At 42.5% G+C, this 144,179-nt stretch overlaps 1 protein-coding gene across 1 annotated transcript; it reads left to right on the top strand.

Moving 5' to 3' along the window:
• The first annotated feature begins 64,843 nt into the window (after positions 1 to 64,843).
• LOC138794200 (adhesion G protein-coupled receptor B2-like) lies at positions 64,844 to 112,202 on the top strand. The gene is made up of 4 exons (XM_069972978.1): positions 64,844 to 64,911; positions 106,170 to 106,908; positions 108,734 to 108,749; positions 112,100 to 112,202. Exons 2-4 carry the CDS (start codon positions 106,185 to 106,187, stop codon positions 112,200 to 112,202), a joined length of 843 nt encoding a protein of 280 aa, XP_069829079.1. The 5' UTR covers positions 64,844 to 64,911; positions 106,170 to 106,184.
• The last annotated feature ends 31,977 nt before the right edge of the window (positions 112,203 to 144,179 follow it).

Raw genomic sequence — 144,179 nt, 5'->3', positions numbered from 1 at the left:
TGGACCGGCTGTTTCGTGACCCGGCAGTACCGGCCGGATGATCTTGCAGGCCGCAGCCGCTCGCTTCATTGTGTGAACTGACGGGTCTTTCTGCGGCCAAAATTCACTGAATTGTCAGTTATCAGTTCTTTGCAGCGCCGCATGAGATCCCGACCGGAGCGTGTACTATGTGTATACGCTCTGGCCAGGATCCCATAGCAGATAAGGCAGTGTTCACACCGTACAAAGTACGACCGTGGCCGTACTTTTATGTAGTGTGAACATAGCCTTATAATGTAAGAAGATAAAACCTGTCCTAAGCCCATGGTCTGTGTACAGTCTAATGAAAGTACAAGCCTCCGCATCATGGCTACAATGTAATGCTCCACAGACACAGAATCAGCTGCAGGACCCATCTGCGACTATCAGCTCAGTGTCTGGGAGGTGGGTACAGTCTATCCCGAGAATTATGTGACAGCTTTGAACTTCCTTCAGTGTCAGAAGGAAAAAATGAGGAGGGGGGGGGGGGGGAAGATGCTGTATTAATTTATTAGATCTCTCACGGGAAATGCGCAACAGTGGAGGAGAAACCCCGGCACCCTATAAATATTTATAATGCACATGAAAATTTTAAAGCACTGCAGTAATAATCTTGTATGGGGCTATTTGGAACAACGTACCGTGTGCCTTTTTGGTCTGGATACAGTATATACATGGAGGCGGCGGCTGTTTCTGACATGTTAAGAGCAATGGCGGATCTAAAGAGTTTTTTGCTTATTTGTCTTTATCATGCGAGGCTGCAGAAATGCTAAGACCTCGCTGTTTTCTTACAGCTTGTTAATGGCACAAAGCATTACTGCAGAGACGCTCAGTAGTCGATTCACATACAGTTCTTCCTCTCCAGTGTTCCCTGTTGTAAACTGAACATTTTCCCACAATGACGGGAACATCTTTATACCACACGCCGCCTTATGTTTCATAGAGTAGCAAAACTCCACGATATTTACATAAATAGTAATAAATAAAAGAATTATAATAATGAAGAACAAAGAACAGGGGAAGGTGTTACTCCTACTCACAGGGAACTGTCTATGTTAGCACTGGAAAATGACAGCTGGAGTCTCATCTATTCTCATGGAAAGCTTAAAGACCTATTTCACTTTTTTTCAATATTAAAGGGGTTGTTTAGTGTGCAGTATTACTAAGTGTATTCACAGTACTTACTGACAGCAGCTCCCTGTGTACCTCATAGAGTGAAAAATCCCCTCCTTCAGGCTGTGCTGCCCTGCCCTGTGGTGAGTCTGTCCATAAGATGGCCGACATGAAGGAGCATGTGACCATGCCCCGCCCCTTAGAGTCCTTCATAGGCATATACAGACTCAACGGTGGACACGGGGGACGGGGCATGGTCACATGCCCCTCCATGTCGGCCATTTTATGGACAGACTCATCATAGAGCAGGACAGCACAGCTTGCAGGAGGAAAGTCTAACCATAGCTCTATGAGGTACACAGGGAGCTGCTGTCAGTATATACAGTGAGTACACTTACTAACACTGTACACTGAACTATTTTACTATAAAGCGGCCAACCCCTTTGTATTGCAAAAGGATAGAGAAGAAGCAAAGCAAAGGCTTCAAGGTTACCTTAAAAAAATGTTAAGATGCTTAAGAAACACAAACCAGGACAGGATTAGATCCCTGGGAACTCCAGTGAAAAAAAAAATGTTTCTTTCAAATGAACTAAAGTCAGTTAGTTATTTAGATTTTTTATTTACTTCTATTTAAAAATCTCCAGTCTTCCTGTACTTATCAGTTGCTGTATGTCCTGCAGGAAGTGGTGTATTCTTTCCAGTCTGACAGTGCTCTCTGCTGCCACCTCTGTCCATGACTGGAACTGTCCAGAACAGGAGAGACTTTCTATAGATAGAGGTGACAGCAGAGAGCACTGTGTCAGACTGAAAAGAATACTCCACTTCCTGCAGAGTATGCATCAGCTGATAAGTACTGGGAATTTTAAATTGATTACAAATCTATGTAAAAATAAAGCAATCAATCACTGCAGTACCCCTTTAATGTAGGACACTTATGTAGTGGAGGTAGCTAAGGCTTTTTGTACAAGGTAAAGCCATTTGCTGTAATGTTGGGGTGGATGGTGGTTTATGGGCAGCCTGAGTATTTCGAATTTTACAGCGCACAATGCATTGGTAGGTTTTTGTTGTGGAAAGTGCTTCATTATCTAGTGGAGGTCATGTATAAAATAGGAGCAGATAAGAATAATGGCGTCGCTCATGCCAACCTGTCAGATCTCATTTGCTTAATGTACAAGTGTAGGGAAAACGAACAGAAGCATCTGGTCAGCTGCCACGGGCAGAACTGCATTTTGTCCGCACTCGTTTCGATACATGGCCCCCAAAAATGTTTCTTTGGACAGTCTTCCCAGAAAATAGTGTTGGGTCTGCAAGTGAAGATGTGATAATAACCTAGAGCTCATCTATTTCCATCCTCCGTACAGACAGCAGCAGATCTGCTCCTTGTACTTATGAGCCGCTTATTGCTGCTGGCCAAAATGATGTTACTGGCATCTTTACAAGCATGAGGAGGTGGAAAGAAGAAGCAGATGGGACCTGAATACAGAGTACTGTACGTTTCTCTGAAACTGAAGGTGGAGATGGCAGCATTTATATTGGATCTGTACACGAAAGAAAAAAAAATAACACGTCTGTTCAAATGACCTTGTTGATGCGTCTTTAGTGCTGTTCATATTAGCAGGCTTGTTGCAAATTTATATATATGATGCCGATGCTCATTTCTATGGTAAATGACTGTGAAAGCTAGATAGTGATACATGGGCCATCAATGACATTACAGGGCATGGGCAGTCTCAGTTGTTTAAGGCTGGGTTCACACTATGTTTTTGCAATCCGTTTTCCAAAAACGGATAAAAAAACGGATGCATTTGATCCGTTTTTCCATTGACTTCCGTTATAAAAAAAAAAAAAAAAAACACAGATCAAAACACATTAGTTTAAAAAAAAAAAACAATCAAAACGGATGCATATAAATGCATCCGTTTTTGCAAACAAAACGGGCTTGGAAAAAAGTTGTGTGAACCCAGCCTTACATGAAACTCTAGAGACAGCTGCTGTCTTGGATACAGCATCTGCCCTATATACAGAAAAGCAAGAAAATGCTATTTCATCTAACTTTGCCGTGACACGTTCTGATTATTTCCACCACAACAATATAAAAAATTAATCTTCAGCATTGTCTTGACTTGTTTGTCCACTGAATGTTTATTTACTAGAGATGAGCAAGCACACATTATCAGCTAATCAGCGGCTGCAGCCATGCCCCGCCTCAGCCGCTGATTGGCTGAGCCGCGTTAGTGAAGATAGATAGAGTAGAACTGTAGGTATACTTTTCCTGATCCCCCCCCTCCCCCCCAACCTCCACTAACAGAGCACTGGCTTAACTTAACCCTCTAGGGGCAAGACTGTCACTTTTAGAATAATAAGATACCCTCTGCTCTACCGAGTAACAAACACTCTAGCACTAAAAAATACTCCACTTTAGTATTTTGGCATTTGCTCATCCCTACTATTCATTTATTATTCCCTTTCCACATCCTCACATACATGTACAAAACAAAAGAATCCTCTTCCCTCGCACTTACGTGCAGATACCGTATATGAAGATATCTGCACAGAAGATGACCTGCTGAAGGACAACTGTTATTGACAGTTGCTTGTAGGTGCTGTTTAACCTTTTAAAGGGGTTATCTGAGCAGGGCAAATTTCTTATTTATATGTCAGCGGAGGGGATCAATAATAAAAAAAGAAAAAGTTAAACTTACCTTCCTGGCTTCTGCGCCACCAAAGTCCCTGCTGCTGATTCCAGGTTGTTATTTCAAAGGTCCACCCAATCAATCGGCGTCTGCAGAGGAGACTGTAAGGGTCCTATTACACGGCCAAATCATAAACTGTAAACGAGCGGTGATCTGCTATATTAGTGCCACTAGACACCAGGGAGACGCTGGATCCGGTAATCGGATGCAGCTGGTGGGTGTTTTATTTAGAGTAGACAGGATGTATTTTGTCACTATCTCCAGATATCAACCTGATGGTTTCTTGTCATCAACTCTAGGATCAGTTGGTTGTCGATATTACCATATGACCCCCTTTTTCTGCCTAAACTCTTGGAAAGCCACTTAGGATCCCCAGATTGACCTTGGACACGTCCACACAGAACCACATCTTCCGCAGCAGCAAACAGCAGCAGCAACTTTTTAGAGTTCACAAAAGTCTGTCTTGGACCAAGCACAGTTTTCTGTTCTTCCATGATCTCTATATACAAATGAATTGATCTTGGACTGTCTTACACCTAACCTTACCCTGTGGTTAGGGTTCTGAACGTTTGCCTATATGGCCCATAACAATACCGATTTGATTAATGGTTTTCCCACGCCGGTGTGGACCCATGTTTAGTGTCACCATTACGCTTTGAATTTTTGTATATCATTACTTTCTACTTTTTTATTTTTATTTTTATTTATCCATTTTTTTATAAATTTTTCTATCTTTTATTTTGTCCTTTATTATTTATTATTTATCACTCAACATTTTTTATTTTTTATTTTTTATTTTTATATTATTATATTATTTTTATATATATATATATTTTTTTTTTATTTATTTATTTATTTATTTATTTTTTTATTCTTTATTTTTTATCATTTTTTCTAGCTTTTGGGTATTCAATATCATGTTGCCAGACATGCATGCATGGTAATCTTCCATACATGCAATTGTTCTATGGTTATTTACCTTTGCATTAACGTTTGTTCACCTTTAAAGACGCAGGTGTGATTTGGCCCATATTTATGTTTTATTTCTGAGTATGCATCACTTTCGTATGGAGCCAGTGTGGTCATATTATTTTTCAATGACCTCTGGTAAAGTCAGGGGCTTAAGTATTCCCTACATATTATTTTGCTTTATCCATCTTTGGCACTGTACGTTATATGTTACGCTATGTATCTTTATGCTCTATTTATGTTTGGTACTGTATGCTACATTATCACTGTGATCTATATTTTCTGATATTTTGGACTATATCTTGAAACCATCCATTCCACTAATACTTTTATTAACTTGCATCCTTTACCTAATATCTATATACCATATCACCTGCGCTGACAAATCTAATCCTATTTCTTCATATAGTGGCCACTATTGACACAGCGATGCCTTCGGCATCGCGAGTGTTAACCTCTGGCGCATGCGCATAGGATTACAATCTACGTCACTATCATGTGACTTTGCAGCGCTCACATGATCAGACATGTGATCAGATAGTAATGGCGACGGAGCCACGCCGGCATGGGTTACGCGTCCTGGGATCCTCCTCTCATGTGTGAGTAGTCGATTCAAACGCCACACACTTGTTCTTTATTATTAATTATCCTTTGATATAAATATGTGCAAAGAGGGACTAGAGCTTCACCCTTGAGAAAGTCCTGGTGACGGAACGCGTGGTTAGGTCAGTTTTCGCCGTGTTGGTTTGGAACCGGTGAATTGGTATGTGTATATTTTTAAATGATTTTAAATGTTTGTCCCTTTGCATTGATGTATTAATAAAGATTTCATAGATATATTTTCTTACTATCAGGAGGTGCAGTTTACTTTTTTCAGCCATTTTTGTTGTTGTTTGTATACATTGTTTAGGTTGGGATAACTAGCACTCCTTGTCGTTATTGTTTGTGGTGCCAGCCCAGCTCTTTATATATAGTGGAGAGTAGGTTGCAGCAGGGAGAGAAATACAGAGAGATAGGGACAGAGAGGAGAGGAGAGTGGATTGTGGGTGGTTTTCTGTGGGAGCACTGAAGCCATTGTCCAGTATACGAAATCACTGGGTGCTGGGTGTGCATTATAGGAAGTCACTGGGTGCTGGGTGTGCATTATAGGAAGTCACTGGGTGCTGGGTGTGCAATATACTAAGTCACTGGGTGCTGGGTGTGCATTATAGGAAGTCACTGGGTGCTGGGTGTCCAGTATACGAAATCACTGGGTGCTGGGTGTGCATTATAGGAAGTCACTGGGTGCTGGGTGTGCATTATAGGAAGTCACTGGGTGCTGGGTGTGCAATATACTAAGTCACTGGGTGCTGGGTGTGCATTATAGGAAGTCACTGGGTGCTGGGTGTACATTATACCAAGTCACTGGGTGCTGGGTGTACATTATACCAAGTCACTGAGTGCTGGGTGTGCATTATAGGAAGTCACTGGGTGCTGGGTGTACATTATAGGAAGTCACTGGGTGCTGGGTGTGCATTGTAGGAAGTCACTGGGTGCTGGGTGTACATTATAGGAAGTCACTGGGTTCTGGGTGTACATTATAGGAAGTCACTGGGTGCTGGGTGTGCATTGTAGAAAGTCACTGGGTGCTGGGTGTGCATTATAGGAAGTCACTGGGTTCTGGGTGTGCATTATAGGAAGTCACTGGGTGCTGGGTGTGCATTGTAGGAAGTCACTGGGTGCTGGGTGTGCAATATACCAAGTCACTGGGTGCTGGGTGTACATTATACCAAGTCACTGAGTGATGGGTGTGCATTATAGGAAGTCACTGGGTGCTGGGTGTACATTATAGGAAGTCACTGGGTGCTGGGTGTGCATTGTAGGACGTCACTGGGTGCTGGGTGTACATTATAGGAAGTCACTGGGTTCTGGGTGTACATTATAGGAAGTCACTGGGTGCTGGGTGTGCATTGTAGAAAGTCACTGGGTGCTGGGTGTACATTATAGGAAGTCACTGGGTTCTGGGTGTGCATTATAGGAAGTCACTGGGTGCTGGGTGTGCATTGTAGGAAGTCACTGGGTGCTGGGTGTACATTACAGGAAGTCACTGGGTGCTGGGTGTGCATTATAGGAAGTCACTGGGTGCTGGGTGTACATTATAGGAAGTCACTGGGTGCTGGGTGTGCATTATAGGAAGTCACTGGGTGCTGGGTGTGCAATATACCAAGTCACTGGGTGCTGGGTGTACATTATAGGAAGTCACTGGGTGCTGGGTGTGCATTGTAGAAAGTCACTGGGTGCTGGGTGTACATTATAGGAAGTCACTGGGTGCTGGGTGCACATTATAGGAAGTCACTGGGTTCTGGGTGTGCATTATAGGAAGTCACTGGGTGCTGGGTGTGCATTGTAGGAAGTCACTGGGTGCTGGGTGTACATTATAGGAAGTCACTGGGTGCTGGGTGTGCATTATAGGAAGTCACTGGGTGCTGGGTGTACATTATAGGAAGTCACTGGGTGCTGGGTGTGCATTATAGGAAGTCACTGGGTGCTGGGTGTGCAATATACCAAGTCACTGGGTGCTGGGTGTACATTATAGGAAGTCACTGGGTGCTGGGTGTGCAATATACCAAGTCACTGGGTGCTGGGTGTACATTATAGGAAGTCACTGGGTGCTGGGTGTACATTATAGGAAGTCACTGGGTGCTGGGTGTGCATTATAGGGAGTCACTGGGTGCTGGGTGTACATTATAGGAAGTCACTGGGTGCTGGGTGTACATTATAGGAAGTCACTGGGTGCTGGGTGTACATTATAGGAAGTCACTGGGTGCTGGGTGTACATTATAGGAAGTCACTGAGTGCTGGGTGTGCATTATAGGAAGTCACTGGGTGCTGGGTGTGCATTATAGGAAGTCACTGGGTGCTGGGTGTACATTATAGGAAGTCACTGGGTGCTGGGTGTGCATTATAGGGAGTCACTGGGTGCTGGGTGTACATTATTGGAAGTCACTGGGTGCTGGGTGTACATTATAGGGAGTCACTGGGTGCTGGGTGTACATTATAGGGAGTCACAGTGAACACAATGTCCATCTTAATACCTCACTGGGTGCTCATTTACCAATGTACACTGCTGTCCTGGGAGAACATTGATGTTACGCCACTGATCCACCAACATCCACTACCGTCCGTGGCGGAAATTGAAATGGAATAGAATTGATTGACAGTTTAAAAAAAAAAATTGGCCTTTTTCCAATTCTGACAACAGCTGTTGAAAAATGTGCTACTCTGTAATAGCCCCACTATTATAGCTACTATAGTTTGCCTGTTTTAATAAAAATTAGTTTGTATGCAATTCGCAAATATTCGCGAACTTTGCGAAAAGAATTTCCGAGTGATTCGCTCATCTCTACCGATATTAGAGTTTACTGTTAAGTAGCTTTTACATAAAATATCATCTTCTTATTCTGCAGAATTTATAGCGTGCCTGGAATTGTCACTTTCACGTCCAAATCCTATAATGGCTACGTCCCACCTTCCCACTTATAATATCGTATCTCTTCTTAGAGTATGTCTAACACGTAAAAATGTCAGGAGCATTCACAGTCTCCCATGCAATTACAACTATACTCTTCATCTCCTTTCTAGACGCGGGTCGCTTATAGCCCGGCTTTAGCTCCACAGCTTCCGGCGTATATAGCTTTAAATAACAATGGGCTTACACATTCAGCCATATATTTCCATTACCTTATGGTAAAATCCCAATGTTTATTCGGAATGGCCTGCGCATTACAATATCAATTGTACAATGTTTCTTTAGAAAAACCTGAAGATTTAATGTAACAGAATAAACAGCAAGATAAATACCGTCGCTATAATAAAACAAGATGGTTGTAGTGAATGAATAGCTTTAAAAATAGAGTTGGAGGGAAATCTCCTGCGGTTGTAAGTTGCCGGTGATAGGATCGCTAGGAAATTGTCTAGTTCTTTTCTGTTCGCAGAGCACACACAGAGACCTGCTACATTAGTATGCAAACATTTGCTGAGCACAGGAGGAACCCGAGAGTCAGAAGGACAGGGAGCCGACACACAATCTCTACCTATTTCTCCAGTGACTACAAAGTACCTGTCACAGCGGCTGTCTGGCCGTGCATTTTACTCTATTGATTCTGCGTGACCCTGGCCGTGGCCCACCAATTGCTCTTTACTTCCTTTTCATATATATCCCCATATCTCCTGGTACTGATGTATATGGCTTCCATGCTCCTTGCTCTCCACATTAATTATAGTAATGTGCTCCTTTGTTTGTGTCAATGATTTTTTTTTTTACCAGTACATATGGGTACACGTTATTATCTCCATGTAATTTACATAGCAAGGAAGTGCCGTTCTTTTTTTTTACCCATACTGTGCTATATTGTAACCTTTAGAATTCGGTCAGCTGGGCGGGAAAACAACTTTATTAAAACGTGTGTATAAATAAATAAAATCCCAATAGCGTCAATAGAAGAAGAGGCTCCGGCATCAATCCATAGGAAGATGGGGAGAGAGATTTATCAAGCTGTCGTACAGTTGGAATGTTTCCCTAGCAACCAATTACAGCTCAGCATTCAAATATGTATGCTTACTTGATGGGCGGGGAGAGGGTGTGGCAAGACATGGGGGTGTGGCCTCCTCATGTGCCTGATTTAGGGTCTATTCACACATCAATATATTTTTCACTCTGCAAATTTGAGCTTGCTATTTTTCATTAGCAATCCGCAAATTTCTGTCTGTATTGCATCCATGTTTTTCTGCTGATCTGCAAAAATGAAAAAGTGTGTTTAATAATAGTCTAGTCACTATATGCGGATTGCGTATCCACACAAAAATACTGACCCCCATAGGGTCCGCACTAGGGCCTGTCCTTTTTTTTTTTATTCTTTAAGAACCGATCACGATTACGGATGTGTGACTGGGGCTACTGAAATACTTTGACGTGTGAATAGGGCCTTACTCCTGCAAGCAGATATACTGTATATCATGGTAAAAATCCACAACAGAGCTAGAGTAGATTTCTGAGACTGACGCATGACAGCCTCAGATTCTCCGGATTTACTGAGAGGCGTGGGGCATGGGGGCAGGGATTTGTATAAGATCGGTGTACGGCTACGCCAATCTTCATAAATTCCCCTTAAAGTTCCCTTGTGTGCACATGATAATGAAAAAAAATCCCAATTATAAAATTCATGGAACCAGTAGGAAAAAGCAGATGACTATCATAGGCTATGTTCACATAAAGTTCTTTTCTGTCGCCCCTAAGCCCCTATCCGTCATTTTGGGTTTGGGTGACACCTGTTGATCTATTATTCTAGTTCAGGCCCTTTTGGGTGTTGTTCTTTTTTGAAGGTCCATTGAATTTAAAAAATAAAAATGGTGAAAGAATGGTGAAAAAAACTAAACAAAAAGCTGTGTGTTAACAACTAAAAAAAGGTCTGTTGCTTGAAAAATAACGTCCGTGAATAATTGTCATGAACATTAATTTGACGTAAGTAATTTCAACACTAATGGACGTTATTTTCACAATGACAGTCGTTGTTATGAAAGATGGGCGTCATTTTAACAGTGTGAATCTAGCCATGGGCCTCTATCAGCTGGTTTGACACATGATGATTTTCATGTCAAAAAGAGAATGCCAAGGCACAACATGGGTGAGGTTTATGCCACTGAGCACATACTGTACCCTAAGGCAAATGCTTTTTACAAATTGAAGAATGCAGAAAACCTGATTAAGACTATTGTGGAAGTAGGTTTCCTGGCCATGCTCCATGTTGGCATGTGGCCGCATGTTGCCCCGTCACCACCACCACCTAGCCTTATACCTCTTCATTTGAAGCTATAGACATAAAATCTGCATTGGCGCATCTATGCGATTGCTTTGCTCAATAATGAACACTAGGAAGACTTTATTCTGCCTCTCAGTTCCTACCATACTAAATGAGATTGACATTGGATGTTGAAGCAGCATATTTATGGTCCATCTGTGCAAACGCTTTGCATGATCATTGCAGATTTCTCCTTGTAATATAAATTGGCTTGCCAGGAAATTGTGATCTCAGTTTGACATTTTTTACTTTTAAAGTAAAAATTGGGGAGAAGTACAACTAATTCTCATATTTTTTCCGTTCTACATTTTGATTTGGCAAAATGCAACTAAATATCCACCAAAGAGTAGAGACATTTTGTAGAGACAATAGAGCGGACGTCTCCAACTTACTCTATAGAGTAGGGGTACGGAACCTTGGCTCTCCAGCTGTTGCAAAGCTACAACTCCCATCATGCCTGGACAGCCAAAGCTTTAGCTATAGAGTGTATTCATAGGGCTATGTTTACACTACGTATGAGACCGGCCGTTCCGTGACCCGTGGCACTTAAGTACCAGCCAGATGATCTTTCTGGCCGCAGGGTTCTGATGCGGGAGCATCAGCGCGCGCCCGCATCGGAACCTCCCACAGCACACAATGAAGCCAGTGGCCGGAGCCGCTTGCTTTATTGTGTGAACTGACAAAGTTTCCAACGGCCGCAATTCATTGAATTGCAGCCGCAGAAAACTGACATGTCAGTTATTTGCGGGTCCACATGGGATGCCGGCCGGAGCGTATTCGATGTGTATACACTCCGGCCGGGATACCATAGAAATGTAGGCAATGTTCCACACTGCATAAAGTACGGCCGTTGTTGCTGAATGCCCCTTTTAATAGCCGACAGGTGGTAATCTATGATAAGTAATGTGATATGATCACATGGTTCACAGGAATTCATCGGCACAGGACAGACCACTTCCTGTTACACATGAAAGCATGTCCTTTACCAGTGGTCTAAATGGTAATCACATAAACCAGTTGCAATAATGAAATGTGTGGATTTTGCTTAGCTGTCTCCCTAATCCCATCTGCAGCTCGGGACCTATTGAAGACCTCCAGATTGGGATGGGTAGCTGCCTTCTCATACATTCTTCAGCCACAGGTAATCACATGCTGCATGCTAGGGTTGGGACAGACCTGACTGTACTCAAGATTTGCTCATCTTTAGTTTTTTTTATTTTACAATACACAGATATACTATTATGTTGAAGCCACTTGCCAGATATCTGCAGGCTCCCCTTGTGCTGTCAAACAGCACCTCAAAAAAATGAATAAACAAAACCCTTAAAGGTGTCTTGTGATATCGGAGAACAAGATTAGCAGGATCAGCACCTGTTAGGTGTAAGGTTGGGCCTACATGAGTAATGCTGGGTTTACACAGAACGATTATCGTGAGAATTTGCACGATAACGATCGAATTCGAACGATAATCGTACGTGTAAACGCAGCGAACGATCGCACGACGAGCGAAAAATCGTTCATTTTGATCTTTTAACATGTTCATAAATCGTTGTTCGTAGTTCTCAAAAAATTCGCCGATCGTTCCGTGTAAACAGTCGTCGCGCGATAGTCCGGCCGCCCGCCGCCCGGCCCCCCGCTCGCAGCCCGGCCCCCCGCTCGCAGCCCGGCCCGCCGCTCATCCGCAGCCCCCTGCGCCGGCTCGATTGCCAACCCTGCTGCCGCCGCTGCTCTGATCGCCGCCCCTGCCACCTCTCCGATCGCCACCCTCGCCGCTGCTCCGATCGCCACCCCCGCCGCCGCTCCGATCGCCACCCCTGCCGCCGCTCCGATCGCCCCCGCCGCGACCATACTTTACCTGCTCCGCGTAGCAGGTATTCCACATCCCCGACTCCCCTCTTCAGTGCACTGATTGGCTGAAGAGGGGAGCCGGGAATTTCAAACGGCCCCTCTTCAGCCAATCAGCGCTCCTCTTCAGCACTGATTGGCTGAAGAGGAGCCGTTTGAAATTCCTGGCTCATCTCTTCAGCCAATCAATGCGCTGAAGAGGGGAGACGGGGATTTGAAGACCTGCTACGCGGAGCAGGTAACGTATGCTTGTGGCTGGGGCGTCGGGGGCGATCGGAGCGGCGGCGATCGGAGCGGGGGGGGGCGTTCGGAGCGGCAGTGGGAGGCAATTTGTGCGGCGGCGGGGGTGGCGATCGGAGCAGAGGGGGTGGTGATCGGAGCTGCAGTGGCGTGGGTGGCGATCGGAGTGGCGCCGACGGGGGTGGCGAGCGGAGCGGCGGGGGTGGTGAACGGAGCAGCGGGGGTGGCCTTAATCGTGCGATCGAGCCAATAATTGCCTTGTGTAAACTTAGCATAAGGGTCCATTTACACAGAAAGATTATCTGACAGATTATCTGCCAAAGATTTAAAGCCAAAGCCAGGAACAGATTTGGAAAGAGGAAAAATCTCAGGATTTCCTTTGTGACCTGATCTCTGTTTATAGTCTGTTTCTGGCTTTGGCTTCAAATCTTTGGCAGATAATCTTTCTGTGTGAATGGACCCTTAGTCTTGTTTTTCCTGTGCATCCTTTAGGTCCTCGTCCAGATTCTTTTTGTTGGGCTTTGTGCAAAATCCAAAGGACATGTACTCACCAGTACAGTGTCTCTTTTTCAATAGAAATATGTGTATATATATATATATATATATATATATATATATATATATATATACTGTATAGAGAGAGAGAGAGAGAGAGAGAGAGTTAATATTATTATCAACCATTTCACGACCTGGAGTCATTGATGCCTCAATGCCCAGGTCGTTTTTGGACATCAGCTTATGGGATCATAATGATCCCATAAGCTGATGTCCCTATGTCTGTCCCCTCTCCTCTGTCCCCTGCAGCTGTTACAATCTTGCGACAGCGGCAGGGGAGACAGAGGAGGGGGCAGAACCCACGAGCTAACAGTCGTGCGTCCTGACTCCCCCCCCCCTGAGGCTTGCGGTTTCCATGGCTACCATCAGGGCTTTGGGATCACTTCGCAGAGCCACGACGGACACCGGACAGAGAATTCTCCCTCTCTAGAAGGAGAATTCTCTGTTAGGAGCCCTATAGATGTTGTGGTCGTCCTGACTGCAGCATCTATAAGGTTAACTCATAGCACCGGAGTGCAGCTCCGGTGCTGAGAGTTGTGGTGGGTCCCCAGCTATCACTGATACCCGGAACCCACTGCGGATGACACAGGCGCAGCTTCTGTGCCTGTGTTATCCTTGATCGTGAATTAACGTAGTGATGATAATATTTACATAGTGATGATAATAACCTCCCGCCGCTGCAATGTAAAATGCCTATGCCTGATGCTGCAGCGACGTTAATTTACATTGCAGCGACTGGAGTAGGTTATTATCATCACTATGTTAATAGAATATCTTAAACATGATGTATATCAGAAGAAGAATGAGTAGAGGCACTCACCATCTAGTGTGGTTTTATTTGTCCTCAGCATATAAGAAAAAGTCCATGCTAGCAGACCACAAGGACACCAAACACCTCACCTACAGTAGTTGGCATCCTCATGGTCTGCTAGCATAGACTTTTTCTTATATGCTGAAGACAAATAAAATGACACTAGATGGTGAGTGCCTCTAGTCATTCTTCTTCTGATATTGTGTATAGACTGTATTTTTTTTTTTTTAGAGTAGCACTCAAATGTGTCTTTTAAAGATATTACTTCTCCTAATGTGAACACAGCACATGACGCTAAGTGGGTAGTGCCTGTTCTGTTTCTCACCTACATTAATTTGTAAACGTACTGTAAATGACGCAAATCTGATGTCACAGTTGGAGTAAGGTGACCTAGTTCCGCAATGGACGTTTCTCACATAAAAGTGCTCCTTTGCCGGTCTGACCTGTCCCGTTAAATCTCTTGGTTACACAGTGATAAATGTTAAGGCTGATAAGACATAAATAAGGATTGTGTCGGCAGTATTTTTAGAGAAACCAAAGGTCAAATTCATTACGGGCGGTTCTATTAGACAATTGTCAGCGTGCAACTCTTTAGTTTAACAGATATTGGAATTGTAATCATCAGAATGTGAAAGCGCCAGAAAATGAGACAGATTTCTCAAACGCGGAGTTCACATTCTGATTCTCAAACACACACAGTCTGGCAGGAATCTAATAGGAAGCCGGTTATACTGTGTGCATGTTTGCACGCCTACATGTGCAAAGGGAAGCAGACGCTTGGAAGAAACCCATGCAAGCAGATTAATACCCAATATCCTAGCGCGGTACTTTGCCACCTTAACGCTTCTGTTTGCCCAATGGCATAATAGTACATCAAAAACCGAAATAAAAAGCTGCGCTCTATACATGACATTAGATCTTTTCTTGTAAATAAGAGAAGAAAGTCATTTCGGTTATGTGGCTGAGAAATAAAGAACAGCAAACGACTCTTCAGACTGACTTGAAATTACTCAGATTGAAAGAAATTGTTAAATCCTTGCTGTTTTAGTGAATTAAATTTCTGCCAGAATTCAGGTGCTCTGTGCAAGTATCTAGACATAAAATACTAAATGTGCTTTCACATCTATACATTGGATATGCTTCTTCCAGAACTCATGACTAGGTGTATAATAAGGCTGGCGTGGCAAATAGTGATGAACGAACATGTTTGTAAATGTTCATATGTTAATACGAACATGACGCTAATCGTTCGTGTGGCGATCACAAACAATTTGATGATTGGAATGATTATAATGATCACGTTCAAACATGTGAACGTTTATCTTACGATATACACAACCACGTGAGTTTCCTCCCACCAATTTGAAAGAGCCAATGAAAGTGTAGGGAAGGATAATGTAGTAGCCATGTTCACTCCTGGCATTACTGTGATTGGCTGTATGATTAATGTCGTTACGTACATGTTATAACGCTGATGCAAATTTTCTTACAGTCTTTCCTGATTCTTGTGCCGTTCGGTAGGGAGAGTGACACGAGCAGGGACAGCATCCGAATTTAGTTAGGCAGCAATATTTACAGTGAATGTTAGTGTAGGGAGGGAGAGCTGACCGAGTAGGGCTTAGAACGTTGTGAAATTGTCAGTGTAGGGAGGGAGAGCTGACCGAGTAGGGCTTTGATCGTTGTGAAATTGTCAGTGTAGGGAGGGTGACAGAATCCAGCGTTTTAGCACTATAAGGATTCATTTCTTAACCCTGTATGGACCAGGCATCCTCTGTGTATAAAACTTAAGAACCCAACAGTCATTTTTAGGGCTAATTTAGGGCTACGCACCTCGTAATTGCTCCGTTTTTACATATTTAACGCTTTGCACCTGACAATCTGTATGCATGTGCATAACTATAGAGTGAAACGTTCGCTTCTACTGTACATTCATTATTTGTTTGTGAATATTCGGCAAACACGAACCAATCATGATCTTTTATGTTGCATTCGGGATCCGAACATTGGGATGTTTGCTCCTTACTAGTGGCAATTCCTGGTTGTGTAACAAGGAATCCCTGGGTGGCGCGATCCCTGCACTTATACAAGTTCCTGGTCATACAGATGGTGCATGAAGCTGCACTGTGCGTGAACAAAGCCTCGAGCTGGTTTTACATGAACAGACTTAGACTGAAAACAGGCTGACCACGATTATTCATGGCAATCTACACTGGCCCATAACTCCCAGGATTGTTTTGGAAGGATTAGAGCAGGAATAAAATAAATCCTTGCTATTCGGTACAAAATTCTATATACATTCACCAATGGGAATCTAACATGAATACTAACACACATAGAGACAAAAAAGAATCCAAGGCACTGGGGTTCTGCTAAAATTACTTACTTTATTTGAAAATTTAAAAGAGCAGGTCTTGGGGATAGCAGGTCTTTAATAATCCAAAAATGGAAACAAAGGTCAGCTAGAGATGAACATTGCTGTTTTTAATGTGTTATAAATAATCTGAAAAAAAAATTCTATTTGACTTGTTGGTATTGTGGGATGTGCCTCCAACTAAGTTCAGAAACCTATAGTAAATGTGGTGCGTGTGGAAAAACATAAAAAATATACAGTTTGACTACTATCAGGTACATCACGTTAAGATTTTTACATCAATAGACTGGTGGCCCTGTTCCCGAACATGGTACTAGTCTATTCCCGGGCACCGACCAAGCCTGAAGCACTGGAGACAGGCCCGCCCATCCGCCCCCAGTGTGATGAAGGCCCCTCCCCTGCAGTGCTTCAGGCCGGTGCCACAGTTCAAAAGCGACCCGCGCAGGTGCCAGTCTATTGATGTAAAAATCTGATGGTACATTCGCTTTAAGCAGTTGTACAAAGTGTGTGAATGGATTTAAAAAAAAACAAAAAACTTTAAGCCACAAAATCCCCCCTAGACTGGTATATTGCTTCAAAGGAACTACTCCTAAACATATAAAAAAACATCCTGACTTTACCACTCTTGAACTCTTTGGCACAATTTACAATGAAACACCTGGGCAGTACTCCTGGGGCAGTACTGTTACCTTCGTGAACAAGCTTCCAGGAGAGTAGCTAGGATTCATGGGGCCCCATAGCAAAAAACAGTACAGGGCTCCCCCTCCCCTATACACAACACAAAACACTGCATATCGGTGATGTGGCCCAAAAAAAAAAATCTTGTGGCCAGAGGCAGAATCCTGGCCTGCTCTGTCAGTCCACTGTATTTACCTATAAGGGCCCATTAGGAGCTTTATGGTTAAATACATAGGTACAAGAGTGGACTACCTTCTGTTTAACCCCTTATGTACTGCAGTGTGCAAGTGACTCAATGTTCTCTTACATGCTGCAACACTAAAAAGAGTTTAAAAGGAAGACAATGAGCTCTCTGCTTCACTGCTGGTGCACTGATAACACCTGACCTCTGGATTGCAGCAGCTGGAGAACAGAGGTCAGGGGTTATCAGTGCAGTGAAGCAGAGATCTTTGTTTTGTGCTTGTTAACCCTTTTTCATGTTGCAGCATGCAAGTGAACACTGAGTCACTTACACACTGCAGTACAGAAGTGGTTAAGCAGAAGGACACAGGACGGCTCTTATCTTTCCTGTGCATCCCTGGGCCCCCCTTCCCCATGGGCCCCATAACAGCTACCTACTCTACCTCTTTGGTAGCTATACCACTGCAACCTTCTTATATACTGGACATTCTGTAGTATTCTAAAGCACTCAATATTTGCTTAGGGTGCTACCGGCACTGGAAACATTCACATATTCCCTACCTAACTTTGCCTCGTGATATATTCTCCTATTCTCTCACAGCCCATACATGAAACCTCCACTCTTTCTTTATTCTCTTTTTTACCTCCTTCTCATTTTTCTCTAAGGTTGTTTATTCCTTTATATGTCTATCTGTGTAGGAAGTTACACTTATACAGTGAATAATGACTGTATCATGGTGGAAAACATTCTCCTTTATTTTCCTCTTTTATAATTCTAGGTAAGCAGACATTCTATTTTGTACTGTATTAGCTATGTCTTTTACACATTGGGAGGGCGGGGGGGGGGGGGGGATTTATACAGTAGTTCCTTCGCCTGATGTACATTGGCAATAAGTACCATCTAGATGTGTGACTTTTGGCTGATGTATGCCCTGTTTACCTGGGGTGTGGCAAGTCATGGAGAAGGTGTGTAAATAAGTGAAAATCTGTGCCAGCTAAGAGATGGCACAGTATTCAAAATGGTGCACTCCTTTAGTGTGGTTCAAGTTGAAAACCATAGTCTATAGAGAAAATATCATAGACTATTTGATCATATTTTCAAATACTCAAATATTTCATGTAACTATCATCATCCGGTTTATCAAGATAGTATATTGATAAACCGGATGATGATACTTGCGGTAAATATTCATGAGTTGCTGATTCTTGATGCTATGGAATTGTTAATACTTACCTAAAAAAAAATCTACTGACCTAAGACCATTTGAAAATAGGAGTGCAGTTGATACCTTCTCCATAGGATATAGTAAAGATCGGCATACAGAGACTTGGTTTTCCGTTCTTTCCAGTATCGTTTTGTCTCGTCACTGTTACTGGGACTGTTTTTCCACTATTGTTTTTAAAGCCCAGTAGCATTTACTTTGTATAGTAGCAGGTAGGACCTTTTCCTGCTTTGTCATATATTGTGGCACGTAGTATATGAAGAGGACGCACAGCGCTGTCAGTGTACGGATGCAAATCTCACGCTCCACTGTCAGCCATGCTATTGAAACATATTATAGCTAGACAGCTGCACCACACAGTCAGATATTAGATTTCATTCCTTTCCCAGATTCATAACTCTTCTAAACACTTTATATCATCCACAAACCTACATATCAAAGTGACAGTATATCTATACAATCTTCGGCATGACACAACACCCCTTCACTAGTCAAAGGAACCCATTAAACTGTCATACTTTGTTGATGTTCGTACTCTAATGCGCCATGCATCGTTCACAGAACTTCAGCTATGCAGCTTTATTCTCGCTGCATCTAAATCTGCTCTCCACACCATTGTCAATGGGCAGGTCACTGTTTATCTTCTTGCGCTACATTGTTATCGGCCGCTGGGTTCCTCAAATCTTTAATGACCTGACGCTGTTCTCTACTTGTTCTGCCAGTCTATTTGAAGGAGGCGACTCTCTAAGTTACACGGTTCATGCGGATAAGTTCAACACAGGGGATGGAAATCCGTAACAGAGATGCCTATTTGAAACAGTAGCTTTATGTATGACATTGCAATAGAACTCTAGAAGAGCTTCTTTAGGGATAGGGATATGAGAGATATACTGTACATATACCAAAAACCTACAGGGGGCAACAAGTTTGCTCTGCTTATGTACTGTGTGTGAACATGTAGGTGAGTTTGTATCTGTTATGCAAGAAGGCATTCCCATATTGCCAGGATCGATTGGGTTTTTTGTTGTTTTTGTTGTAAATTTTCACTTTTTTTAGTCAAATACTATTAGAGAAGAGTTCCGGACAATTCTAAAATCTGGCAGCCTGCAGGGGCAGGGGGTAATTTGATTAGGAGAAGGAACTTACCTCTCCCCTTGTCCGCAGTCATTGGGGGTCCCATGGCCCCACTGGGCTCCCGGATCACCAGCGCTGTGTGTTACAACCCGGCTGATAAATTGGCCGATCAACCAGTCAGTGACTGGGGTGGGATGCGGAATTCACTTTCCATCAGCCATTACAGGCAATTTCCCCAGGCAGAGCGGCCCCAAGGCCAGTCCCACCTTACACTGCGGTTATGGGGAGAGGTACAGTAAGTTCCTACTCAAAGTCCCCCCTGCCCCTACCAGCTTGGCCGGACTTCTCCTTTACGCCTGTTTTCCTGAAACAGAAGAGCTCTTTCACGGCTATGGAGATTCTTGAATGCATTTTTTTATTCTTACTTTGGTACAAAAACATTTTCTTCATTGCTTTTTATTAAAAATGCTATTTAAAGTAGATTGTTTTTTCATGTCTAGTGCTGACTGCAGTAAGTCCATCAGCTTCTGGGAGGGTTAAAGAATAACTTTGCCAGTTATTCGCCAGAATAATTCACCAGTGATTATTGTTTTTCCACGTTGCGGCATCATTGTGATGGCCCAACACCTTTCAAATCCTGCTGGGACCCATGGGACCTCTTCTTCAGCTGGCCTGCAGCCAAGGAGGCCGGAAGGCAGAGTCTTCAATGCATCTCTATGAGAGAAATCTCTATGAGAAGCCCCAACTTATGGTCTTAAAAAGAAAGAAGAGAGGTCAGATGAAATGTGACATCAGCACCAGTGGGACTCACATGGTATCAGAGCACCGGAATGATGTAGTGCAGCGGGAAAGCAGTGATCGATGGTAAGTATACATGCCAGAGAAAAAAAAAAGACTGGTACTGGTAAATCAGGCAGGTATCGTCCTATGTAATAGAGCCAGCAATCAGGTGACAAATGAGAAAATGATGGTTCAGGCCATGCAATATGGCATTTGGATTCCGGTCTCTTATCTTTCCTCTTCTGAATGGTCTTCTAACCTGAGTCATGATCAGATCAGATGTCAACTTTGATCTGGTCATAAATCAGCTTTAAGACCATTGAGGAAAAGACCGATAAAGAGACTGAGCCTATGAAAAGCAACCTGATGGATTTCCCTTGTACAGCACACTCCAGCCAGCACTCTATATGAAACAAAAGTAACATATATTTTTGAGAATAAGATTTTTTTAAATAAGAATTAAAAATTGCATTTAAATAAGTCCTGATTCTTTAAACTTTGCAATGGGTGAAGTTGAACAGTATTTTTGCCAGTCCTTCTAACTCAGTGTTAGCCTCCTCTTATATTTGCATCCAACTACAGATTTACATTTAAATAGGTTTCCTGAAAACCCCATAAAGCTGTCCTCCAGTGAAATATACCTATCTTTCTCCCTGGTTCATGTACTTCCTCACTGCTTTGACATTATGACTTCAATGCAATACCGTGATGCCCAGTCACATGACCATAGATGCCAGTTGCTGCCAACCATTATAATGTTTTGTCCATGGTAAAGTCACTGAAAACCCTGCAATCTCTTTGTTACTCTCAGTACACATAACCACTTTGAGGCTGTTTTCACACGTCAAAATGATAGCCGTTTTTACTGGATGACCGTTTTTATTTTTAACGCTGTGATTTATCGGCAAATAATGGGCATTATTTTATAACAACAGCTGTTATTCATATGATGAAGACAATTGTTTTAAAATAATGGTCGTTATTTGCTGTTAAATGAAGGGGTCTAATAAAAACGGTTGAGGGGAGTTAAGCATGTGCCGATACTTACATTTCTTTAAACAATCTATAAAGTAAATAAAATAACATTAAATGAACAGTAACAATAAGTAACAAGAGCGAGTTCCCCATCTTATATTATATGTTAAAATAACATTGTTAGGATATATCATATTCCAAAAAATAATCACTAGGATGGAATAATTGCATTATCGCTTTCACCTTGCAACCGAATATCCAATTTTAATTTAGATTTTGAAGGAATTAGTGTTCATTGCAATTTTATATTCATACCAATAATTAAAATTGGGAAAGCTAATAATTTCCTTAAGAGGTGATACACCATCTTTGTTCCAGTAATAAGCTCTTCGTGTTCTGGTTAGAGGAAACATTTGTAAAACCGGAGCTAGAGATAGTTAAAAACATTTCCATCAGTTGTGACTACTTTTTTTTTTTTTTTTTTTTTTTTTTACGTGTAGCTGTATGAGACCTTACCATAGCACTGTTTATTTTTATTTATTTTTATTTTTTTTGCCATTTTATATCCACAGGTTTTACCATGCAGTAGATAAAAAACCAAACAAAAAAAAACAAACAAAAAAACATTGAGTCAGTATAAGCACAGTGACAGAAAATGTGTGTTTACAGTGTCACCTAGGCAGGACTTCTTCACGGCAGTTAAGCCCCCTCTTCCAACTGTTGTAAAGCCCCGCCTAGATGACACTTTCTATCAATAAAATTAAAGAGACTGTCAGTAGGTTTAGGCTGTCCTATCTCAGGGTAGCATAAACTAGTGACAGAGAAGCTGAACAGAATAATGTATCACTTACATTTTTCTGTGCAGCTGATCCAGAGATATCCTCCTGAATAACATGGACAATAACTAGTCCTCTCTATTATGTGCATGAGCACAGTAGTCCTGAGTATTCATGAGAAGCAGAAAACTCCACCCACCAGCTGCTGATTGGAAGTTATCTATCCATGCTGTGTATAGGCCGTCAACTGTCAATCCTACTCTCTTACATATTAGGAGAACGGATGAAAAGAATTATGTAAGTAATACGCCGATCTGTTCAGCATTCATTTCTTTCACTAGTTCATGCTGCCCTTATTTAAGGTGGCATCACCTAAGTGACATATTCCCTTTAATTGCTTTTAGACAGGAAAAAAAAACATGGGCAAGTTTTATACAGGTATATATCGAATGTGCAGCATGTAAGCTTGTGGATGGTGCTGAGAGGGGGGGGGGGAACTTTCTTGTCCTTAGTGTTTAGGTGTTATTGCAACTTACTTCCATTGAAGTGAATAGAGCTGAGTTGTAACGCCGCATACACAATCTGAGGTGGGGGATGATGCTGTTTTTAAAAGAAATTAACTAGGATTTTCTTGATAATCCCTTGAATGACAGTAAAGCTTTAAGCACCCATATCATAAAGCAGAGAAAATCAAAGTCGAAATCAATTTCCTATTAAAATTCATATGTTCCAAAAATAAATGTAATACATGTTAGTTCACATACATATGTTCTTTGGGCGTGAGTGGCACAGGGTTTGCGAAGCGATTCCAGATGATTCCTTAGAGATCCTCACTTGTTGACAGATTGCTCCTCAACTAATACATGATGAATCAATTAAGAGTAACAGTTTTTTACAGCAATGAAAGGTGATGGACAGCATGAAAACAAGAATGGTAATGTTTCTCAGGAAATCTTGTTACAAGAATCAGGTTTAAATACTTAGCATTTTTACATAGCCATGTGAATAAAACTGCCCCAAATAATCATACAACCAATACGTGAGAACATTAGGTACCTGGACTTTCAACTAGTGATGAGAGAACCTCAAGCATGCTCAAGTCCATCTGAACCCGAACGTCCGGCATTTGATTAGCGGGGGCTGCTGAACTTGGATAAAGCTCTAAGGTTGTCTGGAAAACATGGATACAGCCAATGACTATATCCATGATTTCCACATAGCCTTAGGGCTTTATCCAACGTCAGCAGCCACCGCTAATCAAATGGCGAACGATCGGGTTCAGATGGACTCAAGCATGCTCGAGGTTCGCTCATCTCTACTTTCAATCAATTCAACACAGTTCTGATAGTTTTGCACTTAAAGTGACACTGTCACCCCCAATAATCATTTTTCAATCTTTACAGGTGTGTGTAACCCGCCTATATCTCTCTGCATACCTGTAACTATTTTTCAGTTTCATGAGGTGGCTTTCCCTGAAAGCGTAATTTGGCCGGGTATCTTCTAGCGCCACTGGGCGGGGCTTGGTCCCTGAAGCGCCACATAGCCCCGCCCATTACAGCGCCGTTGACCCCGCCCCCTTGGGCTCTGTGTTTGAGGCCTCCCTGACGTGCGCGTCCACATCTCCCGCCGTCTTCCGCGTGCGGGATTGTCATGTGGCGCGCAGGCGCAGAAGGTGACCGCCGGGTCACCCACAGCCGGGCTGTGCGTGCGATCGCACAGCACGCCGATTACACCGGCCGCACCGTCCCTTGTTGCGTGGGACTCTCCGGATGCCTCGCTGCGGCTGTGAAACCCTCCTCACAGCCAGCAGCGAGGCGCAGACATAGTGCGCAGGCGCACTGCGGCGTCCGCCGCGCACTGCGCATGCGCCGAAAAGGACCACCGCAGTGCGCCTGCGCTCTATGTCTGCGCCTCGCTGCTGGCTGTGAGGAGGGTTTCACAGCCGCAGCGAGGCATCCGGAGAGTCCCACGCAACAAGGGACGGTGCGGCCGGTGTAATCGGCGGGCTGTGCGATCGCACGCACAGCCCGGCTGTGGGTGACCCGGCGGTCACCTTCTGCGCCTGCGCGCCACATGACAATCCCGCACGCGGAAGACGGCGGGAGATGTGGACGCGCACGTCAGTGAGGCCTCAAACACAGAGCCCAAGGGGGCGGGGTCAACGGCGCTGTAATGGGCGGGGCTATGTGGCGCTTCAGGGACCAAGCCCCGCCCAGTGGCGCTAGAAGATACCCGGCCAAATTACGCTTTCAGGGAAAGCCACCTCATGAAACTGAAAAATAGTTACAGGTATGCAGAGAGATATAGGCGGGTTACACACACCTGTAAAGATTGAAAAATGATTATTGGGGGTGACAGTGTCACTTTAAGTAATGTAACTGCTTCCTGGTTTACCAGTATTAGTCAATCTGCATCATCATCTTCTGTTATATCCATTTATCCAACAATCAAAAACAACACCTTCCATATTCTGATGTTCTCATTTATTAGACGGCGCGATCGCTATCATTTGCAAAAAAAAAAAAAAAAAAGGCAGCTGCACATGCTTTCTAGAGCATCACTGGGCAGAAGAAAGGGATTAACCATAATCCCTAGCACATGTCCAATCAGCTGCAGGCTCTTCTGTGATGTCAGCACCTTCCCTTATATAAGGCGGTTAGGTAACGGAGGTGGCCAGTCGGCTTTGTGTGGAGGAGAGAGCAGGATGGCAGCAGGCAGCTACAGCAGAGCAGGGAGAGACTAACAGAGTGATATAGGGACAGAGAGTAGAGAACAGGATAGGATACCATAGCATAGGATAGGAGGGCTGATTGTGGGTGATGTCAGAACCTCCTCCTCTATATAAGGAGGTTTGTTAAGGAGGTGGCCAGTCGAGAGAGCAGGATGGCAGCAGGCAGTTACAGTAGGGAGAGACTAACAAAGCAGAGAAGAGAGGAATCAGTAGCAGTTTGTAACAGGTCCACTTCATGCAGCAGCCCAGGGCCCTAAGCTCCTGGGGGGCCCCATGTCCACCCAAAAAGACTTAGTGGTGTATTGTTTTGTGACTACAGTTTCGCCATGATTTGCAAAAAAACACTGCTTTTTTACTGTAATTTTGCACAAATATGGGCATCCTGACATTATCTATCCTGTACTATGAACACCATGCTAGTGCTGCCATAGTTACAGTGGGGTGGGGGGCCCAGGCTTGGTGAACAGCCTATGGTAAAATCAAGCCGCCCCTGAGAGGAATGAGGAATGGTGGAAATTGGATGAGTGATTGGCTGTTAGATATTTTTATTAAACTGTGATTTTCCGATTTTTTTACATTTTTACAAAAACATACCTTAACAAATTCTCCCTTCTGTAATAGTCCCAGTACTGTAGCTACTATAGTTCCAGCTGTTTTAATGACATTTGTTAAGATTCGATTTGCGAATTGTAACGAGTTTGATAGAAAATTAGCGAAGCTCGCGAAATTCTGGCTCCTTCACTTGTCTTAAGTTCTGATGAATTGGGTTTATTAGTCAAATATGCCATTATCTGCATTCAAAAAGACTTTTCCCAGGTCCCTCCTGCCTCCCTCCTCTCTCTTATTCACTGCTCATTATCAGGAAATCTTGACTCTTTTACATTATTCGGGTGCTGTCTGTTCTATGGAGGGGGGAGGAGGGAGATTATTCGCCAGCAGAGAGCAGAGAACAAAGGATTACATAGTGGGAGGTGTATGAAAGCCGGTATTCAGAGATCAGAAAGGTCATTGCTGACCTCAGAGGAGATAGCCTGGTTGTGTAGCTGTAAATTAACTCTTTGTTGTCCTGTTTTGGTGCCTCATCTCCCTACACCCCTCCCTTCTCTATAGACAACCATAAAGAGAGGGAGGAGAGCATCAAATTGCTTTTTTAATTTAAAGAAAATGCATTTTTCGGCTAATAAACCCAATAACTAAGTTTCTTAAAATCCCCTGTACTATTTGAAAAAAAAAAATAATAATTAAAAGACACTTTAAATCAAGCAAACGCGCACTGAAGTCAATACTTTTAGTAATAACACTGTATTAGTCAGTTATACTGTATATCTTGAGTTGATAGGTTTATTGGTAAAAAATAAATTTTTTATAATACGGTGCGTTTAGGAGAACAACTGCAGTTGTCAAGAGTTAGATATGATGTGTGCTGCATATGTAACAGTTTACAGCTTAACATTATCATCCTCCCACTCCTATAGAAAAGAACGTAAGCAAGTAAGTAAGCAGATGCCGCGGTATACGTAACTGCTGCCCTATCTGGTGGCGTAATGTGTGCATGAATGTTAGACACATTGCTTTTCATTTAGCATCACACAGCAATGGTTTTACATTAATGCATCACAGGGCGATGATAATTAGATGTTGGCAGAAATCAGCCGAGGAACTGGCACCTGCTAGCATCGAATATGTCATTAGGAATAGCACGGACCCAGGACTGCACAGGCTGCCGCTATAGGAGTCAAGTCCAAGAATTAATGGGAGACTCTCACTTTACATATCGAGCTACTGAAGGTCACCCTAGGACCAGTTCAAAGGATGAACGGGCACTAACATGTGTTTGTTCCCTATTATTATTATTATTATTATTATTATTATTATTATTATTATTATTATCATCATCACATATAAGGGCCGGATGATAGAATACACTTTGTAATGTCTAGTCACTTGAAAACATTTACACCAATGGGATTAAATGCACGTTGCAGAGATTATGAAACAATGTAACACTTTGTACTAGAGGATATATATCTGCCCCATTAAATAACTATTAGATTACAAGTTTGGGGGCATTGTTGTATTAAAGGGGTACTCTGGCAAAAATATTTTTCTTTCAGATCAACTGGTTTCAGAAAGTTATACAGATTTGTAATTTAGTTCTATTTAAAAATCTGAAGTCTTCTCATACTTATCAGCTGCTGTATGTCCTGCAGGAAGTGGTGTATTCTTTTAAGTCTGACACAGTGCTCTCTGCTGACACCTGTCTGAGACAGGAACTGTCTCCCATTGGAAAACCTCTCCTGCTCTGGACAGTTCCTGTCTCAGACAGAGGTGGCAGCAGAGAGCACTCAGACTGAAAAGCACCACTTCCTGCAGAACATACAGCAGCTGATAAGTATGGGAAGACTTCAGATTTTTAAATAGAAGTAAATTACAAATCTATAGAACTTTCTTAAACCAATTGATTTGATAGAGAAAAATATTTTCACCTTATTTATTAGGGCATCTCAGTGTTAGTGAACAATGTTGGGTACAACATGGTCATGTTCCTCGTATACTCTCAGAACTACAGATGTAGCTGAGTTAATAGTCACAGTTTCTATGTTATGTAGCTTTTTTCTTATAGGTAAAAGATGAGGCACTATGGAAAAATGGGCATTTTTAGGCTATGCTCCTACAGTGTCTTTTTAGATAAAAAAAAAAAAACTGCTGTTTTTCAATTAATTCATGATCGTGAATATTTTTAAGGGCCAATATTATATTAAAAAAAACAGCTTTTTTTTAAACTTAAAATATGTTATGGGAACATAGCCTTATAGTTGTTATGCTATGTTCACACTACCTAAAAGTTCTACTTTATGTAGTGTGGAACATTGCCTCTAGTTCTATGGGATCCCAGCCGGAGCGTATACACATCGTATACGCTCCGTCCGGGATTCCATGCGGACCCGCAAATAACTGACATGTCAGTTTTCTGCGGCCGCAATTCAATGAATTGCGGCCATAGGAAACCCTGTCAGTTCACACAATGAAGCGAGCGGCTCATTGTTTGCTGTAGGAGGTTCTGATGCGGGCGCGTGCTGATGCGGAAAGTGCCGGAAACGGAACGGCTGGTCTCATACGTTGTGTGAACATAGCCTTAGGATGGACAACATATATAATTTGTATTAAGCGCTCAGAGACTTTTATTTGTCATCCACTGGTTTTTCAGTCTCCCGTACATAACATCTTATTTACGGGTCCAGTTTAGCTAACGTTTTAGTAATTTAAGCGACACTCTACACCTTGGAGATTTTTTAAAAGTATATTCACTCTTGTAGTCATGTACATGTTTAACATATGTCCTTCAATGTCATTCAAGTATAACCCAAATCTGGTTCCTGTTTTTTTATGTGCTTATGCAGATGGCAGATTCCCTGCACTGTGCTAAATGACATGACACCTATGCAAGAGCCTGGCAATATTCCCATCCTGTCAATGAGCAAGCTTGTTATATGACAGCTCATATTCCACAAGGAGGAATTTGCTCAATGCCCTGCAAGTTCTTAAGAGGCCGTTTATCCTAAACCGTTCTTAGCGATGTCGTATCCCTCCAGTGAGCAGGCGTGCTGCATCCTGGCATATGCAGGCAGCCTACGCTGAAAAGGGTTGTGGCAGCAGCCCATGTCAAAGACTTGGACTGTACTGTAATCTGGTACTCGGAGGATTTCTACTTCGATTACCATATGGAAACCCCTTCTAATTCCAGGAACTAACGGGAAAAGTGCAAGAACAGCAAACAGTTTATTGATTTATTGCACAATGAAATACACTTGGAAAAAAAAGAAACATAGAAAAGTCCCAAAAGCTGACGCCAAGAATATTGGATTTGCTAAGTGGAAAACTCAAATTTGACTAAATAATGCCAGCTTGAATGCCACATTCACTTAGCTCTTCACCACTATCTTTGCACTTGTACAACCGGGCATAGCTGAATAGCTGTCTCTTATCCCTCAGACCATGTGCACCAAGGTAATGAGAACATACTGGAATACACTATATAAAAATAAGCCCTACCTCGAAAATAAATTCTCACTTGATTTTGCTAGGTTTTTGGCATAGGCTTAAAGTTTATCTGTTGTTATAAAAAAAATTTTTACATGTCATAGAGACATGTCAAAAGTTTTGATCGGTCCACGTCTGAGTGCTCAAACCCGGGGGAAGACCACACTGCAACATATCTCCTCTCCGCTCTGAATAAAAAAAAAAAGTTTGACATATAATCCCCTATGGAGCCTGGCTCTTTATTTTACCGCAGAGCGGGGAGAGGACACACTTCAGCACAGTCTTCTACCCACTCGATCTCTTGATCGGTACGAGCCTGAGCACTCAGACCCGGACCGATCAAAACTTTTGTGACATGTCAAAAGTTTTTTTAATACGACATATACACTTTGAAAAATAAGCCTGACTACAAAAATAAGCCCTAGTTACAGTAAGCGCTTCCAACACTAGGTTATGTCATGTGATGTCATGAAGATGGAGAATAGGCATAGCGTAGCTCTCAACCGTCCCAATATAAAGTATTTTCCTCTGTATTATTCCACTTTTCAACCCAGTAAAATCTTCGAAAAAATGTCAGGTGCCATCTTATACGCCGGGTGTCATGTTATAGGGCAGGTGCTCGAAAACATCGAAACCGGCCTGGAATCTGCGGTTGCCGCTGTGGTGGGGGAGCTAAAAAACAGCCACATCCCCTCTGTATGCGGAGACCATATGAAGGGCAGAGCAAGCTGTAGACGTCCGGGGTATGGAAAAAAGAAAGGTGGTAAAATGGCGCTGTGCCCAGAAAAATTACACCTCTTTCACCCGTCTGGCCCGCTCTTGTATCCTACCGGTATTACGGTACCTCCTTCTCTGCCTCTCAGATCTCGCGGCTGTCTGTTTTTATAAATTTTAATTTGGTGTCTGTTGGAAGAAGGGTAGTCTTATACGGCGAGTATATCCCAAACTCTATTTTTTAACTGGAAAATTTGGGAGTCTTCTTTTACGCCAAAAAATACGGTATATTGTCATGTGTTGGCATATTAAAGCATGGTGTTCTTATACTTTCCAAATTCTTCAACTTTTCTTGCATCTCTGTCAGTTTTCTTACAGTGTTCCATTACTTTGCACTTTGTTACTGGGATTGCAGAGTAAGCTTCAGGCTGGTTTATGTGGCTATGAAGAGGTTAAAAGGACAACATCGAACAATTGACTAGCAAAGACCTTTCTATTGATTGTGAACTCCTCTTTATTTTCAGCAGTGCCAATTTTGCAGTTTTAGTGCAATCGAGATGTGACAATCCAATGAATCTCCCGCTGGGTTGCGTTGGAGGCCCACTTTTTCCATTTATTGCAAGTTTATGCGGAAGACTATCGATCCCAAGAATAGGCTTATAGATGAGAATGAGAGAATCCTGTCTTGCCGACCTTAACAATCTTTTATGCTCCCTTCTTGTTCACATTTCCACATTCATCCCCAAGTCACATCCCTGATGAAATAGTGAATTACTTGGCATTTTAAAATTGTATTGAATTGTAGAATTGAGGGCATCAATAGCCAAGGAAAGAAGGCAACCCTGCCTCTATATATGATCTGTTTAACTCATTGTACAGAGTTGTCCTAAATCCTCTGCTGATTTTCCATTTGCTGTAATGAACTATATTAATAATTCATTTTGACATATAACGCATTATAATGATTCGGGGGTAGCTTGTGGAAAAACTGTGAAATAGGTTCTAAGTACGGACATAGAAGATCATTAAACGGCCCAAATAATGTTTTTAAAAGTCTCTTCTTTCCAACGATTTATTTTTTCACTCTAATTGTTAGGCGCATCCAGACCAGATATGTATTTATCATTCGGAAATATTTTGGGATATTCAATCACGGTGACTTGCGTTAGAAAACTTTGTATTCTTCCCATCAAAGTGACAGACCCCAAATCAGAATCGGATGGATCCCATTATAAGCTGATGGATTCTATCAAGGGCTAGTGGTATTCATCTAATAAATGATCCAGTAAAAGCATGGTGGCTTCCATTATGTGCAAGTGGGCACATAGCCTTAGTTTACTGTTAGGGCCCATTCACACTACAGAATCGGCATTGAAATTACATACATAACCCCCATGCGTGGATTCGGCGCCAAATCCTGACTGCTATCTGTTTGAATGGGAGGGCTCGCGTGCCTTTGCTCATGTCAATTCTTTGTGCAGAGAAGGACGGAGAGCGGAGGCGTGCAAGCCCTTTCATTCAAACAGATAGCAGGCAGGATTTAGTGCTGAGTTCTTGCACGCAGGTTTCGCACAGAATTACAGCGCAGATTCTGTACTGTGAACGGGCCCTAAATGAGAACACTTTTGATCCTACTTTACCTCCCATAAAGGTGTTATCCCTTAGATTAAATACATGTTGAATCACCCCCCCCCCCTTCTGGAAACTAACAATTTCCTCCATACTTGTTATTATCTTTTCAATCTCTTTTCCCCAGTTCTGAGCCTGCTGCTTTGTGCTGAAGACACAGATAACTGTGGGTGAGCTGCTCACTCCATCTCCCCTCCTCCCCCTTCCTCCCCACTTGCTCCTGAGATGGCTAATGTAAGCAGTGTCCCTGCACTCTGTAATGCCAGAAGGGTAAATCACCAGCAACTTAACCTCAGATTGTCCCTTCTGGCATTACAGAGTGCAGACACAGCCGGCCAGGGACAATGTTTACATAGGCCATCTTGGATGGGAGAGGGGAGGAGGGGGAGACAGAGAGTACAGCTCACACAGAGTTTTCTTTGTCTTCAGTAGAAAGCAGCAGGCTCAGAACTGGGGAAAAGAGACTAAAAAATATTAACAAGTCTGGAACAAATTGTTAGTCTCCAGGAGGGGGGTGATTCAATATGTATTTTACCAAACCAGATAACCCCTTTAAGAACCCCTCTGTAATGCTAGTTCTTTTACACCATGTGTTCACACAGTATCCAAAAAAGAAAGATCTGTGTGGCTTCCTAAAAAAAACAGTGTTAATCCATACAATTCTTTTTATACCATCTATTTATACAAAATGACTGATTCCTCACCATATAACTATAATTTGGTTATGTGTAAGGACTATATATTTCTCCAGTTTCTCCTTACTGTTCTGGTTGTACAATAAACTGCATTGTGCAAACCTAGTCTAGGAACTAGCATTGTAAAGTCCTTGGCTTATTTTTCCATTTATTTCAATGGAGGTCACAGCCTGAAATAAACAGCTTTAAAATAAACTTATGTAAATATATTGTGATTTAAAGAGTCATCTGAGCCACAACTGTACAGTGAATGTGGGGGAGGACGGACTACTGGAAATGTACTTTAATGAATGACTTTGAAGGACAAGAGCACTTTGAGTGTTTCATAAGGTTAGACAATACACTTGTTGAATCTGGATTACTGCATTGTTTTTTAATTAATTTTTTATGTGTACTCGAACTGCCTTTTGTTGTTGTACTGTGTTGCTAAGCAACTGGCTGTCGAGTGAAATTTCTCTGAAATTCTTAAGTACACAGAGTGTTATGGGGACTGCACTTTCAACCTACTCTTTGGTTATTTCTGAACAACTGAGGCAACAGTCACGAATGACCCTTCATAGTCATCACAATAGTTAGGTTTGTACACTCTTGGCATTCTCTCAATAAGATTCATGAAGTAGTCACCTGGAATGGTTTTCCAAATTCTTGAAGGAGTTCCCAGGGGCTAGGTAAAGGCTGAGACAATGTCATCTAAAGCCTCATTCACACGATCCGTGCCGCGATCTGCGCCGCGATGACCGGAGAAGGATCATGGCATGGATCCCCCAAAGTGCAACCCCCCGCCGCCAGGCAGCAGAAATGACAGTAGCGCAGAAGACACCTACTCGCCTACTTCCCCGGTGCCGGCTGGCTCACATGTTCACCAGCACAGGGGGAGTAGGCGAGTAGTTTTCTTCTGTGCTCCTGTCATCTCTGCTGCCGGGCGGCAGGGGGGGGGGGTGATCTGTGCCGTGAGCTGAACTAGGACATGTCCTCTTTTTTAGCGGTGGGGGTCGCGGCACGGATCGTGTAAATGACTTCATTCAGTTTGATGACTCCTAAAACTGTCCATGGTTGCTGATCCGCGACTGTGGGCAATTGGAACCAAAAATCTAAAAATTTTAATAATCAGAGCAAAGAACATATTTCTGCTGGTTACGCTTTCTAATGGTCACGCCTTGTGTTTCTTGCCCAGAGCAATTCTGGTATTATTGTTGTTAGTCCTCAGTAGTTACTTTGCAGCATTAGGCCGGGTTCACACTACGTAAAAAACACGGTCTTATTTTTGTAAATAACGTCCGTTGTTTGCGCAAATGTGGCCATGTTTTTTCTGTAGTGTGAACATAGTGTTAGGACCATAAAGGCCCGATTCTTGCCGGCTGGTATCCCTAAAGAACATATCCTCTGTAGAAGTGGTAGGACTCGGTCTTCCTTTCCTAAAGGTGTTCTGAAGAGAGCTAGTTTCATTACAGAGTTTCATCGTTTTTTGATACTTAAAGGATTAATGGATTAATGGATCGTCGTTTCAGTGTTTACTTCATTCAGTGGTTCTTGCCATAATATGGATTAGAGCATTACCACTATTACCTCCCCACATTACAACATTACAACCTATGGTTTCAAACACATGGGTCCAAATTTAGTAACTGAGATGCGCCTTTTTTTTAAGCGACTCTGTACCCGCAATCTACACCCATTCCCACAAATTCGCTTGTACTGATAGCTGTTTTTAATCCAAGCTCTGTCCTGGGGTCCATTCGGCAGGTGATGCAGTTATTGTCCGAAAAAAAAATGACTTTTAAACTTTCAGCCATGTGTCAAATTGGCGTGGCCTAGAGTGTCTGTGCCCTAGGATTGTGACACCTCTCTGTCCCTCCTCCCTGCTCTCTTCACCATTAGGAATGCCCCTAGAACAATTTCTCCTATTCATCACCAGTCTGAACACTGAACATGTGCTGGGTGATTAATGCACCTGTGCAGTGTTCAGACAAGCGATGAATAGGAAGAATCCTGCCTGGGGTATTCCTAATGGTGAAGAGGGCAGTGGGGAGGGACGGAGAGGTGTCACAGGCCTAGGGCATAGACACTCTAGGCCACGCCAATTTGACACAGGGCTGCAGGTTTAAAAGTTGTTTTTTAGGACAATAACTGCATCATCTGCCAAACGGACCCCAGGACCCCTTGGACTAAAAGTAGCTATCCCACGGTACAAGCGGTTTGGGGGAATCAGATTGTGGGCTTTAAGCCACAATTTCTGGTGTCCGTTTTGGGTAGTTGGGTTTTTTTTTCCCAAAAAGGGGCACACAGTTATGTACAATTCTAATTATGTACTGAGTTTAGGGGAAAACAAGCTTGCCACAAGCTGAAATGTGTAATTCTTGACAAAATATGGAAAAAAAAAGTAATAAAAAAAACCATGGAATAAATAGCTTTTTTAACTTCCGTTCTTTAGAACAAGTGTTATAATAATGAACATGCCTTTGATTTCCAGACGCTGTCCACAAACAGCGTCCGGAAACAATAGTTGTTCACACGGCGGCCGTACTTTACATTGCAGTAAAAGGTTAATTGATTTACGGGGACACCCGACAGTGCCCGAAATTTAATTGTAAAAAAAAATAATAATTCCTGCAGCCAATACTGAAGTATCATAACATAATCCACAAAGATTTTAGATGTCAAAAAATTCAAATGTAACCGTTTGTTTTACAATGATAAAATGTGCACTTTTTATTTTTATTTTACTGCACTACGTTTTTTTTTTTTTTTTTTTTACAAAAAACGGATGGAAAAATGATTTGTTTTTCCATTGACTTCCATTATAAAAAAAAGGGATCAAAACACATCTATTTTTTTTTTTTACTTACACAAAAACGTAGATGCGTTTTGATCTTTTTTTTTTTTCTATAATGGAAGAACGGATCAAATCGGATGCACACAAACATATCCATTTTTCCATCCGTTTTTTCATCCATTTTTTTTGTAAAAATGCATAAAAGAAAAAAAAGATTGCAAAAACATATTGTGAACCCAGACTAAAACACACACACACACACACACACACACACACACACACACACACACACACACACACACACACACACCCACACACACAAAATCCCTTTTATCAACAGAAAAGCTTTACAGGAACCTGCCTTGCAATACTGGAAAAACTAACTGGATCCTCTGCATAAATAATAATTAAAATGGCAGTGCAATTTCTCTGGATATTTAGCTGTAATTAGATTAATTGATATAGCAGCACTTCACAGTCATGCCAAATAAAAATATAGAATCAATAAGTAGTAATAAAACAGAGTCATTAATTTGCCTAATTATTTCTACTAGATATTCTTCCCATACCAAGACCTTGAGAACATGATGATGCTTCAGGCCAAAGCTAAGTAAAAATCATAACAAATGGCAATAGCCTGACACTCACAATAGCTGTGTTCTATCTAAGATCACAGTTCACTATGCTGGCCGGAAAATATTCTTTTTAAACTAAAATTGATACGAATGGATTTTGTGCATATTTGTTTTGATTATATAAGATAACATAACTACTACCAATACTATAAAAGCTACAGGTCCTTAACCCCTTCATGACCAAAGGTGACTGATGCATGGATGTCCAGGTCAAATTGAAACAATGGTTCTCCTTGTCTTCTAAGAGCCATAGCGCTTTTATTTTTCCACCTACAGGGCTGGTTGGGGCGTCATTTTTTGCCAGGATCTCTAGTTTTTATTGGTACCATATTGGTGTAAAAGAAAAATTTTGATTGGTTTTTATAGAAAAAAATTCTAATATCTAATTTTGAAAAATCAGCACTCCTGGTGTTATTTATTTTGTTTTTTTTTCCGCTTTTCATTTCCGCCGTTCATTGTGCGGGAACAATATTGTTATATTTTAATAGATTAGACAATTCCGCATGCTACGATATGTAATATGTTTATTTTTTAAATATTTTTTAATATTTATATTTATATAATGGGAATGGGGGTGATTTTTTATTGCATATATAAGTCCCTTAGGGGACTTATATATGCAATGCTCTGATTGCATATACTGATTAATGCTATGCCATAGCATAGCATTCATCAGTTTTATCAGCGATCTGTAAATAGAGTCTGTCTGATAGCAGACTCTATGCAAAGATTGAAGATTTAACAGGGCGGAGGTTAGTGGCTTACCCCCCTGTCGGTACAATTGATCCCCGGGTGTCCCGATCAGTCAGTTACAGGTGCTTGATGCAATCAGTGACAGGTGCTTGATGCACAGCAATCGTGGCATCTAAATGGGTCAATGACAGGTAGCTGCGTGACTGTGACTGCCTGTCATTAGCTCAGTTGCCGGCCACGCTGATGTGTGCGGTATCACTCACATTGGAGCGGTCCCGCACACATTTAAAGCCCCTTCAGTCCAGGAACGTATATATACATTCCAACTGCACGGGACATGTGCAGTAGGAACGTATATATACAGATTGTGGACGTGAAGAGGTTGAAAACTCTTTAGTATGTAAAATCAGACAACAAACACCTGAACTGCAGGATCCCTTCCACCTAAATTCATCTGTGCCCATACCCTTTAGATTAAAGTTGATGAAAGTGAAAGATTTCAACCAAAACGACCGGCCCTCGGCTGAAATTCATCAACATACCATTGTTCTAACTAACTGATGACAGAGTGTTATCTCTCGAAAAGAAGTTGACTGTGTTGGTACAGTAATTTGTCAGACGACAGTCGAATCAGGCTCTTTTGTTTCTGAAAGAGCTTTCGTTCACGGTCTTCCAGGAAAGAGTATTCTAAGAACATTCCGAGAATATTCCCCTGATGATTGTTCACCCTTTGCCCAATGTCATTGACCAAGCATGACCAGTTTGTCTAATAAGGACTAATATGTGAATGACTGTGTCTATGAAAAGATTGTTAATGAGAGAATTGTTTCTTCGACCATCAACCCAATTATCTAATGCGTATGTTCCCCTTTACACTATAGTTTTTTTTTTATATTATTATTATGGAATTTATTATCCTATGTGCTGACTTCCTGCGGAACTTTGAAGAAGCATATCAGCAATGTAAAGCATAGGGGAGGGACAGAGAAGAAGCCTGACTCTACTTAGGACTCCCTTATGGAAATCTGGATTTAAAGGGATTATGCAGCGTTAGAAAAACATGGCCAATTTCTTCCAGAGACAACACAACCCTTGTCTTGTGCAGTTAAGCTCTATTCACTTTAGTGGAACTGAGTTGCGAAACCAACTGGAAACAAGAGCAGTGCTGTCTCTGGAAGAAAGTGGCCATGTTTTTCTAATGCTGGATAACCCCTTTAAACTGACTTCACTGATCCTATTTCCGCCATAATGCAGCAGAGGTAATCTTATAGTAAATCTCTCAGCCGATCTGCATGCTATCAGATGCAGATGTGGGCTTACAGTTAATGGGGCAATAAACAAATGGTACCTTTTATAATGTAGTTGGCCTACTGGCTTCACTCCTCTCTCTGTTCTACCATGATTCACTTAAAGGGTTTGGCTTACAGCCCTGAGCCCTGATCACATGTCTGCACCATGCATACTAATAAGGCATATGCATAATGTTGTGCTGAAGGACCTGTCACCTTGCATGTGCTTCATTACTATGTATGATCCGAGGGAATGTAGTTCATAATATATGCTGCATGCTTAGGAGCTGAATTATATAATGCATGCCTAATAGTCATAATATAATAGTAGATAAAAATACAGAAAACCTTTAACCTTTATTGTAGTAACAGTTGATCGACAGGACCTGAATCAATTATTTCTGATTGTTTAATTTTGTCTATTTATTGCACATGATTATGGGAGCTCCAAAGCTGATGGTAAAGGTATAGGAGAGTGTTGTGGGAATGCTCTACGACCTGTGCAGATGTCACAGTCTAGTAAGAGGTTCTTGGTGAGCTATTGTTTGTGGTGTGATTTTGTGTTATCTGCATATCACTTGTAATAAGTGATGAGTGAAGCAGCAAAATATGCTGAAAATCTCTGTTTGGCTGAGTGGGCTGTCACTCTCATCTCTGGAGTGACAGCCTGCCCAGCCAATCAGTTACTGACTGAAACAGGACAGGGCTGTGGTAAGTGATTGGCTGAACATGCTGACAGGCTTGCCTAGAGAGTGACAACCAATCACTGGCAGCTGCTGTCCCATCTCAGTCAGTCATTGGCTGAGCAGGCTGGAGACGACTCAGAATAGAACCCTGGAGATGCGAGAGACACAGAAGAGGACACCAGGGGAATGCGGACAGGTAAGTATTCCACCAAAACTGCACCAAAACAGCTGATCGACTTTTTAGCTGTTTTAGTGTGGTATGTTAAGTTTCAGTTCAAAAATTTTAGGCCAAACATTTCTGAGCCTGGTAAATTGAATTTGTTGGAAAATTGTCTCATCTCTACTTGGGAGGATAATAAAATGTTATAAGTAGAGATGAGCGAACCGGGTTGTCTGGAGAACATGGATACAGCCAATGACTATATCCATGATTTCCACATAGCCTTAGGGCTTTATCCAACTTCAGCAGCCCCCGCTAATCAAATGCCGAAAGTTCGGGTTCGGATCGACTCGAGCATGCTCCAGGTTCGCTCATCTCTAGTTATAAGTGTCTGTTGACCATGTACATCATGTGCATTCACAGCAAGGGAGAGGGGTCTGCACATTGGGTTTGACTGTGCATAGAGGGGTTGGCCTCCGATCGCACCATTTTTATCACTATTTACACCTGCACTAAGGCATAAATTGTTGCTGAAATCTATAAGCTCTGAGCTGCTGTAAATTTTAGTGAGAGCACACAGGCAGCTCCGATACAGTGAGATTTATGTAAAGGCGTACGTCTCTACATAAATATAGCTTTCCCGCGCACTGGTGGGGGATCACTTGACAACGGCATCTCAGATGCCTATTTTGATCAATTTCCCCAACATGTTTTTGAGGTGTCTTATGGCCATATTAGTAATTAGATGGTAATTTCCGGTCTGGATGTATCCAAATAAGTTGAATAGGTACGTACATTTTATAGTGCAACACACAACAGTAGAACTATGACCTCAGATGAGATTTTTTAGAGAAGTTTTTGCCTGTATTTGCGATGACTCCTGTTCTCCTGCAGGTGCTGCTCTCCATTTACGATGACTCTATGTAGAGGAGATTCATTACGGAACACGTAATTAAAATGATGCACGTTCCTCCAAAGATCAATTATATTTAGCTTTACATAAAACATTAAAAGATTGATGATAGTTATCCTTTAATAGGTGAACTTTTACTAGGGCACTGGGAGTTTGATGTCCCATAACCATCATCATGACATTCCTCCGGTCAAAAGATGATTTCACAGAAGAGAGATGTAATCTTGTGAAATCCTTACATCTTGAAATCTTCAAACACTTGAGGGACTCATCTGAAAGTGGTAGAAGACGACCATTTTCTTTCAAAGGTGTAGAATTATGTCAACTGAGTATAAGTGGGGAAGAAGTCATATTTATATGTGAGTCTGTTGGTACTTGTAGATTTGAAGTGAATGAATGTTACATAAAGAATAGTTTCCATCCATCTACTTTTTTCTTATATATATATATATATATATATATATATATATATATATATATATATATTCTTGTAATAGGTTTTTAGCCATTACATCTTTATGTTTTATTGACCTGTTAGGGTCCTTTTTCGCAGACCAATAGGGAGCTGTGCAAAGGGCAGTGCCTTTACACAGTAAAAAAAATCAAGCGACTGGGCTGCAAGAACAATCTTTGTATTGTTTGAGCAGCCATGAAAACTTACAGCACAGATAATCCTTACCGCAAGCAGTACATACTTACCTTTTGTGCTACTTGTGACCCGGCATCCCGTTCTCCGGCTCTCCATTACTGCTTTCAGAAGACATAGCAGCAGTCAGAGCATGATGCAAGAGCCAAAGAATGGGATGGCGGATCACAAGCAGCGAAGAAGGTAAGTATGTGCTGCTTGTGATCTGGAATGTCTGTGCTGTGCAGCCAGATCTAGAAACTGACAGTATGGGTATATGCATGTTTCTCTTTGCTATCGGCCACATATCTCTTGTTTACACAGAAAGATGTGTGGCCGATAACAATAAATTTTGAAGCCTCCCCAAAACATGTGATTAGCCGAGGATCGGCCTTTTCACGGCTCCATAGCTGAATGCTGTCACTTTTACATGGACCGATTATCAGCCAAAGGAACGTCTCTAGCAATACTCCTGGTTGATAAGGGGCCCGTGTAAAAGGCCCTTTAGAGTGGCTCCCATTTGGTAGTTGCCCACTTATTTGAATGTAGAGATGAGCAATTTAATTTGCCTTAAATCTGATTCACTCCAAATTTCAGGAAAATTTTGATTTGTTACTATCCAATTTTTTATGTGTTTCTTTTATGATTTGTTTCACCACTAATCCTGTAGATTAAGTAGTCTGGAGGTAAGTGGGGATGCTGTATGCACTATAGTATCTAACTAATACATTTGCTGGTTAAAGGCCCTTTTAAACAGCCCTCTTTTTAACAAACGCTCCTAGGAACGCTCATTTAGCCGATAAATGGCCGTGTAAAAGTGCCCCAGACTTGATATTTTGTGTGGTGGTAAAATGTATTTTTTGAGAAACTCTGTCTGACAGAAATATGTAAATTGGTGCACTATCTGTCTGCGTAGTGATGTCTGAAAGAGGAGGTAGGCAGCAACAGGCAGGGAAGGAAATGGAGTGCTGAGCGGCACGGGAGGGAGACGGAGGGCTGAGGATCACGGGAGGGAGACGGAGGGTTGAGTGACAAAGGAGGGAGACGGAGGGCTGAGGGGAGACTGGTGAGCGGCATGGGAGAGGAGACTGGTGAGCGGCACGGGACAGTGATGGGGAGGGAGGTGGTGAGCGGCGGTGGGTATTGGTGGACAGCCTTACTTTCTTGGGTTGCCTTACTTTAGGGGGGTGACTTATTTTCGAGGGAAGCCTTACTTTGGGCTACTTGGTAGATTAGTTGGGGTGTCTTATTAAAGGAGGATGCCTTATTTTCGGGAAAACACAGTATTACCTTTAAATTTCCTAAAGGCTAATTGATAATCTATGCTATAAAACCCAGATCACCATATGCAATGACTATTAGATTAAGTATATCTCAAATGTGCCAGAAGACCCCAAACAAAGGCTCAGATGGACCTCTAAATAATCCTGATTATAATCCTTATTTATAATGCAATCACACGTAATCAAACTGGCTCCATATTGAAATTTAATTTTGTTCTGTACAATGCAGATTTTTCTGTGCTTTCTTATTATAATCTTATTACTCTTTTTTTGTACATTTGAAAAGCCTCTAAATAACACGTTAAATATGTTCTATGTAAAATGTTAATAAAACCAAACGTGACAGGTATTCTTTAGGGCTTTCTTTCAATTGCCTCATAATATACAAGTGAAGGTATTGAGAACTTTGAATAGCTTTAGGGATAATGAAAATAATAGTATTTAAAATGATCTCAGGTATTCAGCATATTCTGTTCCATAAAACAAACCAAGTCCTGCATTAACAAAAAGAAAAATATATACGCATGGCTTACATTTTTTTATTGTGTTTGTAAAGCTGCCAGGACGTTAATAAATTGCTTACTAAGATATAAGGTACATATGCACATTTTATTTGTCTTTAAGGATTATGTGTCTAGAAGGTCATTGTGACCCAAATATGACAGTCACTTTAATTTGGTCCCAGCTCTAAAGTGGTTGCACAGCTGTTGTGAGAATGGCTCACCTTTAATGAGATTGTGGAGGGAATTGGAGGATGGGCCATTATTGGTATGCATTCACGCCATACCTTATCCAAAGTATACCGACATATTCTAATTATATTGGTTCTATTATGATTTCAAAGCCAGTTGGGTCATGTATACTTTGTGATTGTCTTGACACAAGTTGTAGAATCCTCATAGGTTTAAGAATCAATTACCGATCCCTGCCCATCGTCATAACTCAACCTCTTTTTCATAATAACACATTTAGCACTGCAAGGCTTTAGCCGTGTTCTTGACAGTGGATACATACTGGCTAGGCATTATGGGAATTGTGTAATTATTATTTCCAAAATGTCATTCACGTCATTCCAGGTTGTCATTGTTATGTACATAGGTAGCTTTATAACCAATTAGTTACTTCTTTTATTGCACGTTTCCCTAGTGGTTCAGACTATGTTCATTGAATTAAAATTGACAAGTGTTTTTGATAAAATGTTAAAGGCAGTGAGATCCACATGGGCTGAGGCTGAGCAAACGTTATGTGTGTTAGATACTTACACATCGGGGACGCACAGTGCTCTGTTCTGCGCTCTGGTACTGAACATCGGTCTCATGCCATTGCCATGGCCCCCAGCCATTCAGTGCCTAGGACTGGTTAGCCAATAAGAGAATCTGAACGCCAAGCAAATCACGGCCCTGATTGGGCATCTAATCCTGGTACATTTTTATGCTACGTTTACACGAGGCGATTATTGGCCCGATCGTACGATTAACAATTTCGAAGTAACAATTTTTTTTATAATGATCAGCGTTTAGATGGAACGATATATTGTACAGAAAATTCGTTTTGCGATCGTTTTGCGATCGCTTAAGCCTATCTCACACATAGGTAAAATCAGTGAACAACTGTTTACACGAAACAATCGGCGAATTTTTTGCGAACGACGATTTAAGAACATGTTAAAAGATCAAAATGAACGATTTATCAATCGTTAGCCGCATTTACACGTACGATTATCGTTCGAATTTGATCGTTATTGCGAAAATGTTCTCGATAATCGTTCCGTGTAAAAGTAGCATTAGAACAGGCACTAACAGGAGTAAGTGTCTGCTATTATAGTCATCTTCCGACTTCCTAAACCACTATCCGCAGATTATATTGATCTACCGGCTTCTTAGCAACCACATTTGCCTGCTGATTTTGTCCATACATGGTACCCAGGGTTTGATTATTGAAATGTTTTAACCTCTGTCTACTGATTCTATATTTATGTGCTTTCCACTTATTTTATTCTGATGTGCTGTACTAAATAACTACTAACTACTCAATAACCATTCTGTACTTTCTCTGGATTCCAGGGTTAGTTTATATCCTTGATCTGAACCTTTATTCCATATTCACGCTCTGTAGACAAAACTTGATTTCCTTGCTGGAAGTCTTTCCAACCTTGTGAAAGGCTGTAGTAAATAATTTAGGATAGCTTTAAAGGGGTACTCCGGGCTGGGGGGTATTTTTGAGGATCGCCTGGGAGGGGGTGAAAATTGAAGCCGGAGGTCACTTACCTCCCCTTTTCCAGTGCCGGTGCCTTGATCGCGCCTCCCAGTACTCCCATCCCGCTGCCGCTTCCTGGTCAGAGCCGCCGCATGAGACGTGACTTCTCAAGGCAGCTCTGACAATTAGCGGTTGTAGCAGGGTCCCGCTTCGGCCGATGAATGGCAGAGCTGCCTTGAGACGTCACGACCAGGAAGCGGCAGCGGGACAACAGTACTGGGCGGCGCGATCAAGGCACCGGCACTGGAACAGGGGAGGTAAATGACCTCCGGCTTTAATTTCCACCCCCTCCCCGGGGTTCCTCGAAAATACCCCCTGGCCCGGAGTACCCCATTAAGGCTCTTTTACAAAAAACGATTATCAGCCTTACTTGGCTGATTATTGGCCATTCAGGACGATAATCATTTTGTTTAACAGGACATGTTAAAAGGCGACCATCAGCTGACAAGCACGATGTTGGCTGATTATAGTCTTTCAACATGTTATAACAGCAACGGTCTGCTGCACGTCACTCCGTGTAATAGATCTATGGATCGCTCCCACTGCTCCCTACTCATTTTCTGTGCAACAAGGGGGAAGCCAGCCCTAAGCTGACAAGTCAGCGTTTGCTTCCCTTCTTATTATCATGCCGTGTAATGCGGTTTTTAAACTCTCCCAACCAAAGTGGAATGGAATATTAATAAGTCATTTAGGTAAATTGGTTGAATTTTGATCAGACCCCTTGTGTGATCATTTTTGCCTAGAAAAAGGTGATCCTAGAAATTAGTCGATAAAAAAATTACTTTTATATGTGTTTATATGATTTGCAGTAGAAAAACCGACCGACTATGGAGGGTATAGCTACAAAACATGAGCAGCCAGGTGGAGTGGATATGATTACTACATTATAGTGTGTGAAGTACAATTGAATGTGATTGGGAGTTGCAGACCTACTCCTGCACCACATCAGGTGGTCTAGTTCGAGAATTACTGTTGCCACATTGCTGTATCATAGATTGGTCTGAAGTGCTAATTTAGACTCTCTCTCAAGGAAGCCATGATGCTGTGCAAGATTTGTAGTACAAAGGATCCAAGCAGCACCCAACAGACTCCAGTGACTCATAATTAGGTCCGTCAGGGTTAAATCAAGGTTTTGATGACAAGAATAATGCTGCATGCTGCACTATTCTCGCCTTCAAAAGTGATAAATCCCCCAATGGAAAGCTCCAACGCAGATGTGAGCATGCATTATTGATGAAAATTGGAGGAGTTTGTAGAAGTGCCAAAAGTAAAGCTGGTTTAAAATATTCTCCCTTAAAAGGAGAAAAAAAAGGAAAATATCCTTGATTTGGTCTTTTCTTTCAGGTTGTTAAAAAGTATTTGTAGCTATTACTTAGTTATACATTAGCTGGTATTGGAAAACGCAGTGACCAACAATGTATCCAGTATCCAGTCCAATCAATAATATAGGTCTCTTTACCGAAACACTTGAAACCCTCCTTCAGACGTTAATCGGTCCGTGTAAATGGGAAACCAATCCTCAGTTGGGGCTTAAAAATGTAGCTTTATCTGCAACATATCTCGCTGTGTAAACAGGGGATGTGTGGCCAATACCAATATATTTAAATAGTCCACAAATTATGCACTCCGTAGATCCACTATTCTATTTGCCTCCATGCTTCACAGTCCAAGAAGTATTTCTAGCACACTAATGGCTTTACTTTGACTTGGGTCTGCTGCTTACACCACACACACACACACACACACACGGTTGTTGCTAGTTTGAACACCCCTTGCAAAAACCTGTAACTTAAAAGCAAAGTGGTAATGACGTCATGTATAAGTTTTGCCACTAGATGTCAGTAGTGTGTGTATTTCTATATGTATGTTGCACAGCTGTAGTGAACTAAGGGTTATTGTTTGTTTGTGATCTGCACACCAATGAGAGCTGATCTTCTCTTCCACCTATCTATCTTTCTTTCTACTTGCACTTTCTTCACCACTCACAGGAGCTGTTACACACCCTGTAGAAAGTTGTCACATAAGGAGAGGAAGTGTAGACCCTCAGTTAGCCAGGAACCTGGCTCTGCCAGGTTCCCCGTCCGGGACAATCCAGCTGTAGTGTACAGATGCACATGGAAAACACAGACTTACTTCTTCAAATTAAGATGCAGTGCTAAACACTAAAGAGAGGACAAGTAAGATATCACCCCAACCCACGCCGTGAACATCTCTACAAGTGCACAACAATATCCTAAAACAGAACAACTGATTCGGATAGAGCAAAGCAGCTAGGAGCATACATACTGTATCTCGCAGCGCAGGTGAAACCAGATAACCAGATAACTTTGGACACCTTGCTCAACTCAGGTAACAAGGTCTAGCACTTGTGTCACCCTGATAGGACGGGTAACTCAACACTTCAGGGCAAAAGGTGGTATAACGACAAAGGTCGAAACACGGGCACAAGTATTCTTCTTCTTTCAAGTATTCTCAAGTAATCTACTTATTTTCCAGCAGAGTACATTATTAAATTGGGTTGTGATTTTTACGACCTACTCCTCTCCACTCCTTTGAACTCTCTCTACTATTCTCAGCACGCAACCAAGTCAGCACTGCAGTTCCACTTCTACCTCAACAGTTCTTGGTTCAGATCTAGTCAAGTCCAGATTGTATTATACTGCTCACTTGTATCACAGAAGATTCTTAAGTAAAAAAGAAGTTTATTTATTCTTATTATACCAGCACCTACACACAAGCTACACTGTCCTTGGGTTATCTCCCCTTTCTGTGGGTGGCAGTACCGATAGTCCGGGTGAGTCATAACTCCACTCCCGACCACCCAAGGGACCCATCAAACCCGGCAGGTCACCAATCATTGGGGAAAAGTAAAGCCAGCCACAAAAAACTAAAAGCAGGTGTGCCATCATACCTGGGTGCTAAGTTAGCACTGGCATCACGACAACCTACCACCTGGCTGAGCTATACTCCAGCAACCAACCACCACAGTAGTGGAGTCACATAGTACCATCTAGCAAGTGACCGCTCGCAGCTGCAACACCACACGCGGCCCACCACACACACACACACGTGCTCATGCACCACACACACCCACACAGTCACCACTACATCCTTTCCCAGATTATTATTTGCACCTCCCATGCGGCTCTTACACACATTGGGGGAATGAAAAAAGATTTCTGTTGAGAAATTAAGGCTATGTCCCTACATAACGATTATTATTAATGGCCATCTATAGTACAACATGGCCGCCTTCTCCTGCTATGTTCACAAAGTGGAAACATAGCCTGAAGCTATGTTTACATTGCGTATGATTCCGGCCGTAGTGCGAACCGCGAATATACGCACGTAGTTTTGAGGTTGATGCATTCGCTTGAAAGTATATGATATACGCCCGCACAGTGCACACTACGTATGAGCTTACGGCCGGATCGTATGCGGCGCCGTGAAAAATGAACACGACCATTGTTTGAGGACGGAAATGTTCCAACTCACGGCCGTGGAGTTCCATGTGGTCCCGTACGGAGTACTTATTTCAGCCAAATTGAACTTGATTTTTCGATCCAAAAGGTTCTGTGAGATTTATTGGGCTGGGCGAAGATTTCCAAGTAAATGACCTGTTTCAGATCGCTTTGAAACAAGCTAGGGAAGCATAACTGTACTACGGGCGTATGTTCGCGGTTCGTACGCATCTGGACCCATGTCTATTTTTCCCACGCCCGTAGTTTTAGCCGCACATTTACGGCGGCGTACGAAATGCGGCCGGACTCGTACGCAGTGTGATTTTCCGTAAATGTGATTTTCCATTCTGATTAATAAATAAAAAGTTTCCACCAGAATAATAGAAAATGTCTGATGAACCAAACTGTTAAACCAAAGGGGGCTTGTCCTTGGGCATGAAGAAATTATACGAGGCAAAAACAAATAAAATTTTGGCACATAATAGACCTTAAATGAAATTGTATAATCGTGAGTTATTGCAGATACAGGTGCCACTACATCAAGTGCATAAAAAATATATGTGCCTTGTGCCAATATTTATGTGCTGTACGCCACTTTTTATTTCCAGTTGCTCGGTTTCCATGACGACGCAATTGTGCGTGCATGAGATTAAAATGAAACCAAACATAATTTTGCATTATGTGTAACCAACTTTTATGCAGGAGTGATTTGCAATGAGGTGAAACTATTTACTTCACATACTAATAGGTTCATAAGGGGCCGATGGTCTCTATCCACTACCCAACACCAAAATGGTACAAGCCAAACTGGGGGAAATACATATAATAGAGGGAGACATACCTTGGGGGCACTTACATAGAAATTGCTTCCTGTTCTTTAATATAAGCCTAAGCTTGCATACATATCATGGCTCTGAATGCGAATTCAGACAACAACTATTGCCACCGGTGTCCCCAAAAATGCACTTGGTGATGCATATACAATATGTCCAGTATGGGCAAGGGCGACAAGCCACTGTCATGACTAGGACTGGGGCATTGGGGGAATTTATTAAACGCGGCTGATTTTCTCCCAACATACAGTACATCCTGCTTGCCTAAGCAGGCAGGGTAAGGGAGCGGCAAGTATGTATGTGTGTGTGTTTGTGTGTGTAGGAAGGGGGGGGGGGGGCTAGCATGATTTTCTCCTTGATTACATTTAAAAAAATTTGTAATCCACAATTTTTCTTGACCAGTTATTATAATGTAAAGGCTTTTACCTTTGGATAACCCCTTTCAACAATGAGCTGACTTTGGGGAATTCCCATGATGCCATCACCCACAATCAGCTACTGAGAATAGCTGAGTTTAGTGAGAATGACCAATTAATTAAAGGGGTAGTCCAGCCATGATCCTTTTTTTCAGAATGCCCAGGAAAGGAGTGGGTGAAAAAAATATACTTACCTTCCTGGCTCCTGTGCCACCACCTGCATTCTTCTGCCATGTGTGCGGCTGCTTCCTGGTACTGAGGTGCGACTTAAGACCTGGCCTGCTGCTGTAGCTAAATGACTGAGCAGGCCTGTCATGTCATGCCTCAACTCTTATCCCAATACCAGCAAGCGGCTGCACACTGAGGACCAGATCGGTGGCAGTGCCGGACCTAGGTAGGTAAGTGTTTTTTTCTTTCACCCTCCCCAGGCATTCTAAAAAAAAAGAGTCCCGGCTGGACTACCCCTTTAACACTACCTCTAACTTGCGAAGTAAGCAATATACCTTGTAAAATTAATAGGCTTTCCATATAAATCCCAGTTTAATCAGTTCCCAAGACAGAAAATTGCCCTTTGTAGCTATAAATGTGGTAACATACAGAACAAATACTGAATAACATATCGGAGCTCAAGCATAGTAAAATATAATAAAAGCCATAGTAATCTTGGGGAAAAAAAAAGAAGAAGGACAAAGTTAAAACATCGAGAGGGCAATGGAGACATGAATATAAAATTAGGCAACATAAAGGTTTCAGAGAAGGATTAGATAGGGAATTCTAGCTGAAAGAATGGATAATTAAACATTTACAATTGAGAAAAAGGTCACGTGAAAGTGTTTGCTAGAAGAATGCTTTGAGTAGCGGCATTCTTAGGAAGGTCAGCATGGGCCTCTCCGCACACAGAAAAGCCTTGTGTTATCACATTAAACAGCTCGAAAAAACATTGCATTTGCTTTCCTCTCTGTTCTTCCTGGTGCAGTCTGGGATTTCTTGCTCAACTAAGCTGGGTTAAAAGAGGCCTAAAAATCGAATGAAACCTCCCTTTTGTTATTTCTATCATTATATATCAGTGTGGGAGACCAAAGACTTGATAATCACTGCTCACTCTGTGAAAAAATTCAATCAATACTGTAATAGTATAAATTCATTGGGGGAACAAAATGTGAGCACTTTCCTGTCTGATGTTGTGTGATGATTTTCAGTTTGTAACCGTGACTTAATAGCATTACATTATCGATTACATTCTTCACATCTTCACAGTCCCTAGGTTTTTTTTCTTTCTTTTTCTTTTTTTTAATTTTTCCCTCAGCGTTTTTCTGTTCTGGGAATTACCTGTTCTCGTGAATTTTGTTTTTTTACTCAGAATTATCAGTTCATTAGTTATCAGCAGAGTCTTGATGCACTTCACAGATTTCTTAGGAGTCCTAGACTTGAGTTTTTTCCTGGCAGATTTTTACCATGTTAGCCAGCAATCTGATGTCTCTGGGGTTGGATTCTTTGCCGAGAGCTTCCATCATGTTATTCCTGTCAGATCATCCCTTTCTTGCAGAGATAAGCAACTTCAAAGGTGTTTGTTGGCATCTTACCTAAGCCCTCCCTATGGTGTATTAAATTAAAATGCATGTTCAGCCCTAGCAAACGTTTTTTTTTTTTTTTTTGGGGTGGGGGTGGGGGTAATCGGGAGTAATACACTTGAACACTCTTTTGACCTATAGATATGTATATGAAATTATATGTATGATGAAATATGTCACCTTAAAGGGGTTGTCCAGGCAGGGGAGTTTTTAGTTATGTGCCTGGGGGTGGGGGTGTTTAATCGGGAATAATACACTCTTTTAATCAATGAATATGTATATCCACTAACCATTTATGTTTGTATGTTGAAACAATATTTCACCTTAAAGCGGTTGTCCAGTTTTATAACTGGGGAGGGGTTTGATTAAAAACAGTAATCTAAACACATCTTCCTGGCTCCTGCGTTCCCACTGGTATTGTACCACCCTGTCCCCACTGTGCGGTTTCCAGGAGTTACAACATTGCTGACCTTCTGAGCCAGTCAGCGGCTGCAGTAGTGCCCCACCTCTACTGTTGATTGACTGAGGGGGCTACAATGTCACAACCCCAAAATTAAGACAGAACACTAGGATACGAGTGTATATGGATTATTGCATCTTTTGTGGGATTTGATGGGACCAAAAAAAAAAATAATAATTTCTGGCTTTTTCCATTTTTTTTTAAGTGTATGTCATTCACCGAATGGTTTTGATCACATTCTCTTTTAGGGTAGTATTACACGGGCCAACCAGGGCCCAATAATAACTGTAAACGAACACCAATCTGCTAAAACGGCGCTTGTTTACTGGGCCTATTACACGGCCCAATAATCGTTTAACAAGGGCTGCAAGGACATTGTTACCGATGTCCTTGCAGCCCTTGCTTAAACTGTATACAATACTTCAGAGCGGCCTGTCTCAGCTGACAGGCCGCTCAGCCAATCACTGGACGCGGCAGTCCCAGCCTGTGATTGGCTCAGTGGCCTGTCAGCTCAGACAGGCCGCTCTGAATCTGGAGAAGCAGAGTGCAAGAGGAGCCCTGCAGCATGGATAGGTAATGTATTCTGTTTGCATATAGTCAGCCGCCGACCGCGCAGCGATATTACACGTAGTGATGCGCGGTCGGCGCCCCAAAATTATAGCTCCAAACCTATATCAATGATCAGCCAATGATCAGTGTCATCGGCTGATCGTTGTGTTTATTACACGGAACGATAATCGGATGGATAGAGCCGATTCGGCAGATTATCGTTCCGTGTAATAGTACCCTTAATAGTTTGGTCATTTCTGCATATGATGACATCAAACATGCTGTCTTGCTTTTTACCCTTTTTATTTGAAAAGTGGGAAAAGGGGGGTAATTTGATGTTTTGATTTATTAATACTTTTTTAAAACTTTTTTTCTTCCTGGCGGACTTGTATCAGCAATTACTTGATTACTTATACATATCAGTGCTGTACATATGCATGTATCAATAGATAAATCAAGCAACCACGGGAAGCCTAGCAAAAGCCTTGGGTTGCCCTGACAATGGATTGTCAATTACTGACCCAGTGACTTTGTTTAATGCTCATGGGGCTCAAGTCTCGAGTTCTCTCCTTACCACCTTAATGGCCCCATGTCAAAAATAAACATCACAAGTCATTAAGGGGTTAATACCTTAGAGAAGAGAACTGTATGTGTTTTTCCAGTATCTTGCAAATGTCAGCTTGGTGACAAATGCTATAGTTGTCCTGAACGGCAAGAGAAATATGTCAGAGTCCACTAGCATATAACCAGTTGGGGACCGATAGCATTATGCCAAGTATAGTGGGAAAAGCTAAACAAACTAAGCACCAGAGCTGCTGTAAAAATTCCGCCACACACTACAGGAAGTGTAAATATGTAAATAATCTTTAAAATTTAGGAATTTGTAAAATTCCTTATCGGACAGGCCATATTTACATCTCAGCTGATCTAAATGGACCATTTAATAATTGTCTTATTGTAATTGTCATATAGGTCTTTTAAAAAGTGGACTCTTATATGTTTCTATAGTGAGAGAATTAAATCAGTTCTCCGTATTTCAAGCAGGATTAGGTTGAGTGGGCACAGAACCATATAGTGTCAGCTAATGGTGCCATGCCCAATCTGACATTTGAACAACCAATAAATCGGAGACAAAAGTTACTGTCTGGGTACCACATTAATGAATCCATTAAAAAACTTCAGAAAACTTATTACGGCTCCACTGATGAAATGTGCAAGCTTCTTAGTACTGTAATACCGTGGATACTAGAGCCAGTTTTAATGGGAACCCGATAGCACATTCTTTTTTTTTTTGGTATTGAAGAAAACCAGATAAAAACCTATGATAAAGTCTATGGGGACATTTATAAAGACTGGCTTACTCGTATGCCAGTCCTAAATAAAGCCCCACCCCTTTCTCTCTGCCCTTATTTATGAAAAAGGTGTGCGGGCAATACCCGGCACAGGCATTGTGCTAAAGTCTACACCTACTTAGAGCAGGTGTAGATTTTGGTCTGGTTTATACCTTTTTCCAGATGTAAACCTTAATAAATTAGGTGTGGGAGGAGGCTACACCTCCTTCCTGCGTTCTCGTGCTCCTCCCTGCCCACCCACCAGGCGAGCAGAGGATTTGGTTGGTGTACTGTTGGTGCATTGTTCATAAATCTCCCTCTATGTCCTTATTTATCTTCACCTCAAGCATTGAAAAGCAACAGAACTATCCACTGAACCCCCTTACCGTTGAGTAGAGATAAGTGAACTTCGAGCACATTCATATTAGTCAGAACCCGAACTCTCTGCATTTTATTCCCAGTGGCTGAAGTAGTTGGATGAAATCCTAGTCCTGAAAAAGATGGGTACAGCCAGGCAGACTTAGGGATGTACACAACTTCTTCAATCACCGGCAATCAAATACAAAGAGTTTGGGTATGTTTAGTTGCAAATTTAAATAAGAGTCCATAAAAAAAAAAAAAAAAACTATTCTAATTTCATCGTTAGAGATGTGCGCCCAGTGGCACATAATAACACTGTCATTGTATCTGGCTAGTCCTTCTTCAAACTTCATACTTTGCCAAACTTCAGGGGGTACTTTTAAGAAACCGATGGCCAGGGCGTATGCCAGGAAGAAGGCGCAGATTTCCCCCTTCTCCTGGCCTACACCTGCCGCACCCCCCACTCGCCCATTGGGTGGGCAGGGGGTGTCAGGGGATGTGGCATTTATCATGATTTACGCAATCATTATCCAAATCTACAACTGCTGAAAGTAGGTGTGGATTTTGTCCACTGGGCACAGGTTTGGGCACACGACTGGCCGGATTTGTTAAGAGGCATGTGTCTCTTAGTGAATTTGGCCGGGGAAAAGGGCACGGGGCCTAATTTAAGACCACTTTACGAGTACACCATTCTTGATAAATCCCCCCCCCCCCCCCCCCCCAAGTTCTTTTACATTGTGCTTACAACTGCGGCATTTCCGTCATATTGGCCAGTGCGCTGGGATCTGGACACCAGACGATCCATTCGTTCCTCTCCCTGTCTATCGCTAACTTTCCTATTCCAATTAAAGAAACTTTCCCAGCATTTACTGCAATTGAGTTAAAAATTTTCGGACTGAATCGGAGGGGAACGCACATAAAACGACATGTTGGGAATATGTTCTTGCAGCAGCAATACTAGAGGAGGAATTCTTCTCTAGAGTAATGTAACAATACAATGGTGCAAAATGTATCAGCATTCAACCTGACAGAGTCCACAAAGTGTTGCTATGGCAACTACCTATAATGCATTCAAGCAAGCACTCATAGGGACGTGGGTTAAGCACGGGCTGAAGCGAGATGGGGCTGAATACATAACATGCACATATATATATATATATATTCACTTGTACCCTAGGCATATGCAGGATTTTCCCCAGGTTTACTTTACAAATAGCATGCTGTTTTTTTTTCCTGATACGGCTGGATAAACAATCTCTAGGTTTCAGCATTTTGTTTTGTCAGAGATGGATGAAAGACAGTATGCTACACTGGCTGAGGAATGGGTGACAGGTCAGGGGAGGGGGAGGAGTGAATTTGGGTACAATTAGCATAGAGATGAAACAGGTTGGCAGTTGTTGTGGAGCTGGTCATATCTTTGCTGACAAGGACAAACAGATGGGGAAGATTTGCTGCGCTGTGCATTTCCACTCTAGTATAAATCTACAAATTATTTGCCGTCATATTCTGTAAAAAGACCTAAACGTTGGCCAAGCTAATGTGTAAATAAGAATGTCACCTAAAAGACCCCCTCGCAGACCTTGTAGCTGCTGCACAGAATGAAGTGTAATTTCCAATCTCGGGATATGTAATTTAGAAGTGTTAGGTCAAGAGTGGGAAAAATTAATGAAAAATGAAATTGGAGGAAGCTGTGGGCTGACCCTAGAGACGATGGCTCTCTATATTTTTGGCCTTTTGTGGTGTCACTTCTGAAAGTAATATGGTGACATATTAGTACAGCGTACATCAGGTCACAGACACAAAGTTTAATCGCACAAAGTTTAATCTCTCCGACACGGAGATTTCTTATAAGTCTATTGTGCTTATTCACCCATTCTCTGTACTTCAGGAGTCATATAAACACTTAATCAACAAACAATAGCTAAACTATTTTTTAAAATGTCCTTAAAGGGGTATTCCACTCAAAAATAGCCCATGGTCAGACTAACAATTCCTTCCATATGGAAGTAATTTTTGGTCTTACCATGAGCAGCAACACCAAAGACATCGAAGGTTATGCTTGAGTGAAATACCTCTTTAAATGGACAGTAACCTAAAATTAAGGTTCACTAGCTGAATAAATCCAGTTTAGCTCCTACCTACCTAAAGATAGCTTTCATTTAAAGTCAATGTTTTGCTCCAATAAAGAGTCTTAAAATATGACTGGGAATGTATGCGAAGCCAGAAATATCTCCAGAAGGACAAAAATACCCATCTGCAAACAGCTGTTTAAGGGTTATTGCCCCTCTTCATTACAGAGCAAGGGTGGTGGTGTAAGAGAACTTGTTTGTATATCCTTTCTTCCCACAGTTTTCAATGGAGAATAAATAACCTGTGAGTTTCCATATGTCTTTTTGATGCTCTCCTTAAAGGAGAAGTCCGGAGAAAATTGTTATTAAAGTATTGTATTGCCCCCCAAAAGTTATACAAATCACCAATATACACTTATTACTGGAAATGCGTATAAAGTGCTTTTTCCCTGCACTTACTACTGCATGAAGGCTTCACTTCCTGGATAACATGGTGATGCCACAACCCAACTCCCAGAGCTGTGGGGGCTGTGGCTGCTGGAAAGGATGATGGCAGGGGGACACTGAGGGACACAGGGCACTGGAGGGACACTGAGCATCCCTCTGCCATCATCCTCTCCAGCAGCCACAGTCCGCTATCTCTGGGAGTCAGGAAGTGACATCACCATGTTATCCAGGAAGTGAAGCTTTGATGCAGTAGTAAGTGATGGGAGAAAAGCACTTTATAAGCACTTCTCCTTTAACCCCTTCCTTCTGTGGCCTCTTTTAGCAGACTCTGTTAGAAGATTGCCAAGCTGACTGTACAGAGATAAGTATTAGACCTCCAGCAGACTTTAAGGGACCCGACTGGACAGTTACTGGCAGGCGGTAACAAGACCGTTGCTGCCCATCATTGACTATGCGGAACACATTCCAGCTTTCTGCTATTTAGGAGCTTGTAAAAGCCTCCTTGAGTCTTTGTACCAGAGAATTTGTATCTGTATGTTATTACAATATGGCACTGACCTTCTAATCACATAGTGATATTTACAATCCTTAAAGCTCATGCAAGTAAGCACTAGTGCTATACAAGTAACTCTTTCTGTATGTCAGCTAATGAAATAATAACACAAGCCCTAGTGGAAAAATGCCCACCCTAAGGAGATAGATAGATAGAAATAGAGAGAGAGAGAGAGAGAGACTGCCATGTTGGAATAAATTAGATCTACTTTGACCATAAAATGTGTCAGTAAATACTTTTAACTTGTAATTTGGGGCAGACAGTCAATATGACAGCACACTAAAAGTGCTATCTAAATAATCATGGCAGACACAGAGACCTACAGAGGATAACCAGCTGCCGTGACAACTAATCAGGTCACTGTTATTGCACTGTGGGGGCTTCTGTCCATCTACATGCTGTTCTACAAAACTACAATTCCCATCATGCCTAGACAGCCAAAGATTTGCTTTGGCTGTCCAGTAATGGTGGGCATTGTAGTTTTGCAATAGCTAGAAGGCCGAAGGTTCCCCATCCCTACTCTCTATGTACCGGGGATGTCGCCAAGACATAGATACACTTGTACACACATTTACATACACTACCAAACACAGAACCATATGCTAACCTGTATTATGTCTCTTAGATCTATTATACTAGTCCCAGGAGGTTGAGGAGGGTCAGGATCTTAGAAAGCAGAGCGGATAATGATGCAGAGGACAGGAGCATGGCAAACACAGTTCTGCACAAGCAGCCTCCTGGTCCTGAAGTGTCGTCTAGCCTCCGCAGGCTGCCATGCTTCTCGTCGTCTCTGATGTGACGCTCTGGCTGCAGTCAGTGGAGGACTCATGGCACACAGTGTAAGTGATGCTGTGAGTCCACCAGTGTTTCCTTGAATACATTTATCGGATCAAGTGAAGATTATGTCTGCCTAGGACATCAATATCACTTGACAGAAACTGGAAACTTCTCTGCAATATGTAGAAGCAGAGTGTCAAGTATGTCTTTGCCGAAGTGATCTCTCCACATGAGTTTTGCAAGGGATGTAGGAAGCATATACTGTACAAGTCATCCATTTATTCCAATAAGACTCTACATGTTATGTGTGGGCAACAGTTAGCGAAACAAATTGAAAATCTGGATCACTGTAATTGACACGTTCATGACTCATGACATATTCAGAGCCAGTTGAATAACGTTGTAGGCAGCGCAGGAATCATTGTTCACTGTTGAACCTGGGTGCACCACATATAAAATAATAGGGAGGAGGGTTTAAGCACTTGTATCAGGAACAACTTCCATAAAAGCTAACATTGATGTGTCAACAATGCCAAAGACTTAATGCAATGCCTTAATGCCTTAACTTAAAGGAAAATTCTGGCAGATTATAAAAGCCTCAGGGGCAGGGGGGAAATTCATTACAAGTACTAACTTACCTCTGCCCGTGACTGCTGTGATTGGTGGGCCCAGCCGCAGAACCCCCGCCATAAGGCATTTCCCCCGAGTTGTGAAGACGTCAGGACTAGGGGAAAAAGGCCTCTCCCGGCTGATGGACTGGCCGCTCAGCCAATCAGTAACTGGAGTGGCGTCCCTCCCCAGCCACTGACTGGCTGAGTGGCCACTCTATAAGGAATTCAGGAATACCTGCGATATTTTATTTTATGACTAAAACAAGACTCGTCAACTTGAACATAATGACTGGCCCCACCAAGTGATCCAATGCAGAGGTTATGGCCCTTTTTGCTGTTCAGATTGTTAATTAAACAGCACTGTTTCATAAATGACATTGACGTTGTTCGTACCAGCTATAATAGCCAATTCACACTCCTCCGTGAATGAGCTGTTTCAGGTGACACTAGAATTCTGTGAAACATCTGTAACTTTACTGAACTTGTGCAAAAATCCAGCAGACATGCAGTCTTGTATAGCACAAGGTAGATACAACTTTTACACTTGAATGTATGAGTAGTTTGTCAATGTCCCTTTTAGGTTACAGGAGGTAACTGGAGAATTGAGCTCTAGGGCACTTTGACGGTAATATAGCCTGATTGATATTGGTTTTGGATCCACTTAAAGGGATTTTAGTCCAACTAGACTAGACTGTGCTTACGGGGGATCTTCACAGCTTGGCTGACTTTGGTTACGAGGGAATATTCATTCTGTCACATGGTATCCAGAGGGTCTTATGCAGGACCAAGATCACAGACGTGAAAGCTGATCAGCTAACAACAGTGGATGCCAGGAGGGGCGCTTGAACCAAATTATTCAACCCTACAGAAAAAGAAGTCCTAGTCATGGGACCAAAGCATCTTACTATCATACATGTGACCCCCGGAGACCCTGCAGTATTATTTACCGTTGCACTAATAATATACTGTACGTGTATGCTATTAAAGCGAATGTACCATCAGGTCGGGAACCAGGCGATGGTACAAAGAAAGGACCACGGAACCAGCTTCTGGTGTTCTATTCATGTGTAACACTTAAAGTGAATGTAGAAAAATTTGCTTTAAGCAGTATGTAACAATGTGACAAGTAGAGTGACAGCGCATACAAAAAACTTACTATACCCAAGCACAATTTAGAGTACTAAGCAATTTATTTCTCAGCCGCATGACAATCTTCTACATAATGTAGCTGGGATATGGGTACCAGGACACTGCACACCTGTCCAGCTGACTATGTGTGATATTGCAATCTGTCCCCAGTCACATGCATGGGACTTAATTGCAATACATGACACCAACTATCGGCAAGTTTAGAGCTAATACCGGGCACAAACTACAGGCAATTGTGGAGAAATCTTTCATATATTTCTAATTCTAAACAACCACTTTAAGGAGTCCTGAATAGACAGCATTATTTCTCAGAGAATGGGTGCATGCATCTTGATCAGGATTCTATTTCTGAGAAGAGATGGTGTCTCCCAGGAGGCTCACACACATGCTACCGTCCCATTAAATGATTTACACGTGGGCCAGTAATCTCCATACGGTGCAATAAATCTCATTAAAAAGTAATATAACTGCAACGCATAATTGGTTCCAAATGAGCAAGTGCATCGAGCTGACGGCTTTCTCCTTAGGATGTTCACAAGCACCTGCATCTCTTCAGCTCAGAGATTTGGCTCCTCGTGACGAGAGGCAGATGGTATCATTGCACAGACTCTCGCTTTGTGTGTGCGTCGCCTAAGTGTCATTCAATTCATAGAGGCAATCGCAGCTCAAAATATTTCCTGCTACTGGTCAAGGATACATTACTTTCTATGTTTAGGTTTTTTATTATCTACTAATCGCCAAAAAGCAAACTTGTATTATTTAAAAGGGATTTTTGGAGGAAATTAATAGATGATGAGATGGATCTAAAATAATAGCTGGGATCAATTTAAGCTTAAAGTAAAATGTTTATATGACTCAAGACAAATTCACGGGGGAAATTAACACACAATATCAGTAGGTGTCCATCTCATCTAGTGGAAACTGTATGGACCAATTATTTTTTTAATTATTTTTTTTTTCTTTTTAAAAGTTTAGAATTTTTTAGATGGGACATTTTTATGTTTTGTGTTTTTTTAAACTTATTTTTACTCTTCTATGACTTTTTTTGGTCCCCCATGGCACATACACATTCAATCTAATGTAAAGTACACTGTATAGGAAGCTTGAAATAGTATGACAATCATGGCAGCCACAGTGACCTTTAGAAAGCCCTCAGCTGCCCTTACAACTGATCAGCATCCTGTCATTACATTGAGGGGAGACTGGAAGGGACCAGTTTCCCATAGATGAGCTAGCTCTGACGCCAGTTACCGGCATGGAGTGTCCTCTGCTGATAGCAGGAGGCACTAACTGTGTTTGATGGAGTAGGCCCTATATTTCCTAAGCTCCAAAGGGTTAAATACAGCATAACGAAACCAAGATCAAACAACAAAAATAATTCAGACCCCTAAATATATATATACTAGACCCCCAAATTACATCAGATCCCAGGTAAGACCAAAAAAAGCTCTTTTACCTTTCACAAACTGCTTCAATGACCCCTATCTTTCTTGTTACCCACTTCCTTTCTCAGAGAGATCCCAGCACGGAACCCTTCCTCCATCGTAGACAACCCGCTTGGTGCCCCTCTTCCCCCACAGACTTACTTCCCTGACCAATTACCCCCCTCCTCGATCCTTTTTTACATATCTCAGCTCCCCCTCTTCTCATCCATGATGCAGTACAGGACCTTTGAAATGTGACTATAATGTTTAATCTGGTTTTGCATCAATTTCATCATAACCGCAAGAGTCTGGCTTTGCAGGACAGAAAGCTTTATTCCCATTTTGGAGACTATGGAAGCTACACGAGCCAAGGACCCCAAAACAGATGTATTATAATCTGATTATGTTACTCTGATCACATTGTAAACTGACCAAGTGGACAAGGTGGCAACATTTTACCGAACAGCTATAAGACTACATAAAATACTTAAAGCCAATGAACATCAATTTTTTTTTTACATGAGTAGACCGGCGCCGGTGTAGGGTTTCTGCTGAGCCAGTCCTATTTTTGAACCGCTGCCCAGTTCCCATGCACGCGCCGGTCTATTACCGATCACTGGCCGGGCATGAAGCACTGGAGGCTGGCCTACCGGCCCCCAGTGTCACGATCTGCCCTCCACTTTGTGAATGATTCTAATGGAGGGGGTTTCATCACAATGGGGGCCAATTGGCCCTTCGCCAGTGCTTTATACCTGGCCGGTGCTTGGTAGTAGACCGGCACCGGGCTCGGTAATTGGGTGCCATTTCAAAAAAAGGACCGCAGCACCGGCATCCCCATTCCGGCGCAGGTCTAGTCATGTAAAAAACAAAAAAGCAATGTACGGATGGTACAGAGAAAACTGAAACATTAGTTGTTATCTAATTCTGTTTATGTGTATTGGGAAATCAGTTATCCTTTTAATTTTCCACTTCCAGAAGGAAACATTTAACTGGCAGGCTTTCATAGCTATGAAGTCTCATAAGGAAACATTCTAACCCAAAAGTTCACAGTTTCATCTTTGAAGACCACTGACTGTTCAGAATTACAGGATTAATTTAATTAGGAGGCAATTAACCATTAATTAACTGAGTTACTCACACGTTAGACCCGGAAAGTCTCCTGTCAGCATCATTCATGGGCAGATATACTGCGTACCCACTATAATAGAGTCATCTGGGACCAGGATGAGATGAAAATGCCTCATACCGAACGGTGTCTGTATGTTTGTTTTTTTTTTACCATTCTTCTAATAGAATAGAAAGCAATAATTTTGCATTCATTTAATATTTATTGTTTACTTATATTATTTACTTCCACCGTATACAATCTGTCCTGGTCATGTGTAGGAAACATTAGTAAAGCACTGATATATATTTAATACTGTAATGCACCATGCCCCTGTATATCTCTCACATGGCCAGGACAGATTGTATACATTGGAAGTCACCAATAAATGTTCCAATTGAATGGCTGTAAGCAGAGATATAAAGAAAAACCTTTATTCACCATAACTATACTATTTCTTTGACATAGAACGATCAAAACATGTCCATGGTATAGTCAGTATGTTTCTTATGTACTAAATAGTGTTGACCGAGCACTAAAATGCGCGAATGCTCATAACTCCAGTTGAGAAATTTTCAATGCTCAAGTGTTCAGCTTCGAGTAATGAGCCCTATTGAAATCAATGGCAGACTAGAGCACTTGATAACTTTTTTTTTTTTTTTTTTTTAATTTTTGTATATTTAGAATACATTAAAATTTCGATTGACGACATACCAACAACTTCTAATGTGTCTTGCAGAAACCAGTTGCTTGTTTTTGATGCTAAAATTTTTATGTATTTCATCCCTTTCCCGATGGCTCCTCATGAAAAGCAGTTAGTTTGCGCATCATGACTAGCTGGCATGTCATAATGTGCAGGAGATCTATGAAGGGAGTTCGGGAGCTGGGAACACTTTATAGAGTGTGAAGACCAGCCGATTTCAGCAGCCGGATGTTCACTTTTAATGACAGGCCGCCGCGATCGCTAAGCCACCTGCCATTAACCCCTTAAATGCAATTGCAGTGTTTAAGTGTTAGTTACATGAGCTGCACTCCTCTCCCAGTCCAATCTGAACCCCCACAGTGTGACTCTGAGGTCTCAGTTGTTTTTCCTGACTTCATGAGGAGTTATACTTACCTTTGTGGGGTATGACCGGTGATCTTCTGTATGGGAAGATTGCCGGTACTGTAATACTGATCAATGCTATGGAATGGTATAGCATTGAGCAGAATATGCGATCTAATAACTGTATGTTTAAGTTAAAAGTTGTAAAGAAAAATAAATAAAAGGTTTTTAAAATATGAGAGAGCCCCGCCCCCAATTAAAGTTTAAATCACCCCCATTCCCATTTAAAAATAAAACATAAAAAATAAATAAAGCAGCATGTAACAATGTGTAATTGTCCAAACTAGTAAAATATAACAATTTTGTTCCCACACAGTAAACAGGGTAAACGAAAAGAGGAAAAAAATGCAAGGATTGCTGATCTTTTTTCTAATTATCTATCAGGAGAAAAATGTAAAAAAATAATTAGAAATTTCCATCTACATCATGGCACAAAAAATGACGTCCCCCACCAGCCCTGTAAGTGGAAAATAGAAGTGCTATGGCTCTTAGAAGGCAAGGAGGAAAAACTTAAATTTCAAAGATTAAAAATGGCTAGATACTAGAGATGAGCGAACCTCGAGCATGCTCGAGTCCATCCAAACCCGAGCATTCGGCATAGCGGGGGCTGCTGAAGTTGGATAAAGCTCTAAGGTTGTCTGGAAAACATTAATACATGGATATGTTTTCCACATAGCCCTAGGGCTTTATCGAAGTTCAACAGCCCCCGCTATGCCGAATGCTCGGGTTCGGATGGACTCGAGCATGCTCGAGGTTCGCTCATCTCTACTAGATACTTAAGGTCAAAATAGGTGGCAGAGCCAAGGGTTAATGATCCCTTCAAGGGATGAAATATACAAAAATTAGAAAGACAGAAAATGAAGTTACTGCGACGGGAGATAAAACTGACAGCTGAATGATCGTTTAGCCATAAGTTATTAAAAGTGCTTGCATAATACTGGAACTAAACTGTAAATGTTCAAAAAGTGGAAGAGACAGAGTTCAAACATTAGTGATAGGAAAGTATTGTGATTTTAATTGAAACAAGTTTTCTTCAAGTAAGATTTGTTTCAGTTTAGTCTGATACTCTTTCAGTGATGGTGTCTGAGCTTTCGTCTTACATTGGCTTTCTCTCTTTTTCATATTTTGGATAGATTAAAGTTGAAAGATCTGGATTTTTTTTTTTTTTTTAACTTCTGTATGTAGAATGTGCTGAGGAAGGGAATGACTTGTTAATACTCATCTTTCCAGGAGTTTTGTTATGCATGGCTTCTTTGAAAAGAACATGAATAGAAGATAGTTTGAAATGTGAGAACAGTATGGTGAATATCATTGATCTATCTATAGGGGGAGCCATTACTGCAACCCCATCGGCATGCAGAATAACCAGGGACCCGGCTACAATTCCGATACCCTTTGATTCAATATTTCATTAATTTTCTGCCATTAAAAACACTTTTTTGTCCAAAAATGATGGGGAAAGAGCTAAAATAGTGCACCAAAAGACCAGAGAATTGTGCAGGGACCAGACCACAGGAACCATACTGTCGAAAGCCCACAACTAAAGTTGAAAGTAGAACTTATAATTTACTGTATAGAGGGTTCAGGTAGCATATTTAATATTATGTGTTTGTTCAGGGATCCAGGTTAATGTGGATCCCCAAGCCATTTCAAGTAATGTAATCAGCACACAACTTGAAAGTAACTTTTTATTATCAGTGTCAACATGGCTGTGTTAGTAAAGTTTGTTATAATTTGTACAACATTTTATTCCCCTGACATAGAAACGTCCATTATCCTATTCAAAATCCATTAAGGTTTGACATCTTTTTTTCATGTGGAAAATGCAGGACACTTAGACTCCGTTCACACTGAGTAAAAGTGGGGGAATTCTCCGCCTCGAAATCCCGCCAACCTCCATGTCATAATGACAGTCTATGGGAGATCCGTGCGCCTCCTCTCTCCCTGTCTCTGCATGCTGAAGAATGGACATGTTCATTATTCAGCGCGAAGAGAGCCTCCCATATGTCACTATGACAGGGAGGCTGGCGGGATTCTGCAGCAGAATTCCGCCAGTTTTACTCTATGTGAATGGAGCCTTACTGTAAGTCTGACACTGAATACTTTCTTTCTAGACTCGGGGCTCAGCAGACATGTGCCCAAGTCTACGAAAAAAAGGACAAGCTGAAAAAAAAAAAAGTTATAGGAATTTTCAGGGAAAAATGGACTGGTCCATGGGTTGCCGACTCCTAACACCCACGTAGATCAGCTGTACGGCCACCACGCTGCACTATAAATGGATTTTGTGTACACTCATCGTGTAGCGGTGGTTATGTGTAACTGCAGCTTAGATCCTGTTCACTTGAATGGGAACTGAGCTGCATGTGTACATGGCCAACGCTGTACAGTGAACAGAGACTTAAAAGGGTTACCGGTTGGGTAAAATATGTGTTGAATCAACCCCCCCCCTCCCCACTCCAGGAGACTAACAATTCATTCCATAAATGTGTTTAACTTTTCTGTGTTCTTTTCCCAGTTTTGAGCATGTTGTTTTCTGCTAAATACATAGAAAACTGTATATGAGCTGTTAAGTCCTTCTCTGCTCTTAACCTCCTCCTCCTCCCCCGTATCTTCCCAAATGGCTGATGACGCAACCAAGTCCCTATCTGCAACTTTGTAATGTCGGGAGGGATAATCACAGTTAGTTCAGCAACTTGACCTCAGATTAACCCTCCCAGTGTTACAAAGAAGGTACAGAGTTGCAGATGGAGCCTGCCAGCAACTTGTTTACATCAGCCATCATGGAAGGGAGGGAGAAGGAGATGGATATGGAAAGAAAGACTCACACACAGATTTTTGTGTCTTCAGCAGAAAACAGCAGCTCAGAACTGGGGGAAGGACAATGAAAGGATATTGACATGTAATGAAGGAATTATTAGTCTCCAGGAAGGGGAATGATTTAACACATGCTTCTCCTAACTGGATAACCCCTTTAACTCTGCTCAATGTGTAGTGCAGGTGCCAAACAGCTGATCTGCAAGGATTCCAGTTCTGTGGATAGCTCATCTGTTAATTTTGACTGAAAAAAAAAACCTTTAAAGGACCTTAAGCTACTGTATAAGACAACTATTTTACCTGCAGTTATTGGGCATCAAATATTCAAATCTGCACAGCTTTATGCTTTTGCAGGTAGAAAAATTACCCTAACACATTGTTAAACTGTGAATAGTTTAGATGGATAATTACTGAAATATCTTTTTTTTACTTTGCGATTTTACATTCCCATTATTCAAATGCCATCAGTTAGCTTCCACTCTTGTTTTGCAGATAGGAGCCCGCTGCACTTTTCTACTCTGAAAAAGAATGTCAATGAAGAAATGGATTAAAATAGAAGGCTTCTACTATACTTTGTGATTCGATCAAATTTAAAACGGAAGCCCAAAAGTGAGGGTAAGCACAGCCTAAAGTAGTCAAGTTAATATTTCCTTAGCAGCCTATACATATGTTAGTTGGGTAACCCTCTGTACGTAAATTGTATGTATGTATATTGTTTTGGCTGTCATCATGTTTTACATGTAGAGTTATACCGGCATTTTATTCTGTGCCTGTTAGCCCTTGGGTGTTAATAGCTGGAGGGTTTCTATGTGTGATAGCATCTCCATACTATATTAGGGGGATTTATTAAGATGGGCATACTTTTACACGATCTTAAATTAGTCCCGCCCCCTTTCCACGGCCAAATTCACACGTCTCTTTAGTGAATCCGGCCAGCCGTGTGCCCGACCCTGCACCTGGCACAACAAATCTACACCTGCTTTCAGGGGCACACCTCCTCCCTGACTTGCCACCAACCCCCCCTCCCCCCATGTATTATTGACAGCCTTTCCTGAAGATAGTCTATATATTTTCAAGGTCAAATAACCTCTCTAAGAGGAGGAGTAAAGGCCTAATAACACCGGGCAATTATCATCCCAAAAGTCTGAAATCGCCCTGTGTAATAGAGTTAGCAATCAGCCGACTATTCGCTTAAAGGGGTACTCCAGCGAAAAACTGTAATTGAAACACATTACAAAGTTATATAACTTATCAGCAATCTGCCCCCATTCCCTATCTTTTCCCCTCTCAATCCCCCACCAGGAAGTGAAGTAAACTCATTCTTATCTAATGACTGTTGACCCCAGGCTTTTCTGTGGCAGCCATTTTGTGACAATGACATCATCAAGAGGGAGGCAGGTATAAGCCCTGTTAGCCCAGCTTCCTTTTGTCAGATCATTCAGGTTGCTAAGCTCTGATTGGCTGAGCAAGATGTAAGACATCTAACAGCTCTACAGAGTCAGTTAGACATCACAGGAGACAAAGTGCATCATGGGAAACCCCAAACCAGGAAGGAAAGAAAAAATGAAACCACCAACTGGAGGTTCAGGGACCTGCAAACAGCAGGAAATTCAAACGGAGACAAGCTCAGGAGGGATGGCAAGTGTAAAAACTATGTTTATGATAGATTTTTTTTTTTATCAGCGCTGGAGTACCCCTTTAAGTCAGTTGGACCTGGTGAAAAAATTATCAGCCCTTGCCCACACATCTTCCTGGGCAAGGAAAAGTGCAGCCAAAAGCTAATTGAAACAAAGGGCCACACAAACAGTTTAGCAATTGTTTGTGCAGCTCTGGATTTCCAAGAAATGAGGAATACAGAGTACTTAAAAATAAGCTTTGTATCTGTATATTATTTTACAACTCTTAATGCGTGTTTGATCAAATGCCAAATTCAGAAAAATATTTTTTTTAAAGTAAATTCATTTTCCTATAAATTTCATTTAATGGAAAGGTTAACAAATCATATGGTATCATGATCTTAGCATGGTCTTAGCTTTAAGCCGGTCTTGTAGCATAGAGTGGTTACTAAATTGCCTATACTGTATTTCTGCTAATAAGGTAATGCTCTTTCTTAGGATTCTTGGTTGGCTTTTCATTTTTTACTTTGTTGAATAGCCTTTTATGTATTTGAAAATTCCTATAATTCCTCCGTCTTTCGTCTTTCTTTGGTCGGTTCTTATTTACTGCCTGACGAACATTGTGCCAGCGGGGAGGAACAGAGGCTATTCAGCAGTACTCAGGACATGCAGTAGGTCATACTGAAAATAACAGTAGCTCACGAATCAATTGGATTTAAAGCACCTAGTAAAATGACAGCCTGTGTCGGACAAATGGGTGTTATCTGTTGTCATGTTCTACTTTCTCTGTCGTTAATCCCATTTTCAACCCCTAAGACCAAATCTTGCAATATTAAATGCAGGTTCTGCCAAGAAAATCCAATTACTTAGCATTATCCTCACCGCTACTGCTCCTGGAAATGCACCACAAGAGCTCACACTCTCATCGCGGTGGCCGTTTCTTGGTACAGTTTGTACTAGTTCTCCAGACTCTGCATGAGCCGCGATGATCTTGTGAGCTGCAAGATCCAAGCTGCAACCGATCAATTCACAATTTACTCAGCTGTAACTGAGAAGTTGTGAATCTTAACCAGGCTGCGAGAAGCCGGAGTGTGGAGATCTAAGGCTGACACGTGTATTCCGACGTAAGCCTGTGAAAACCAACACATTACGGCTTGTGAGTGTCAGCCATTTAAAAACACTTGGATTGCTGCCTTAGCAAATGAGCCACAGAGAGACAGGCACGAAGAAACACTTTGCATCCATTAAATCTACAGACAGTTCCTTCTCTCTTTTACGTCAACTCTTCTCCCTCCTCCTTCAGTCTTCTCCGCTCCACATCACGTCTTCGCTCCACTCCATCAGCCCTGACAGAACCTTGAAAGACACAAGCGGGAGGTTTAATTAAAAGCTGGTCGATTTGACGAACAATCAAATGAGGTCACTCTAGGTTTTTCTTGTTTATCCTCTTGAGATTCACCTGGCGTTTCCTGTTTTCCCCGTCTTATTCTAGGTTGGGGAGAAGGAAATACGAGGAGAGAATATATTGCATATTGTTGATGCAGTCAACTTGACTCAAGAAGAGAAAGCATTGGAAATGAAAAGGATCAGCATTGTATGCGGAAAGCCTAGGCACTAGAGTTGGCTGACTTCGAGCATGCTCGAGTTTGCCTATGGCTGTATCCATGTTTTCCAGGCAGCCTTAGGGCTGCATCCAACTTCATCGCACAGCCGCTGCTAATGCCGCTTGCTCGGGTTTGTATGAACTCAAGCATGCTCAAAGTTAGGTCAACTCTACTATGCACACATTATACTTGCCAACACTTCTTAGCAAACTTTAGATCTCCCAAGATCACAAAAGAGCCAACAATCCCTGTTTCTGCATTTCCCTTCTCTCAAGGTTAATGCTTCCAATGGACACAGCATGCTGGTGGCGGCGCTTGCAGGACAGAAGAATAAAAGAGAAATAAGAAGCGATGTTTTAAATCACAAAGCCACAATGCTCTCTATCATTAATACATCTCCATCCTCACCCCTGCCGAATTTTATTCATGCCAGCAGCAAGGCTCTAGATCCTACAGGAAACCTGTCACCCCCGTGCCGGGGTGACAGGCTCCCGACCCCCTGTTAGATCCCCCTCATTGCGTCCGGTCCCGCTTCCTGAGCTGGTCAGGTGACTAAGATTTCAGCGCCCGAAGCCCGGCGCGCGCGCTTACAGGAGAGTCAGGTGCTTATAGAGAATGAATGGGGAGTCCGATGCTCCGTCATTCTCTATGGGCACCGGACTCTCCTGTGAGCGCGCCGGGCTTCGGGCGCTGAAATCTCAGTCACCCGACCGGCTCAGGAAGCGGGACCCGGTGTGATGAGGTAAGTATAGGGGGATCTAACAGGGGGTCGGGAGCCTGTCACCCCAACATGGGAGGTGACAGGTTTCCTTTAATGCATAGCTATTGTTTGCCCTTTAATCATATTTGGGGACTATGAAAGGTAATGTCTAGTGTGAAATTTAGTGGGGTTATTTCATATTAATATTTAGTTGGGGGTTGATTATGCAGTGCATGTCTATGTTCACACATTGTAATTTTTCAGTGAAGAACGAGCACCGATTGCAATGGAGTCAGCGTCCGTTCTTTACTGCAGGGGCGCATTGCATTGAAGTCAATACAATGCAGCCCGCTGTGTTCACACATCGTTATGTTAAAATATGTTAAAATAATGCTCCTGCCAATTATTTCAGTGAACAGCGTCTGAAAATAATAGTAGTTCACACAATGTGATGTGCGGAGGTGGCCACACTTTACATTAAAGTGAATGGCTAATTGATTTGCGGGCACAACCGATGGTGCCTGCAACTCAATAGTAAAAAAAAAAAAGAATGTTCCTGCAGCCGATACAGAGGTATCAGCTGCAGGAACATCCTTAATGCAGCCCGGCTATGCAGTGGATGCTGTTAAACGCTGTGTGAACATAGCCCATGGTAGTAACTACTTGGGAGCAGTCCCATAAATAAATAGAGGATGGTGTCCAGATACAGCTCACTGTTTCCTTATGGACATGACAGATAAATTCCCTTCAAATGACTGGCATGTAATGTTACATTCCCCCTCTGCAGCATGAAGGAAATTAGTGATCAGATGCGACTTCCCCCATAGGAATGGTCACAGCGTCATAGCAGTTGAGGAGCCATACTTTAATGACTATTGCTCTAAAGTTAGAGTAACTTCTAGGAAGGTTTCTTGGGCTCTGCACACATTAGACTTCTTTGTATAATAAGTGTTCTAGCAGATTTCCATTTTAACTGACGAGAATAGTATAACAATGAACACTATAACAGCCACAAAAAGTTACCAATACAACAGATGCTAACGTAAGAAATGCTATTAGAAACAATGGGAACATTACATAAGCGGGACAGGTCTCTTTGTTTTCCTCTAGGATCAGTAGAACATAATAACGGAGGGTTTCTCTGAATAGAGACTGATCCATGCAAAGAGAAAATGCAGCCCAATGACCGATTGCAGCTCACAGGGAGACCTGCAGCAGAAGGAGAGGTCACAATCCACTTAGTGTGTCTCCCTTCTTGTCCCTTGATGCAATTCTTAAGAATAGAATTTATCATATTTAAAATGGTTTATTATAAGACTAAAGGTAAATCTAGCTGTGTATTAAAAACTAGTTCAGCCTATGGTATAATTGTGGAATCATGTCATCTTGCAATTTCATAGCACTGTGTGGACAGTAATACACAGGCTATTAGCTAGCATTAATTGTTATCTAATATATTCATTAACAGCACCGCTCTTCAAAGCCTTGTGAACCGTGAACCGCTACTAATTCATTCTGTAAGCAGCTATTACAATCCTTCCAAAAGCTTTAAACATCCCCAATACTCCTGATCTCTGTGTAAAAAAATTAAATAAATAAATAAAAAAAATAACACTCGAATGCACTCAGAATAAAGATAGAAATGAACAGTCTTGATTAAAAATCCTATTTGATCTTTTGTGTATACAGGTTTTATTCAGCGTCTTTGTACCTTGATTTTTAACCCCTTCACGCCAGCCATATGGCTATATATGTTCCTGCTGCACCTGCCCCATGCAGCAGGAACGTATATAAACATTCCTGACTGTGAAGGGGGTTTTAACCCCTTAAGGACCGGGCCTGAAATGGCCTTAAGGACCGGAGCAAATTTTATGAATTTGACCAGTGTCACTTTATTCATTAATAACTTCGGGATGCTTTTACCTATCCGGCTGATTCTGAGATTGTTTTCTCGTGACATATTGTACTTCACATTTCTTGTAAATTGGAGTCGATACTTATAACGAATCTTTATGAAAAAACCCAAAATAGCGTGAAAAATTGTGAAAAAATGCATTTTTCCAACTTTAAAACTTTTCTGCTTATACAGAAAATGGTTATACCACATAAATTATATATTAAATAGCATTAGCAACATGTCTACTTTATGTTGGCGGCATTTATTAAACTATATTTCATTTTTTTTAGACAATAGGAAGCTTAAAACATTAGCAGCAAATTTCCAAATTTTCAGTAAAATTTCAAAATCAGATATTTTTAGGGAACTGTTCAGGTTTAAAGTGTATTTGAGGGGACTGTGTGTTAGAAAGCCTCACGAAGCACCCCATTTCAGAAACTGCACCCCCTAAACTCTGCAAAAGCACATCCAGAAAGTTTTTTAACCCTTTAGGGGAGTCACAGAAATAAAAGCTAAGTGTGTAAGAAATTTGAAAATTTTAATTTTCTGTGCAGAGATTTTATTGTAATCCAATATTTTTCATAATTATAAACCTATTACCAGAGAAATGCACCCCAATATTGATTGCCCCATTTCTGCAGTTTATAGAAATACCCCATATGTGGCCCTATTGCGCTATTTGACGCAACCACAAGCCTCAGATATAAGGGAGCGCCTAGTGAATTTCAATGGCTCCGTTATTTTTGGTCATTTTTGACTGTACCACTTCAGGTTGGCAGAGGCTCTGGGGTGCCAAAACCTAAAAAACACCCCTAAAGGGACACCATTTAGAAAACTACACCCCTCAAGGAATGTAACAAGGGGTGCGGTGAGCATCTGGACCCCACAGGTGCTTCACAGATTTTCCAAACAATATGGCTTGAAAAAAGACTAAAGTATTTTTTACACTAAAATGTTGTTCTAGCCTTCAATTTTTCATTTTCACAAAGGGATAAAAGGAAAAAAAAAACACAAAACATGTAGCACAGTTTCTCCCGAGTACGGAAATACCCCACATGTGGACATAAAGTGCCAAGCGGGCGCAGGACGAGCCTCCAAAGGGAAGGAGCGCCAATTGGCTTTTGGAAGCTGGATTTCACTGGAATGGATTTCAAGGGCCATGTCGCATTTACAGAGCCCTCGTGCTGCCAAGACACTGGAAACCCCCCACAAGTGACCCCATTCTGGAAACTACACCCCTCAAGGAATCTAACAAGGGGTGCAGTGAGCATATGGACCCCACTGGTGACGGGCACAAATGTGGAAAAATGTGACGTGAAAGTGAAAATTTTCATTTTTTCACTTTCATGGCACAAATGTGCCCGTCATCCAGGGGTCCATATCCTCACTGCACCCCTTGTTAGATTCCTTGAGGGGTGTAGTTTCCAGAATGGGGTCACTTGTGGGGGGTTTACAGTGTTTTGGCAGCACAAGGGCTCTGTAAATGCGACATGGCGTTCATCATCCATTCTAGCCAAATCCAACCTCTAAAATCCAAATGGCGCTCCTTCCCTTGGGAGGCTTGCCCTGCACCCACATGGCGCTTTATGTCCACACGTGGGGTATTTACGGACTCGGGGGAAATTGCTCTACACATTTTGTGTGTTTTTTTCTCTTTTAACCCCTTGTGAAAATGATAAATTCAAGGCTAGACCAACATTATAGTGTAAAAAATTTAATATTTCATTTTCACGCCACATTGTTCCACATTTGTGCCCGTCACCAGTGGGGTCCATATGCTGACTACACCCCTTGTTACATTCCTTGAGGGGTGTAGTTTCCATAATAGGGTCACTTGTGGGGGGTTTAACTGTCTTGGCAACACAGGGGCCTTTTGAATGCAACATGGCCCCTCGAAATCCATTCCATCCAAATCCAGCCTTCAAAAACCAAATGGCGCACCTTCCCTTTGGAGGCTTACCCTGCACCCGCATGGCGCTTTATGTCCACATGTGGGGTATTTCCGTACTCAGGGGAAATTGCTCTACACATTGTGTTTTTTTTTATCTTTTAACCCCTTGTGAAAATGAAAAAATCAAGACAAGATCAATGATTTAGAGTAAAAATTTTAAAAAAATTACACTAAATGTTGGTCTAGCCTTGATTTTTTTCCATTTCCACAAGGGGTTAAAAAAGAAAATGAACACAAAACGTGTAGGGTAGTTTCCCCTGAGTACGAAAATACCCCACATGTGGACATAATTTGCCATATGGGCACAGGGCAAGTCACCAAAAGGACAGAGCGCCATTTAGAGGCTGGAATGGGGGATGGAGGCCATGTCGCAATTACAAAGCTCCTGTGCTGCCAGAACAGTAGAAACCCCCGACAAGTGACCCCATTCTGGAAACTACACCCCATAAGGAATCTAACAAGGGGTGCAGTGAGCATATGGACCCCACTAGTGATGGGCACATGTGTAGGACATGTGCCGTGAAAATAAAAAATACCATTTTTTTCATTTTCACGTCCCAAATGTGGCCGTCACCAGGGGGCCATATACCCGCTGCCCCACTTGTTAGATTCCTTATGGGGTGTAGTTTCCAGAATGGGGTCACTTGTGGGGGGTTTCTACTGTCCTGGCCGCACAGAGGCTTTGTAATTGCATCATGGCCTCCTCTAATGGGAATGGCAGCCATACCTACTTAGCTGGGGAAAAGGGACAATTCTAATTTATTTGGAGGTATTAGGCCAATTATTAGTTTATAAGGTTGGAAATGACAGGTGTCCATCAAATTCAACCTGTGTTGATCCAGAGGAAGGCAAAAACCCCTCGTGAGGCAGACGACAGTAGCCTCATCACAGGGGAAAAATTCCTTCCCGACTCCATAATGGCGATCAGAATAATCCCTGGATCAACGTGACCCCTGAAATAGGAATAAGGGACAGAATTTAGATAATGTAGAACCCCAATGACGTGTAGTACGCCTTGGAGCGATCCAGTATGTAGAGGCCGGGGGGATCAGGACAGGTGTCACACTGGTAAATGGTGTCCTTCCTGATCCCCCTGTTACCCCACACTCTGCACTTCTTCTGGGGTCTCCTGTTCTCCAGTGTGGGGGACGTCACCTGGAAAATGTTGTCCTGGTGCGATACGGGGTCCTTCATATCCAGAAGCGCTGGGTCCGCTCCATGGCTGCTAAATATTAGGGCGCTATTACTACTTCTGATATGTTCGGATCGTGCCGCAAGCTACAGTAGCTCAGGCAGCGAGGGACCAGAAGAGGGGGTGCTGGTATAAAAGTTATCCCCGTACGGGTGGTGGTGACCTTTATCCAGCAGTGGGAAGATCAGTTCCCGGACGATCTCCCCACTAACTCCGAGGATGGGGGGGGGGGCATCTGGCGGCTGGATTCGGGTGTCCCTTCCTTCATACACTCTAAGGGTACGTGCACACTGCGGAATCGCGAAGGATAACCCTTTGTGCATTCCGCAGTTGGCACCCGCCGGCGGACTGATGCAGGCGCACGTCTCCGTCCGTGTCGTAGACTCCATTCTATGCACGGGCGGATTCCGCTCTGCGTCCAACGTGTTGATGGAATGACGGATAATGGAATCCGCCCATGCATAGGATAGAGTCTATGACACAGGCGGAGACGCGCCCCTGCATCAGTCCGCCGGCGGGTGCCAGCTGCGGAATGCACGAAGGGTTATCCTTCGCCATTCCGCAGTGTGCACGTACCCTAAATCTGTAAGTGTACCCTGAGGTACTCTCACAGAGTTTGTAGAATTTCACGCCATACCGTCATCTCTTATTGGGACGGTACTGGCGGAAAAGACGTGTCTGGGGGGCAGCGTACGCTACGCTACTCCCAGACACGTCACTGGATGATGAGGAGGATGAGGATGAATGGAGGAAAGAAGGATCCCCCCAATTCATCCTCACTGGCTGTTTCGGTGTCGGAGGCAATAATAATGTATGCGTCCGACACCGAAAACACCCTGGGGGCCATCTTTATATGGGGATTGGTATATGGGGTATGTAGTGGTGTAGTGTAAAACTTTATTCAATGTAGTGTGGTGTAATGCAGTGTTTTTTTACGTGTTTTTTACAGTAAGTATACAAAAAAAACCTACGCCAAAAATGGTGTTGCTGATGAATGCCGCACTTATGTTCGGCACTTATAAGCAGACCGTGGCAGTAGGATATAAAAAAAAAACACCCTACGCCAAAAAGGAGGAGTTGCTGATTAGCAGCGCACTTTCGTGCGATGCTGATCAACACTCAGCGGCGATAGGGTGCGGAAAATAGAAAAAAAAAAAATTGGGAAAAAATTTTTTTTTTTTACTACATTCTGAACATCCCTGTAGTGGCTGATACGTGTATTACACTTATCAGCCGCTAGGGGGCAGCAGAGCGCAAGATCCGAAAATAGACGACGCTGGAGCCGGAAAAATACGAAAATAGACGACGCTGGAGCCGGAAACAGCCGATCGGGACTCACGGAAGAAGCCGAAGTCCCGACAAGAGGAAGTGGACGCCGGGAACCCGGAAGACGCCGATCAGGACCCCGGGACAGGTGAGTAATGTACAAATACCTGCTCCGGACCCCTCAGCTACCTAGCTGAGGGGTCCGGAGCAGGTATTTATTACTTGTGGGGACTTTGATCGCCGTGAACGGCCGGCCGGCTGGCCGGCCGTTCACGGCGATCGGGACGGTGGTACCGTGACCACCATTACTTTTTACAGTAATGGCGGTCGGTGCCGTCCTCGGACAGCACCGACCGCCATTTTTTTCCGGGTCATCGGGCCACCGATGGCCCGGAAAGGTTCCGATCGCCGCTATGGGCTTATCAGCCAATAGCGGCGATCGTCGGCATGGGGGGGGTTAACAACCCTCCATGCCGACAGGGAGAGATGGCCTGCTATGTATTATAGCAGGCTATCTCCCCCGATCGGGACCCGGCCGGCCGCGGCGCCCGTTTAAAGGGATGACGTACCGGCACGTCATGGGTCCTTAAGTGACAGTGATCCATGACGTGCCGGTACGTCATGGGTCCTTAAGAGGTTAATATTTGCAGGGCCGTTTCAATGCGATCGGCCCTGCACACATTACTGTCCACAGACCTGGTAATGACAGGCAGCGGCTGTCCTGCAGCTGCCTGTCATTAACCACTTTAAGGTAGGACAAGCACCTGTCAATGACTGATCAGAACCCAATTTGGTCCCTGGGTCACACTTACTTGTGCCGACTGGTGGGGGTAAGCCACTTACTTCCATCCTGCCGGATCTTCGATCTGTGCTCTCAGGCAGACTCTATGTACAGATTGCTGATAATACTGATGAACGCAAGGCAATACTTACTGTATATATGCAATACAAAAAAAATAAAAAATACAAATCAAAAAGCTTAAAAACATAAAAAAAAGCTAATAAAAATGCCCCAATAAAAATTTATATTACTCCTGTCAGGACTGGCTAGAACAGACAGGACAGAGACAGTGGGCCCTGAATCTGAACCCACCACTGGCCCTGCCTAATTGCCTCGGCCGACCCTAAACGGTCGCGGACAACCACGAAGGCGTTCCCTACGCTGCGTAAGTGAAACACAGAACAGCACGAACAGACACACACAATAAAGAATAGTCGAACAAGCCGGGTCAAACCACACAGGCAACGCAGTACAAAATCGAAATACAAGGGATAGTCGGAGGTCAGGCAGAGGTCAGAACACGAGCAGTCAGGCAGAAGGGATTAGGACGGGATACGCAGGAGAAGGACAAGGGGAGCTGGGATCAGAACAACTAATAGCCAGCAATTACCAGCTGGCTTTCACATTACTTTATACTGGACCAGGAGCCCGGACCAGACACTGATTGGTCCGGTCTCCTGATCCAGCAATCACTGCAGCTGCGGTGCTGCAGACCAAGCGGCAGAGCGATCTGCCACTCAGCCCGCACGCCGCATCAGCTGCACTGCCCGGTCAGCTGACTGACTGTCACGTGAGACCGCGGCGTCCCCGGTTACTAGGGACGCCGTCGGGTCTCCGTGACGTCACTCCGCTCCGGCGGGCGGAGCTCCGGCGCGTTCTCGAGCCGGCCGCCGGAGCAGAGGCCGGGGAAGACGCCGCAGGAGCCAGGTCAGGTGAGTTCCTGACATTACCCCCCCTCTTATGAGGGGCCTCAGGACCCTTATCCACTGGACCGGGTTTAGACGGATTCTGGGTATGAAATCGTCGGATTAACTGAGGAGCGTGTATATCTCTAACTGCCACCCATGTACGCTCCTCTGGTCCAAAACCCTTCCAGTGGACTAGGTATTGTAACGAACCCTGCACCCACCGAGAGTTTAGAATTCTCTCAACCTCATACTCCAGTTCACCCTGGACGACCAGCGGAGCAGGAGGAGGTGACGGAAACACTGGTGGCACATATCTTTTCAGCAAGGCTTTATGAAAAACCGAATGAATCCTTAGGGACGATGGTAGTTTGAGCCTGAAAGTTACTGGGTTAATAACCTCTACGATCATGTATGGCCCAATGTATTTGGGTGCCAGTTTACCTGATTGGACTTTCAATTTCAGGTTTTTTGTTGAGAGCCAGACCTTTTCACCTACAACATATTGATGGCCAGATATGCGTCTTCTGTTGGCATACTTTTAAACAGATCAGGAATTAAAGGCAAGGGGTGCTGATTCTTAACTGTAATCTTATTCAACTCCCGGTAATCAATACAGGGACGGAGACCCCCGTCCTTCTTCCCAACGAAAAAGAACCCCGCCCCCATGGGAGAAGAAGATGGGCGTATATGACCTTTACGCAGGCTATCTTTTACATATTCCCTCATAGCCTCCCTCTCAGGACAGGACAGATTGAAAATCCGACCTCGAGGATATTTGACCCCAGGAAGTAACTCGATAGCACAATCATATGGTCTGTGTGGTGGTAATTCTTCTACTGCCTTTTCGTCGAACACATCAACATAGTCTGATAAAAATTCCGGAACCTCCCCCTCTCCGGAGGAGCATTCCGCAAGAGACACAGCATTACAGTGGGAGGCACATCCAGGCCCCCATCGTACCAGCTCCCTGTTGGGCCAATCAAAGATAGGGTTGTGAGTCTCCAACCAGGGCAACCCCAGAATCACGTCAGATGACAAGTTATGCATGAGTAGGAAGTCGAGTCTTTCCACATGGACAGACCCCACCTTGACCTCAAGACACGGTGTCATATAACGTACACTTCCCTGGGCAAAAGGGGCAGAATCTGCTCCAGTGACATTAACAGGACGCTGGAGCAGCAAGGGACATACCTCCAAACCAGAAAAAAACATAGGATTAACAAAGTTGGTTGAAGATCCAGAATCAACTTGGGCGTACCCATTAATACTTTTACTCCCCACAGACAAAGAAATTGGTAACAACAACTTATTTTTGAAGGTTACCTGTGCGCCTGAGAGACCCCTTCGACAATCTCTCAGGCGTTGAAGTTTTCCGGCGGTGGTCCTGGCCTGGAAGGGCATTGCCGAACTTGGTGTCCTGCTTTACCGCAATAAAGGCACAAATTATTCTGCAGGCGATGGGCACGTCGGGCTTTAGCATCAGTGGCATCCACCTGCATCGGCTCTTCGGGTAGTGGTACGACTGGGAGAGAGGATTTGGGGAGAGAGGGCGGTGATACAGGGGCTCTAGGGTGGTCAGGGGTACCCTTCTCTCTCTGTCGGTCCCTGAGTCGTCGGTCAACCCTGATAGCTAGTGTCATGCTGTCCTCAAGCGAATCAGGAGTAGGGTATGCCACCAACATATCTTTCAGTCTGTCACAGAGACCCACTCGAAACTGATATCTGAGGGCCGAATCGTTCCACGTGGAGAGACCGCTCCACTGCCGGAATTCTGAGCAGTACTCCTCCACTGGACGTCGGCCCTGTCTCAACCCAGTCAGCTGTCGTTCAGCGTTAGCTGCACAGTCAGGGTCATCATACAATAGACCCAGGGCAGAAAAGAACTGGTCGGGACTCTGTAGGTGAGGGGAGTCAGATGGTAGGGAAAATGCCCACTCCTGTGGCGGTCCTTGGAGGAGGGACATGATGATGCCCACCCTCTGAACCTCATCCCCAGACGAAGTAGGGCGTAACCTAAAATACAGCTTACACCCCTCTCTGAAGGCACGGAATCTCCTCCTGTCCCCCGAGAACTTATCAGGAAGTTGAACAGGTGGTTCAGGAGGTGTGGGGGAGGTCACCGTGAGCTGTCGGGGTGCCGTCTCCTGTTCTTGGACCCTTACAGCGAGCTCCTGAACCATCGTGTTGAGTCGCTGCATTTGGTCCACAATGTTAGTCAGGGCTGTTCGGTTGTCCATGAGGCAACTGGCGGTATTGGCTGGCTATTCTGTCAGGACTGGCTAGAACAGACAGGACAGAGACAGTGGGCCCTGAATCTGAACCCACCACTGGCCCTGCCTAATTGCCTCGGCCGACCCTAAACGGTCGCGGACAACCACGAAGGCGTTCCCTACGCTGCGTAAGTGAAACACAGAACAGCACGAACAGACACACACAATAAAGAATAGTCGAACAAGCCGGGTCAAACCACACAGGCAACGCAGTACAAAATCTAAATACAAGGGATAGTCGGAGGTCAGGCAGAGGTCAGAACACGAGCAGTCAGGCAGAAGGGATTAGGACGGGATACGCAGGAGAAGGACAAGGGGAGCTGGGATCAGAACAACTAATAGCCAGCAATTACCAGCTGGCTTTCACATTACTTTATACTGGACCAGGAGCCCGGACCAGACACTGATTGGTCCGGTCTCCTGATCCAGCAATCACTGCAGCTGCGGTGCTGCAGACCAAGCGGCAGAGCGATCTGCCACTCAGCCCGCACGCCGCATCAGCTGCACTGCCCGGTCAGCTGACTGACTGTCACGTGAGACCGCGGCGTCCCCGGTTACTAGGGACGCCGTCGGGTCTCCGTGACGTCACTCCGCTCCGGCGGGCGGAGCTCCGGCGCGTTCTCGAGCCGGCCGCCGGAGCAGAGGCCGGGGAAGACGCCGCAGGAGCCAGGTCAGGTGAGTTCCTGACAACTCCCTTTCCTATCATACGAATAAAAATATTTAAAAAATATATAAAAAAAATAATCATTTTATATATGGACTGATCCATTAAAATATAACAATATTATTCCTGCATGGTAAACAGCGTAGATGAAAAGCAAAAAAAAAAAACCCACCAAGATTGCTTTTTTTCTTAAAATTCTAAAAAAAATTCTAAAAACTTAGTAAGAAACAATCAAAATTACACCAATATGACACCAATAAAGAAAAAATGACACCCCAACCATCTCTATAGGTGGAAAAATAACAGCGCTATGGCTCTTGGGAGGAACATTGCATCAATTTCACCTTGACATCTGTTTGGCCTGACTCTTCGGTCATACATAGAGATGAGCGAACCTCAAGCATGCTCGAGTCGATCCGAACCGAACATTTGAGTAGCGGTGGCTGCTGAACTTGGATAAAGCCCTAAGGCTATGTGGAAAGCATGGATATAGTCATTGGCTGTATCCATGTTTTCCAGACAACCTTAGAGCTTTATCCAAGTTCAGCAGCCCCCGCTAATCAAATGCTGAACGATCGGGTTCGGATGGACTCGAACCTGAACTCGGTTCGCTCATCTCTAGTCATACACCATTTCTTGTTTTCCAATATTCTTGTTTATTAAAACTTAAAACGAGGATTAAAGGGCCTTTAAATTGGCATATCAAGTAGGTTTTATTGGGTCGACAACAACCCCTTTTAAATACCTTTAATTCGAGACATTTATATTAGGCAGCCAATAGATGGATAGGAAGAGAACTGAAATGATAAACTTTCAAATGAACTTGTCCACAAAATCAAAGGAAAGCAGGGTAAATATTAAAGTGGTTGCTTTAAAAACTGATGGCTCTCAATGCTATATTGTAGTGGGGGTCCGACTCCTCATACTGTCGCCAATCAGCTGATTGATGATGCTTCAGGACAAGTGTTGCATCCTCTTCAATGTTTTCCTTCACTTCTTGCAATTGCCATATTATTAGTGGCTGTGATGTTCAATTGAATGGGGTAATGCTGCAGTACCTAGTTCCACTGCTACTAATGGTTTTGCTATTAACAGTACGATTGCAAGGACAAGTAGAAGTAAACACTGTAGAATCTGAAGTGTTTTCATGCGCATTGCTTACTCCTCAGTCACAGGTAATAATGAGATTTCATTCTGGTCAGAAATGTAGGAATTGCAAATATTCTAGAACTTTTTGTAGGCGGTTATGTGAATTGTATTGGTAGAGTATTGTGGAAATCTCGGGGGGGGGGGGGGGGGGGCTGACACTAAAGTTTATTGTATCTGTTGGAGATTTTATGTGAAAATGAGGGGAATCGTTATTATACATGTATGGTCATTGTGGTTGAAACTGTGGGTCTTTAGCTGGAGTTTGGGGGTCTACTATATCTGACACACCTGTGCAGAAAAAAAGTTGGAAATCAGTTAAGGGTATGTTATGCATTGTCCCTTATGTATGAGTTCCCCAACCTTTTTTAGGTCACTATCCAGTTTTAGGCTATGTTCACACGGCGTGTGAGACCAGCCGTTCCGTTACCTCGGCAAGGTCACAGAACGGCCGGTCTCTGGCTGGATCATCTCGGCCGGTACTCAAGTACTGGCTGGATGATTTTTCCGGCCGCAGAGCTCTGATGCGGGCGCATCAGCGTTGCTTGCTTCACTGTGTGAACTGACTGACATGTCAGTTTTTTCCCGTGCCGCATGGGATCCCGGCCGGATTGCATACGATGTGTGCAGGGGCGGTCTTGGCATTTCTGGGGCCCCAAGCGAAGTTATGTCTGGGCCCCCCCCCCCTTGACACCCGTTCCAAAACAATAGACCGCTGTGTGTTGCCCCCAGTAGTATATACCCCTTGTGCGCTACCGCCAGTAATATATACTCCTTGTGTTCTGCCCCCAATAGTATATACCCCTTGTGTCCTGCCCCCAGTAGTATATACCCCTTGTTTGCTTCCCCCAGTAGTATATAGACCCCTGTGTGTTCCCCCAGTTATATGTAGCCCCCCCTGTGCTCCCCCAGAAGTATATAGACCTCCTGTGTGCTGCCCCAGTTGTATATAGACCCCCTGTGTGCTCCCCTACTAGTATTTAGCCCCCCTGTGTGCTCCCCCACTTGGATATAGACCCCTGTGTGCTCCTCCAGTAGTATATAAACCCCTTGTGTGGTTCCCCCAGTAGTATATAGACCCCCTGTGTGCCCCACCAGTTTTATATAGACCCCTTGTGTGCTGCCCCAGTAGTATACAGACCCCTGTGTGCTCCCCCAGTAGTATATAGCCCCCTGTGTGCTCCCCCACTTGGATATAGACCTCCTGTGTTCTCTCCAAGTTGTATATAGACCCCATTTTGCTGCCCCAAGTAGTATATAGACCCCTGTGTGCTGCCTCCAGTAGTATAAAGACCCCTCTGTGAAGTCCCAGTAGTCTATAGCCCCCCTGTGTGCTCCCCCTGTTATATAGCCCCCCTGTGTGCTCCCCCAATTTATATAGACCCCTGATGTGCGCTCCCCCAGTTAAACAGACCCCTGTGTGCTCCACCTCCCATATAGTATATAACACAATAAAACAAACACTTATACTCACCTGGGTCCGGGCGTCTCCTCTTCTCTTCACTCTTGTGGCCGCAGGAAGGGTTTTCCCTGCGATCACAAGAGACCGCACTCCCCTTGTCCTGGCGCCGATGCTCCAGTGATGTCACTGGAGCGCCGCCACCACAAGGACAAAGCTGCCACTTGTGACCGCAGGGAAAACCCTTCCTGGGGCCACAAGAGTGACTGACAGGAAGGGGGCCAATGTCTCCCGCCCTGTCAGTGCTGCTGCATGTAACTATGAGCGCTCATTACGAGTGCTCATAGTTACAGTTCAGATGGCAGCAGCGAGCGGGGCAGCGGCCCTGTCCAGCGGTCTTGAGCACAAGAGCGGGGCGTGGGGGCCCTGGATGTTGGGGGCCCCAAGCGATCGCTTGGGGTGCTTGGTGCCAAAGACCGCCACTGGATGTGTGTACGCTCCGGCCGGGATCCCATAGCAAATAAGGCTATGTTCAACTCCTCAAAACTACGGCCGTAGTTCTGCGGCGAGAACTACGGCCGTAGTTTTACGTAGTGTGAACATAGCCTTAAATACAATATTCACAGAATAACATACTGTACAAGTAATGTCAGCTCCAGGGCTAGTTAGCCCAAAATGCAATACATGTATGTTATTGGTATCCCCTTAGATGCCACAGTCAGTGGTGACGATGGCTTTTAAGTAGTTTAGGGGGGAGATTTGTTGGCTGTGTCATTCATAATCTGCCTGTTTGATAACATTGCAGGCTGCTGATGGGTTGCTATGGCAGCCGGGATCAGTTTTACACTGACAGGCAATAATATTTTGGTAAACTAATGTAAAATGAAGTTAATTAAAAAATTCTAAAATAGTTTTCTTTTATAGAAGTGTTTTTGAAAAAAAAATACACATATTCAAATACACATATAATGAAAACTACAACTTGACCTGCAAAAAACAAACCCACATATGGCAATATCAACAGAAAAATAAAAAAAAGAGCTCCTGTCTTCACATATTTCTTTTTCTTTATGTATTATTATTTTCAGGTGAGGTTTCTAGAATATGGCGAAATCAAAACAACCTTGTATTATTTTTAGAAGAGTGTTTCTAAAATTAAATTGTAAAAAGACTGGCAAAATCAATGTATTGATTTGAACTCTACATTGAAACAAAAAAGGAAAAAGTTATGACTTGAAATTTTATAAAAAAAAAAAATGCTTGGTCTTTAAATGGGCATAGGAATATAGAAAAACTTTTGATATGTTAGAAAGACATGTCAAAAGCTTTGACTGGTCGATCGGGGTCTCACGACCTAGGAGATCAAGCCTGGATTTATAAGTCTATGGGGCCGCAGTACAGAGACGATTGACAGTAGAGAAGTCAAGTACACTACCCCACTCTTCTCCCCACTCCTTTCCCTGATTGGTGGGGGTCCCATTAGTGAGATCCCGAATGAAAAAGAGCTTTTGAAATGTCCCTGTGACATGTTAGAAGTTTTTTTCTTAATGACAGGTGTGCTTTAAAGGAGAACTCTGGCTGGGCCACATTTCTTCAAAATGTCGGGGAGGGGATAGGTAAAAATAAAAACATCCACTTAACTTCACATCTCCCACGCTGTCTCCTGCATTCCGCATATCAGATCCCTAGCTGCTTCCAGGTATTAAGACGAGACTTTAGACGTGTCGTGGTAGGCCCACTCAGCCATTCAGCGGCCGTAGCGGTGTCCCAACTCTGCCACTGAATGGCTCAGTGGGCCTGCCATGTCACATCCCAAGTCCTGTCCCAAGACCCTTAAACGGCCAGACACTGGGGACCAGGGCAGCAAAAGAAAGGTGGGTGCATGAGCCCAATTGATGTTATTGCTTTCTCTCACCCCCTCCTCAGGCATTCTAAAAAAAAAAAAAAAAAAGGTCCTGGCCGGAGTTCTACTTTAAGATCAACATAGGCTTCATCGATAAGGATTAAAAGGCACAGCAGAATCTTCAGATGGATGAAAAGCCGCTAATAATAGATAGTAACATAGTAAATAAGGTTGAAAGAAGACAAGAGTCCATTAGGTTCAACCTAGGGAAACCCTACTGTGTTGATCCAGGAAAGGCAAAAACCCCCACGAGGCAGACGACAACCACCCCCCCACAGGGAGAAAACTCCCCCCCCCCCCCCCGACTCCAATGGCAACCAGAACAATCCCTGGATCAACGTATCACCGGAAATCTAATGCCCATAACTTGTAATATTATATTATTCAAGAAAAGCATCCAGGCCTCCCTTGAACTTATTTAATGAATCGGCCATGACAACATCATGTGGCAGAGAGTTCCACAGTCTTACCGCTCGTACAGTAAAGAACCTGCGTCGATGCTGATTATAAAATCTTCTTTCCTCTAGACGTAGAGGATGCCCCCTTGTCATGGTTACAGACCTAGGAGTAAAAAGACCACTACAAAGATCTCTGTACTGTCCATTCATATATTTGTACATTGTGATCAGATCGCCCCTAAGAAGTCTTTTTTCTAGCGTAAATAACCCCAAGCGTGATAACCTGTCCTGGTACTGTAACCCACCCATTCCCTTAATGACCTTTGTTGCCCTCCTCTGCACCCGCTCTAGTTCAGCTGTGTCCTTCTTATATACCGGTGCCCAAAACTGTACACAGTATTCCATATGTGGTCTGACTAGTGATTTATAAAGAGGCAAAACTATGTTCTCATCTTTAGCATCTATACCTCTTTTGATGCATCCCATTATTTTATTAGCCTTGGCAGCTGCTGCCTGGCACTGATCACTAAAGTTGAGTTTACTGTCCCCCAATACCCCCAGGTCCTTTTCGGAAGTAGTTTTACCCAGTGTTTTATTATTTAGCACATAACTGTACTTATTATTTCTATGGCCCAAATGCATAACCTTACATTTATCCACATTAAACTTCATTTGCCATTTCACCGCCCAAGCCTCTAGCTTCTCCAAATCCCTCTGTAATATGATATTATCCTCCTCTGTACTGATTACTTTACCCAGTTTAGTATCATCTGCAAAAATGGAGATTCTGCTCTGTAGCCCCTCAACAAGATCATTAATAAAAATATTAAAAAGAAGTGGACCCAACACTGACCCCTGTGGTAACCCACTAGTAATTAAAACCCAATCTGAATATGTTCCATCAATGTCCACCCTCTGTTTTCTATCACACAACCAGTTACTTACCCATTTGCATACGTTTTCCCAGAGTCCCAGCATCCTCATTTTGTAGACCAACCTTTCATGCAGCACAGTATCAAATGCCTTTGAAAAGTACAGATACACAACATCCACAGCCTCCCCCAGGTCCAGTCTATAACTTACCTCTTCATAGAAGCCGATCAGATTAGTCTGACAGGACCGATCCCTCATAAATCCAAAAGATTGTTTTCATTAAGATACTCCAGTATAGCATCTCTTACAAACCCCTCAAATACTTTACCTACTATAGATGTTAGACTTACGGGCCTGTAGTTTCCAGGATCACTCTTTGACCCCTTCTTGAATATTGGTACCACATTAGCTATGCGCCAGTCCTGTGGAACAATCCCTGTCATAATAGAATCTTTAAATATTAGGAATAACGGTCTGTCTAACACAGTATCTAATTCTTGCAAAACTCTAGGATGGATACCTTCTGGGCCCGGTGACTTATGGATTTTAATGTTTTTAAGGCGTCTCCCCACTTCTTGTTGTGTTAGGCAGGTGAGATTTATGGGAGGATTTATATTATCCCTAGTCATGTCGTCTGTTATGGGATTCTCCTCTGTGAATACAGTAGAGAAGAATGTATTTAGTAGATTGGCCTTTTCCTCTTCCCCCTCCACCATTACACCCAGATTATTTTTGAGGGGACCAACATTTTCAGTTTTAAGTCTTTTGTTGTTTATATAAGTGAAGAACATTTTGGGATTCGTTTTACTTTCTGTGGCTATCCTTCTTTCTGTTGCTATTTTTGCTTCTTTTATTTGCTTTTTACACATTCTATTCTTCTGTCTATAGTTGCTCAATGCTTCCCCACTACCTCTTGTTTTAGTAGTCTGAATGCTTGTTTCTTATCATTTATTGCACCCCATACAGCTGAAGTTAACCACATTGGATTTCTCTTATTTCTACTACTTTTATTCCCATATGGTATGTGCCGTTCACATGATTTACCCAGGACACTGGCGTAGCTACCATGGGGGCAGGGTACGCCGTCGCTATGGGGCCCGGGGGTTCAGGGGGCCCGGGCCCCCGCGTTAAAACATGCCCCCGCCCCCTGTATTGCCGCTCACTATGCATATGCATATGCATAGTGAGCGGCCCTGAGCCATCCCTCCGCCCGCCCCTTCTATCGCCGCTCAGCTGAGCCGATCAGAAGCCCGGAAAAGTGCAATGAGCAGCACTTTCCTGGGCTCCTGATCGGCTAGGCGGCGATGGAGGGGGTGGGCTGGGCGGGCGGAGGGGATCGCTGTCCTACTCACCTGTCCGCCGGCCCCAGAAGCTCCTCTCCTGACACTCCGCTCTCCCGTCATCCTCCGGCACAGGCAGCGGGGTACAGAGACGCTGCCTGTGTCCCGGAAGTGTTCTGCAGCGGCAGATGAGGATGACGGGAGACCGGAGTGTCGGGAGAGGAGCTGCTGGGGACGGCGGACAGGTGAGTAGCCTGTTTGTTGTTTTTCTGGTCGCAGGGGGGCTACTATGGGGGCACTATATGGGGCATTGGCTACTGTCTGGGGGCATTGGCTACTATGGGGGAACTGTCTTCTATGGGGGCACTGTATGGGGGCATTGGCTACTGTATGGGGGCATTGGCTACTATGTGGGGGTATTGGCTACTATATGGCGGCATTGGCTACTATATGGGGGGCACTATATGGGGGTATTGGCTACTATATGTGGGGCACTATATGGGGGCATTGGCTACTATGTGAGGCACTATATGGGGGCATTGGCTACTATGTGGGGCACTATATGGGGGCATTGGCTACTATGTGGGGGTATTGGCTACTATATGGCGGCATTGGATACTATATGGGGGGCACTATATGGGGGTATTGGCTACTATATGGGGGGCACTATATGGGGGCATTGGCTACTATATGGGGGGCACTATATGGGGGGATTGGCTTCTATGTGGGGCACTATATGGGGGCATTGGCTACTATGTGGGCACTATATGGGGGCATTGGCTACTATGTGGGCACTATATGGGGGCATTGGCTACTATGTGGGGCACTATATGGGGGGCACTATATGGGGGATTGGTACCAATCACACTGCTGCTATCTCCAAACTGTGACAATAAGCAAAATATTTTTTTTCTATTTTCCCCCCTAAAATCAGGGGTGCGTCTGATCAAAAGGCGCATCCTATAAAGCGAAAAATATGGGGGGGGGCCTTAAAAATTTTTGCTATGGGGCCCCGTGAATCCTAGCTACGCCCCTGACCCAGGATGCTCTTAAATATGTCCCATTTCTCTTGTGTACTTTTATTTCTGAAGGCATTGTCCCAGTCCAGTTAAGGAAGTCCCAGTCCAGGAAGTTATAGAAGCTGTATATTAAAGAAGTGTTATTTAATCAGAAAATCTCATTTGAGTTCTAAATTTTTGTGGTCATGATGGAACTTCTGGCTGATGTTTAATATTCTTTACCATTTACAATCCCAATATATACAGTGCATACATGGTATTTATCATTCATTATATCATAGGATAAAGTATAAAAACATGAAAAAACAGCAAGGGCACTTGCATGTGTAGTTAGATCCTTTAGGATACAACTATAGAACGTATCAGAACATAATGGGGACCTCACCTGAATGAGTCGTGTAATAGAAACTACTCTATTTACAGCATTATACAAAAATATGGTTGGGGAGCCACCACCAACCTCTAAGATTCCCTCCTGGGTTCGGTGGGGTCCTCAGGGGACATGATGAAGACCCTTGAAACACATTGTCCTATTTTACTTGTACCTGAGCTGCTGCACAAACCACGGTCGGACTTAGATTTCCACTAGTTTTTGTGTCTTCTGCCTTGATCATAGAACATAGCGTGAATATGTACTATTTGACCTGTAGAGTATTGTGACTCTTCACTATCCCAGAATCTGCAAGTGTTTGAGTTATACGAGAAATTCTAGCTGTTCACCTGGTAGAAGTCATAGAGTTTGCTATTAGCAACACTTAAAATCCCTTCTAAAAACTCATTCACAGCCCACCGAAACCTAGACGAAAACCCACCAGGAATTATCAAGTTATAGAAACAACTCTTACAACTGCATTCTGGGATATGTCTGATGTTGTTACCTTCAATTTATATGGCCAACGGGGAGCCCTAGATATGTGTTCTTGAAAGATTATCACCAAATAACATCTGTGAAGAAGTCTTACTTTATCCCAATTAAAGGAATTTCTGCCCGCGGTGGTATCCCTTGTGATGTTAACAACTTTGTGAACTCTTCCACCACATTTGTGTCTAACAGCAGCATTTGCTTAGAAAGTAGAATTAGGAATTTCCCGTCTTATTTCTGTAACTTGCCTTCTTCTAGATTTATACCACCACCTATGTAATGTTTTATAAAGCTAAGGCTGCTGAGCATCAGTGTAGTACGCATTGTTACACACGTTAATAAAGTATGAGACAGAATTTAATAAAGCTATAATAAAGCTATAGTACCCAAACCTAAAGTGTATCATTGTAGATTGTATAGGCCTCTTTTTTTTGTTTTTTTAAAGTTTCATCAATATCATAAATAGTTAAACAAGCATAGTATTTTGAGCTGGCCACCATATTGTGGACCTAATTTTTGTCTGAAATTTTGCAAAAAAACAAAAACAAAATAACAAACAGGCTAAAACACAGGAAATAGGGCAAATCTTTCCATTATAGCTTTTCTCTGTCTCAGTTCCTCTCCTACCTTTATTAAAAAATACTGACCAAAATAGGAACCAAAATGAGGCATCAATAGGCTATGTTCCCACTACTTTTTTCTTGTCCGTTTATATTTTTTTAAAATGTCGTCCATCATTTTGCTGTTTGGAATGACGGCTATTGGTACATTATTTTAGTTTAGAGGGACTAAATGGCCTTGAGCGTTATTTTAATTGAAAAGTCAATTGAATTTTATAGTAAAGACGGTGAAATGACGTCGAAAAAACAAAAACTGGGTGTGAATAACTATAAAATAACATCCGCTGTTTGAAGTCCGCCTCAAAAGACATCCGTCATTTAATACACTGTGTGCAAATACTGTACGTCTGTTATTCCTTTTTTAGCCAAATGCTGTGTGTGCATGTAGCCTTAAGTTGCCAAAAGTTGAATTTTTTTTTTTCATATATATATATATATATATAAATATTCAACAACTTTATCATTCTGTTACATAGAAACATAGAAGATTGTTGCTACGAATGGGCCTACCCTCTCAAAACTAGTTGCTTTCATTTCTACTCATGTAGCATTTAGTAAACCTAGTGCGTCAGTAACCTCTTCTCCCCCACATGCCATGTATAGTAATGTAATGTGTAAATCATTCTCTAGGAGTGGGCAGCATGTTTACTGCACTTTTACCAGCACCTTGTTAGGGTATGTTCACACTGAGCAAATACGGGGGAATTCCGCAGCGGAGCTCTCCGCTGCGGAATCCCATCGTGCTCAGTGTCCTACAGTGAGTAAAAGAGAGGGGGCGCGTGTATCCGCTTCCACCCCTCTCTGCTCAAAGAAGTGACATGTCACTCCTTCAAGCGGAGAGCCGCGGCAGCAGAGTAGAGCACGCTCTCCCATAGACGGGCAATGACACATTGAGCACTGCGGGATTCAACTTCGGAAAGTTCCGCCGTTGAATTCCGCCTGATTTGCTCAGTGCGAACATAACCTTATGCTATAGCAGAGTGGAGTATATGCTGTGCTCATAATTTTATATTATATGAACTAGCAGTTGCTTACATACCCCTAAAAGTGCTTGAAAATAAGACTATGCACAAAGTATAGGAAAAGTTGAAACATAGCAGCCAGCAGGTAATTTTTTTAAATACACTGTACAGTAAATATAAAACGGAAATAATTTTACTGATCTATTTTCACTTCATTTTCATTGTGTAACACGCTCGGATTCATATAAAACCAATACATAGCATTATAACTAACAACTGAAATTAAAATTTTGTTTTCAATTTGCTTCCATTTTGGCCAAGGTGGTCACCAATCTTCAGATTTTCGATCCTGAAATTATTTCACCGTCCAAACAAAAAGCTGAGCAGATGGAACTTTAATTTTTTTTCAGTGTTGCAGTTCTGTTGGCCAGCATCTGCATCAATCTTTGCTTGGAGTCTTTTACTAAAGGAAATATTGTATCCGCACTAAATGAATGACTTAATGTGTCCAGTTGGCTTTTATGTGTTTAGCCAAATTAGCCATGGATTCTGTCATCCCAGATTGGACAGAAAGATGCTTTATCTTGTTTATGTTTTATGATTTCATTTACTTTTTAATATTATTTGGTCTACTGTTACCTAAAGGGCAGACATTGAATGAAATGGTGGATGCTAGCAATTTTCTGATGTCAGTGCCAACATCCAATAGCATAAGACAACCTATAAGTGCCGCAAAGAACATTGCCTATCTAACATTGTGCAAAAAGGAGCCTGTGGAGCCTAATTTAAGAGTCTCAAAACACAGGACTAGCCAGATATCCCTCCGTGAAGAGCCCGGCCAAGTGGTGGCTCCTGATGAGGGGTAACACCTCGAAACAGCTGTCTATGGATGGATACCTGGCCTTGGTCTTTCCCTTGTCATTACATTGCCTTATAAGGACACTTAATGGTATTAGTGGTTTCCCTATAGGAGCCACCCCTTGTCTGGGACCTTCCAGGAGGGATGTCTGGCTAGTTCTGTGTTTTGAGACTCTTAAATGAGGCTTCATGAGCTCCTTTTTGCATATTCGTATTTTCCAGGGAACAATGCACCTTGGATTTCACTGTAATGAGCGCTTCTACCAGCAGGCAACAGTGTTATTTTTGGCTGGTGATCTGTTTCCCATATAACATTGTGTCAAGTGTAAAAATGAATAAAACATATCCACAAAACATGCATGTAAGATCTAAAGTAATTTAAACACTAGGTATGTTGCCTTTTTGTTTTTTTACATGAATTGACTGGCGTTAACGCAGGGATGCCCATGCCGCAGTCCTCTTTTTTGAACCGACCCAGTTCCTGCGCTTGACGCCGGTCTAACACCAAGCAACGGCCGGGCATGAAGCACTGGAGGCAAGCCCACTGGCCCCCAGTTTGAAATTCTTCCCTCTGAGATTGATTCTAATGGAGCCGCGTAAAAGGTGGGAGGGGGTTCATCACACTGGGGGCTGGCGAGCCCACCTCCAGTCCCTTCAGGCGTGGGAACCGGGCCCCGATTAAAAAAAAAAGACTGGGCACCGGTATCCATATGCCGCCGCTGGTCTATTCATGAAAAAAGGAAGCGATGTACCTAGTGGTATATTGGCTTTAAGAACATATCATTTGGAGTTTTGTTTTCCCCGATGTCACTGAATTAAAGGAGCAAGTCAATTCTAAGCTGTCATCACATAGTCTGTCCTTGCTTTCTGCTCACTTAAGCAGTACGCTCAGGGTCTAAAGTGAATCTCCGCTTTTCCTTCAGTTGCTCTGGCGCAGTCATAAAGCTTATTATAAAAATAATACGATCATAATGCAAAGCTGGGAATGGTAAGCCTTTCTAATTAAAGTCACAAAATTCGGAACATATAAACATGGAAGCTAAAACTGGGCATATTCCTCCTCTATGCATGGCTAAGAAGAAAGGAATAAAGGTATCTGGATATGGATAAAGCAGTAAAGTTCATTGTGTGGAATCTTTTTTCCCAGGGTCTACGTAAGCAGTCATTTTCACTGGTTGCAATACATTCGTAAAGCTTATTAGAAAAAGGAAATCTTCTTAATGCAAAATTGGAAATGATAAGCTATTCTTATTAAAATTCTAAAATGTAGAATATAACAAGCAATAATTAATGCCGCATAACCCATATTTGCTTCTTATAATACTCTTATAACTACAGAGGTTTTTTTTTTTAACAAACAGAAATTGACTTAAAGGGGTACTCCAGCTATTTTCTTTTCTTTTTTTCTTGTTTCTTTTTCTTTCTTTTTTTTTTTCTAATCAATCTCTATATAAAAAAATCTCAAGTCTTCCAGTACTAATGAGCTGTTGTATGTTCGCAGGACGTGCTCTTTGCTGCCACCTTTGTCCTTGACAAGAACTGTCCAGAGCAGCAGCAAATCCCCCCCAAAATTTCTCCTGCTGTGGACAGTTCCTGTTATCGACAGAGGTGGCAACAGCATGTATCATCTCAGACTGTAAAGAAAACCCTACTTCCTTTAGGGCATACAGCAGCTGATAAGTACTGGATGACTTTATTTTTTTTTTTAATTGAAGTAACTTACAAATCTGTAAAACTGGTACCAGTTAATATGAGAAAAAAAATAATGATAATAATATTTTTTGTTAGAGTATCCCTTTAAATATTGCCTAAACTAATGTCTTATTAACCCCTTGCCTCTAAAGCCTGTTTTGGCCTTAATGACCAGGCTCATTTTTCAAAATCTGACCTGTCTCAATTTATGCTCTTATAGCTCAGTGATGCTTTAACGTATGCTAGCGATTCTGAGATTGTTTTTTCGTCACATATGACACTTTATATTAGTAGCAAAATTTGGTCACTACTTTGTGTATTTTTTGTGAAAAACATCAAAATATCAAGAAAAATTTGAAAATTTTGCATTTTATGAACTTCTGAAATTCTCTGCTTCTAAAAAAGGAAGTCATAGCACATAAATTAGTTACTAAATCACATTACCAATATGTCCTCTTTATTCTTGCATAATTTGGGAAACATATTTTACTTTTTTAGGGTGTTACGGGGCTTAGAAATTTATGAGCAAATTATCACATTTTGTGAAAATTTCCAAAACTGATTTTTTTTAGGGACCAGTTCTTTTTTTAAATGGATTTAGAAGTCTTGTATACTGGAAACCCCCATAAGTGACCCCATTCTGGAAACTAGACACCTTAAAGAATTAATCTAGGGGTATAATGAGCATTTTAACCCTACAGGGGCTGGAGGAAAGTATTCACAATTAGGCCGTAAAAAAATCGAAAATTTAAATTTTCAAATAATATATACGTTTAGATTAAAGTTTCTCATTTTCAAAAGGAACATGAGAAAAAAAGCATGCCAAAATTTGTAACGCAGGTTCTCTTGAGTACAACGGTACCCTATATGTGGGCGTAAACCACTGTATGGGCACACAGCCGGGCTCAGAAGTAAAGGAGCGCCAATTAGCTTTTTTAATGCAGATTTTGCTGAAGAAGTTTCTGAGCGCCAGGTGCATTTGCAGAGCCCCTGTAGTGTCCGCAGAATAGAATCCCCCCAAAAGTCACCCCATTTTCGAAAGTACACCCCTCAAAGAAATCATCTTTGGGTAGGATGAGCATTTTGACCCCACATGCATTAGAGGAAAGTATTCAAAATTACACAGTAAAAATGAAAAACACGAATTTTTCCAATAATATGTTTGTTTAGTTTGAAATTTTTCAATTTCACGAGGAACAAGAGAAAAAAAGTACCCCAAAATTTGTAAAGAAGGTTCTCCTGAATACAACGGTACCCCATATGTGGGCGTAAACCACTGTATGGGCACACAGCAGGGCTCAGAAGTAAAGGAGCGCCAATTAGCTTTTTCAATGCAGATTTTGCTGAAGAAGTTTCTGAGCGCCAGGTGCATTTGCAGCGCCCCTGTAGTGTCCGCAGAAGAGAAACCCCCCAAAAGTCACCCCATTTTGGAAAGTGCACCCCTCAAAGAATTCATCTTGGTGTGTGGTGACCATTTTGACCCCACAGGTATTAGAGGAAAGTATTTAAAATTAGACAGTAAAAATGAAAAACTTGAATTTTTCCTATAATATGTTTGTTTAGTTTGAAATTTCTCAATTTCACGAGGAACAAGAGAAAAAAAGTACCCCCAAATTTGTAAAGAAGGTTCTCCTGAATACAACGGTACCCCATATGTGGGCATAAACCACTGTATCGCCACACAGGAGGGCTCAGAAAGAAGGGAGCGCAAATTAGCATTTTCAGTTCAGATTTTGCTGAAGAAGTTTCTGAGCGCCAGGTGTGTTTGCAGAGCCCCTGTAGTGTCCACAGAAGAGAACCCCCCCAAAAGTCCACCCATTTTGGAAAGTACACCCCTCAAAGAATTCATCTTGGGGTGTGGTGACCATTTTGACCCCAAAGGTATTAGAGGAAAGTATTCAAAATAAGACAGTAAAATTGAAAAACTAGAATTTTTCCAATAATATGTTCGTTTAGTTTGAAATTTCTCAATTTCACTAGGAACAGGGGAGAAGCTGCATGCCCAAATCTGTAACGCAGGTTCTCCTGAGTAGAACGGTACCCCATATGTGGGCATAAACCACTGTATGGGCACCCAGCCGGGCTCAGAGGGGAAGGAGCGCCAATTAGCATTTTCAGTGCAGATTTTTACGAAGAAGTTTCTGAGTGCCAGGTGCGTTTGCAGAGCCCCTGTAGTGTCAGAAGAATAGAACCCCAGCAAAAGTCACCCCATTTAGGAAAGTACACTCCTGAAAGAATTCATCTTGGGGTGCAGTGAGCGGTTTGACCCCACAGGTATTAGAGGAAAGTATTCAAAATAAGACAGTAAAAATGAAAAACTCGAATTTTTCCAATAATATGTTTGTTTAGTTAAAAATTTCTTAATTTCACGAGGAACAGGAGAGAAAACGTACCCCAAAATCTGTAACGCAGGTTCTCCTGAGTACAACGGTACCCCATATGTGGGCATAAACCACTGTATGGGCACACAGCAGGGCTCAGAAGGAAGGGAGCGCCAATTTGCTGGAGCAAAACCGCAGCTAGTAATAGTTATTAGAATAGCGCAGTTACTAAAATACAATAAAAAATGAGATTACAGGTAATGTGGGGTGGTCACGGGCAACCTGGGGTGGTCACGGGCAACCTGGGGTGGTCACGGGCAACCTGGGGTGGTTATGGGCAACCTGGGGTGGTTACAGAGAATCTGGGGTGGTTACGGGCAACGTGGGGTGGTTACGGGCAACGTGGGGTGGTTACGGGCAACGCGGGGTGGTTATGGGCAACGTGGGGTGGTAACGGGCAACGTGGGGTGGTAACGGATAAACTGAAGTGCTTATAGGTAATCTGGGATGGATACCTGTAATTTGGGGTCGTTACAGGCAATCTGGCGTGGTTACGGGCAATCTGGAGAGGGTCACTGGCAATTTGGGGTGGTTAGAGGCAACGTGCGGTGGTTATAGGCAACGTGCGGTGGTTATAGGCAACGTGCGGTGGTTAGGGGCAACGTGCGGTGGTCAGGGGCAACGTGCGGTGGTCAGGGGCAACGTGCGGTGGTTAGGGGCAACGTGCGGTGGTTAGGGGCAACGTGCGGTGGTCAGGGGCAACCTGCGGTGGTCAGGGGCAACGTGCCGTGGTTAGAGGCAACGTGCGGTGGTTAGGGGCAACGTGCGGTGGTTAGGGGCAACGTGCGGTGGTTAGAGGCAGCGTGCGGTGGTCAGAGGCAGCGTGCGGTGGTTAGAGGCAACGTGCGGTGGTCAGAGGCAGCGTGTGGTGGTCAATGGCAACGTGCGGTGGTCAGAGGCAGCGTGCGGTGGTCAGGGGCAACGTGCCGTGGTCAGAGGCAACGTGCGGTGGTCAGAGGCAACGTGCGGTGGTCAGAGGCAGTGTGCGGTAGTTACGGGCAATCTGGAGGGGGTCACTGGCAATTTGGGGTGGTTACGGTCAAGATGTGGTGGTTATGGGCAACGTGCGGTGGTTACATGTAATCTGGCGTGTTTACGGGCTACCTGCAGCGGTTACGGGCAAACTGGGGCGGATACGGGCAACCTGCGGTGGTTACGGGTAATCTGGGAGTAAACCGCAATTATTACTATAATAAAAAGTGTGTTTTATTTTGTTTGTATGTTTTTCACTTTTTCACATTTACACTTTTTCACTTGTTCTTTTTTCACTTTCATTTTCACTGTATTACTATGATTACTGTGATATTTTCTATCACAGTAATCATAGTGTAGTGACAGAGACCAAATTGGTCTCTGTCACTTTAAATTTTCAGAGCTAACTGCTTCTGACGCGCATGCGCACATCAGAAGCAGTCAGGACTTTGAGGAGGACGGAGCTCCAGGATCCGGTGAGTATATGGGGAAGGGGGGGTGACTGGGGGACGGGGGTGACTGGGTGACACTTTTTATCCCCTGTCACCAATGATTTATGGTGACAGGGGATAAAAAGTGCCGGGCAGCACTGGGAACAGGCGATCGGCGGTATATAGTATATACCGCCGATCGCCTGCTCCGGGACCACACGGGGGGGTCCCCGATCACTGCCCCATGCTCTCCGCTACCTCCGGTGGCGGAGAGCATGGGGCTTTGATCATTATTTTATATCCATCCCTGCGAACAAACATCGCAGGGATGGGGGCGGCCATCTTGGATCTGATGGCCGCCCGGTTACGGGGATCTGGGGTCTGATCAGGGGGCTGATCTGGGGTCTGAGGGGACATTTTTCATCTCCCCCCACCGTGGATTCACGGTGGGGGGAGATGAAAGCTCTCGGCGGCGCCGGTAATTCCCGGTACCGGAGATCACCGCTATAACGGTAATAGCGGTGATCTCCGGTATCGGGGGACAAGGGGAGGGGGCCGGGGGACATACTAGTTGTGGCGGTGGGGGGAGGCAACGTGCTGCAGCCTCCCCCCGCCGCCCGATCGCCCGATCTCCCCATAGACGCTGCGGTCGCATTGACCGCGGCGTTTATGGGGTTAACTGCCCGGGGGGAGCGCGGCTCCCCTCCGGGCAGAGGCAGCAGGGGGATGCTGTGTGACATAGCATCCTCCTGCTGCCCGATCTTCTATAGGGACAGCGGGGGGAGGCAGGGAAGCCATGACGTTCCTGGAACGTCATGTTGCGGGAACTACCTGCTTTACATGACGTTCCAGGAACGTCATTTTGCGGCAAGGGGTTAAAGTTATATTTACACCATCAAAATTGTGGCAGTTTTTATTGAAAAGCCATTATTCCAAAGGAAATGGCTAGGGATGGTCCGAACCGAGTTCGGTTCGGGTTCGTACGAACCCGAACCCTCGGTAATGATTCCCGCTGTCTGCCCGCTCCGTGGAGAGGGTGGATACAGCGGGAGGACCGCCTGGAAAACTGGGATACAGCCATAGCTGTACCCCTCGGCAGGTTCGGACCATCCCTGGAAATGGCAGACGTTATTTAAAAACAATAAACAATTATAATTCTTATAATGAAGGCCATTGTTTAGAACGGCAATCATTATTTGCTGTTAAATAACCGCCGTCCAATAAAATTGGTAATTTTTGACGGTGTGTAATAAAGCCCAGCAATGAATAGCGGCCTCAGAAACCCCTGTCAGTTCACACATAAAAGCTAACTTGGAACGGCCGGTGTCTTACAACGTGTGAACATAGCCTTACTCCTAACTTTACCCTGTCGGGCGCATTTATCAATGTGCTACCCTGGGTTTGCCATGGGAAAAGAAGGTGCAGAGTTTTTTTTTTGTGTGTGGCCTACGCATAAGCCCAGTTTGCCTGATGAGCACGTCTACACCTGATCCGGAACAGGTGTAGATTTGCGCGGCACACTGATTGACTGAGCCCGACGTCCACCCGGGAACCTTCGAAACAAGCCGGATCCTTTAGCAGGTAATATATCTGCTCAGGCCGGCGAGGGGTTAACGGGAGGGTCTCCCGACATATTTGCATCAGGATGTCAATCCCTCTGCGAGTATGTCTGCCCATAGACATTTCAGGGCAGGGATCCGCAGCGGAAACTGTCGTGTGTGTTTGTACCCTTAAAGTATAAGTGTTACTCCCCTTATAGGCAGAAGCAATTTAAAGGGGTTGGCCACTTTATAGTAAAACAGGTCAGTACAAAGTATTAGTAAGTCTGCTCAATGTATATACTGACAGTAGCTCCTGTGTACCTCATAGAGCTAAAATCAGACTCCCCTTCACCAGGCTGGGCTGTCCTGCTCTGTTTTGTTTCAGTCCACAAAATGGCTGACACAGAGGAGCATGTGACCATGCCCTGTCCCCTGTGTCCTCCATACACATATACAGGCTCAGTGGTGGACACTGGGGGGCAGGGCCTGGTCACATGCTCCTCCATGTCAGCCATCTTATGGACCAAAACACCACAGAGCAGCCCAGCCTGGAGGAGGGGAGTCTGATATTAGCTCTATGAGGTACACAGGGAGCTGCTGTCAGTATATACAGTGAGTACAGTTATTAATACTGTACACTGAGCAATTTTACTATAAAGTGGCCAACCCCTTTAAGTAACCATGCTGCTTGTGAAGTGCTTGACCTCTGAGGCACAGTTGGTACCATCTGACCACTCTAAATAACATTCATTGAATACAGGCTGCCCTAAATAAGGCCTGTATTCTGCTGACATTGCCTGTAGGGGAGTGATGAGGAAATTGATTTCCTCGCCATTGTTCTATTAAAAAATTACAGTTCATTCCTTAACAGAACAAGTCTGATAAAATGATTATATACAATAAGGGGGTTTCTTCTAATGCATTTTTCTACTATAAAGTGAATTTTAGGCAAAGCTTCACTTCAATTGATTATAAACTTGTTTCCGCACATATTGTCTGCGCCTACAGACCAGCTGCAGAGAGAACACACAGAAAAGTAAATCTACACTACCGTTCAAAAGTTTGGGGTCACCCAAAAATTTAGTGTTTTCCATGAAAAGTCACACTTCTTCACCACCATACGTTGTGAAATGAATAGAAAATAGAGTCAAGACATTGACAAGGTTAGAGATAATGATTTGTATTTGAAATAACGTTGTTTTTACATCAAACTTTGCTTACGTCAAAGAATCCACCTTTTGCAGCAATTCCAGCATTGCACACCTTTGGCATTCTAGCTATTAATCTGTTGAGGTAAGCTGGAGAAATTGCACCCCACGCTTCTAGAAGCAGCTCCCACAAGTTGGATTGGTTGGATGGGCACTTCTGGCGTACCATACGGTCAAGCTGCTCCCACAAAAGCTCAATGGGGTTCAGATCTGGTGACTGCGCTGGCCACTCCATTACCGATAGAATACCAGCTGCTGCTTCTGCTGTAAATAGTTCTTGCACAATTTGGAGGGGTGTTTAGGGTCATTGTCCTGTTGTAGGATGAAATTGGCTCCAATCAAGCGCTGTCCACTGGGTATGGCATGGCGGTGCAGAGTGATAGCCTTCCTAATTCAGAATCCCTTTTATCCTGTACAAATCTCCCACCTTACCAGCACCAAAGCAACCCCAGACCATCACATTACCTCCACCATGCTTAACAGATGGCGTCAGGCATTCTTCCAGCATCTTTTCATTTGTTCTGCGTCGCACAAACGTTCTTCCTTTTGATCCAAACACCTCAAACTTGGATTCATCCGTCCACAACACTTTTTTCCAGTCTTCCTCTGTCCAATGTCTGTTTTCTTTTGCCCATCTTAATCTTTTTCTTTTATTGGCCAGTCTCAGATATGGCGTTTTTTTTTTTCCACTCTGGCCTGAAGCCCAAAATCCTGCAGCCGCCTCTTCACTGTAGATGTTGACACTGGTGTTTTGCGGGTACTATTTAATGAAGATGCCAGTTGGGGACCTGTGAGGCATCTGTTTCTCAAACTAGAGACTCTAATGTGCTTATCTTCTTGCTTAGTTGTGCAACGCGGCCTCCCACTTCTTTTTTTACTCTGGTTAGAGCCTGTTTGTGCTGTCCTCTGAAGGGAGTAGTACACACCGTTGTAGGAAATCTTCATTTTCTTAGCAATTTCTCACATGGAATAGCTTTAATTTCTAAGAACAAGAATAGACTGTCGAGTTTCAGATGAAAGTTCTCTTTTTCTGGCCATTTTGAGCATTTAATTGACCCCACAAATGTGATGCTCCCGAAACACAATCTGCTCAAAGGAAGGTTAATTTTGTAGCTTCTGTAATGAGCTAGACTGTTTTCAGATGTGTGAACATTGTTGCACAAGGGTTTTCTAATCATCAATTAGCCTTCTGAGCCAATGAGCAAACACATTGTACCATTAGAACACTGAAATGATAGTTGCTGGAAATGGGCCTCTATACACCTATGTAAATATTGCACCAAAAACCCGACATTTGCAGCTAGAATAGTAATTTACCACATTAGTAATGTATAGAGTGTATTTCTTTAAAGTTAGGACTAGTTTAGTTATCTTCATTGAAAAGTACAGTGCTTTTCCTTAAAAAATAAGGACATTTCAATGTGACCCCAAACTTTTGAACGGTAGTGTATACATTCACAAACAGCCTACATTAGGCAAGCCAACCCATATGCAATGTCATATCATAATATCCGCATCCGTTTGAACTTCCTCATGATTTTCTGGTCATGGGGTACCGTAACGGAGGCCTGTTCTGCTGTGATCTTGTGCTTTTTTATTAAATTTTGTACACTAGTCTGATTACAGTTCTTTTCTATCTGCTGTGATTACTGAATCTCCACCACACCCGTCTCTTCTGCTCAGCTTTCTCTGGACTTCAAACAGTTAAGTTGGTTTTTGCTTCATGATTGACATCCTTCTTTTCCACTCTCGGTTCTACTGTCCCTTCTGTGATTGCTTGGATGTCAAGGTCTGGTCCAATTACTGGGACAACAGGAGCAGATTCCTGACCTCCCATAAACACTTCACTAACCCAGACACTAGTGCTAGCTATTAGTCTGCTCTGAGAGTGCTATATCTCCATATCTGATCTCGGCTCTTGTACCTCTGACTACCTCTGTCTCTGAACTATCCCTTGGTGTTTTTTCCATCTTGTATCTGTTTTGTGTTTAACACCCTGGGTGCAGGTTAGGGAAGTCGCCCGGGTGCCTAGTGCTGTCTTAAGGCAAAGAGATAGGGACAGCTGGGTGGGAAAAGGTCAAAGCTCACTGATGGTGTTCTCCCCATACCCTTTCTGGTCGTCCCATGGCAGCCTAGCTGACACATATACCACTGGCTTCAAACTCATAAGTTCTCTTACTGATTTAGTTATTGTAGATGTGCAGTCCAGTGTATGAATGCTATAACATTTCATAACATTTTCTGTAAAGAAAATAGAAAATATTGGTCACAAGTAGGTAGGGACAGCTGGGTGGGGCACGTTTAGTGCTCACCGATCGTGTCCTCCTTCTACCCTTCCTGGTCATCCCATGCTAGAAAAATGTCTAGTGTATGAATGCTATAACGCAATAATAATAATAATAATAATAATAATAATAAGAAGAAGAAGAAGAAGAAGAAGAAGAAGAAGAATATTTTTTATTATTATTATTATTATTTGAATATTTTCAGTAAAGAGAGCAGACAATATTGGTCCCTTCCTAACAGAGTTTACTGGGATGTAAATTTGTACGTCCTTTTATACATGTATAAGAATCCATTGTGTATTTCTGTGGCATAAAACAGAGGCCAGCCGGGCAATTTTGAAGAATATGCACCATTGATGTCCATTTTGCACTGCTAGGAACCTGCTTAAGGACTGACCCATTGTTATCATGTATAATCCCAATGCACTTGCCCTGGAGGTAGATCACCACCAGATTTGACATGGACTTCAGTGTGGAATCCATGCCTAAATCTTATATTCAGAAATAAATTATTATAACAATGCTCTTATTTTCTTGCATCTGGATCACTTTAAGAAAAAAGAGAACAAATATCGAAGGAACACAGTTTATGTCATGCTGGGAAAAAAAGCAGATGAGACGGACCAAGTGTTTTTATATGCAGTCAACTTCTCCGTCTTATTGACGTACTTGTCAATGCCGTCTGAGCTCTTTTGATGTGATATTGTCCCTCCAGCGCTGTAGAATCTGATGGCTATAGATGGTACTGGAAGAAGACAGGTTATTGTACACTTTGCATGAATAAAATGGCTATTTACCATTCCTCTCACACCACCTAATCCTCTTGCTCGCGAAGCCCCACGTTTTCCCTGTTTAATTCACTGTTTGAGGCTATAAAGGAGGCCATATTTCAGCAGGGACCGTGGTTGTTCGCTTTTGTTTTGTGCTTTATTTATAATACCGCATGTAATTTTCCTAGAAGTCCCCAAGATGGAGAAAGATGATTCTTAAGTTAAAAGGGATCAAAGAAACGGCAGATTCATGCAAGAGCTGACAGCTGTTACTCCAGCCTGACAGGGGAGGAGAGGAGAAAACAAGACAATGAGACGGGAGGAGGAGATGTATGGAAAGGGCATTGGTAATGAAAGATTCGCCCAGGTGATAAATTATCTGTAGTGGTCTTAGAGTATTCATTTTCTCACCTGAGCTTGTGACAGCGACGTGCGCGGAATTGATTCTCCATGCTCCGCAGCACAAATAACTAAATGTCTGTTCCTTATTCTCACCCTAATCCCCCAGAGGAGACAGTGGTGGAACGTTAGCATAAACAAGTGCCAGAAGAGTTTGGGCTCAGAGCCGCCACTTGCAAAAAGGACTTGTGAACTTGTTGACACTTTGCTTTGCAAACAGAAACAACTTCTCTTGGACCGGCTTCAAGCATTGTTTCGGCTTTGGAGGGTAGCGAGCAAGTTTTTCAGTTATCAACCTGAAGTTGTAGTGAGTGTCTCTGCCGCACAAATTCAGAAATATACTGATCTTTTCTGCTTGACTTGCAGCTATGAATAATTACAATGTGATCCTTGTGACAGCGTCGAAATTTATACCCTGAAATGTTGGCATAACAACAGAGGAAGCCGACATACGCCATGCACCGCGTTAGAGGGCAAACTTTATTTTCAATTATGTTTATGTGCCCTTTGGCTTGTTAAACAGCAAATAGAATGGCAGTGGTTGCTAATGTTGCAAATGTTACATGCTTACATAGTAAGTATGAGAAAAGACATATGTCCGACCTGCTGGAAGGAGAGGGAAATGAGAGAAGTTAGAAAACGGAAGTTTTTTCTTGTTCTCAGAACTCCTTGTCAGGAATGGGCAAATATGCCCTTAGGCCATGTTCACATGGCGTAAGACACCGGCCGTTCTGTGACCCAGCCAGGTCACGGAACGGCGAGTGTCAGAGAAGACGGCCGGGTCACAGAACATCCGGTCTCTTACGCAATGTGAACATGGCCTAAAACAGTTCTATATTCCACAACTTTGCAGCGCATACAGTAAAGAAGGTTTTTCTTAGCTCGAAATTGAACCCCCTAAGGCTGTATAGGGTGTCCTCTTTTGAGTTGACCTTGTTACGGTCAACAGCTGTTTACAGTATTTTTCTTTCAGTCTTTTATGTATTACACTCTACTCTACATACATTTTTGACTCTTAAAGAGAACCTGTCAATGTTTTTTTTCTGCCTGAACTGTGGGCAGCATATTAGCATTACTGTCCCCTGCATCCCCTGCTTACCGCTTGACCCGACATATGGCAAAAGACAGGCTCTATTGTAAGTCTATGGAATCCATCTCCTCCTGTTATGTTCCCATTCTATTTGGGGGCGTTCTCGGGTAGACCTTAAGTCCCAATATCGGCAAATATGGAAGTTAAACATTTTGCCTCATCCTAGGAACCTCACTGTTTGAATACACAATAGTAGAATCTCATAAAGTAATGTTATAAGCATGATAGCATGAACTGTTGTACTCCTGGGCCAGATTGCTTTTCAAGATAGTAATTAATAAGAATTATTATGATTCTGCTTAAGATGATGACTGCCCAAATTACTGCTCTGTGCTTCTTCTTACAGAAGGTGTTTTTATTTTGCTAATTAATGTCTCGGCACAGTAAGAGTTTTAATTATAAGTTCCGACCTGTATATTTAGTACAAAGCTTCTTTATAGTCACAGCACCTCTTCAAATCACCCAACATTTAGGAGGAAGAATTGGAGGGTTTCAAATTCGCTTTAAGAACACAGGTGATAATCCAGACGTCATGTTATTGCATCAAAGTAACAATCTCCAGAAGCCTTAGGAACCTGTAGGAATATAAAAAACATTATAAAATCACAGTCTGAGTATACATAAATACAGTGGTGACAATGGAAATATGAGTAATACATAAATTGACTATATAGAAACGTATATCCACAAAAACTCCTACAAATACAGATTTGAGCTTAGTAATTATTCTCACCTTACTGGTTACTGCAATTAAAGAAGAACTCCAACCAGGGCCACTTATTTTATATTAGCACAGGGAGGGGGTGGGTAAAAAAGTAATATCCGCTTACCTCCCCGACTCCAACAATGATGTGCAGAGTCCGCCACTCCAGTCCTCTGTCTGTGTCTCATGTCCATGATCTACTGTACTTACATTTGGAGTCAAGGGGGGAGATTTATCAAACATGGTGTAAAGTCAAACTAGCTCAGATTCCACCTTCCATTTTCCAAAGAGTCTGTGAGGAATGAAAGGTGGAATCTGATTGGTTGCTAGGGGCAACTGAGACAGTTTCACTTTACACCATGTTGGATAAATCTCCCCCAGGGAAAAAATTGGCTCTTTTTGCTGGTAAAATTCTTTGTCTCCCAGGAACAGTGGATGTCATAAAGGAGGGTTTCCATTTCACTATCATTTATATTTGAGAATGAATAATTAGCTCAGCCCATGTGACTACAGGAATACAAAGTAACTAAAAAATAAATGTGCACACACTTGTTTCTAGACATAAATGATAGGGCAAGGATATCCTTATGCTTGTCCCTGAGCCAGAAAAAAATTATAAGAGACAACTAGCAACTTATTTGTATTGTGAAGTGCAAAGTTAAATGATATCGATCAGCAGGTTAGGCGGTTCTAGTAGGAAAGGGGACAGGGAGGCCGTGCACATCTTTGAAGAGACTCTGTAAGTAGGTTTAGGCTGTCCTATCTTAGGGTAGCATAAACTAGTAACAGAGGAGCTGAACAGAATGATGTATCACTTACATTGTTCTGTGCAGCAGATCCAGAGATATCCTACTGAATAACATGGACAATAAGTAGTCCTCTCCATTATGTGCATGAGCCCAGTAGTCCTGGATATTCATAAGAAGCAGAAAACTGCTCACCAGCTGCTGATTGGCAGTTATCTATCCATGCTGTGTATAGGCAGTCAAGTGTTAATCAGCAGCTGGTGGTGGGGGAGGGGAGGCGTGTGGTAAGATCCCTATTCTCTTACACATTAGGAGAACGGCTGAACAGAATGATGTAAGTGATACACCGATCTGTTCAGCATTCATGCTGCCCTCATTTAAGGTGGCATAAACCTAGCGACAAATTGCCTTTAATCTGTCTGTGCTCTGGAATATTATTCCTGTCCTTCATTCTATTGCAGACCAGGCAAAAGTTGTAAACTTTTGCACAAGCAGCAGATTTCCCCCCAGTATGGACCCACATGTCACCTGTAATATGATATCAGCCTTGACATTACTAATTAGGGCTATGTTCCCACAATATTTTTTGTTGTTTGAGTTCAAATAACGTCCATTATTGTACAAAAGTTAGCCGTTATTTGGACTGAAATGGCCAAAAATAGATGTTGTGGGTTAGCTTTCTTTTCTCTGCAGTATTGTAAGTTACACATCTCTATTTTGTCCCTGAATGACTAATTTTGAGTCCAGAAGAAATTAACAAAAAATGTTGAAATGTATGAGTCTGAAAAGGGTTACAAAGTAATTGTTAGGATCTATAGTCGAAATGGGTGAAGGCTGTTATCGCCAAATGAAGTAGATTTGGAACAGTGGTGAATATTCCCAAGAGGGACCAGCAAAATATCTGCTGTGACAACTCATTAAGTAGGTCACAAAGAATCCCAGAACATCCGAGAGAGTGCATGACTCTCTAGCTTCTGCATTCATGTCAGGCACCATTCCAATCTGGTCTGTCTGGTACAAAGCAAATGCAATGATCCCATAATACTGGTAGTATGAAGGTGTTTGGTTCCTTTGCTGCCTCAGCACCTGGACAATCTCTTGTTGGGGGTCCAAATGGACCATCTGAATTATTTCTTCTTATTTCATCTTATTTCTGTTAAAGCTAGAAGAGAATTCAATATTTTATTTTGTGGTATATAAAACATAATGGCCATTATCCTGATTTATCTTTGCTTTATGATACTGATATGCTGCTCGGATATTATACACGTATCTTTCTCAGTTCTATATGTAAAATGATTGCATTTCTGTGGATTCTGTGGCTGAATTTGCATACATGAACTTCAAAATATATTTCCTTCTTCATGCTTTGACCATACCATAGTTAAGAATTGATTGATACAATGTTACTACCCGTTGTTCTCTTCATGTGACTATTCAGAATACATGCATTGCTCAATGTAACATCTTTTCTTCTTTTTTTCAGGGCCCATGTCATAGGATGAACACTGCTTGTCCCCTCTTACTATCTGTGATATCGTCTCTTGTCTTGTGCTCTTGGGGTTCTCACCCCACACCGAGCACATGCTCGGCTTTGGCTTCTGGAGTTCTGTACGGAGCCTTTTCTCTTAAGGACCTATTTCCTGTTTTCTCCCCTGGCTGCTCCTGGACCCTGGAAAACCCAGACCCAACAAAATACACATTGTACCTGAAGTTCACACACGAGGAGCAAGTGTGCTCTCATTTATCCCCCATGGTGCAACCTTTGGATCATTATCTTCCCAACCACACTTGCAACCGACCTGAAGAGGGAGCAGAAGAAGCCCGTGAACTTTGTAGCTCCGGATCACCTTTTACGTTCTCTCACTTTGACAAAAACTTTCTTCGGATATGCTTGTCTGAGCAACCCTTGTCCATTCAGCTGCTCCCTGACTCTATCTTGAGTTTCCGCTTTGTGGAGGTTCTCTTGGTCAACCATGATAACTCTAGTCAGTTTGCTTGTGGTGTTCTGTGCCGATGGTTTGAGGAGTGCTTGAGAGCTCGTGACTGGGGTGTACGTTGTGGATTGACACAGACTGGCTGCACCTGCCCTGAAACTGCAGCTCGTGGACGTAATGACACATCCTCCAATTCCATTGTCCCTGCAGGACATAATAGTGACTGCTGCGTTACACAGCTGCTCCCTGGAAGCAGTAACGAGGCATATCCCCGCCCAATTCCTTATGGTAGGTTAATTTAAGTCTATATGTAATGCATGAAATAATGTAATTAATGCAAAATTGTCGAAAGAGAAGGCACTCCAATTAAAGTGAAAAAAGCAAAGTGTTTTATTCACCCATCGAATTGCGACGTTTCGATCTTCTCAATGACATCTTTTTCAAGCAGCTTGAAAAAAATCTCATTGAGAAGATCGAAACGTCGCAATTTGATGGGTGAATAAAACACGTTGCTTTTTTCACTTTAATTGGAGTGCCGCCTCTTTACACTTTCTTTGTGATTTCGGAAGCCTGGGTCTGGCGACCGGAGACTTGTGCACCTATTGTACTTGGAATATGGAAGCTGTAGTGGTGGCCAAATTGACTGATAATCAGTTGACCTTTTTTTAAAAAAAATTTATCAGCTGGATAGCTGGAGATGACTTATGACCTCATGTCCAAATGGACGCTGAAACATTTAGTTATTGCCAATAATTAAAAAAAAAAAGAAAAACTGGTTTGAAAGAAGTCACCAAATGCGCAGTATATATAGATAGATAGATAGATAGATAGATAGATAGATAGATAGATAGATATTTACACTGGACTAAGGGGGCATTCACATGTTCCATAATGATGGTCCATGCTTAGATGATGCTATGGACCAGAGTCTGAAACTTTCATTACGATGCCAGGAGCTTCAAAACTGTTTAAGGCTATGTTCACACTATGCAAGTTCCGCAGTAATCACGGCCCTGATTTGCAATAACGATTGCCGATTTGCCCTGATTACTACGGAACTTACTTAGTGCTGCAGGCTAAGGGAGATCCTTAGCGGCGCCGCAAAAAAACTGTCAGTTTTCTGCGGCCGTTTTTCATTGAATAGCGGCCGCAGAAAAGCTGTCAGTGCACCCAATGGAGGGTGCGGCTAAGGTCACACGCTCCATTGTGTGCAGCGGGAAATTGAGACGCAGGCGCGCACGGATGCTCCCGCATCCCAATTTAACAGAAGTGAAGATCACCTAGCCGGTACTGCAGTACCGGCTGGGATGATCTTTTCTGACACCGGCTATTCCGTGACCCGGCCAGGTCACGAAACAGCTGGTGTCTATGTCAAAGGCAGCCCCCTTAATCCCCTGCGGCCCAGTGCATACACTACCGGATCAGTACCCCGCCGTAGCCACTGATTGGCTGAGCAGGACGTCCAGACGCTGGGAGCCCCTGAAGCAAGCCGGAGCGCATATACGGGGCCATGGGGGGTTAAAGGGGACGGCGTATACATACTCTCAGCGGGATACCAATTCTGCTGCAAGTATGTAAGCCTATTGAAAGTGACAGTTAAGGGATTCCCAGCGCATCTTCACGCTACTGTACAGACACAGCGTGCCTGAATTCTGGCCAGTAGCACATCATCCGTATTTGCGGACCATGCACAGAACTAGTTTAGATGTTACTGGGCTAGGTTAATGCTACACTATAGAACTTGACGGCATCCATGTGGGGGTTCACATTTCTGAAAAGAAACTTTATTAATCCAACATAAAGATATGGGATGATTTTATTCTTTTTTTTTCTCCAACGCAAACCCCTGCATGGGTGGAAACGTTATGCTATGTTTGCTTTTGACATACATTTGGCCAGTAAATGTACATAGACCTTAACATAACCTGCATTGAACCTATACTATCCTAAACGATACACATCATGTAGTCAAGTACAGAGCAGCTTATTTAACAAAGGCACGTGGAAAGCCAGTGGGTGAACTTTTCTACATCCTGTGTAACTGTTTGTAGAAGATAATGTGCTCTATAAGTCTTTTGTACTGATATATTGTAATATTAAATTATGAATTCAGATACAGAAGCTAAAATGTAAGAAGATGAATGTTCATAGTTTTGTGCATTTGCAAGAGACGGGAATCTTAATTATAGTCAAACATCAAAGCTGCTGTTGTTGCTATGAGATAAAACGTCCTACCTTTCAATGATCTTTATGTCAGTTGGCTTTTGTCGCCATAATAATTTTACTTTGGCATATATTTTTGGGTACATGGGCTTTTGATGTTATTCCTTATCTCTGACCAACAAATGTGTTCTTCTGGCTTTCAAGTTCACTGACCTCCTATCTTTCCTCTGCATATTATAGGAATGGTTATCCTTTGTATTCCATTTTTGCTGATGAGTCCTCTGAAGCTCTAAGAAGGGTGTAGACTATAGGTAAAGTGTGCAGTAATAAAGTGTAAAGTGATCACTTATAGTACCTGTAACTCTACAATGGCAAGCATATTATTGCTTCTTGATTCTTAAAAATCTACATAGAGTAATCCTAGAGTGGTGCTCTCATTGGTGTTCTTGAGTCCATGAGAGTCCCCTCCAGAGTCAACAACTATTTTTTTCCATTTCATGGGACGATACCAGAGCTGGGCTTTTTGCCAGTAGCACTACACACATTTTATTCAAGCACCACGTGGTATTCATTTGAGTATTGAGTACTTTTGAGTACCGTGATACTCAGGCAAATAGTGAGCTTGAGTGAGTATATTCGTACAGTGGACCAGGCAGTGGATGTAGACCCACTGTGCCACTGAACTTATTTGACTCTTGTGCAATGCCAGGGAGTGGAGTTTAAGTGCCTTCCAGGTCTTCACCCTTTATTCCACTGGAATAAGATAAAAGGTGAAGACCTGGAAGGCACTTCCTGAAAGAATATGGTAGCTTGACTTCTGCTACTAGAGGACATCGGGTTGCACTACAAGCGTGGTCCTTGTATGGGAAGCAGCCATTCCTGATAACCAAACCAGACATCAGAGAAACAGACAGTATATATGTAGCCAACAGGCCGGGACATCAACAGAAGATTTAGAATGGTAATAGGGTTGAGGCAGTAGTGTAGTGAACCAGGCAGAGGATCAGGGCAGGTAGTTTTAGACGCAGGTCAGAAAATCTGGGTCAGTGAGTGGGGAATAGTACAAAAAGGTTCAAGCAGGCAAGTGTATTCCAAAGAAAGGCACAGGTCAGGATCCATGTAATATCAGACACAGGAACAACTTCTTTGTTCAATAACACAGAGAATCAACAACACTCAGGCAAGATAGAATGGATGGGACATTCTTAAATAGGAGAATTTTGTTTCTGTCTATGGTTCTTGTTGAAAGTATTTGCTTCCAACAACTTACAGTACTGGAGCAAATTTAATAAAAGTCACTAATTCGTACACATGGCAAACTTAGATGGAAGACCAAAGTGGCTCATGTTGTCTGATCAATCTTCCACTGTCTGTTTTCAGTTTAGACTGACTACTTTTTGCCAGAATCGCACCATTTTGCTACACTTTTGAAAGACAGTGGCTCATTCGAGCCCTGCACCTAAAAAGCCTCTCCGATTTTTCAGATGTGGCACAAAAGGGTCTAAAACACATAAATCTGTTTCAAGTCATGTAAGGCATTTTATGTTACACAACTAACAACTAGTGTTGAGTTGTATGTAGTACTGTATGCTTGACCGAGCACCTTTGGCTACCCTTGGAGTACTTTTTAAATATTCACACTACTTTACTGACACAGCAGTGATTGGACTGAGTGAGCTGTCAATGATTGGGAGATCAGAAATGTATGAAGTGTACAAAAATATACAAAAAGTAGAATGAAAAAATGTAACAGGTTTCTGCAAGACACCCTACAACTCTGGCGGAATCTTGAAGAAACCTATTACATTTTTCATTTTAATTTTTGTATATTTCATTTAAACATCTCTTTAAAGACAAAAAATTCAGACGAAAAAATGTTAGGCACCCTCTGATCTTCCGAGCAGGGGGCACCTAGTTAAATGCTCCAATCGATTGTAATGGGACTCATTACTCGAGTAGAGCACTCGAGCATTTAAGTGCTCACTCAACCAATCAGCTCATTATGAGAAACAAAAGCTGAGCTGTAATTGGTTGCTATTGTTCTGTCTGACATAGTGATAAGTCCGGGCTATTGTCTGTACTGTGTGTTTTTTATTTTTTTGGTCGAGATAGAAGTCGTCTAAACGCTTTTCTGGCTAGAACTCCAAAATAGTTATATTTGATAAAATTACCTGGTATCCTAAATGATGGACGCACGCACAAGTCAGCACTGCTTCTATACTAATTGGAAATGTGTTTACCCATTAATGCCGCCTCCTAAGCTAATGGCACTTCAAATGGAAAATTTGTGTTTCTGCTGGATCTCAATTTAGAGATATTTTGAAACCTGATGATATTCTTTGATTGTCAAAAATAATCATTGCCATTAGGAAACCTTATTATTGTAGCGGCCTATGATCTACGCAGTATTTTCAATGGAGATACATTTTTAAAGTAGATTTGCAATTTTTATGCAGTTACAGTTTTGCCTTACGTTCTATATATTTTAGTTGGCTATATGTCATGTCAAGATTTCCATTTCTTGCAAATTTAACAGAAGCATGTTACATTCAGCTAACCCTTTGCTTGGATCTGTCAGATCTCCTTTTTTTGAAGTAATGAATGCGAATAGCATAGAATAATAGTCCTTTAAAAGCCTCCCTTCCCATTAGAGCAATGACATGTTCTACATGTGTATACTATCGGGGGGAGTCATCAAGACTGGTGTACTCGTATGCTTGTCTTAAGTTAGGCCACATCCCCTTTCCCCCCAGACAAATTCACTAATCTGTCTGGGCACCTGACCCTGTGCCTGACATACCAAATGTAGATTTAAATCATGATTTACCCCTGCGAGAAGGTGCAAATCATGGTAAATGAGGTGTGGGGCGTGGCAAGGCCCCCTTCCTGCCTTGCCACACCCTCTCCTTGCCTTGCTACGCCCCTGAGCCCCCCTGCCTGCCCATCAGGGGCCTAACATGCACTTTCTCCCTGGTGTATGATTCTACCTTTATTGAATGTCCCCCTATATATTAGGAACCCAGACTCCATGATGCAACTCCTGGCTATGGAAATTCCATTGTGTAAGGCCCAGGGCCTGGACCAAATTCAGGCCATTGTCAGCTTTCTCTCATAATATGTAAACCACTTACTGAGGCAATGCTAGGTAAGGGTTACACTGCGGCCGTCTTTGCACACAGAAATAGATTAACTTGCTTGTATAATAAGGTCTAGGAAATGAAATGAAGGTTAATCACATCAGCCATTATTGAGTGAGTACAAATAACATGTCATTTATATTAACACTTTTTAATCTCAAAATATACAATTTCTACAGGAATGATGAATATGGCACCTTCTCTAATCACATTGTGGTGAAATATAACAACAGGTTATCTGAAGGGGAAATCATCTTGTGCAACGCATTATTCAAAGCATAAAGACAGTCATTGCAAGCAACCCGGGGATCCTGTTTCCCATATGCTTCATCTGTTTTATAATTTTGGCCTATTTGGAACTATTTTCCAAGATTCTGCTATGTGCTCTTGAGATCACATTATTGCTATAATTTTCGGTAAATGTGCTTTACATTGAAAGAGTCATGCCAGGATAGACATGGGTTTTTAGTTTGTAGTATGGTCTTCTTTCGGCAGATTGACTCTGGGAATAAGTGTGCTACCTGGGTGAGGATGGTATTTATCTGTTTGTGGACTGTCCATCTGCTCAGCTGGGATGTGGCATCACATAACTATGCACAGTTTGCTATTGAGATTTAATCTAAGGATGGACATATGTAAGAAGTTGACAAATCTTAGGCCTGTATTACATGGCCCTATGTGCCAGGTACACAAGGATTAATCTGCTCGATTGGAGCTTGCTTACAAAGCCTATTATACTGCTCAATTATCATGTGGCAAGGGCTGCACGGACATTGTTAATGATGTCAGTACAGCCCTTGCTTTATATAGTAAATAATAAAGTTATACTTACCTGTTCAGGCTCCCTAGCGTTCTGCTCCCAGCTCACCATAACTGCTGCTGAAGCTATTAAAGTTGTCTCTGAAGTGAAAGACCACACAATCCATCACTGACCAATACGTGACAGAGTCGCTGTCAGTGATTGGCTGAGCAGCTTGACACTTCAGACATGGCTTCAGAAGCATCAGTGGTGGCTTGGTGAGAGTGAAAAGGCATCAGGACACCATAGATCATGGACAGGTAAGTATAATCTTAATTATTTTCTTTACACATTTGTCATTGGCACATCAGCTATTACACATGCACGTCCAGCAGCCAATGATTTTTAGAGATGTTGAAAGACTACAATCAGCTGATGATCAGCTCCTCAGCTAATCGTTGTCTTCATTACACACAGAGGTATCTGCTCAAATTGTCCTGATTCAGCAGATCATTTCTCTGTATAATAGGACTGTATAATAGGCAACACAGGTGATATACAGTTGTTTGTAATAAATTAGAATATCAACAAACTTATTTATTTTTTCCAGTAATTCAATTCAAAAAGTGACCTCATATATTCTATAGAGTCATTACATACAGAGTGAACTTTTTCTAGCGTTTATTTCTGTTAAAGTTGATGATTATGGATTACAGCCGAGAAAAAACCAAAAGTCAGTATTTCAGAAAATTAGAATAATTAACCCAAAACACCTGAAGTGGCTTCCTAAAGTGTGATAAAAGGTCCGTTAGTCTGGTTCAGTATGCAACACAATCATGGGGAAGACTGCTGACTTGACAGATACCCAGAAGGCAGTCATTTACACACTCCACAAGGAGGGTAAGCCACAAAAGTTCATTGCTAAAGAAGCTGGCTGTTCTCACAGTGCTGTATCAAAGCATATTAATGAAAAGTTGAGTGGAAGGAAGAAGTGTGGTAGAAAAAGGTGCACAAGCAACCGGGAGAAACACAGTCTTAACTGGATTGTAACGAAAATGCCATTTAAAAATTTGGGAGAGATTTACAAAGAGTGGACTGCTGCTGGAGTCAGTGCTTCAAAAGCCACAAGCACATCCAGACGTCTGCAGGACATGGGCTACAAGTAATGCATTCCATGTGTCAAGCCACTCCTGACCAATAAAGACACCAGAAGCGTCTTATCTGGGCCAAGGAAAAGAAGAACTGGACTGTTGATCAGTGGTCCAAGGTGCTGTTTTCAGATTAAAGTAAATTTTGCATTTCATTTGGTAAACAAGGTCCCAGAGTGTGGAGGAAGAGTAGAGAGGCACACAAACCAAGCTGCTTGAGGTTAGTGTGAATTTTCCACAATCAGTGATGGTTTGGGGAGCCATGTCATCTGCTGGTGTAGGTTCACTGTGTTTCATCAACACCAAAGTCACCGCTGCCATCTACCAGGAAATTTTAGAGCACTTCATACTTCCCTGTGCTGAAAAGATTTTTAGAGATGGAATTTTCATCTTCCAGCAGGATTTGGCACCTGCCCTCACTGCCAAAAGTAGCAATACCTGGTTTACTAACCACAGCATCACTGTGCTTGATTGGCCAGCAAACTCGTCAGACCTTAACCCCATAGAGAATTTATGGGGTATTGTCAAGAGGAAGATGAAAGACACCAGACCCAACAATGCAGATGAGCTGAAGGCCGCTATCAAAGCAACCTGGGCTTCAATAACACCTCTGCAGTGCCATCAGCTGACCGCCTCCATGCCACATTGCCGCATTGATGCCGTCATTTAATGCAAAAGGTGCCCCGACCAAGTATTGGGGGCATTCACTGTACAGACTTTTCATTTGGTCGACATTTCTGTGTTAAAAACATTTTTTTTCCAGTTGGTTTTATATAATATTCTACTTTTCTGACTTTTGGGTTTTTCTTGACTGTAATCATTAATGATCATGGTCATGATCGTGCCTGAAAAGGCATCAGTGCCATCCTCTGCGGTGAAGATCCGACCTCTGCGCCAAAGACTGCGCTTTTGGCATAAATCCGTTCCTAGTTTTACTATATTCTTTGCTTATTTCATCTGTGTTCCGGTCCATGTTTTCTTAGTTCTCCCTGCACTTTCCTTGCTGTGGTCTGTTCACTGATTGTTGTCTGCTGTGTTGTGATGGACAGGTCTCCTCACCTCTGGCTTTTTGTAATTTCTTGTGTGTTTCTCCTGCTCCACCTATCAGCTTGGAGTACTGGACTTCTGATCCCTTATACCTGTGCCTCTCTCTTCACTCAGTGCTCTTGATAGCTTTGTCCAGCTTGTCTGTTCTGCTAGATCCAGCCTTTTGCCTTATTGTCTGTTTTCCTTATCCCTTTGCTTGTTTCTTGCCTTTGTCTTTTGGTTCAGTGTTCCTTGCCTTGTCCTCTAGTTACCTGGTTATTGTCTCTGGTTTCTGTTTCACCGTGTACCTTGTTTACTGTCTGTTATTGCGTATAGTTCCTTGTACCTTTTCCTTGTATCTCCGTTCCGTGTTTATAAGTATTTCTGACCTGGATTTTGTGACCACGACTTTGCTTGTGGATTCTTACTCTGTACTTCTGCTGCCCGTTTGTTGCCAACCTTGCCCGCCGACTATTCTTTATTGTGTTAGTTTGTCTTGTCTTGTTTTGTGTTTGCACTTACTGCAGCGTAGGGAACGCCGCCCAGTTGCGGACGGTCATTTAGGACCTGCACTGCAAGTAGGTAGGGACAGTGTGTGGGGCTGTTAGCCATAGGGCCCACTTGTCCTGTGTCTTTATTTACTGGGGCCCTGACATTAACTTTAACAGAAATAAACGCTTGAAAAAGTTCACTCTGTATGTATTGACTCAATAGAATATATGAGGTCACTTTTCGAATTGAATTACTGAATAAAAAAATTGTTGATATTCTAATTTATTGCAAACCACTGTACAATAACCCTAAAATGCAGATTCTAGCAGCAAATATCCTGGTGCATTGGCTACCTGACAACTACAGTACATTTATAATGCCCCACACTCTAATCTAAATTATATTATGATATATGCCTTTGTGGATGTTCAGATTAATTATATATTTTATATTTTTCATGTTCCCTTTTTGTAATTTTTCAGTTGTTGTCAGTCAGTGATAACAGAAGAGAACTCCAGCCCATTGTTGCGTCATAAAACTTGGGTCATTTTATGGTTCAGAAATGGGAGGAGGGGGGGGGGCATTTTATTGTCCATTTGATTCTGTTGACGCTATTATGAAAATGAATGGCTATTCGTTCACACAAACATTCATTTTACATCCGTAATTGTTCAAAAGAATTCAACAATTTTGGCACGTCTTTTTATGTGATTTGTGCATTTCAAGGCCCAAAATATGTCCCACTTATAAACTGTAATTTTTTGAGCTACAGCTTTTGCTAAAAAATTCTACTGAAAATGATCAAACCAAATAAACATCTCAGATGAAAAAGACTCAAAAGATATCTGGAAGTTTCTGACTTTTTGGATGAAAAAATTATATATTTTTTAATTCAATCTCAAAAACCAGTGTGTGAACATAGCCTTATTCTAACTGCTATATACTGCCTTACTTTTATACGCTGAATTGCTTTGTCCACTAGTGTAAGTTGTACCTTTAAATAAAGAATAAGGGCGCTGCAAAATACAAGAACTCTAAAATTCTCTTTTATCATTATTCATCGAGGTTCTCCACCCTTACAAGCAGCACATTGAGTGCCAACTCCTCTTGTTACTGGACTTTCAGTGAATAAGATTAAAGGGTGACTTGTGTCTGAATGAGGGCTGGGGCTGCAGCGAAGACTCCGACCAAATAAATTTCATATAATATCGCATTTCATCAGTGATATTTTTTCTGAAAACATGGCACAGCTGCACACAAGTCACTCAGGGAAAAAAAAAAACTTGTCATGAAGAGGAGAATAGATGTTTCAGATGATACTATAATTATTACTACAAAGGCACAGAAAAACATTTTTGAGGGGGGTGCAAAAAAGGGCCTTTTATTTAAAGAAGCAAATTACAAATTCAGGTCTGTTCTGTCAGAAAGGCAGAACAAAAATATTTGTTGGCTAAAGTAAGGGAACAAAGAATTCTGTGCACCCCCCTCTGTATAGCTATGCTGAAAGAACAGAAAGTCTGTGAAGTGCGGCTTCAGCCAATAGATAGAGAGCTGAATGGGATGTCAGAGATCAGGCTTTATTTTGACAACCTCTTTTTCACAGTACAGAAACATTCAGCCATGTTACAATACAGTTTTGAGAGCATCTTGGAAACAACTGTATTTGAGGCAGCAGCGGATCACAGATAGGGCGACTGCCCGGGTTGCAAGCAACCATGGGCCAGATTTGATAATAAGCTGATGAATGGCAAGTGGCACTGGCCCACCAGTGGATATGTGTGTGTTTGTTTTTTTCTTTTTTTTTTTTTCTAGTGTTATGGTTCAAACGAGTAGTGTAACTATACATACATTTTTGGGGCAAATAGATCTTAATACTCTTGTAGACTGTTCTCTACAAGGCTTAACAATGAATTAATGATTAAAAAAAAAAATAATAGGGTATTGACTTGTTCAGTTAGCAGAAGTCTGGAGAAATTTTTTATTAAAGTATTGTATTGCCCCTCAAAAGTTATAGTAAGTGCTTTTCTTCCCTGCACTTACTACTGCATTAAGGCTTCACTTCCTGGATAACATGGTGGTGTCACTTCCTGGATAACATGGTGATGTCACTTCCTGGATAAAATGGTGATGTCACTTCCTGGATAAAATGGGGATGTCACGACCCGACTCCCAGATCTGTGCGCGCTGTGGCTGCTGGAGAGGATGATGGCAGAGGGACACTGAGGGACACTGGGCACTGGAGGGACAGTGAGCATCCCTCTGCCATCATCCTCTCCAGCAGCCACAGCCCACACAGCTCTGGGAGTCGGGTCGTGACATCACCATTTTATCCAGGAAGTGACATCACCATTTTATCCAGTAAGTGACATCACCATGTTATCCAGGAAGTGACATCACCATTTTATCCAGTAAATGACATCACCATTTTATCCAGGAAGTGACATCACCATTTTATCCAGGAAGTGAAGCCTTGATGCAGTAGTAAGTGCAGGGAAAAAAGCACTTTATAAGCATTTCCTGTTATAAGTGTATATTGGGGATCTGTATAACTTTTGGGGGGGCAATACAATACTTTGATAAAAAAAATTGCCGGACTTCTCCATTAAGGTACCAGGTTGTACCCAAGCTAAAAAAAGCTTAAATAAAAATATGCCTAACAAAATAATATTAAATAAAAAATAACTGCATTGCAATAAACAAAATGTGCAATCCAATGTTAACAGTTAATGTTGTATAATGCTATGGTCAGATGGTTTGCTATAAGCAATACCACCATTTTTTTCCTGTCCTAGTTTTTATATGTATCGTTGAGCATCTTTGCATGCTGAAAAGAAGTTTTTATAAAAATAAGAAAAAAATGATGCATCAATAGAATTACCTACAGGGAAGAAATGTAGAGGAGATTGCTTTAAGTGGAATGACGTCAATGACGTCTGAAGGCTGCAGAATGAGACTTTGTATCAAAGTGGGTCATGAGCCCTGGTGTGATACTTATCCCTTGTCCTTTTTTATTAAACCAATGTATTCATCATTTTCAGGCCTCAGCTATTCCCACCATTGTGCCCAGTCACTTATTATTTACCTATTGTGTAGATTCATTGTTCTTTATCATAATGATATTTTAAAAATTTAAAGTATGACGTGGCCCATGACAATAGCCTTTAGATGTACTTCTCCTACTTCAAAGAATGGAAATCAACATATGATCTTTTCATAATATATTCTTATTCAGCTATGAGTAGTCTTTAGGGATGTCCACATTAATAAACTACTATACAATGCACATACTGTTAGAAAACCGGCAAAAATTAGATTCCAGCGTATCCGTTGGGTTCCATAGAGATGATAGAACCGAGCGGTCTTTTTGTAACTATGTTTGGTCTGCTTCACCACAATATAGTTTTATTAAAACAAAATAGGGAAGAACACTACACAATTTTGGCCCACAAATGATCTTTATATGTCTATGGACACTGTGCAGGAACGTCCCAGTATATGTCAGAATGCATAGAGATGAGCGAGCACTCTCTATTGAGTATAATATTCGCTCGAATATCGACTATTTGAAAGTACTCGATACTGGAACAAGTATTGCCTGCTGCTCGAGTGCTTGTTAATAAAAAGCTTGTTGAAAAGCCTTTACTTTCGAGTAGCCGATACTGGAGTGAATACTATATTTGATAGAGAGTGCTCGCTCATCTCTATGCATTTTGACATATTGTGAAGTCTGAGCGCGGACTTTCAACAAACTTTAAGGCTGTGGACTGACTGACTTCAATACAATGTCTTTTTTTTTGGGGGGGGAGGGGATAACAGCCATTGTTTGATAACGACAACTGTAAATAGTGATCATGAACATAGTGTACATTATTTAAAAATAAAAACGACGGCCAATAATATTATTCTAATCTGGAAGGTCGAGTCTCCATGGATACAGAGAAGCAATCAAAAGATGCATTATTATCTGACTGCGTCTCTGTATCTATGGAGACTTGATCTTCTGGATAAGCAGAGGATCTCTCCACTGATCTGGAAAGTCTGATTGTTACAGGTATACTTAAACCACATGGCAAGGTCAAGCTGTGAAAGTAAATGGTGGTAGTGAAACTTAGTGGCGATAGTGGAAACAGAAGACCAGAATCCCACCACCAACAAATCACAGTCTGCACAGGGCCAGACTGTCAATTTTAGATTAGCAGGTACCCTCCGCTATGCCAAGCAGGGGACAACGGGTAAAATATTTGAGTCTTCCATTGTTTTCAATAGGGCTCGTTACTCAAATCGAGGACTTAGGCTCAATTCACACTGAGCAAAACTGTTCATTCTTCAGCACGGAGAGAGGAAGCGTGCAAGCCTCCCATAGACTCCCATTATGACACGGAGGCTCCGTGTGAATGGAGCCGTAAGCAGTGAAAAAACTTGAGAAAAACTTTAATGGAAAGAGTTGCATCTTTTTCTGTGCTCTGGAGCTGCTACTGCTCAAAATGCGGACTAAAATTCAACATGTGAAGCTGGCCTTATGAGCGTAAAAATATTCCTAACTGTGCAAGGAAAGAGCAAAGAAGAGCACAGCCTTCCAATCGCCTCCCTTTATCTGAGATGAAGGCTGGGGGGTGCCCAGAATGAGCACCAAACCGCTCGCATACTCCTCCTATACTGGTCCCTCCTGGTCTAACATTTGCAAATTCTGGTCAGAAGCTTCCGACAGATTAATTGTGAAGTAAAACATTGTTTTCGTGGCATGGGGCTACCATAATTGGAAGCATGTTGTGCAGCTCGGGGCTCAGCGCCGATCATAGCTGTTTCTCCTCAACATTTCCTTTTCCTTTTTTTTCCTTCTTTCCCTATTTATTGCACTTGAGTGTTCAGCCGAGGAGCTTAATGTCTTCATGGGAAATTTCAGCGAATAAATCTGAAATCCATTTCCGCTGTGCACAGTAGATCAGCTCAAGTGTTTGTTACTCTTATTTAATTTGCGCTCTGCTGTCTTTCTTCTCTGCAGCCTGCTCTTTCCTTTCCTCTCATTTACACTCATAGTTTTTTTTTCCCATTTCTTACACGGTTTTACCATGCCACCCTCCTGTCTCCCCACTATTCTCCGTGTTATTTCCTTATGATGGGAATCACTTTTTACAAGGGGCATGCGAGTTGCCTAGTATTCTGACAGGTAGTCTGCTGGTTACTAGATTAAAGCGAATGTACCACTGGGTACATCATGTTTTTACATGAATAGGCCAGCATTGGCGTGGGGATGCCTGTGCCACTGTCCTTTTTTTTTTTTAACAGCCGGCCCAGTTCCTGAGCACGGCGCCAGTTTGTTACAGAGCACCAGCCAGTCATGAAGCACTGGGGACAGGCCCGCTGGCCACCAATGTGATGATCTTCCCTCTGTGATGTGGCTCCATTGATTCTAGGGGCACTAGGGGCTGGCTGGCCTGTCTCCAGTGCTTCAGGCCCAGCCGTTGTTCGGTAATAGATCGGAAACCAGGTGGCCATTCAAAGAAAGGACTGGGCACCGGCATCTCCGCACTGGCCCTGGTCTATTCTTGAAAAGAACAAATAAGCAATATACCTTGTGGTACATTCACTTTAAGGCTATGTTCACACAACATATATTTTGAACTAATTACAGCCGTTGTTGCAAATTGTAACACCGGCCCTATTTTGATCAATTCAAGATATACATTGTATAAAAAGTCTATGGAATCCCATCTGGAGTGTATACACATAGGGGGAGATTTATCAAACATGGTGTAAAGTGAAACTGGCTCAGTTGCCCCTAGCAACCAATCAGATTCCACCTTTCATTTTCCAAAGAGTCTGGTTTTTTTACGCTCCGCTATTCATTGAATAGCAGCCGTGCAACCCTGACAGTTAACACAATGGGAAGTGCAGCTCTGGCCAGCTGTAAAGTCCAGTACCGGCTGGGATGAACTTCACTGACACTGTCCGTTCTGTGACACAGCCAGGTCAAAGAACGGCCGGTGTCTTATTGTGCATGAACCTGGCCTAAGAACATTTAGAGTTTTGTATCCCCCAATGTCACAGAGAGGGCTGATCGTCACCCCCAATGCTTTTTGCCCGGCTGGTACTCGGTAATAAACCAGTGCCATACTAGACTGGCCGTCCTTTTCATTTAAAAAAACAAAACAGCAATGTGCTAGTGGTACATTCACTTTATCGCACATGTCTGCCACATCCCTGCCGGTGTTTATATGCATCCATAACTGTATCAGTGGAACTCATTTTAAACTAATGCAATTTTCCTAAGGTCAGTGTTTTCCAGTACACAAAATGTAAAGATGATGGGGGGGTTAAAAACCTTTGTTGAGTATACACCACTCTCATTTAAAATGATAGCTACACAGGTCATTGCCTTCTTCCTAGCCCCAAAGAATAAGCAGGCAGCAGCATGAGCAGGTAACCAGATCTATCTCCAATTGGCCCAGAAACGCAGTAATTCTTCCAAGGATGTGGCGAGATGATAAAACGCAAGACCGAGCAAGTACAGCAGCTGCAGCAATAACTTCAGGCTTTATAAAAGCAACAGGCTCCTCTCCCCTCCCAGCTGACACATCGCCTCGACTGACTTTATTAATAACATTTTATTAGCTACCTGCAGAGTCCTGAGCCTTGCAGGGGGAACGGAGAACGAGCGAATCTTCACGCAGTCTCCTTTTTTTTTTAGTATCTGTTGTAATAGGATGTGCTGCAATCGAAAACCACTGCTGCCGTTCAAGCCAGAAACACTAAAAGATCCTGAGGGGCTTATCTATCAAACTACATAAAGGAGAAATGTCTAAAAATGCCATAAAGTGCACCATTTGGCGAATGCACCAGTTAACCGATTTTTATTACGATGTGCACCCAGTTTTATGACAAAAACAGTCATTTGTGACATTTTAGAGAATAAGGACTGATTGGCAATGGTAAGATTGTGACGGGGAGGTGGAGTGGGTGAGGGAGATAGAGATGTTAGAAGGGAAAACTGGTATTTTACATCAAATCATTTCATTATAGAGTCGAGCAGATATAAGTAGAGATTCTCACAAATCCATATACAAAATTACATTTCTGTGAGGTGCAATGTGTTTAGATTTCTAAACAGTTTTCTCTCCCCCACAATCCCCAATATTAACCTGACTAGCAGTAATAAACCAACATTTAAGGACAGTGCTATGCAGTGTATGCACCGTGTTTCCCCCAAAATCACACACCCTCCTAAAATAAGACACCCAACTATCCTAACCTCTAGCCTAAAGTAATGTACCCCCTACCCTAAACTAGGGAACCCCCAAAAGTAAGGTTCCCCCCGAAAGTAAGGCCACCCGCCGCCACTCAGGCAGCTTCGTCCATGGCCCCCCCGTCCTCTGCAGACTGACACATGTACCAAAGCACAGCGCTGCACGTCCCGCCAGCACATCCCACTGCACGCCACCGCCCATCCTGCTGGCACGTCCCACTGCACTCCGCCACCCATCCCACAAGGCTGTGAGTATTCTGGGGAGAAGAGAAATAAGACATAGTGCCTGTTTTTGAGTAAAAATTAACATAAGGCACTGTCTTATTTTAGGGGAAACACGATATGTTATCCAGTGCTACAAGAACATGACCACTTTCTTCCAGAGACAGCACCATTCTTGTATCCAGTTCAGATGTGGTTTGCAAGTAAAGTGGTTATCCAGCGCTACAAAAACATGGCCACTTTTCCCCCTCTCTTGTCTTCAGTTCAGGTGTAGTTTGCAATTAAGCTCCATTTATTTTAATGGAACTGAGTTTGAAACTCCACCCAATCTAGAGACAAGAGAGGGGGAAAAGTGGCAATGTTTTTTTGTAGCGCTGGATTACCCCTTTAAGCTCCATTCACTTAACAGGAACTGGGCTGCAAAACTCCAGCCAAACTGGAGACAAGAGGGGTGTTGTCTCTGGAAGAAAGTGGCTGTGTTTTTGTAATGCTGGATCACCCCTAGAGTATTCGCTCAGGTGTCGGGCTACTTGAAAGTACTTAATACTCAAGTGAGTACTGTGTGAAAGCTTGTTGAAAAGCTGCTGAGCAGCAGCAAGATTCTCTGCTAATCCGGAAGGTCGGGTCTACATGGATACAGAGGCACAATGAGATGATGATGCACTGTCTGACGGTGTCGCTGTATCCATGAAGAACTGACCTTCCGGATTAGCAGAGGATCTCCTTGTTGATCTGGAAAAGCTGATCATGACAGGTATACTGGGGGAAGGGAGGTGGTAGCAAGGAAAGTATACTTATCGCTTCGGTCTTCTATCTGTTCCGTCTCAGCCACTGATTGGCTGAAATGTATCATTTACGTCTTCCATAAAAAATAATTTGTGAAAACATAAAAAGAAGTATTTAACAGCTTTATTTGGCCTACTATAATAGAAAAATGTAACAGAAAACTTTTATTTCCCCACATCAGATAAGTGTAAAGTGTCAGGTGTATACGCTTGCCAGAATACGGGCTCTGTGCAAATATTAAGTCCTACGGAATACTTCAGAAGCTAGCAGAACTATGAATGCTGCTCCAAACTGTGACAGAGGCCTATTAGTTTATTAGGTTAAGTGATATATCGTCTTTTGACAAAGGTAGGTGATGATTAGAGATGAGTAAGCATACTCCGACCAGTATAGTATTCACTCAAGTATCGGGCTATTGAAAGTACTTAATACTCAAATGAGTACTGCATAAAAGCTTGTTGAAAGATCCTGCTGAAGAACTGATCTTCCGAATTAACTAAGGATCTCCTCACTGATCCGGAAGGGCTGATCATGACAGGTATACTTTGGGTAGCAGGGAAAGTATACTTACCGCTCCGGTCTTATATCTGTCCCATCTCAGCCGCTGATTGGCTTACCGGCAATAGTGAAGACAGACAGATGACTGGTGCAGTAAGTGTACTTTATCTGCTCCCCAACAACAGAGCACAGTTTGACCACAGGGGGTTAACTTAACCCCCTGGGGGCCAGACTGTCACTTTCAGCACTACTTCCAAGCTTAGTTCATACACACCATATCCTCTTTTGTGTTGGTACCAAAAGAGCCAGGTAGTGCTTTGCTCTGTAATAGATACATCCAAATTCCCAAAGAAAAAATCCAGGGACACTCACCTAATAGATCAATTCTTCTCTATTAAAATCCAACACAGCAAACACATGTTCCAGACGAGAGGGCACACTTCTTACCAGTGGACTTAAGTTTTTTCATCACACTATGTGCATTGTCAAGGTAGTAGTCTAGTGGGACGAGGTATGCCCTCTCATCTGAACCATGCATTTGCTATGTTGGATTTCCAGTAAAGAAGGGCTGGTCTTACAGGTGAGTGCCTCTGGATTTTTCTTTGATCCTCAACAAGAAGGAGACTGACCACACTAAAAAGAACTATTAACTTTGTTCCTCCAGACTCTTTCTCCTCCTCCTGGGGCTTAATGATACATAGGACTCCTCTATCTTTTTGATGCTCACATAACATTATCCAGCATGGTGTAAGAGAACAGCACAGCTCTACCTGTTTATTCTCTACCCACAACATGGACTTCTACAGCTTAGAAGCAGGAAGTCTGTCAGAGCTATCCTCTTCTGGTACCAACTTCAGTGGCCCTTTCTTAAAGGGCTGGTGCTTTATTATTAATTTAGAGACAAAATGCTTCTCCTAATTGAGTATATTTGAGAAAATGTACCCAGGAGGTCATAGGTCCTCTTTAAGAAATTGCTCACAATGCAGTTGTCTAAACCATAGTTTGGCCCTTAGGCCTGTAGATGTAACTCACTAATTGGACAGAATAGAAAACCTTCTTGGGCACACTAACCGAATATAATTTCTACTTCACTTGTAGCCAGTTCTCATAAAATATATAATTTCCGTCTATCATAAAAATACTTTGTGAAAACATAAATAGCAGTATACGACAGCTTTATCTGGGCTGCCATAATGTAATAGAAAAGTTTCATTTCCCTACATTAGATGCGTGTAAAACTAGCAGAATTATGAATGCTGCTCCTGACTACCACAGAGGCTTATTAGTTTAGTTAGTTAGGTTAAGTGATATATTGTCTTTCCTAAGACATATTTTTTTATATGTCATCTTATAGCATACCTAGAACCCAATTTATTATTAAGAGCTTCTCCCGACATAGTGTCTGTTACCATAAAACTTCTGTTATACCTTTATACAGTAACCAAAATTGTATAACTAACGTATCAACTTGTTTTTTAGGTGTCCATTGTATGAAATGGATCTGGCCAGAGAAACCCATGACTTATTACTAGTATTGAACAGATCTTTGAAACTGTTCGGGTTAGTCAACATTCTCCGAACCTGAACGTTCAGCATTTGATTCCCCACATCTGCATAAGTTGGATCAAGCCATAAGGCTGCCAGGAAAATATGGACCTGGCCTATGGCACTAGAGATCAGTGAATCACTTGGAAATTCATTTTGGGAATCGGAAACAAACAAATTTTTATTAAAACAGGCAAACTATAGTAACTACAATAGTGGGACTATTTCAGAGTAGCGATTCAGAGTTGCTGTGACAGTGTCAGAACTGGAAAATGTAATTTTTTTTTTTAAAGAGTGAATCAGTCGATCATTCAATTTCCGCCATGGAAAGTAGTAGACATTGGTGGATTTTTTCCCAGGACAGCAGTGGACATTGGTAAATGAGCACCCAGTGAGATATTAAGATGGACATTGTGTTCACTGTGACTCCCTATAATGCTCACCCAGCACCCAGTGACTTCCAATAATGCACACCCAGCACCCAGTGACTTGGTATAATGAACAACAGTCACCCCGTTTCTTGGTATACTGGACAATGGCTTCACTGCTCCCACAGAAAACCACCCACAATCCACCCTCCTCTTTGTCTCTATCTCTCTCTATTTCTCTCCCTGCTCTAAATGCCTTCTGCAACCTACTCTCCACCATACACAGCCGACTGGCCGCTTCCAGGAAGCCAATCACCTTATATAGAGGGGGAGGTGCTGACAATCACAATGAGGTTTGCGGCTGATTGGACGGGTGCTAGGGACTATAGAAAATCCACTGCTTCGGCCAAAAGACAGTTCTGTAAGATAACATGTGCGGCCACCATGTTTAGTGAATTTGTGAAGTGAATCTGGCATATTTGCAAATCTCTAAGAAACTAATTTAATGCCCGATGTGCTGCGAATCAGGATTCAACAGATTCGCTTTGCTCTTCTCTATGTTATACCATAGGGCAGCATACAACTTCTGCAGCGGTGGGAAATCAAACGCCAAGTACTCAGTACTGGAGAACGTTGACGAACCCAAACAGTTTTACAGATCCGCTCAACACTACTTGTCACAACTGTAAGGTTGTCACAGGCCTGCCCCCGGTACAAACATGAACCCGTCAGGGTACAGTATGTGTATACTAAAACATAAAGCAAAATTACTAGAATTTCAAGGTTTCCTAACAAGGGATAGAACAAGAGCAAGACAGACTTCAAAGACATTAGCTGAAAATGGTGGAGAACCTCTGAGCAATGGGGGTTCTTTGATGGAGGAAGAAGCACGTATGTACTGAGAAGAAACTGGTTAAATAGGTACTTACTTATTCCCTTACTTAATGTCACAACTTTTTTTCTCCAAATCAGGTTATTCTTTGTTGTTCCTCCAAAAAAAAAATATATGTTTTTAGTTTTCTTCTCCCAATACGGAAAAGAAATGTTTGATGTGTAAAGCCTTATAAATCATTCCTCAAACATAAAAGGTATTATTTATTGCCGTAACCACAGGATAACAAACATAGGGCTGACAGGAGAAGATAAATCTTACTTGAAAATTTAATCTGCATTTTTGTGCAAAAAATTTCTAAAACAAGGGCCAATAGTTGTGTCTGACATCTTCATATTAGTTGTAACTGAAACACTGAAAAAATGAACAAAAATGTAAAACAACCTCAAACTTTTATTTACTTTAGGGAACTGCCCACTATTAGAGATGGGCAAGGAAGATGGAAATTCGTTTTGTGAGCTTTGCGAATTTTTGGTCAAACTTGTTAAGATTCACAAATCAAATCTTAACGAATTTTATTAAAACAACCAAAATATAGTAGCTACAATACTCAAACTATAACAGAAGGAGGAATATGTTAAAGTGAGTCCATCCGAACCCGAACGTTCGGCATTTGATTAGCGGGGGCTGCTGAACTTGGATAAAGTTCTAAGGTTGTCTGGCAAACATGGATACAGCCAATGACTATATCCATGTTTTCCACATAGCCTTAGGGCTTTATCCAAGTTCAGCAGCCACCGCTAATCAAATGCCGAAAGTTCGGGTTCGGGTGGACTCGAGCATGCTGTTGGCTGTCCAGGCCTAATGGGAATTGTGGTTTTCTAACAGCTGGAGGGCCACAGGTTCCCCATCCCTGGTCTATACTGAGACCAAGCCATCAATATTAAAGTCCCAGACAAACTTTTTAAGGATGAAATGCTTTATTATGTTATCATGTGATGGACCACCCATGAAATCACTTTGGCAATGCTGAAAAACAGCGGAAAGAAATAAGTTCTAACAAAGATCTATCAGGTAACACCGCTAACTACAAGGGATGCATCTAAAAAAGCCTTCTGCTACATACTGTATGTACTACTATTACAACAACCACCAATTATTCCTACAGACATTGCAGGTCTTCTCATAAATAAAGAGATTCCTTCGGAGTCAGAATAAGTTGATGCGGTCTCCTAAATAGGGATTGTGGGAGCTCAGCTGTCAGTATGGAAAAGTAATCTCGCTTACAGTATTTCACATACAAAATGAATTGCTACTTAAAACATAAAAATAAAAAAAAATAAAAAGTTATATAGAATTATAACATACAAAAGGATGTATAATTTTTACAGCATGGTGAACATTGTAGGAACAAAAAAAAAAGTATATATTCATGCAAAAAGCAAAATATGCCCACAGCTCTGTCACAAGAAAAATAAGAACGGTATGGATCTTGAAATGTGGTGACAGGTTTTTATTTATTTTTTTAGAGCCAAGGGTCCAATCATTGACAGCCTGCTTAGCCAATCACGGGCAAAGACAGGACAACTCCGGCTGATTGGCTAAGCAGGCTGTCAGTAAGTGGGCTCCCCGGAAACCCAAGCAGGAGAGCACCAGGGGGGAGCAGACAGCTAAACAGGTGGCTTCTTTATTATTTTTAACATAACCGGAGCACTATATATTTAATTTTACAAAGTTATGGACTCCATGCAAGAAAGGTGCCCACAATAGAGATGCACAAATTCTATAGATTAGACTAACCTCTACATAAATGACACTATACTTTTACATGCGGTGCGTTCAGAGCTAGCAGCTCCAATACTGCAGGTGGTGTAGACTGGTGTAATGGTTAATAATCAATATCTGGTGGACTGTGATAATGTTGGGTCTAATGGGCACATGGTGAACATTAAGCACGGTGCTCCAGGGTCGCTAAAGTTTAATCTCCAATATCCATGGAGCTCTGGGGTGGATTACATACAGTATATGGCTATTGATGTATAGGTTAGGGTGGTGAAGGGATTAATAGTGGGGACTTAGAGCAGGAAAGTGAACCTATGATGTCATTTTATGTAAAACTCCATTTTCCTTCCTACAGTAATGCATGAAGATAGATAGAAGTGGATAGAATTCTGTCTGCCTGCAAATAAGGATGCTTACTGCCTAGTGATCTGAACAGCTTCCATTGAAGGCAATAATAAATTCATAAGCAGTGAGCTTCCACTTGTAGTGGTAGAATCATTTCGGATTTTTTTTCCTTAAACTACTCTCCTTAGTGTCCACAAGGTATAACGACTGCAATTTATGTTAGGAGAGTGTATTCTGTATCTCCTGTATAGATAGAACCTCCTGCTCCTGTACACTCAGTGATGAGGTATACACTATGAAGACTGGGACACTGGCATAAACCAGGGAGAAGGTGAAGGTTTGCCCCGTATCCCTGGTATATGTCAGCTGTATCCCTGTTTGTCCAATGGGCCTCCTCCCACGCCTGTGAGCAGGTGCAGATCATGGCAGTAATCTACCATACCATAGATTTCTGCCAGGGACGGCTCTAGGTTTTCGTGGGCCCTCGGATGAAAGTGCCTAAACAGGCCCCTCATCCATCCACTATGCACCCATCATCCACACACTATGCACAATCACTTGAGACACCACTAACATACACAATCACACACTATTGACACGGACACTGACTGACATGACTGACGTGGTGAACCCCCGGGGTGTTGTATTGGAGGAGCGGCTGGTCACTTACTAGGTGGTGAGGTGTGACTCCACTGCGGTGGTGGTTGGCCAAGATACAGTCGGACCTTGAGGTGTTATATCGTGATGCCTGTGCACAGGTGTGAGGGCAGACCTGCTTTTATTTTACAAGCCCGGTTGTACCTCTTTCCCCTGTGGTCAGTGTCCTGCCGGGCTGCTTCTGCGTCCCTTGGGTTAATGGAATCACGGGTGATCTGAGTGGTATAGTGAACCTCCCGCACTATAGGAAACGTCACCCACAGAAAGGGGAAGTGTCCCAAGGTTGTGGTGCATACTGTGTCGGTGTAAGGTGAAAGATCACAGAGTCTCTTTATTATAAATAAAGCTGCTCTTTACTGGAAAGTGCTTGCTTGCAGTGGGTTACAAGATTATAACGTTTCTCTTGATAAAGCACTAGATAACACACGTGATAACACTTGGTAGACAGATACCTGATAATACAGCAACCGAATCTGCGATAGGAATAGAGTGTTGAATATAGCTGTACTGACAGAGTAGTTTGTAGAGTGATGCAGAGAAGCAGAGTAGCAGAGAGGAGGATGTCCTGGGAGTCTCAACCCAAGTAGTACTGTGCTCTGCCGGGATGTTGGAGAATGAGGTAGAATACTTAGAAGAAGAACACCTGTGCCCATGTATTGACCTTTGATTAGTCTTCACACAACCTTATGCCCACTAGACTCGGCTGAACCTTCCTAAAGGGTAACACAGGCCCCAGACCTTGTTACCTGGGATGAGCGGAATGCTGAAGGTTCCCTGCTGACACCCAAGAAGTGAGATAAAGTTCCTAGGTTTATCGCAACTTGCCTCTATTTGGATCAGTTCCTAGCTTCTGTGGCTTTTGTGGATACTGTCCTGCTCTGTTACTCTCCTAGTCCACGGCAGGGGTTGAGGTTGTCTCTGACTTGTCCTCTCCTGGAAGGGGCTCAACACTGTATAGAGTTGTGTAGCATCACTTAAGAAGAAACTGTTAGCTGTGCACTGTCTTGCTTCCTACCCATATGGGGTTCTAGCTAAGACTGACCTTTGAGGACCAGGGCCCAGAGAGGACCACTGTAGAGAGCTGTCTAGCTTGCGTCTTTCCTCTACAATGTTAAACACGAGAGACCTGCATACTTCCTGTACCCAAGTGACTTCCTATCTCCCAGCATCTAAGGTGCGCTGTGGGTGGGTGAAGAGTGCAAACAGAAGAAGTAAAGAGAGAGCTGAAAGGAGAGAAAAAGTACAGATTCCTGTTGGTCCACAGATCCCTGTGACATACAAAAAAACAATAACCCTTTACACACTTCAGCTGTGCAGCTTCTGAACACACATATCTAATAGAGCAACATCTAGTGGCGAAACTTTATCACTACTTTCATCACCACACAAGTACAATAAGTACAGGCTTTTGTGAAGGGTGTATATAATAGTAACACCTGTGGTAGGATACCACACTGACATTGACTGACTGACACTGAGTGACTAACACTGACTGACTGACACAGACACTGAGTGACTGACTAATTGACACATTGACACACTTAGACACTGACACACAGCACTTACAGCTCATTTTTCTCCCTCTTCCTCTCTGTCGGGCTGCTCTCCACACTGTAAGGTTGAGGACCTTTTTGTCATGTGATCAGGTCCTTCACCCCTCTCTCTGTGCAGGTCCTGCTCTGTCTCCTGTGTCTTCTGATGTTCGGCCCCTCACCCTACACTACAGTGAATGGGCTGAACATTAGAGCACCAAGCCCCTCTCCCTCTTTGGGCTCCTAGAGGTGCTGTGGGCCACAGCGGCCATGATTTCTGCGCCTGCCATATGGGAGGCGCAGGTCAGGCCAACTTCACTAAAAGGCATGTGCCTCTTTGTGAATCCAGCGAGGCAATTAGGGGTGGGGCCTAATTTAAGGCGGCGTATAACATCAGTCTTCATAAATGTCCCATTTGTCTCATCATTTGGTTCATATAGTGAATGCCTGAGGCCATCCAAAGGTAAGCTCCAATGCTTTATCCATCACCTCTCACACTCACTAGGGGTACTTGAACAAAAATGTTTTTCTTTTAAATCAACTGGTGCTAGAAAGTGCCAGACATTTGTAGTTTACTTTTATAAAAAGTGTCCCATGACTTATCAGCTGCTGTATGTCCTGTAGGAAGTGGTGTATTCTTTCCAGTCTGACACAGTGCTCTTCTGCCACCTCTGTCCATGTCAGGAGCTGTCCAGAGCGGTAGCAAATCCCCAAAGAAATCCTCTTCCGATCTCCAAACTGGAAGGAATACACCCCTTCCTGCAGGACATACAGCAGCTGATAAGTCATGGAAGACTTTTTATAAAAGTAAACTACAAATGTAAATTACAAATTTCTGGCACTTTCTGGCACCAGCTGATTAAATTTTTTTGGTATTTCATTTAAATATCCCTTCAAGGGGCGAAATATACAAAACTTAAAAGGCAGAAATGTAAAAGGTATAACTGACATTGGGCCATCAGTTATTGAAAGTGTAAGAAAACCTTTACCTGAGCACCACAAGATGCTCAGGTGAGCAACAAGCTGGATCGAATACTCCAAAGCTTGATCATTGAGCAATGATCAAGCATACTCATTCAACACTATATGCTAAAATTGCTGGGAGTTGATGTAAATCATCATTAAATTCTACTCTCTCTCTCTCTCTCTCTCTCTCTCTCTCTCTCTCTATATATATATATAATTTTTTTTTTGAGCTGTTTTAAACATCCTTTCGAGATATACTGTACAGCTATTTTTATGGACATGGGCAACAATAGGCAGTTGATGCCCCACTGACATTAATGGGAAAAGTGTTTGAATCTGCTGTTTGACCTTTGCAGAGGTAATTTTGCAGGGTGGGAGAGGCAGAGCTGCAATTGTCTTCTCTCTCTTCTGGTGTTACCTTTCATTGTAATGCCACATGGATCACTTTCCAGCAGCCCTCCTCCTTATTATCACAGACAGACCAGGAAGTATCGGTTCAGTTTTAAACTTAGTGGTAAGAATTGTCTCCACCACGCATCTTATCTTTTTAGTAGTAAGAATGAAAAATTTCAGGATATATTAAAATTTGGACTGTAAATAGAAAGTCTAAAAAAAATACACCAAAATGAAAAAAAAACACATATTTTTAACATAAAAAGTTTGATTCAAAGGAGAAGTCCAACGAAAATTTTTATTACATATTGTATTGCCCCCCAAAAGTTATACAAATCCCCAATATACACTTATTACGGGAAATGCTTATAAAGTGCTTTTTTCCCTGCACTTACTACTGCATCAAGGCTTCACTTCCTGGATAACATGGTGATGTCACTTCCTGGGTAAAATGGTGATGTCACTTCCTGGATAAAATGGTGATGTCATGACCCGACTCCCAGAGCTGTGCGGGCTGTGGCTGCTGGAGAGGAGGATGGCAGAGGGATGCTCAGTGTCCCTCCAGTGCCCTGTGTGCTCAGCCATCATCCTCTCCAGCAGCCACAGCCCGCACAGCTCTTGGACTCCGGTCGTGACATCACCATTTTATCCAGGAAGTGACATCACCATGTTATTCAGGAAGTGAAGCCTTGATGCAGTAATAAGTGCAGGGAAAAAGGACTTTATAAGCATTTCCCATAATAAGTGTATATTGGGGATTTGTATAACAAATACAATACTTAATACAATACTTAAATAAAATTGTCGCTGGATTTCTCCTTTAAGCAATACATTTTGTATTCCCCTTAAAGTGCAATTGACTAGTCCAGTCACGGATCACTTAGCTGTGTAAACTCTGCTACTTTATCATTATAATCATTAAAAAATGCTAAAGTATTTGATTATAAAAGCCAGATGTGACCTCTAACAGTGTCTTGTTATCACCTTAATATATATAAATGGGTCCTGCTGCCTTCATTCATTGCACAGTGATGTAACCCTCCTTAACCAAGATGTGATAGAACAGGCGGCCTCCGCAGTGACTGACGTACGCTTAGGTATAATGTGCATGTAACACAAATAATTGTGCGTCGCGTATTGCCATAGAGGTGAATGTGACACCTGCCATGATCAGAGAAGACATGTTTTTTTTGTTTTGTTTTATTTTATTTTTTTTGCTCTGTAGATGAGCTAGGTGTAATAATATAGCAGAAACAAATGAATGCTGGGAAGTGTAAGAGACGGACAGACCGCTGTTCCGCTTGATCACAGTTGGGAATTTTAATGAAATCTGCTTCTTCTGAGAGGAGTTGGATCCGCCCCGCTGGCTCCCGAGGCTGCAAGGAGGGTGTATATCTCTCCCGGCCGTTCTCAGGGACTCTGATAATTAGATCTGACATTTAGTTAGGAGCCCAGAACTTTGAGACATTAAATGTTATTACAAGAGCCGTTAAGCGGCACAGGGGATTAGATTTACTGGAGGATCATAGAATTGACATATCATTCAGATGTGTAGCTCACTCTTCTACTAGCAAATAATACTGACTTACAGTATGTGTGACAAGTAGTATGGCATACTTTATACCCAAGGCCGGTCCAGCCACTCACCGTTGGCATGGGAAGAGGTAGGTTCCTACTCTTGATCAAATTCCCCCTGCCCCTGCTGGCTGCCAGATTTTTCCTGTGAAATCCGTTGCAATGCTGATTAGTATTAAAGTCTATGGCACTACATACTTACATACCGTTGTGAGAATATATATAGTGCCTTAGCAGTGTAATAGTTAACTATTTAGCTGCTGTGATGTTAAAAATAATTAATAAATCTTGCTTTTCTGTCTGTGCTCCCCCAGCACACTCCTGCTTTCTTCTTCAGGTTCCCTGCTCAGTGACAGCCCACTAAGCCAATCACTTGTTGGGGTGGGACAGCAAAGTGATTGGCTGAGCTGGCTGTCACTGAGCAGGGAACCTGGAGTAGCAAGCACAAGTGTGCTGGGGGAGCGCTGACAGGAAAGTATGATCTGGTGATCACCAAGAAGTGCCTGGGCAACATCATAGTGGCTAATGCAGCCATGCAGGGTTCACTTTGGTAGAGTCATCCTCCCTCTGACCCACAATAACACAGATGGCTCAGGCAGCCATTTGGAGTGTAACCTGACCTGCTAGAGGTTAGTAGTGCTGCACTCGGTTCTATGGCCCTAGTAAAGTGAATAACAAATAGTTCTGCAACTTTGTTCTTGGTTAAATACAAGATTTTTATGTCACATGTGTGTAACTGCCAGGTATATGGTGCCTCAAGTGACTGCAACTATCAGACTTGTTGTGTCTCTGCGTGAAAAAAAATGATTCTTGTTTGCAGCAAATAAAAGTGCCTACATGATCCAACTGGAGCATAGATTTCCCAAGGGAGAATTTGACGCTAGTGTGTGTGATAGGGAAATTAGATTATGAGCTCCGCTGGGGGCTGGAACAGATGTGAATCATGACTCATTGTATAACACTGTGGAAAATGTTGAGATGTTCTATATGTTGGAAGATGTTATATAACTAATGGAAGGTAAATGAATAATGCAGAGGTCAGTTTGCCGCTTAATGCTTTGGTTCTCTCTCTAAAACTATCAGGGATTATGGACAGAGCTTGTCTAGGTCTTTATCTGACATCGAATACACATGCTACAAAAGTATTTAGCATTGCTTACCCTTCATCCATAGTTCTAAAACTACAAAAAAAAAACGCTAGTTGCATAGCCAGAATGCATAGCTCTCCCTCAGCTGTTCATCACAGTCCTCCCACCCTGCCTACTACCCTCCCACAGCACACCTGCCAGTTCCCAGCCCAAAGCTGTGACAGAACATATTATTTCACTGCAGACTATTGTACAATTAGCGAGGTTGCAGCATTTTGTGTAAGGCAGCATTCTGTAATGATACCTCACTCTCCTGAAATGTCCCAATAAAGCTATATATGTATGTGAGTATGTGACAGGGAGATGGTTAAGAAGGCTGGAGAGACTGGTTATGTCACATGGGAAGGAGGGGGATTAATAAAGCTCAGAGACTAGATCTAGCCAAGGCTCTAGTGACATCAGAAGATGATGTGTTGTCTATGAAGAGAGGGACGAGCCTGGAGACAATACACATATTGGAGTTCTACTTTTTATTTCCTGACATAAGTGAATCATGCAAAAACCATACTTAAACCACACTTAGGGATGCAGCTGGATGCAGATACAGTGGGATCTTATTGCTATTGATTCCCATAGGCACATAAACAATATATGGCTAAGTTTACACAACGTGAAAACTCATTAAACAACGGCCGTACTTTCAGTTTTGCAACCACAGCCGTTATTTCATAAATTGGCCAATCGTATTGAAGTCTATGGAATCCCGGTTGGAGTATATACAAATAGCATACACTCCGGCCAGACAAGACTGACAGAGCAATCAATGTAAAGTCCGGCTCCGGACGCACTTTACTTTGCCGGCTATGGTAAATTGGAACGCGGGAACACCCAAATGTGTTTTGACAGGACGCAAAATTGCAGGATGCTACAGGATCTATTTGAATAGGTATCTAGTTAAATCATGTTCAGAACCTATACTTTGTGTATACCTTGGAAAAAGCTCTGGTTGTATATATGAAACATATTCATCTGGCATTATTTTCTCAATGTGGCCTTTAGCGTGGGTTAGTACATCAGTATAACTTTTTTGTTTTTTTGCAGTATATAATAAAATAGTACACTTTGCTATTCCAAAGAGAGCAATACAGTAAAAAAATTGGAATATACATAGGGATTTGTGGCAGTTCTCTGATGGACACATAGTATAGCTCTGATATATGCCATGAATGTGAGTGAACAAAGATGAAAAAAACATATAGCTGAAATGTTTGGCAGGAAATTGTGAACCTAGCCTAATCTAAAGGGGTTGTACAGCATTAGAAAAACAAAGCAACTTTCTTCTAAAGACAACACAACTCTTGTCTTTAGTTAAAGGGGTTCTCCGGCAAAAATATTTTGCTTTCCAATCAATTGGTTTCAGAAAGTTATAAAGATTTGTAATTTACTTCTATTTAAAAATCTCCAGTCTTCCAGTACTTATCAGCTACTGTATGTCCTACAGGAAGTGTTGTTTTCTTTTCAATCTGACACAGTGCTCTCTGCTGCTACCTCTGTCCATGTCAGGAATGGTCCAGAGCAGCAGCAAATCCCTATAGAAAACCTCTCCTGCTCTGCACAATTCCTGACATGGACAGAGGTGGCAGTAGAGAGCACTGTGTCAGACTGGAAGGAATACACCACTTCCTGCAGGACAAACAGCAGTTGATAAGTACTGGAAGACTGTAGATTTTAAAACAGAAGTAAATTACAAATCTCTAAAACTTTCTGAAACCAGTTTATTAAAAAAAAAAAAAAAAAAGATCTTTGCCGAAGTACCCCTTTAAGGTGTGGTTTGCAATTAAGCTCCATTTACCTCAATGGAGTTGAGTTGCAAAATTGGCACCTAAACTGGAGACAAGAGTGGTGCTCTCTCTGGAAGAAAGTGGCCATGTTTTTCTAATGCTGGATAGCCCCTTTAAGCAATCACTATGTATATTCATTCCAAAATAATCCCTAAAAGTCTGCCAAAATAAAATACATCCCATACATAAAAGCACAATTGTAAGGGCCCCATTAGATGACCAGGTCTCAGTGATTGGTATTAGTTTATAGAGCCTTCACAAGGCTCGATCAGCCATGCAATTTGTCTTCTACCACGCATCCGCTATTATACAGGAAGATGTGTGACTAATGGGCAATAATTTTGCAGCAGATCAGAATGGTCTGATCAGCCAGTGTTTGCTTGTTGATCAACTGATCGCTAATTCCATTACACAAGGCAATATCGGTCTATTTCGCCAATAATCATCCCATGTAGTAGGGCCAGGCCACCCAGTAAGGCCGGGTTTACATATGTCCGGCGGTGCGGCGGCGTTTCCCTCCGGCGCAGGAGAAAAGCTCCGGAGGGAAACGCATCTTTGAACTGATCCCATTGTTTTCAATGGGATCGTTCAAAATGTGCGGCGTGAACTAGTGGCCGCCGCATCGCCGGACCGTCGGTGCGTTAGGACGCATCTTGCAGCGTCCTGGCGGACCGCCGCTCCGGTGATGCGGCGCCGCACCAATACAATGGAATAGAGTGCCGTTCGGCTCTGGCATCCGGCGTTCAGGCAAATAGTACACAAAATAAACATATATCTTCCCCTGTGTGCTCTCCCCCTCCCCTATAGTCCCCCCTTGGTCCCCCAGTAGTATATCACCCCCCCCCCTGTTTCTCCTCCAGTAGTATATAGCCCCCCTGTTGCCCCCCCAGTAATATTTAGCTTCCCTGTGTGCTCTCCCCCAATTAGTATACAGCATTGCTGTGCGCTCTCCCCCAATAGTATATAGCCCCCCATGTGCGCTCTCCCCCAATAGTATATAGCCCCCCATGTGCGCTCTCCCCCTCCCATATAGCCCCCCTGTGCGCTCTCCCCCTCCCATATAGCCCCCTGTGCGCTCTCCCCTTGTAGTATATAGCCCCCCTGTGAGCTCCCCCAATTAGTATATAGCCCCCGTGCGCTCCCCCGCAAATCCCATTGAAAATGACAGGAAAACATACTGGGGAAAAAAATGTCAACTGATGAGCGCAACTTGTGACAACTGATGACAACTGATGGCAACTGATGGTTTTTAATGAAAAGACGGATAGAAAAACTGATGACAACTGATGCATTTTTGGCATCAGTTGTGACATCAGTTGTGGTCAGTTTTTAGGCAAAAAACGCAACTGATGCCAACTTATATATGTAAACCCAGCCTAAAAATTATTTCTTAAAAGTAAGTGCTAGAAAGAGAAAGGGGAATACAGCGCACGGCGCACATAGTGTAATTCTGCAGGGTAGGTTGGTGTAGTAGTGAGTGATAGAATATTGCTCACCTTTGCGTGTCGTGCTACGAGCCCGACACCGCCAGATGCTTTAAACGCTCGCTGCCCACCAGGGGTCCGACTAGGTCGGTAGAAGAAATCCGTGTGCAAGATCACTTTATCCAGGCAGGATACGTGGTGTACTCTGGTGTCCGGCGCTGAGCGGATTTTCCAAAAATTTCCAAGGAGATGATGGAGTCGTAGTATTAAAATCTTAAACTACTTTATTGCATGACGTAAAATAAAATACGTTTCGAGGAACATGCCTCTTCATCAGATAATTGAAACCATATGGACAAGCTCTCTGTTTATAATGGGCCGGGGCGGGAGATTCAACATTCAAATTTCCCGGGGTGGACTGTCATTGGCTGTGCTCTCATCTTCAGTCTACTTTCATTGTTTACTCAAAACATTGTAATGTTCTTGGGAAATATGTGCTTGTACTTAATCATAAATAAATATATAAAAATACATGAAATAAATACATAAAAACATAAAAAATACAAACTGACATTTTACTGTGTATATACATACACCAACACTTGTTGGCTTTTGATATGTGTCTAGTTCTAACTCTAAATCCTTTACCTGGAATGAACCTGCCGGGTGGTGAGCCGGCAAATGTCCCGACCCCGGCAGCCGGCATCCCATGTTCAAATCCCCAGCCAGACAGATTCCAGCCAAACAGCTACTTTTGGTTTTTTTGTTTTTTTGTTGTTTAGTTTTTTTGTTTGTTTCTTTGTTTTTTTTGTGGGAGTTTAGAGTGTTTTCTGCACACAATATTATGCTAGAGACTGGTAGGGAATAGATTCAAAGGATATTAAATAATAAAATGAAATGAATAATAAAATGAAAATATAGTCTTCGCGGACACAGGTAGGTGTTCCACTGTTTATATAAAAAAAAAAAATATATATATATTATTATGAAGTTTGGTTACTCAATCATTTCTGTGATCTCGTTTAATCCTCGGGGTTGGAGTGTATTCAAGCGATATATCCAATACATCTCTTTTCTAATTAAATTACCCAATCTATTGTTCACATGTATAGGTATGTGATCAATGGGATAGATTATCAATTTTCTGAAGTCGCAGTCATGTTTTTCATAGAAGTGTCTGGACAATCCGTGTTTTTGGAAGCCTCTTCTGATATTCAGTCTATGGCCATTTAATCTTAGGTGTAATGGCTGTGTCGTGCGCCCGACATACTGATATGAACATGGGCATTCTATCACATATACAACATAACTGGAAGTGCATGTGAGGGAAAATTTGATAGGAAATTTTTCACCCTCCCTGCTGCTAAACTCTGTCATTCCGATTTTTAAGGAGAGGCAGCATAGACATCTGGACTTTCCACATTTATGGATTCCCTTAGACGGGTTGGTGGTTTCACTCAATCCTTTCGTGTGTTTACGCAGTCTACTAGGAGCTATCAGACTTTTTAGGTTGGGTGCCCTACGGTAAATGATCCTTGGTTTATCGGGTAGGATATCTTTTATGAAGGGATCCAATTTTAGAATGTACCAGTGTTTTTTTAGTATCCGTCTTAATTTATTGTGATCAGTGGTATACGTGGTAATGAAATTTGAGGAATGGGTTTGTTCTTTTTCTTCTGGTTTTTCTTTTTCTTTTTCTTTCAAGCATTCGTCCTGTGTAAGGGCTCCAGCCCTTAGTTTTGCTTCACTAATTAATTCTTCTGGGAAACCTTTTGATTTAAATCTCTTGTGGATGATGGTCGCCTGTTCATTATATTTACTCTCTAGTGTGCAATTCTTCCTCACTCTTCTGAACTGTCCGAAGGGAATGTTCACTTTCCATTTTTTGGAGTGACTACTATCAAAAGGAAGGTAGCTGTTAGAATCAACGGGTTTGAAGTAAGTGGCTGTGAGAAATTTATGTTGATCATGGTAAATTAGTAGATCTAGGAATTCTATCTGTACTTTGGAATGATGTGGTACGAGTGTTATTCCCCACTTGTTCTGGTTGATGTCACTTACAAACTTATTGATTTCTCCACTTTCCCCCTCCCATAAAAGGAAGAGGTCATCTATGTAACGTTTGTATAGTCTTACATTTTTATGGTATAAAGCGTGTGTTTTGATGAATTTCTCTTCAAACCTGCCCATGAATAAGTTTGCGTATGCCGGTGCCACTCTAGTCCCCATGGCTGTCCCGCATATTTGATGGTAAATTTGATGCCGTTATATTCGAAAAAGTTGTTCTCCAATATATATTTCAGACAATTCATTAGGAAATTTCTTTGGTCTTCGGGTATTTTTGTATCTTGTAGTAGGAAGCTGTCAATACATTCTAGTCCTATGTTATGCTTGATATTGGTATAGAGTGCAGAGACATCCATTGTTAGCATAATGGTCTCGTTAGACCATGTTTCATTTTTTAGAAGGCTTATCAATGAATCTGAATTTTTTAAATAGGAATCCAGGCCTAGCACATATTCCTGTAGTAATAGATCAAGATATTGGGATATATTGCATAGGGAGCTATTTATGCCCGAAATAATGGGTCTTCCTGGTGGATTGGTTTCTGATTTATGAATCTTAGGAAGATGATAGTAGAATGGTCTGGAGGGATTCCGGATTAGCATGAATTTCTTTTCCTCCTTGGTGATTATTTCCCTGGTCAGGGCATCTTCAATTAATCTGGTTACCTTTTGTTGCAATTCAGGGAAAGGGTCTGTTTCCATGACCTTATAATATTCCAGATCTTGGAGGTTCCTTAGTGCTTCCGTGTGGTAATCGTGGTAATTCTGTATCACGATTCCCCCTCCTTTATCTGCTGGTCTGATTACGAGTTCCTTATTAGATCTAAATGTTTTGAGAGCCTGGCGTTCCCCCTTACTAAGTCTTCCTTCTTTCTTTGTGCACTTTTTTGTGGGTATTAAACAATTTATGTCCTCTGAGACTGCATCCAAAAATGTTTTAATGGAGGGTCCTTGACTTTCCACTGGATAGAATCTGGATTTGGTCTGCAGTTTAGGGTGTTTACCTTTAACTGGATTGTCATGGATTCCGTTTTTTGACGGCATTCTGTTCTGATTGGACGGAAGCGAAAAGTGTCTCTGTAACGTCAGTTTTCTTATGAATTTGTGTAGGTCTAAGTACACATCAAAATTCTTTGTCTGGTTTTGTGGACAGAATGACAGTCCCTTCTGCAGTAGGGATAGTTCATTTGTGTTCAAAATATGCGTCGATAAATTGAAAATTTTTATGTTTTGGTTAGTTTGGTCATTGCTTTCATTAGTAGTTGTTCTTAGTAGTGTTGTTTCTTTTCTTTTTTGTTGTTGTGTATATCTTCTTCTGATTTTTCTATTCTCAAGTCCTCCTCTTCTTCCTCGTCTCGATTTTTTCTTTTGTGCTTCTGAGATGTCCTTAGGGGGAAGAAGTTGGTAATGAGATGTTTCCCTTTTTCCTTCTCTTTGGTCCTTGGGTTCGGGCCTGATTCTAAAAAAGGCGTTTCTGTTGCAGTTTCTTCAGTGAGATTTCCTGTGGTGGTATTCCTATAAATTCCAGGTTGCAAAAAGGGTACAGTGGCCTTACTATTGTGAGCTGTATTATCAATAATGATATTGTTGGTTCCAGAAGCTGTGTTACCTTCTCGTTCTGGCAAAATGGGTGAGCTAATAGGACTAAAATGTACTGTGAAAAAGGAATCCCCTGGTTCTTTCAGTGGTGTGTTTTCATACGCGTTAATCGGTGGACCTTTTCCTTTCTGGCCAATGTTGCTTGGCTGGGGTGAGTATTGGAGGATGTTTGATTCTCTGTACTTGGCTCTTAAAAGTAGGCAGATTGGGTTAAAAAAAAAAAAAAAAAGCAGTACTCACCTCCCTGATCCCCTGCTGCTGTTCATTGCTCACCGGGTCCTGATCTCTACTCCCCGGTCAAGTCTCAACATAAGGAAATGGCTGGAAATGCCCAATTATCCAATCACTGACTGAGGAAAGTCACCAGTGTGAGTATAGTAAATGACTTAACAGGTATTTCCTCTGTATCAAGACAATACTAGGAAATGGACATCAGCAGGGATCCAGTGAATGTTAAAACACCAGCAGCATGGGGTTAGTGAGGTGAGTAATCCTTGTTTTATTTTTATAACCCAGTCACATATTCTCTAGGTAGTTTGCTATATGTTTTTTAGAATCCTGTAAAATCCCTTTAAGCTTTATTAATAATAAAGCCAAGAAACGGTATATACTGGAATGTTATTCTGCAATAAAGATGGGATATGGGTGTTTATGTTGGAACCATGATAGTGGGTAACCAATTTAAAAAAAAAAAGTAGGTTTTTTTTTTATTTTATTTTATTTTCCTCCATCATTTTTATTTCTAGAATAATGGAAGAAAACATGGAGAGGTCATCTCATCACATGATAATTTGAGATAGTATTGGATTTTTCTGTAGGTTACACTCTCCTACGTAAAGCTGCTTAAATGGAGAATTTCTATGTAGGTTTAAAGCTGGGAAATAACAAGCGTATTGTTGCCATATGTGCTGAATAGCATTTACTTTTCCTCTAGTTCCATCAGAGTATTATTATTATTATTATTTTTATATAAAACAACTTGTGTAGTTAAATCATTCGTCTGTGAAATACTGAATACTCAATGGGCCATTTACTGTATAACTTCTCGCTAAATACACTTGACTTTCTTACAAAGACATAGGGGAAGATTTATCAAACAAACATGGTGTAAAGTGAAACTGGCTCAGTTGCCCCTAGCAACCAATCAGATTCCACCTTTCATTTTCTTAAAAATCTGTGAGGAATGAAAGGTGGAATCTGATTGGTTGCTAGGGGCAACTGAGCCTGTTTCACTTTACACCATGTTGGATAAATCTTCCCCTTGGTTTCCATAATTTAATCTATGATTTTTTTGTATTAACATTTTACAAATGTTGCGGAGCCATTTTTAAGATCACAAAGGACCTGTGTAGTTCTTATAGATGGTATTTATCTTTAAGTTGCCTATACGTACAGTGCACCACTATTTACTCTATCCTTCTGTCTTGATGTTAGGCTGATGTCTCATCAGGCTGTCAGTATAGTAATATCATGGGGCCAATGAATAAGACTCCAGACTCAGTGTGGCATATGACACATTCACATGTATGCAATAATTCCATACGGAATAAATTCAGTTCATAGGGTTATAATATAAGTCAGGCCCCCATACACATAATAGAAATCTAGGTTGAAGGCACTAACTCCATAGGGGCTAGTCAACTGCTATATCTAATGGTCACCCCAACATACTATGGCAGAGAAGAGGAAAGAAGGGTCAAGCATGATGGCTTTTTTCCTCGAGGACATAAGGGACAATAAGCCTGGCAGCAGTTCACTCCTCCTCTCTCCATTCAGAACAAATGGATGATTGGCTGGGAAAAATGTTCACGTCTATGGAGGAATCGGGAATAGTGTTGATCGAGCATGCTCAGTCGAGTATAGTGTTGAAACAAGGTGCTCGACCAAGCCCCATGGTGCTCGGATGCTCGAGTATGGTGGAAAACTGTCCATACACCTTCAATAACTGATGGGCCAATGATTTCTCTGATATCAACCAAACAAATGTTACACCTTACAGCTATCACATGTGTATGGTTAATTTAAAGGTGTTGCTCGAGCAGGGTCCAGGGAGTGTGTGCATAGCACATGGCACCATACCGTTTTTTCATGT

Source organism: Dendropsophus ebraccatus, chromosome 5 (assembly GCF_027789765.1).
Source record: "Dendropsophus ebraccatus isolate aDenEbr1 chromosome 5, aDenEbr1.pat, whole genome shotgun sequence".
Taxonomy (NCBI): domain Eukaryota; kingdom Metazoa; phylum Chordata; class Amphibia; order Anura; family Hylidae; genus Dendropsophus; species Dendropsophus ebraccatus.
This window is presented reverse-complemented; position numbering and strand designations above follow the sequence as displayed.

Coding starts and splice junctions, on each gene's coding strand:
- LOC138794200 (XM_069972978.1), top strand. CDS start 106,185: ATGAACACTGCTTGTCCCCTCTTACTATCTGTGATATCGTCTCTTGTC.